The 140,424-nt window shown below is 47.9% G+C and overlaps 1 protein-coding gene across 3 annotated transcripts; it reads left to right on the top strand.

Moving 5' to 3' along the window:
* Window positions 1–18,773: 18,773 nt before the first annotated feature.
* LOC137435373 (protein dispatched homolog 1) lies at window positions 18,774–114,697 on the top strand. Of its 3 annotated transcripts, XM_068129108.2 has the most exons (10): window positions 18,798–18,858; window positions 19,157–19,170; window positions 45,549–45,674; window positions 63,484–64,001; window positions 84,729–84,755; window positions 89,222–89,345; window positions 91,816–91,943; window positions 94,274–94,446; window positions 96,552–96,649; window positions 109,051–114,697. In XM_068129108.2, the coding sequence occupies exons 4-10, from the start codon at window positions 63,499–63,501 to the stop codon at window positions 112,297–112,299; spliced, it is 4,302 nt and encodes a 1,433-aa protein (XP_067985209.2). In that variant the 5' UTR covers window positions 18,798–18,858; window positions 19,157–19,170; window positions 45,549–45,674; window positions 63,484–63,498; the 3' UTR covers window positions 112,300–114,697. The 3 variants fall into 3 exon arrangements, with proteins under 3 accessions (XP_067985208.2, XP_067985209.2, XP_078640477.1); XM_068129107.2 differs by lacking the exon at window positions 19,157–19,170 and having other exon boundaries at window positions 18,774–18,858; XM_078784351.1 differs by lacking the exons at window positions 18,798–18,858; window positions 19,157–19,170; window positions 45,549–45,674 and adding an exon at window positions 63,239–63,351.
* The last annotated feature ends 25,727 nt before the right edge of the window (window positions 114,698–140,424 follow it).

Genomic DNA, 140,424 nt, shown 5'->3' with positions numbered 1-140,424 from the left:
CACGGTTCCCCCCGCTCGACCACCCACCACCACACCGGACCCCCCCCCCCCCACGACCCTCCAGGGGTCGCTTCGGCCGGGTCATCAGGACTCCCCTTAAATTGACCATGCCGGTGCAAGTCGATTCTGGGGGGGCGCGTGTAGCGGTTGCCGCTGAACATACACAATCGCCTTACACCTGCCGAGGACGCAACCATGGAGCGATCGCTGTGCCTGGCTCGCCCAGACCGACCGGAGACGCTCAGTCTCGCCTTTCCCGGGCATGTCCAGACTCGCCTTTCCCGGGCTCACCCAGACCGCCCGGAGACGCTCAGTCTCGCCTTTCCCAGGCATGTCCAGACTTGCCTTTCCCGGGCTCGCCCAGGCCGCCCGGGCACGCCCACTCTCGCCGTGTTTGATTGTATATATATACTGCTACCCGATAAACGGGCTTGACAGAGTGTGCTGGGTTCTGTACGAATAAACATGCTTTGAACTCAACCAAATGGCCTCGTTCTCTCGCTGTCAACGACTCCTAAAACACTTGAAATTTAGCTCAGGTGCCTCCCATTTCTCTTGATCATCTTTGAGATGTTTCTACACCTTGATTGGAGTCCACCTGTGGTAAATTCAATTGATTGGACATGATTTGGAAAGGCACACACCTGTCTAAATAAGGTTTCACAGCTGACAATGCATATCAGAGCAAAAACCAAGCCATGAGGTCGAAGGAACTGCCTGCAGAGCTCACAGACAGGATTGGGTCGAGGCACAGATCTGGGGAAGCCTACAAAAAAAAATCTCTGCTGCATTGAAGGTTCTCAAGTTTTTTTTTTTGTTGTTTTTTTTTATTGAAGGTTCTCAAGAGCACAGTGGCCTCCATAATTCTTAAATGGAAGGAGTTTGGAACAACCAGGACTCTTCCTAGAGCTGGCCGCCCGGCCAAACTGAGCAATCGGGAGAGAAGGGCCTTGGTAAGAGAGGTGACCAAGAACCCGATGGTCACTCTGGCTGAGCTCCAGTGATCCTGTGTGGAGATGGGAGAAACTTCCAGAAGGACAACCATCACTGCATCACTCCACCGATCTGGGCTTTATGGCAGAGTGGCCAGACGGAAGCCTCTCCTCAGTGAAAGACACATGAAAGCCCACAGAATCTTGTTTCTCACAGACAGTCCTTTAGGTGCTTTTTTGCAAACTCCAAGCGGGCTTTGTATATATGTATGTATATATATATATATATATATATATATATATATATATATATATATATATATATATATATATATATATATATATATATATATATATATATATATATATGAGGAGAATAGAACCATGTTCCACACCTTGAGTTCAAGAGATAACAAGATTTAATGATGAACCAATATCACAGCGCTGTGGAGGGTGTAAGAGTCATACCATTCACAATTGAACAGCATGGCCACATACACTCCTAGAAAATTGGCAACCCAGAGTTTCTTTATATACACAAAATTATACAAAAAATCTCCGCTGAAAAATGAGCACGGACAAAGGAAAACTGGCTCGACATCTCCCACCGAAACCCTATCTTCTTTGGCATGAGCACAAGAGCACCGTGACATTCTCAAAACTTATCTTCCATGCTGGCTTTTGGTCAAGGACAGACAGACGCGTTTTCACGAGGGGGTCTAACAGAGCAAGCGGTTTCACTATCTTTCTACATTTTTTGGCACAGTTGGACAATAAAACATAGTTAAAAAGCAAGAGGGAACATAGTAAGCTTAATCCTTTTCACAAAGCAACCATTATTAAATGCAAACCACAATTACATAAGGCACAATAAAAGGCATGATCTCGACATATATATATATATATATATATATATATATATATATATATATATATATACATATATATATATATATATATATATATATATATATATATATATATATATGTATGACACGGTCCGACCCAGTTGCCCACATTCAAATCCGATGAGTCACCGATCGACCATGTCAGTCCCCCACCACTGCGAGCTCCCGCCAGATCCCATGTCCAGAGTTGTGTTACCGTGTGGATTGAAGTCCTGTACCGGGTGAGTGCCAAGCTGAGGCAATCATGGGAAAGATCTTAACATTGGCCGAGCTTACCAATAATCCACGTGATTGCCTGGAGCTCAAACAGTACCAGACCATGATCCAATTTTCTTACCTTAAGCAGGTATAACTCAGAGCCACCAGATGAAACAGTCGGAGCAAGCAGGATAAGCCAAAGACCAAGTCAGGTTTATACATGTATTGAATAACAACAAGGGCTGGAATACAAGTGGAAGTAAAACAGTTTACCAACAAATGGACGCAGAATCACAGTAGAAATATCCCCACACTACCCTCTACCGACATAGGCGCCCACGAAAAGTCCAAGCGATGAACGGCAGGTCCTTAATTATCTATGGTCCTTAAGGCCTCAAGCACATGAGTAGAAAGACAAAGGGAGGTCACGGGACAAGAAGATAGTTCTATTTACAAACACATGGTGCAGTTCAGGATTGCATGCTCGGGTCATTCCACCACCCCAGCCTGGGTGGAAGGAGGGAGGAATGACATGGCGGAGTGGGCATGGCATCCGTGGAGCCAGGCATGGCATTGGCAGAATTGGCATAGCTTTCCGTCAGGAAGCTCCGATTTTTAACAACCTTTTGCCTGTCTTCCCACATCCCATACGGTTGTGCCAATGGTCACTGGAGAGAATAAGTGTGTTTGTGTGTGTGTGTGTGTGTGTGTGTGTGTATGTGTGTGTGTGTGTGTGTGTGTGTGTGTGTGTGTGTGTGTGTGTGTTTGCGTGTGTGTGTGACACCAATGGTGTTCTCCGGGATCTCCTCCCTGATTCTAATTCAGCCTACCTTAAATAAGCTTGCCCACCCACGTCACTCACTGACAACTTGCACCCCTCCCCTCCCGCTTACCATTGGCCCGTTACTTGTCTGGTGGGCAGGGCGATCACCTTATTTAGCCTTTCACCAGAAGTGCATAGTGACAAGACTCCCAGAGAAGTCTAGAACGTTGACCTGCCTAAACTTGAGGCCTGGCGACCTTCCCAGACATTATAAAAGCTAAGTTAGAAAAAATAACAAAAGTAAGAACATGAAACAAAGGTCAAACGGGATGCATTTTTTTAGATACACTCAAGTGGGTGGGTGCACGGAATCTATCTATTACAGAAGTGAAGCATATCTAAAGTCACATGTCATTACTTCGATGTTTACAAAACACTTACGATTATTTCACTGCATTACATTTGGCTTTTGGGAGTGGAGATCGGACCCTCAACCACACCGCTTGGCTCATTCCTTGTAGTAATGCACTACAGAGCAGGCGAAAAGTCCTTAGGTTATACTGTATTCAACCAGAATAGCACTTGGTGGAGAGCATCTTACACCAGGTTAAACAGTTTACGTATTTTACGTTTTGTACAACAGTTCACTGATAGGCCGGATCTGGATCTGGACCTGAACCAAGATCAAATCAGCTTGTGCTTCTCGCCTAAACAACTCATCATCCACAACTTTTTGAGTTGTCCTGTTCACACACAAACAGACAGACAAACAGACAGGGGTGAAAACAACCCGCGTCCAGTCCACCATTGGTGATAGCGGTAATGAGAAGGTCTTCTGGATTTCAGGTTCCTCTTTGACATCTGGGATTTGAGACATACAAAATAATTTGTATATGTATCCAATATAATTGATCTTACAAAGAGTGAGGCCTAATTCCAATGCTGTGTATGCAGTATGTCACATTGCATCTCACATAGTTGTCATTTCAAGTGCAGCCTCCATGCCCTTTTTATGTTTAAATATAACCTTACTAGAGGGGTCACCCGTGGGAATCCCACGGGCCTGGATGTGTGTGACATTTCGACATATTGAGTTAGATGCCGCACATTCATTTTTACAAAATGGTTACTGGCAAGTCATCAGATCCAGAAATGGTGTAATGAACACAATTTATTTATTTCACATAATATGTGACCCCTCACTCCTCTCCACCTGACACTCTCTTCTCTCCACCTGACACTCTCCTCTCTCCACCTGACACTCTCCTCTCTCCAGCTGACACTCTCCTCTCTCCAGCTGACACTCTCCTCTCTCCACCTAGCACTCCTCTCCTCTCCAATCCCTCACATTCCTCTCCTCTCCAATCCCTCACATTCCTCTCCTCTCCAATCCCTCACCTCTCCAATCCCTCACACTCCTCTCCTCTCCAATCCCTCACACGCCTCTCCAATCGTGCCTCACACTCCTCTCCAATCGCGCCTCACACTCCTCTCCAATCGCGCCTCACACTCCTCTCCAATCGCGCCTCACACTCCTCTCCAATCGTGCCTCACACTCCTCTCCAATCACGCCTCACACTCCTCTCCAATCGCGCCTCACACTCCTCTCAAATCGCGCCTCACACTCCTCTCCAATCACTCCTCACACTCCTCTCCAATCGCGCCTCACACTCCTCTCCAATCGCGCCTCACACTCCTCTCCAATCGTGCCTCACACTCCCCTCCAATCACTCCTCACTGCTCTCCAATCGCTCCTCACTCGCCTCTCCAATCGCTCCTCACTCGCCTCTCCAATCGCGCCTCACACTCCTCTCCAATCGCGCCTCGCACTCCTCTCCAATCGTGCCTCACACTCCTCTCCAATCGCGCCTCACACTCCTCTCCAATTGCGCCTCACACTCCTCTCCAATCGTGCCTCACACTCCTCTCCAATCGCGCCTCACACTCCCCTCCAATCGCGCCTCACTCCTCTCCAATCGCTCCTCACTCGCCTGTTCAATCGCTCCTCACTCGCCTCTCCAATCGCTCCTCACTCGCCTCTCCAATCGCTCCTCACTCGCCTCTCCAATCGCTCCTCACTCGCCGCTCCAATCGCTCCTCACTCGCCTCTCCAATCGCGCCTCACTCGCCTCTCCAATCGCGCCTCACACTCCTCTCCAATCGCGCCTCACACTCCTCCCCAATCGCGCCTCACACTCCTCTCCAATCGTGCCTCACACTCCTCTCCAATCGCGCCTCACACTCCTCTCCAATCGCACCTCACACTCCTCTCCAATCGCGCCTCACACTCCTCTCCAATCGCGCCTCACACTCCTCTCCAATCGTGCCTCACACTCCTCTCCAATCGCGCATCACACTCCCCTCCAATCACTCCTCACACTCCTCTCCAATCACTCCTCACTCTCCTCTCCAACCGCGCCTCACACTCCTCTCCAATCGGCTTTTCCCCGTCTCGTTTCTCTCGTTTTTCTCCAGTCTCGTTCTTTTTCTTGCTCCATCATGTTCAAGTTTGCATTGACGTTCGTCGATGGACTCGTTCGCCCGTCTCATTCGTTTTCTTGCTGCATCCTGTTCAAGTCTGCGTTCTTCATCGATCGTCTCATTCATTTTGGAAATAGAAGTTTCCACGCAGTGCATGAATTGTCACGATCCTCAAGAGGAAGTGTCTCGTAATCATCAAATGATAAATGGCAAGTAAATTATATTGTTGAAAATTAAAGATTTCACATAAACCTATTTAAAGTGTATGCGCACATAACTAATTTAAAAAAACGAAGAAATATCTGTCGGTAATTTCCTGAAACATATTTTACTTCCGGCTAATAATGTTGAATTAAATAAAAACGAAGAAATATATGTCGGCATCATTGTTGACGTTTTTGTGATGACTGTCATCAAACGAAAAAGTAATATATCTTAACGGAAAAGCAAAAGCGAATTTTTAATATATGTCGACACGTTGCCATCGGTGTCATGTTGGGCGGTGTATGATACATCATGACGCGATTTTAAAAAATATATCTCTGCATTTTCCCGCGCGTGTGGAATGTTCTCAATTATTGCTGACACCGAGTCCAAAACCATCGATAAAAATGAAATCAGATGGTGAGTTAGATTGGAGATAAAGGCGTGAGAGAGACTCAATGGCCTTGAAGTTACAGGCCTTTGAGAATTCATTTCGTTCTATAAACGGCAACTTTCATCGGATTTTCTTCCCGTTTTTTTTCAACCGAGTCTAAAACTATGTTAGCGACTGTGAAAAATGAAATGATATATCGAATTTGATTTGAAATAAAACTGGGAGAGAGAGCAAGACACCACAGGCCTACAAAACAGGCCTCAAAGCTATGCGAGTTAATAAAATGGTGGATATTTGTTTATATGAAGCGAAGCCTCTCCCAGAATGGGTGGAGCTATGGGTGGAGCTACTCTGCAAACCGAGTAAGCCACACCCCGGACAGACGCCCAACAGACAGACAGACAGAATCATCTACGGCTATTATAATATAGATACTGTTTGTTGTTGTTGTTTGCAAAGTCTTTGCTTATTTTAAAATCTGCACTCTGGTTTTTGTCAAAACACCAATGACACATCATTAAAAAATATATGAATGGAAAGCCACTGGAAATAACCTCATGAAATGATAAAAACTGTGGTTAAAAAATAAACATGCATTCTTCACTCATCAGCTAGCACCACCCTCCCCAAACATACTATAGGCCATTAAGTCAACATACAAGCACATTCACCCTCCATGGCACCAATCCACCCACACCACAACCCCAACATACAAGCACATTCACCCTCCATGGCACCAATCCACCCACACCACAACCCCAACATACAAGCACATTCACCCTCCATGGCACCAATCCACCCACACCACAACCCCAACATCCAAGCACATTCACCCTCCATGGCACCAATCCACCCACACCACAACCCCAACATCCAAGCACATTCACCCTCCATGGCACCAATCTACCCACACCACAACCCCAACATACAAGCACATTCACCCTTCATGGCACCAATCCACCCACACCACAACCCCAACATCCAAGCACATTCACCCTTCATGGCACCAATCCACCCACACCACAACCCCAACATCCAAGCACATTCACCCTTCATGGCACCAATCCACCCACACCACAACCCCAACATCCAAGCACATTCACCGTTCATGGCACCAATCCGCCCACACCACAACCCCAACATACAAGCACATTCACCCTCCATGGCACCAATCCACCCACACCACAACCCCAACATCCAAGCACATTCACCCTCCATGGCACCAATCCACCCACACCACAACCCCAACATCCAAGCACATTCACCCTTCATGGCACCAATCCACCCACACCACAACCCCAACATCCAAGCACATTCACCCTTCATGGCACCAATCCACCCACACCACAACCCCAACATCCAAGCACATTCACCCTCCATGGCACCAATCCACCCACACCACAATCCCAACATCCAAGCACATTCACCCTCCATGGCACCAATCCACCCACACCACAACCCCAACATCCAAGCACATTCACCCTCCATGGCACCAATCCACCCACACCACAACCCCAACATCCAAGCACATTCACCCTCCACAATCCCAATCCTACTCTACATCCACTCATCTGGAAGGGGGAAGGTGAAGAATGGGGAGAGGGCAGAGACGAACAGGTAAATAACAGAGGACATCAATAAACACAACATATTGCTGTTTTTTATTTGGTGGGAGGGAGGAATTAGGTGGTGACAGGAACACAGAAGACAATACGCTTGATCCGGCATACTCACAACTCAGAAACTCATTGACAACTTAATACCTGTTTACCTTCCATCACTGAGTGACTACGTACCTGTGTTTCTCTACACCCATTGCTTCTAGGTTTTCACCCACTTCCAATCAATTTCATTTTGCACCTATGTATGTATTGTCCCACCTTCCCCAGGAAGACATTTAAGCCTGGTGTTGGCCTAACAATAAGTTTAAGTCATAAATAAACAAAGCCATAAACACACGAAGGCAGTGGAGAGGAGGGAAACACACCAAAAACCAGGGTAGAGGGACACATGAGAGAGAGGAAGAAAGATCCAAAACATATTCTAAAAAAATATGTTTGAATTACCTGCAGTAAAAATTGACTCAGGAGTGCAATACGGCAACGATGGGTCAAATGTCCTCCTAATTTATTTTTTTAAGTTCGCGCACCTTTTCCATGACCACTCTTATTCGGTGTAGTCCGACGGAGACATTGAACCCGTTGTGGCGGACACAAAAGCCCACTGGCGTGGTGACATCATTCCATGCACCAAGTGGGCGGTGGCCACGCCCGAGGGGTAGGCGTGGCCTCATGATATACACCGGGCGACCAGCCCGGAGGAGTTCAGCGTTACAGTGTAGTCTTACAATAAAGACGTTCATATGTTACCGCTTGTCCGCTTCCTCCTTGCTCACAAGCAGCGCGCGTAACGCCGCGCTTTACTGGTGACCCTCGACGTTGGATCTGCCGTAGCGATCCTTCCGAACACGACGCCATTGCAATGGCCAACGACAAGTCAATGGCGATTAAACTTCCCGAATTTTGGGAGGCCCAGGCCGAGGTCTGGTTCGTTCAAGCCGAAGCCCAATTTCAGCTTCGGCGCCTCACCAACGACGACCTGCGCTACTGCCATGTCGTCGCCTCCCTCGGGCCCGGCACGGCCGCTCGAGTTGTGTCCGTCCTTCGCCACCCACCGGACGGCCACAAGTACGAGGCACTCAAGCGGCTACTCCTAGCCACGTTCAGCCTCACGGACGACGCACGGGCCGACCGCCTCCTGGATCTCCCCGAGCTCGGTGAGACGTGCCCGTCGGTCCGAATGGACCATATGCTGTCACTGTTGGGCGACGAAGCCCCCGGTTCGCTATTCCGGGCGCTTTTCCGTCGCCAACTTCCAGCGCAGGTTCGCCTCGCGTTGGCCGGGACCGGGCTAACGGAACCCCGAGCATTGGCGGCCGAGGCGGACAAGTACTTCGCCGCTTCGGACACGCGGGCGAGCGTTGGTGTGGCCGTCACGGCCTTCGACGCTGCTGTTCCACAGCATCATCTTCTACAGCACGCTGAGTTTCAGCAGCATGCTGATACGCACCTCGTGAACGCCGCCACGCCCCGCCCACCGCCGCGGCGAAAACCGCCACCGCGGGGAAACCCGTCGACTCCACCGGCCTGGCGGAGCCAGCCGCGCTCCTCCAGCTCCACCACCTGGTGCTGGTTCCACGCCAAGTTCAGCCACGAAGCTCGGCGGTGTCATCCGCCGTGCTCCTTCAACGGGTCGGGAAACGCCCGGGCCGGCGCTCAATTGTGGCGATGAGCGCCGGCCGTTCGAGCAGCCTGCTGTTCATAACGGACACCTTCTCCGGGCGCCGTTACCTGTGCGACACGGGAGCACAGGTGAGTGTCATTCCCGCCGGCACGTCAGACAAGCACGCCGCGGGTGGGGGCCCCGCGCTGCTTGCCGCGAACGGGACGCCCATCCGTACGTACGGAAAACGCTGCCTCTCTCTGCGGTTTGGAGGGCAGGTTTTCCAATGGACGTTCGTCACCGCCGACGTGCCCATGGCACTGCTTGGCGCGGACTTCCTGTGCGCTAATGGGCTCCTGGTCGACGTCAAGCGCAGACGGCTTGTCCAGGCCGAGACGTTCAGCTCGCTCGCATGTGCGTTGCCCAGCTCAACGAGCAGCTTGCCAAGCGGCTTGCCGAACGATTCGGTTCCGGCCACGTTGGTCTGTACGCTTCCGGCAGCGGACGCATTCACCCGCCTCCTCGCCGGCTTCCCGGCCCTCACGCGGCCCACCTTCTCGGTGGGGGCCATCAAGCACGGGGTGGCCCATCACATCCCCACCGTCGGGCCACCGGTCTACGCCCGGGCACGCCGCCTCGAGCCGACGAAGCTGGCGGTGGCAAAAGCGGAGTTCGCTACCCTGGAGCGACTCGGCATCGTTCGGCGCTCAGAGAGCGCTTGGGCGTCGCCGCTGCACATCGTGCCGAAGCCCGGCGGGGGATGGCGACCGTGCGGGGACTATCGCCGTCTCAATGACGCCACGACTCCCGACCGCTACCCCGTCCCCCACATTCAGGACTTTTCCGCCCGTTTGGCGGGCAGGTCCTTCTTCTCGAAGGTGGACCTCATACGCGGCTACCATCAGGTCCACGTCAGGCCGGAGGACGTCCCGAAGACGGCGGTCATCACGCCATTCGGACTCTTCGAGTTCCTGCGCATGCCCTTCGGTCTGAAGAATGCGGCTCAGGCGTTCCAGCGACTGATGGACAGCGTCCTGCGCGACTTGGATTTTGTCTACGTCTACCTGGACGATATCCTCGTCGCCAGCGCATCCCGCGAAGAGCACCTACGCCACCTCCGCACGCTCTTCGAACGCCTGGGCCAGCATGGCCTGATTGTGAACCCCGCAAAGTGCCGGTTCGGCGCCGCCACGATCGATTTTCTGGGGCACCGTGTCACCAGGCACGGAGCCGTCCCCCTGCCGGCCAAGGTGGAGGCGGTGAAGGGGTTTCCGCGCCCCCGCACGATCAGAGGGCTGCAGGAGTTCCTGGGCATGGTGAACTTTTACCATCGGTTCCTGCCCCGTATCGCCCAGCTCCTGCGCCCCCTGCACGAAGCTCTCCGAGGTAAGCCGGGCAAAGGCGACGTTACCTGGACCGAGCAGATGGACACGGCGTTCACGGGCGCGAAGCTCGCCTTGGCTAACGCCACCATGCTAGCGCACCCGGCGCCCGATGCACCGATCGCCCTCACCACCGATGCCTCGGACTACGCGGTGGGCGCGGTGCACGAGCAATGGGTGCGTGGAGCTTGGCAACCGCTGGCGTTCTTTAGCCGGCAGCTTCGCCCGCCCGAACGCCGTTACAGTACCTTCGACCGCGAGTTGCTCGGACTTCACTTGGCGGTCAGGCACTTCCGCCATATGCTCGAGGGCCGGGCGTTCACTGCCTTCGTCGACCACAAGCCGCTGATCTTCGCGATGGGCAAGGTCACCGAGCCGTGGTCGGCCCGGCAGCAGCGTCACCTCTCGGCCGTGTCCGAGTACACGACGGACATCCAGCACGTCGCGGGGAAGGACAACCCGGTGGCGGATTGCCTTTCCCGGGCCGTCGCCCACGCAGTCCACCTCGGCATCGACTATGCCCGGATGGCAGCGGACCAGGCCGCTGACCCGACGTCCAGGCCTTGCGGACCGCCGTCACGGGCCTCCGCGTCACCGAGGTGCCGTTCGACGGCGTGGGCGCAGCCCTCTTGTGCGACGTCTCCCTCGGGCGTCCTCGCCCCATTGTGCCCGCGGGCTGGCAGCGCCAGGTGTTTGACGCCATCCACGGCCTGTCCCACCCGGGCGCGAGGGCCTCCCAAAGGCTGATCGCCAACAAGTTTGTCTGGCATGGCCTCCGGAAGGCCGTCCGCGGCTGGGCCAGGACATGCCTCGCGTGCCAGCGCGCCAAGGTGCACCGGCACACCCAGGCCCCGTTGGCCCCGTTCACGGTGCCGGAACGCCGGTTTGACCACGTCCAAGTGGACCTGGTGGGACCTCTGCCCCCCTCGCGGGGTTTCACCCACGTCCTCACCATGGTGGACCGCACCACCCGGTGGCCGGAGGCCGTGCCCTTGGCGTCGACAACGGCGGCCGATGTCGCGCAGGCTTTCATCGCCACCTGGGTCGCCCGGTTCGGCGCCCCCTCAGACATCTCATCCGACCGCGGGCCCCCAGTTCACCTCGGAGCTCTGGGGGGGCGGTTGCGCAGGGGCTCGGGGTCCGGCTGCACCGAACCACGGCCTACCACCCCCAGGCTAACGGCCTGTGTGAGCGATTTCACCGCTCATTGAAGGCCGCGCTCCGGGCCACCCTCCGCGACGGCGGCTGGGTCGACAGGCTCCCCTGGGTCCTGCTGGGCCTCCGGACGGCGCCCAAGGAGGACCTGCGCGCATCCGCGGCGGAGTTGGTCTTTGGGCAACCGCTGCGGGTGCCGGGCGAGTTCCTCCCCGACTCCACGGCACCATGGTCCGCGGCACAGCAGCGCTCCGCTCTGCAAGAGACCGCCCAGAGGTTCGCCCCGGTGCCAACGGCATGCCACGGGCACCCACCGACGCACGTCGCCCCGGAGCTTCGCACGGCGGAGTACGTCTTCGTCCGCCACGATGCCCATCGGACACCACTGCGGCTCCCGTACGACGGGCCTTTCCGCGTGCTGGAGACCGGGGCGAAGCACTTCACCCTGGACATCGGCGGTACTCCTGACCGCGTTTCGGTAGACCGCCTCAAGCCGGCCCACCTCGATGTGGACCATCCACCGCCAGTGGCCCGACCCCCACGTCGGGGCCGCCCTCCTGCGGGCGGACCCCCGGCACCGCCCAGCCCCGCCGCCACGGCGCCCCCCGGTCCTGCACCCATCCCAGGGGCAGCCAGGGGCATCCCACCTGGTATCCCTGCACCCCGGACGCCGCCGATCGCCAGGGGGCGCTTCGGCCGGGTCATTCGTCCCCCCCACAAACTGGCCCTCCAGGTGCGCGGGAATTCTGGGGGGGCGCGTGTGGCGGACACAAAAGCCCACTGGCGTGGTGACATCATTCCACGCACCAAGTGGGCGGTGGCCACGCCCGAGGGGTAGGCGTGGCCTCATGATATACACCGGGCGACCAGCCCGGAGGAGTTCAGCGTTACAGTGTAGTCTTACAATAAAGACGTTCATATGTTACCGCTTGTCCGCTTCCTCCTTGCTCACAAGCAGCGCGCGTAACGCCGCGCTTTACCGTTATATATTATATGATTTATCATTTATTTATTACTGAAAAGAAATGTTAGAGATACAATAAATTAGATTGAGACATGCTTCAACATCAACCTTCCAACGCACAGGTGCAATCCAAGCTCCGCCCCTTCCCCCCCCCATCGAGGGAGGCACCTGACATACAGCACTCAATCGGCCAAAGTGGTGTTGTTTCATGCTTTTTTTTTTACATCGATTTTACTAAGAATTTAAAGTTTTGTTGTGACGTTGACCTTACGCATGTGAAAATAATGTGGTGCAGCAAATTTGGGGGAAATTGGCCCAGGGGTTTGGAATCATATATGGAACAAACAAGCAAACTGACTCACTATATATTTATTTATTTATTTATATATATATATATATATATATATATATATATATATATATATATATATATATATATATATATATATATATATATATATATATGTATATATATATGTGTGTATATATATATATATATATATATATATATATATATATATATATATATATATATATATATATATATATATATATATATATATATATATATATATATGAGTGTGTGTCATCAGAGTCGAAGATGACTATAGCAAGGATATGGACACATGTTGTGTGGCATATCTCTGGGAGGTCCGCTGCTGAAAGTTAGAAATGAGTGACACATCGAAAAGGATTCCAAAAATTCTGAGATGAAAACAATTATATCTTCATAATGGAGTAAACCTGCAATATTCAGAAGCTATTAGATGGGCAAATCATGATAATGGAGAACAAAACATAATTTTTTTTTAATGATCGCTCAACAATAATAGTGATTTTGGTTGTTTCAAATGAAGACTAATGGAGAATTGCACCACAAACCCTGCCAACAGACCCTGTCTTACATATAAATATCCTCTTTCAGCAATGTGGTTCTTCTGTCTCCTAGTTGAGCGTCTGCGCCACCCAGTGTTTCAGACTGGTACATTCCGCATAGCATCAGCACCGATTGTTTCCTATCAATAAATCGACAGCCAAGAATAAAAGATACACCCTTCTTACACCCTAAAGAAATAAACTTACACTAAAGACTCGCTTAACTCCCACCCAACTCCCCATTTATAAAAATTCTGGTTGTGCCCCTCTTATAAAAGTTCTGCTTGTACACCCCTACCCCGTTATAAAAAATTGGTTGTTGTGTCTCTTGCATATAAAATTTTTGGTTGTGCCCCTCTTGTAAAAGTTCTGCTTGTACACCCCAACCCCGTTATAAAAAATTGGTTGTTGTGTCTCTTACACATAAAAAATTATGGTTGTGCCCCTCTTGTAAAAGTTCTGCTTGTCCACCCCTACCCCGTTATAAAAAATTGGTTGTTGTGTCTCTCACACATAAAAAATTCTGGTTGTGCCCCTCTTGTAAAATTTCTGTTTGTACACCCCTACCCCGTTATAAAAAAATTAGGTTGTTGTGTCCCTTACACATAAAAATTGTGGTTGCACTCCTCCGTTGTTATGCAAATTCTGTTTGTAAAGCCACTCCCAATCCCCTGGTATTAACCCTAGGAAGCATGACCCGGGTCCAATGGACCTGGATGCCCATAGAATGCCTTTGGGCCATGCATCCTTGGCTTAACATTCTGGATGTGACCCTCATCTCCTGACCCGCTTACCAAGAAAGAAAATCCACCATCTTAGGAGAAAGCATTTTGACTCCTTCGAAGAAAACGTGTGAAAAAGACCTTTGAAGTAAAGGACGTCACAAATGCACAAGTGCAACAACCAAATAAACTCGTATACTTGTTCTTCTTCAAAAAAAGACATTTATCTTCTTATTCACCAAGCTTTTCAAAAACTGTTTGTCAGCTAAGCGTTTGGTCCACCAAGTTCACCAACCTTCCTCTTGCACGCATCGCTCCACATTTCTCCATGCTTTCAACAAAATATATTATTGAAGCACGGTGCTACGCGCGCTACTTGCTTACCAAGGAGGAAGCGGACAACGCGGTAAATCAAAAGAGTCTTTATTGAAAGAGCCCTACTGTAGCACTGGAGTGCTCGGGGCTGCGCGCCCCGTATATATCCCGAGGCCACGCCTACCCCTCGGGCGTGGCCGACGCCCACTTGGTGCGCGGAATGATGGCATCACGCCAGTGAGCTTTCGTGTCCGCCACACGCGCCCCCCCAGAATTCCCGCGCACCTGGAGGGTCAGTTTGCGGGGCAAACAGATGACCCGGCCGAAGCGCCCTCTGGCGACTGGCGGCGTCCGGGGTGCAGGGATGCCTGCTGGAATTCCTCCGGCTGCACCCGGGATGGGTGCAGGACCGGGGGGCGGCGTGCCGGCGGGGCTGGGTGGTGCCGGGGGTCCGCCCGCAGGGGGGCGGCCCTGACGCGGGGGCTGAGCCACCGGTGGTGGGTGGTCCACGTCGAGGTGGGCCGGCTTGAGGCGGTCCACGGAGACGCGGTCGGGAGTACCGCTGATGTCCAAGGTGAAATGTTTCACCCCGGTCTCCAGCACGCGGAAAGGCCCGTCGTACGGGGGCTGCAGTGGTGTCCGGTGGGCGTCGTGCCGGACGAAGATGTACTCCGCGGTGCGAAGCTCCGGGGCGACGTGCGTAGGTGGGTGACCGTGGTGCGCCGTCGGCACCGGGGCGAACCTCCGGGCGGACTCCTGCAGCATGGAACCGCTCGCACAGGCCGTTGGCCTGGGGGTGGTAGGCCGTGGTTCATTGCAGCTAGACCCCGAGCCCCCGCGCGACCGCCCCCCAGAGCTCCGAGGTGAACTGGGGGCCGCGGTCGGACGAGATGTCCGAGGGGGCGCCGAACCGGGCGACCCAGGTGGCGATGAACGCCTGCGTGTCGCCCGCCACCATCGTCGCCGCCAAAGGCACGGCCTCCGGCCACCGGGTGGTGCGGTCCACCATTGTGAGGACATGGGCGAAACTCCGCGAGGGGGGCAGAGGTCCCACCAGGTCCACGTGAACGTGGTCGAACCTACGTTCCGGCACCGTAAACGGGGCCAATGGGGCCTGGGTGTGTCGGTGCACCTTCGCGCACTGGCACGCGAGGCACATCCTGGTCCAACCGCGGACGGCCTTCCGGAGGCCATGCCAGACAAACTTGTCGGAGACCAACCTCTGGGAGGCCCTCGTGCCCGGGTGGGACAGGCCGTGGATGGCGTCAAAAACCTGGCACTGCCAGCCCGCGGGCACGATGGGGCGAGGCCGCCCGAGGGAGGCGTCGCACAAGAGGGCCATGCCCACGCCGTCGAACGGCACCTCGGTGACGCCGAGGCCCGTGACGGCGGTCCGCAAGGCCTGGACGCCGGGGTCGGCGGCCTGGTCCGCCGCCATCCGGGCATAGTGGATGCCGAGGTGGACTGCGTGGGCGACGGACCGGTAAAGGCAATCCGCCACCGGGTTGTCCTTCCCGGCGACGTGCCGGATGTCCGTCGTATATTCGGACACGGCCGAGAGGTGACGCTGCTGCCGGGCCGACCACGGCTCGGTGACCTTGCCCATGGCGAAGACCAGTGGCTTGTGGTCGATGAAGGCCGTGAACGCACGGCCCTCGAGCAGATGGCGGAAGTGCCGGACCGCCAGGTGAAGCCCGATCAACTCGCAGTCGAAGGTACTATAACGGCGTTCGGGCGGGCGAAACTGCCGGCTGAAGAACGCCAGCGGTTGCCAGGCACCACGCACCCATTGCTCGTGCACCGCGCCCACCGCGTAGTCCGAGGCGTCGGTGGTGCGGGCGATCGGTGCATCGGGCGCCGGGTGCGTGAGCATGGTGGCGTTAGCCAAGGCGAGCTTCGCGCCCGCGAACGCCGCGTCCATCTGCTCGGTCCAGGTAACGTCAACTTTGCCCGGCTTCCCTCGGAGGGCCTCGTGCAGGGGGCGCAGGAGCTGGGCGATGCGTGGCAGGAACCGATGGTAAAAGTTCACCATGCCCAGGAACTCCTGGAGCCCCTTGATCGTGCAGGGGCGCGGAAACCCCTTCACCGCCTCCACCTTGGCCGGTAGGGGGACGGCCCCGTGCCTGGTGACGCGGTGCCCCAAAAAGTCGATGTCGGCGACGCCGAACCGGCACTTGGCGGGGTTCACGATGAGGCCATGCTGGCCCAGGCGTTCGAAGAGCGTGCGGAGATGGTGGAGGTGCTCTTCGCGGGAAGCGCTGGCGAAGAGGATGTCGTTCAGGTCAACGTACACGAAATCCAAGTCGCGCAAGACGCTGTCCATTAGTCGCTGGAACGCCTGAGCCGCATTCTTCAACCCGAAGGGCATCCAAAGAAATTCGAAAAGTCCGAATGACGTGATGACGGCCGTCTTCGGGATGTCCTCCGGCCTGACGGGGACCTGATGGTAGCCGCGTATGAGGTCCACCTTTGAAAAGAAGGACATGCCCGCCAACGGGGCGGAGAAGTCCTGAATGTGGGGGACGGGGTAGCGGTCGGGGGTGGTGGCGTCGTTGAGGCACCGTTAGTCCCCGCACGGTCGCCATCCCCCGCCGGGCTGTGGCACGATGTGAAGCAGCGACGCCCAAGCACTCTCGGAGCGCCGCACGATGCCGAGCCGCTCCAGCATAGCGAACAAAGCTTTAGCTACCGCGAGCTTCGTCGGCTCGAGGCGGCGTGCCCGGGCGTAGACCGGTGGCCCGGCGGTGGGGATGTGGTGTTCCACCCCGTGCTTGACGGCCCCCGCCGAGAAGGTGGGCCGCGTGAGGGCTGGGAAACCGGCGAGGAGGCGGTTGAATTCGTCCGCTGCCGGAAGCGTACAGATCAACCTGGCCGGAACCGAACCGCTCAGCAAGCTGCTCGGCGAGCCGCTCGATGAACCGCTCCATGAGCTGCTCAACGAGCTGGGCAGCGCGCAAGCGAGCGAGCTGAACATCTCGGCCTGGACGAGCCGTCTGTTCTTTACGTCCACCAACAGCCCATTTGCGCACAGGAAGTCCGCACCAAACAATGCCATGGGCACGTCGGCAGTGACGAACGACCACCGTAAAACCTGCCCTCCGAACCGCAGAGAGAGGCAGCGTTTTCCGTATGTGCGTATGGACGTACCGTTGGCAGCAAGCAGCGTGGGGCCCTGGCCCGCGGTCTGCTTGTCGGACGTACCGGCGGGAACGACACTCACCTGCGCTCCCGTGTCGCACAGGTAACGGCGCCCGGACAAGGTGTCCGTTATGAACAGAAGGCTGTTTGAACGGCCGGCGCTCAGTGCCACTACCGAGGACCGGCCCGGGCGTTTCCCGACCTGCCGAATGAGCACGGCGGGCGACACTGCAGAGCCTCCTGGCCGAACTTGGTGTGAAACCGGCACCAGGCTTGCGGTCCACTCCACACCCACCACCCTTTCCACTCCACACCCACCACCCTTTCCACTCCACACCGACCACCCTGCCCACTCCACACCGACCACCCTGCCCACTCCACACCGACCACCCTGCCCACTCCACACCGACCACCCTGCCCACCCCACTCCCACGCGCCAAGCACCTCACCTCAACCAATCCTCATCTCACCCCACACCCACCCACCCCAGGCTCCACCTCAGGCTCCACCTCTATTAACTAAGATGTTCACATACCCCCTATAACTCGACAAATGCAACAATAGCCTCGATATAGGTTTTGTTGAATGTTTTGAATGAAGTTGCACGTTGTTGTCAAACGTAGCTCCTGTTATTTGTGTTTAGGAGTGACACGTGAGAGGACCAAAAACGACATATAGCATATTTTAAAAAGTTGTGGACAAGTTATGACAAAACTAGTTGGACGAGATGCCGATGGGAAAGAGACAAGAACACGCCGATTTGATTTTGGTTAAGGTCCGAATCCGTATCCGGCCTATCAGTGGGATACAAAACGTAAACTGTTCCACCTGGTGGAGGAATGCTCTCTGCTGAGTGCCGTTCTCGTTTTATTTTGTAACGGGCTTTGCCATGTCGCGCCTTTCAGAGTCGAGCTAGACACGCTCAGGCTATTGTACAGTTTACGTCAGCCATGATGGAGTAGTTGTAGTTGAGGTGATACGCTCTTTGATCAGCGTTTGTTAACTTTGTTATTTGTTGTATAAATTTATAACTCTGGTCGTTTATTATTATTTATGTTGTGCTATATTATTTGGATATCAAAATGGCGTTTAGAAAATCAAAAAGTAAATGCTGCCTTTAGGCTTTAAGCCGCACGATCACATCCGGTCGTGGTGCGAAATGCGGCGTGTTTGTGGTTTTGGTGTGTTTCCTTCATCCGCATGGGTAATCTTTCCCACTTTATTCGTTTCCTTATTAGTTTTGTTGCTATTTTTAACTGTAGAAGTGTCGTATTGCGCTTGAACTGTTTTGATCGTTTTGGTCTTTGTTCCATTTGATTTTTATTTATTTATTATTTCCTTGCGCCTTCTGTCTCAACATCTTTGTTGTCTTTGAGTTTGAGTTGAGGGTAATATTGCTCGCCTCATTTCGTGCCTCCTCTTCTTTCTCCTCTGCACTTTGTCACCTATTGGTTTCGTGTTGCGCCTCTTCGGTCCCGTTGTCTGTCGCTTCGTGGGACCAGGACCACCTGGTAAGGTGAGTTTCAGCGGTCGCGGTGCTGCTCGTCAATGAACTGTGCGTTCGAACTGGTCCAAGGCAATGTGAATGATCCCGACTCGTTTGTTTGTGTTGTTTTCTGAGCTCTGGCAAACATCACTAATCTATTTATTCAATGTTAAATGACGTCGTATGAACGTTGTTTATTTAATTGTGATGTTTTGTCATCGTTATGTCGTCGAACCTCGGAACTGGCGGTTGTTGCTCATCCAAAAACTAGCGGTTGTTGCTCATCCCAGAACTAGCGGTTGCTGCCCGCACCAGAACTAGCGATTGCTGCCCGCACCAGGACGAGCGGTTGTTGCTCATCCCAGAACTAGCGGTTGTTGCTCATCCCAGAACTAGCGGTTGCTGCCCGCACCAGGACGAGCGGTTGTTGCTCATCCCAGAACTAGCGGTTGCTGCCCGCACCAGGACGAGCGGTTGTTGCTCATCCCAGAACTAGCGGTTGCTGCCCACACCAGGACGAGCGGTTGTTGCTCATCCCAGAACTAGCGGTTGCTGCCCGCACCAGGACGAGCGGTTGTTGCTCATCCCAGAACTAGCGGTTGCTGCCCGCACCAGGACGAGCGGTTGTTGCTCATCCAAGAACTAGCGGTTGTTGCTCATCCAAGAACTAGCGGTTGTTGCTCATCCAAGAACTAGCGGTTGTTGCTCATCCCAGAACTAGCGGTTGCTGCCCGCACCAGGACGAGCGGTTGTTGCCCGCACCAGGACGAGCGGTTGTTGCCCGCACCAGGACGAGCGGTTGTTGCCCGCACCAGGACGAGCGGTTGCTGCCCGCACCAGGACGAGCGGTTGCTGCCCGTACCAGGACGAGCGGTTGCTGCCCGTACCAGGACGAGCGGTTGCTGCCCGCACCAGAAGTAGCGGTTGCTGCCCGCACCAGAACTAGCGGTTGCTGCCCGCACCAGGACGAGCGGTTGTTGCTCATCCCAGAACTAGCGGTTGTTGCCCGCACCAGGACGAGCGGTTGTTGCCCGCACCAGGACGAGCGGTTGTTGCCCGCACCAGGACGAGCGGTTGCTGCCCGCACCAGGACGAGCGGTTGCTGCCCGCACCAGGACGAGCGGTTGCTGCCCGCACCAGGACGAGCGGTTGCTGCCCGCACCAGGACGAGCGGTTGCTGCCCGCACCAGGACGAGCGGTTGCTGCCCGCACCAGGACGAGCGGTTGCTGCCCGCACCAGGACGAGCGGTTGCTGCCCGCACCAGGACGAGCGGTTGCTGCCCGCACCAGGACGAGCGGTTGCTGCCCGCACCAGGACGAGCGGTTGCTGCCCGCACCAGGACGAGCGGTTGCTGCCCGCACCAGGACGAGCGGTTGCTGCCCGCACCAGGACGAGCGGTTGCTGCCCGCACCAGGACGAGCGGTTGCTGCCCGCACCAGGACGAGCGGTTGCTGCCCGCACCAGGACGAGCGGTTGCTGCCCGCACCAGGACGAGCGGTTGCTGCCCGCACCACGACGAGCGGTTGCTGCCCGCACCAGGACGAGCGGTTGCTGCCCGCACCAGGACGAGCGGTTGCTGCCCGCACCAGGACGAGCGGTTGCTGCCCGCACCAGGACGAGCGGTTGCTGCCCGCACCAGGACGAGCGGTTGCTGCCCGCACCAGGACGAGCGGTTGCTGCCCGCACCAGGACGAGCGGTTGCTGCCCGCACCAGGACGAGCGGTTGCTGCCCGCACCAGGACGAGCGGTTGCTGCCCGCACCAGGACGAGCGGTTGCTGCCCGCACCAGGACGAGCGGTTGCTGCCCGCACCAGGACGAGCGGTTGCTGCCCGCACCAGGACGAGCGGTTGCTGCCCGCACCAGGACGAGCGGTTGCTGCCCGCACCAGGACGAGCGGTTGCTGCCCGCACCAGGACGAGCGGTTGCTGCCCGCACCAGGACGAGCGGTTGCTGCCCGCACCAGGACGAGCGGTTGCTGCCCGCACCAGGACGAGCGGTTGCTGCCCGCACCAGGACGAGCGGTTGCTGCCCGCACCAGGACGAGCGGTTGCTGCCCGCACCAGGACGAGCGGTTGCTGCCCGCACCAGGACGAGCGGTTGCTGCCCGCACCAGGACGAGCGGTTGCTGCCCGCACCAGGACGAGCGGTTGCCGCCCGCACCAGGACGAGCGGTTGCCGCCCGCACCAGGACGAGCGGTTGCCGCCCGCACCAGGACGAGCGGTTGCCGCCCGCACCAGGACGAGCGGTTGCCGCCCGCACCAGGACGAGCGGTTGCCGCCCGCACCAGGACGAGCGGTTGCCGCCCGCACCAGGACGAGCGGTTGCCGCCCGCACCAGGACGAGCGGTTGCCGCCCGCACCAGGACGAGCGGTTGCCGCCCGCACCAGGACGAGCGGTTGCCGCCCGCACCAGGACGAGCGGTTGCCGCCCGCACCAGGACGAGCGGTTGCCGCCCGCACCAGGACGAGCGGTTGCCGCCCGCACCAGGACGAGCGGTTGCCGCCCGCACCAGGACGAGCGGTTGCCGCCCGCACCAGGACGAGCGGTTGCCGCCCGCACCAGGACGAGCGGTTGCCGCCCGCACCAGGGCGAGCGGTTGCCGCCCGCACCAGGGCGAGCGGTTGCCGCCCGCACCAGGGCGAGCGGTTGCAGCCCGCACCAGGGCGAGCGGTTGCCGCCCGCACCAGGGCGAGCGGTTGCCGCCCGCACCAGGGCGAGCGGTTGCCGCCCGCACCAGGGCGAGCGGTTGCCGCCCATCCCAGAACTAGCGGTTGCCGCCCGCACCAGGGCGAGCGGTTGCCGCCCGCACCAGGGCGAGCGGTTGTTGCTCATCCCAGAACTAGCGGTTGCTGCCCGCACCAGGACGAGCGGTTGTTGCTCATCCCAGAACTAGCGGTTGCTGCCCGCACCAGGACGAGCGGTTGTTGCTCATCTAAGAACTAGCGGTTGTTGCTCATCTAAGAACTAGCGGTTGTTGCTCATCCCAGAACAGCGGTTGCTGCCCACACCAGGACGAGTGGTTGTTGCCCATCCCAGAACTAGCGGTTGCTGCCCGCACCAGGACGAGCGGTTGTTGCTCATCCCAGAACTAGCGGTTGCTGCCCGCACCAGGACGAGCGGTTGTTGCCCGCACCAAGACGAGCGGTTGCTGCCCGCACCAGGACGAGCGGTTGCTGCCCGCACCAGGACGAGCGGTTGCTGCCCGCACCAGGACGAGCGGTTGCCGCCCGCACCAGGACGAGCGGTTGCCGCCCGCACCAGAACTAGCGGTTGCCGCCCGCACCAGAACTAGCGGTTGCCGCCCGCACCAGAACTAGCGGTTGCTGCCCGCACCAGAACTAGCGGTTGCTGCCCGCACCAGAACTAGCGGTTGCTGCCCGCACCAGAACTAGCGGTTGCTGACCGCACCAGGACGAGCGGTTGTTGCTCATCCAAGAACTAGCGGTTGTTGCTCATCCCAGAACTAGCGGTTGCTGCCCGCACCAGGACGAGCGGTTGTTGCCCGCACCAGGACGAGCGGTTGTTGCTCGCACCAGGACGAGCGGTTGTTGCTCGCACTAGGACGAGCGGTTGTTGCTCATCCCAGGACGAGCGGTTGCTGCCCGCACCAGGACGAGCGGTTGCTGCCCGCACCAGGACGAGCGGTTGCTGCCCGCACCAGGACGAGCGGTTGCTGCACGCACCAGGACGAGCGGTTGCTGCACGCACCAGGACGAGCGGTTGCTGCCCGCACCAGGACGAGCGGTTGCTGCCCGCACCAGGACGAGCGGTTGCTGCCCGCACCAGGACGAGCGGTTGCTGCCCGCACCAGGACGAGCGGTTGCTGCCCGCACCAGGACGAGCGGTTGCTGCCCGCACCAGGACGAGCGGTTGCCGCCCGCACCAGGACGAGCGGTTGCCGCCCGCACCAGGACGAGCGGTTGCCGCCCGCACCAGGACGAGCGGTTGCCGCCCGCACCAGGACGAGCGGTTGCCGCCCGCACCAGGGCGAGCGGTTGCCGCCCGCACCAGGGCGAGCGGTCGGGAGGGAGGGGGGGGGGAGTGAGAGGGGGGGAGGCAGGAGAGGAAGGGGAGGAAGGGGGTTTTCGTTAAATATATGCTGGTGAATGTGGCGTTAACCCCGTTTCTGCGTTGATGCCGAACAGGAAGAAGAAGAAGCCGTACTTCCAACTTCGTACACTTGCGGAATTGTTTGATTGATTTGTGTTCAAATGTCTGGTGATTGTTTTGTATTTTTTTTGCGAATGTGTACTTGTATAGAACTGTCATTAATTAAAAAAATTTATTTTAATTTTTTTTCAAAATTAATTGTCATTAATTTTTTCAAAAATCTTTTTTTTTCTTCTTTTTTTTGCCTAGAACACTCCCAGGCACTCACTGACGAACCTCTGAAAGTTTGACGAAGATCCGTTCAGCCAACTCTGAGAAAAATGGCGACACACAGACCAACATCTCTTATTTAGTAGACAACATAATACTGCATACTTACTGTTTCCTGAAACTTTCTTTTTCCACTCAGATGTAACACTTAATTACAAGAGGATTGGAATGTACATCTCATTTTCCAAAGTTCATTGTCGTACCCGGTATAGCCATGCACATTGAGATCATGTTTTTTTTCAGATGTACCTACACCCAAAATTTGCGGCCTTTAACATACAAACACACAAATGAAACGACAACATACGAACACACAAATGACCACAGGCACAAACAAACACACAAACACTTGAAATATTTACAAATTAGAATTGCATTCCGTAGATCGCATACCTCCACCAAGTTGAACATTTGCTTTGTATCCCACTGATAGTTCCAGATCTGGATCCGGACATGAACCAAACTCTAATCGGCTTGTTGTTATCGCCTAACTAACTCGTCCACCTAAGTTTGTCATAATTGGGCCACAGCTTTTTGAAATATCATGCTACATATCGTTTTTGGCCCCATCCCTCAATGGAGCCTGGTATTGGCTTAGTGGTTAGGGTGCCAGCTTGGGATCCTAGGATCCTGGGTCTGAATCCTGGTTGATTGCTGAATTAACGCCAGGGGGGTTGACTCAGCCTGTCATCCTTCCGAGGTCGGAAAATTGAGTAACAGTTCATTGGCAATTCCCTGTGTGTCGCAAGAGGCGACTAACAGGGTTGGTGGCAGGAATGGCATCCGGCCATAAAACATTGCTTCAAAAAGGGGACCATGGTGCCCAAAAAAGGCCAACCCCCACTCTGCGGGGAAAAATGGCTTCTAAAGGCGGTTCTTCTTCTTTCTTTTCCCCATCCCTCAATGGTGAATAATCGCTTGAAAAAAGAAAAATTATCTTATCCAGATCCGGATCTTCACACCCGACCTGTCCACCAAGTTTTATCTGAATCCGTCCAACTTTTTGAGAAACATTGATATACATGGTTTTATCCCCCCTATGTGAATGCTGAAGAATCACGTAAAAAATTCTCAGATCCAGATCTGTATCCGGATCTTCACCAAAATCTAATAATTTTGTCCTTTTCACATGACAAATCTCTCCTCCAAATCCGCCCACAACGTTTTGAGATATCTTGTTCCCAAACAAACTGAAAGACAGATGGGTGAAAACATCACCTCCATCCACCTTCGGTGATCTCGATAGATCTTGAAAGAATCTTGAAAAAAATCTTGAACGATTTTGAAAGAAAGACATTTATTCATTGTGATCTTCTGACTGCCTGTCGGTCCAAAATGTTCCATCACTGTTTTAATACTGTGTGTATGTTTGTGTGTTGTCTGTTTGGCTTTTTTTCCCCCTTTTAAAAACTACATAGTTATTTCTGAGTCCAGCCTTGTGACTAAAAACAGTCACTCCAACCTCCACTTTCGGAATTAGCTTGACAGCTGACGTTCCTTGTTGCTGTTTATTTGTTGGCTGAATATTAGCTGCTGTGGATTTGCTGAAAAACTGAGAGGTTTACGCTTAATGAATTAAGTTATTTTTGATCCATCCAGCTATTGCAAGGATGCTATGATTTACCAATGGGAATCTCCTGGTAGTTACTTGGAATTTGATGAACACTTGGTGATCGAGCACGTTTCAGATATGCTCAACTGTGGACCTCGTTGCCTTTTAATTTTTCACAACTTCATAAATTTTGTTTTTTAAATCGCTTCACATGTCATCTTTCTATGGTTGCTTTTTCTTAGTTTTGACTTCTCTCTCTCTCTCTCTCTCTCTCTCTCTCTCTCTCTCTGACTAGATTTTGTTTCTAAATGAAAAGTGATATGTGAAGATTTATTGACTTTTTATTTTATTTTTTATTTTGGTTTCCATTTGGAAGTCGAAGGAGTGCTTTGGAGTTTTGCTCCAAGAGGGTGGTGTTTCTTGTGTGGCAGACGTGGGAACGGGCGGGGTTTTTTCTGCCGGAGTAGCTAAAGGGCAGCAGTCGCCATGACTATGTAGGTGCCCCAGAGATGAAATGTTGTTGACACAGAGGGAGCAATCTTTGTCGGGAGCTTTAGCTATGCCACGCAGTGTTAGGTCAGGCATCTTCAGTTGGCTGTGGCAAGAGGATTGGAATGTACGTCTCATTTTCCAAAGTTCAAGCGCTGTGCATGCTGATCTTCCAGGTTTGTGCTGGTGTCACGTCTTTGATTCCATCCCGCTGTCTTCAGTAAACCCGATTTCTCAATTATCAGTGTCTCACACCATCCACAGTAGTTTCTTTGTACGATGTCATCCTGTCTGTCAAATATTTGTCCTATGTACATGGATTTTAATTTGTTCAACAAGATATTCAGTCACCACAGTGTTCATAAACTCTTGAGTTTCATGAGAATATTTCTGGGTTTGTTGGGCAGTGATGTTTGGAAGCTTTCCTTAAGTGTTCAGTGGGCTGTGGGACGTGAGTCTCTATGCTTGGACCCTTAAATATATTCGTTATGCCACATAAGAAAAGTAATAGCATGAATAGGGGGGGAAACGCCAACAGCGGGGCAGAGGAAGAAAATAGACGGACAAACGAGGGATGTAGCTAACGATGAGGGTTAGGCCTATTTTGTCCGTCACATCTTCTCCTTTTTTCCTTCTTTTTTTTTTTCCTTGCCCCTTTATGAATGGGGCACTTTTGTATGAAATTCCTGTCATTACTGTCTCTAACCGCACCATCGCCACATTGCTAAAACAATCTTGCAGTGTGAACTGAACTTTTTTAGAACCCTTTAGATTTTCAATCACAACAAGATACCTTTGTCCTTGTACTCCATTGGAATTTCGTGTTTTTTGGGTGTTTTCTTTGCCTCTGCAAACCTTTTCTGTCTCATTTTAATTATGTTTGTACAGTTTGCAATGCCAGGCAGGTGAGAATTCTCTCACTTGGTTGAACGCTTCCTTTCAAGTTCCATCAAGGCACTTGCACATCCCGTTTCCCTCCCTCAAACAGGGTCATCTCTAAGATTTAAAATTGAGATTTAGAATTTATCTCATCATTTAGATTGATGTGGCACATCTTCCAAATAAATTGATCAGCTGATTGTCAGTCCTCTCATTGGGGTTTCCATCCCACTCCATGACTAAACATCTTAATGGCGATATACCCTCACCAAAATGCTTGCTGGATCCATCAAACTGGAATGTTGTATGAATTTGCATTGACATATTTCGTGTTCAAGCACAGTCAGTGCAATTTACAATGCACTTGAAGGGTGGAATTAAACTTTTTAACATTATAACGAGCGGCCTGCAGGTTAACCCACTAAATAGAAGGTTGAAGCAAAAGACTATGGTCTACAGTACTTTGTCTCTTCATATAAAGGTGTGAGACTTTCTTGTTGCCACGAAGGTGACGTTTTGCTACGGTAGATTGACTGAGTGGGATGTGATTTTTTTCAAATGAAAAACATTGAGAGCCAGTCATCTTGGCCTTCGATTGGAGGACTTTAGGCTGCCTAGTTGGTTCAATCAGCCTGGTGAAGGGACACAATACCATGGTAATGAATAAAAATCCATTAACTTAACTGAACTAGACTGGTGGATAATCGTTTGGTAAAGCGTATTTGCTTGTACAATTTTAGCCCCCAAACATCGTTGGCTCGACTGGGGGCTTGTATTTTGGGTGGTGTCAGTCCATCCATCTGTGCGTTTGTGCGCTGCTACTCAAAAATGACTGGATGCCTTTCTTTCATATTCAGCACATGTGTGCAATAATATCTGAACATGAGGCACGTCAAATTATTTTGGGATCGGAACCAAAAGGCATGGGACATACTATTTTATTTTCTGAATTTTGGTACTTAAGTTTTTTTTTTTTTAATGAGAGAGAACAGTGCAGTATTGTATATTCCCTTTTGGGAAGCATTATTTACTTATTTAAATATACTGTTGCGAATATGGAATTTGGCCTCCATATCCGCTTGTAAATATTCCCCTATTTCCCCAATACTCCCCAACTATCCCCAATCCCCCATTCCCTAGTCCCATTGCCTGTAAATAACACTCTGTAGAACCGACCTTCCCCTTTTTCCCCCATTAAATGTCGTGCCCAGGTCCACCGCATCTCACGTAGACAACTTTCGGACATCTTGCTAGTTATTCTTAGTCTATGTCAGTTAAGGACTCGTTTCCATTCATTCTGACTCTTCGTTGCACCAGAATGTGATTATATGGCACCAGTAGTGAGTTTAGGACCTTCCCATGCCTCCTCCCGTCTTCTTCCCCAAACAACAACAACAACAACAACAACTACAACTACAACAACAATTACAACAACAATTACAACAACAACGACAACAACAGAGGGGCGCGGCGTGCGGGGAGTGTGCGTCCTCACTCCGGCTCGGTTAGCCGCCATGACCATGCGCTCCGACGGGGTTACCACGAAGGGGCTCCCTGTCAGCCCCTCGTCAAGGGCGGAGCCGGTAACCCCCCCGCACGCACCCAATGAGAAGCAACGGGCCGATTCCATCTGGGGCGGAGCTAACGAGCCGAGGGCGTGTCACTCCCCGCCGGATATACGCGGCGACTTACCGGATGTGAGGTGAGATGCGCCTGAACTACGGAGAGCAGAGGAAGCCACCGCCACCCCCAGCGCGACGATACCTCCCCGCATCTTTGGACCGGACCGAACCGGGTCGATTCTGCCCTGAGCCCAGGTGCACCTGGAGCCATCGATCCTGCCTTTCCTTGCCATCAATCCCCGTGTGAGTCAGCCTTTTGTCCCGTTTATCTGTCGTCTGTTGGGGTTAATATAAGAGTGTGTCTAAGTGCTTGTCTTTCTATGCTGTACCTCTCGTCTCTGTAGTCTAACCTTCCGCCATAATATAACCTCCTCCGGGGGTCTTGAGAACCGTATCCCTGGTGTCGTGTCCTTTGAATCCCAGCCGTTGTGTCCTTTTCCTTCATTGATCTAGCGTAGCGCGACTAGTCAACGTTCGAGCATAATCGGGTAAACTGTGCAGACGTGGTCATGGTCATACCAAACCGCTCGGTAAACTAACATCCACCACCGCGTCTGTAACAATTGGTGTCGAGGAGTGGAATTCGGACCCGGGACTAATTTTATTAGGCCCAAATTTGTAGTAGAATCGATTCGGAGCGCGTTTCCCGCGCGAAATTATAACGGCGAAATTTGATTTTGTTATACGAAAATAAAAACCCGAATTTTGAAAGTCGCGCTATGGCAGACCAAGACAGCTGGGGTCCGGTAGTGGAGAGTGAGGCAGGGTCGGTCCAGGACCAAATTGAGGGACGCGAGGAGAGCGAAGCAATGAGGGTAGCAGGTTCGCAAAGTAGCGCCGTCACGCACGAAGTAGCGGGCGCGCAAAATGGCGCCTCGCAGATGGCCACGGCGTCCACGCCCGCGACCGTGGCAGCGCCCCTGGTGGATTTGAACCTTTTTTTTATACAAATAAAGGCTCTTATGGCCCAGAATAGTGAGCGATTAGAGGGCCAAATGGGGGTAATGAGGGACGAAGCGAGGGGTACTGGTGAGGGATTAGACAATAATTTTAGGGGATTACACAATAATTTTAAGGGATTAGACGAGAAATTTGGGAAATTAGACAATAGATTAGGGGAAATACAGGAGGGGTTAATGGGGGTAGAAAACAGAATGGCCGCTCAAGAGAATCAAATGGAAGGGATGCAAAAAGGGTTAGAGGGGTTAGAAAACAGGATGGAAGGCAAATTGAGGGACATGAGGAACCAAGCGGAAAGGGAAGTTAAACAAATGGGGCAGCAGATAGAGGGGGTCAGAATGGGGGTAGAAACCAAACTGGATGCTCACAGGGAGGAAATGGAGCAGATGAGGGTGGCATCTGGGCAGGAGATGCAAGTGATGGGAGAGGAGATCAGAAGAGGGGTGAGTGAGGAGGTCGGAGGAGTGCGCGAGGAGGTGAGGCACTGTAAGGAGCACATGGAGAAGGAGGTGAGAAAGGGGACTGTAAAGTTACAAGGGGGCATAGAGGTCCTGACGCAGGAGGTGGAACAGCTGACGGAGGGACAAAAAGAAGTAACGGAGCAGGTTCAAAGGAACACTGCGGTATTAGGAGGGTTAAAAGCGACACAAAATGACCTAAAAAATGACTTGGTAGCGACGAAGAGGGAATGTCAGATGGTACGTGAGGGACTGACAACGAGGTTGGACGAGGTGATAGAGGTAATGGAGACGAAGGACCGGCAGGTGAGGACGCACATGGAAACGGTCAAGGTAGCCTTGGAGGACGAGCTTGAGGAGACGTACCGGGGAATAAAAGAGGTGAAGCAGAAATTAGAAGAAGTGGAAGAAGGGGTGAGCGAAATTAAGAAGCGACGGAGAGGGGATAACAAAGAGATAAAAGAGGAAGTAAAAGAATTGGTCCAAAGTCTGTGTTTGGATCGTGATGATGTGCTCATTAACCGGATGAGGGATTCGCAGGTGATGGAGGAGAAGCGAAGAGGAAGAGGACCCGGTGTAAGTGGTGACCAATATGGTCGTGCGTATGATGCGCCAGGTGATTTAAGAAGCTTGGGGGTCGAGATGGACCCGGGTGTTCGTGAGAGGCCGTTGGTGAAGTGTGCGACAGGTCTGGTGTGCGAAAAAGGAGGTGTGCGAGAAAGTCCGACTCTGGGGTGTGTGAGGAAAAAGTGCGTGCCAAGGAGTGAGGGTGCTGGCGAGAGTGAGTCGGTCGTAGCGCGTGTGCGAGGGAGCACATGGAAGCGTGGTGTGGTGAGTGTTACAGAGGGTGTGATGGGAGAGTGTGCGCAGGAGTGTGCGCGAGAAAGGTGTGTAACGGACAGGTGCATGAGGAAAGAGTGCGCTGTCGGGAGTAAGGGTGAGTGCGTTGTCACGAGTGGTGGTGAGAGTAGTGAGAGTGACAAGGAGCGTGAGTTGGTTGTGACAGGTGAGAAAGGATGCACACCTGGAATGGTAGAGCGTGAGTGGGAATGCACGCTGGAATTGGTAGTGAGGCACGTGGTTGGGTGTGCGAATGAGAGCACACCTGTGATTGTCACAGAGGAGGTGACCGAGGAGGGGGCGCGAAGAGGTGTGTTGGTGAGGTGTGCTACCAACGAATGTGTGCCAAAGTGTTCGGTGGTCAGGTGTGTGACCAAGGCTGTGAGTGGAATGGGTGTACCGAGGTGTGTAAGGAAAGGTACGAGGAGCATGGAAACGGCTGGATGTGTGAGCAAGGAACGGGCTGCGGGGTGTAAGCGTCCAGGTGAAGCATCGACGTTAGACGGGGTAGAGTTTAGAACGACGTATAGCCGAATCGGGCCATCGGTGCGTGCTGGGCCTCGCTTTGAACGGCCGCGTCCGTGCTCCATTAGGCGGAGCGGGCGGCCCGATAGAAAGAGTCGTCATGGCGACCACTTTTTGTTGAGGCAGTCCGGCAGGTCGAGATCGGGACATTGGATGGCTCCACGCCGAGATGGTGCGTGGGATCTCGGCCCGGGTAAGCCCCCGTCCCTGCACCGAGTGCCGGACGCATCCAGCCGCTGGCACAGAACAACCCGCATTCATGGCTTGGCTTTACAAAGCCGAGCTTTAGAAGTGAATTGGCGCACCGAGAGGCAGTAGTGAGTAGACTGGGTGATGAGGTTAGTGTTTTGGACCCAAAATTAGAGAAAAACAAAATTTGATGATTGGCAAGGGATTGGCAGTAGTGATTGGCAGATGATGGGTAGTGATTGGCAAATTTTTAATTTGTTGAAATTTGATGTGCAAAATTGGTAGTGAGCGATGGGCCCGGTGGGTAAGGCTGGCATCCCTGCCGCCCTTCCCATTGGGGGCAAATGCGCAATAGTTTATGGGGTGTATGGCAGTGAAAACTAGCCCGGGTGGGTTAGGTTATATTGATAGGGCCCTAGAAGAGATGGACATTAGGTGACATTAAGTTTAGTTAGTGACTGATACCTGTAGTGGGGACGCAGGTAGATTAGTGTGGATGATAATGACGAGGGAGCGCAATAGTTTAAAGGGACGACTGGGAAGCGCAAGTTTCAGAGGGGAGTAGTTAGCTGAGATGATGCCGTGTGTGTGAGGGTTGAACAGGTGTGATTGCACAGGTGTGCAACTGGACAGGTGTGTGGAGCAGTGTGTGAGTAGTGAGTGTTGTGGATCAGCGCAAATGCGCTTGGGGAGAGAAGGGTGCAGGTGGCACCAGGTGTGAGAGCACAGGTGTGCAGGTACAGGTGTGTGGAGAGAGTTGGAGTAAGTGGTACGGAGTGGTGTGCATGGTGCGAAGGTGTGGATGGGGGAAGAGTGGACCCCTTTCACGAGTACCCGGGGCGGGTAGTGTAAGTGTTAGGTAGAGGGTACAGGTAAATTGTGGTTGGATATTGGCATCTGTGGTGCGGTTGCAGAATGGTGTTGTGAATGGGTGCATTAGTGTTGTGGAAATGGCTGGGCGTGTAGCCTGTTAGTGTGTGTAGTTGGTTGGGCACTCCACCACTGTGAGGATGTCGGCCAGGTGAGGCCGCAGGTGGGCTCTGGGAGCCGGTAGTTGTGAGTGGGTGCCTGAGGATCCCGGGTGTGGATCGGGCAGCCCAGTGCCAGAGAGGGCACCGAGTGGGGAGAGCGCCAGAGGGCCTTCCCCAGGTAGTTAGGTTAGGGTGAGGAGCAGGTAAGCTCGGAGGCAACTGCAGTGGTGGAGGTGTGCAGGTGGGTAGACCCACTGGGAGAGGTACACGCCACAGCCCAGAAATTGTGCGAGGGCACCGGGAGATGAATCGGGGGAGTGAGACCCCAAATTGAAAAGCACCACAGTTTGGCCAATGGGAATTGGTTTTTAGAACCCATAGTGTAAGAGGGCCAATGGTTTGGCCGGAGAAAGACCCCGGGTAGTGTAAAGTTGTTAAAGTCATTTAGGAAATAGTTAGGATTGATGAACCTGTCGCACCATACGCAGCCACTTACCTGTGGTGATGATGATGACTCCACACCTGTGTTTTCTTTGTTTTGTGTTGCAGGAAGTAAGGACTGCTGTTGGATTTGTGAGACGTATCACGACGTGGATGAGACATTGGGGTGATTCCATCTCTCCCTCCCTAGGAGGGACTGATGATGAATTGGTAATGGCAAATTTTGATGTTGAGTTGGAGATGGCAAATTTTGATGGGAGTTGAAGATGGCAAATTTGATTGGTTAGGAGGGAGAGAAGACGAATTTGGTTTATGGGAGGAACGGGGAAGACAGTAGGGATGTTTGTTGATTTGTAAAATAGATGTTTATGGGTAGTGTTGTGTTTTGTGGATACAGTAAGGGGTAAGGGAGGGGCCATGTAGGTTACCTGGTGGGGGGGGGGGGGGGGCGTACGGTAGGAACGTACCTGTCTCACCTGGTTCCCATGTGCCCCCAGTGTGCATTACCTTACATTGCGTGCACTTTTGCGCCCTTACCACCTTACTCACTTGTCTTCTTCTTTTGTCTCCCACCTCCGAGGATCTGGCTTTGGGGCAGAGAGAGAGGAGAGAGAGGTGCTGGCTCCGCAGTTGTGGGCCTGCACTTTCGCTGCTTGCTGCTTGGATCGATACACCATATGGACCGCAATGTTTGTGGCCACCCACAATGGACCGCAGTTCTTATGCGGCCAAGCACCACCCATGGATGGACCTATGGGTCAACGTGGCACCTATGCCATACAAGGTGAACCACTAACAGTTGGCCCCCTGACGGCCACAATAAAGAAATGGACGCGGTTGGCGCCTTTCTTTATTTTTCTAAGGAAGTAAGAAGGCCAAGTGCACCACACGAAGGCAAGACCAGCGGCAGAACATCGGCCGGCTGCGACACCACACAATGATCACTAAACACTTTATTGGTGCACCGGATGGTGCTGACTGTGTGATGGGGTGGTGCTTTTCGTGCTGGGAAAGGGTGCTCTGCACGTTATTAAAGGCCGTAGGCCACAGAGCACTCGTGGGTTGGTGTATCGATGCTGGCATGCGTGCTCTCTCTATGCATAACATCTGCATGTGTCCCTCCAAAAACAGGTCCTGGATCGTAGTGTAAATATCAGCGTAGTCTTGTAAATAATGCTCCCTACCGGCTGTATGTTTAGTTTGCGAATTCTTTCCGGATTCGGTTATCCTGTGGGTGTGTTTCTGAGAGGAGAAGGGTGCAACGTCGCAGGGGGACATATTTACTCATTTGTGAATATCTGTAAAACTGTCGCACTCAGGGTAGAGTTAATAGTAGTGGGAACTACATCTGAGTGCCACACTAAACTAGGTAAAAATTTATCGGGTCGGGACGCCCCGAGGGTAGAGAAGGGTGCAATGTTGCGAATATGGAATTTGGCCTCCATATCCGCTTGTAAATATTCCCCTATTTCCCCAATACTCCCCAACTATCCCCAATCCCCCATTCCCTAGTCCCATTGCCTGTAAATAACACTCTGTAGAACCGACCTTCCCCTTTTTCCCCCATTAAATGTCGTGCCCAGGTCCACCGCATCTCACGTAGACAACTTTCGGACATATTGCTAGTTATTCTTAGTCTATGTCAGTTAAGGACTCGTTTCCATTAATTCTGACTCTTCGTTGCACCAGAATGTGATTATATGGCACCAGTAGTGAGTTTAGGACCTTCCCATGCCTCCTCCCGTCTTCTTCCCCAAACAACAACAACAACAACAACAACAACTACAACTACAACAACAATTACAACAACAACTACAACAACAGAGGGGCGCGGCGTGCGGGGAGTGTGCGTCCTCACTCCGGCTCGGTTAGCCGCCATGACCATGCGCTCCGACGGGGTTACCACGAAGGGGCTCCCTGTCAGCCCCTCGTCAAGGGCGGAGCCGGTAACCCCCCCGCACGCACCCAATGAGAAGCAACGGGCCGATTCCATCTGGGGCGGAGCTAACGAGCCGAGGGCGTGTCACTCCCCGCCGGATATACGCGGCGACTTACCGGATGTGAGGTGAGATGCGCCTGAACTACGGAGAGCAGAGGAAGCCACCGCCACCCCCAGCGCGACGATACCTCCCCGCATCTTTGGACCGGACCGAACCGGGTCGATTCTGCCCTGAGCCCAGGTGCACCTGGAGCCATCGATCCTGCCTTTCCTTGCCATCAATCCCCGTGTGAGTCAGCCTTTTGTCCCGTTTATCTGTCGTCTGTTGGGGTTAATATAAGAGTGTGTCTAAGTGCTTGTCTTTCTATGCTGTACCTCTCGTCTCTGTAGTCTAACCTTCCGCCATAATATAACCTCCTCCGGGGGTCTTGAGAACCGTATCCCTGGTGTCGTGTCCTTTGAATCCCAGCCGTTGTGTCCTTTTCCTTCATTGATCTAGCGTAGCGCGACTAGTCAACGTTCGAGCATAATCGGGTAAACTGTGCAGACGTGGTCATACCAAACCGCTCGGTAAACTAACATCCACCACCGCGTCTGTAACAATACTGTTGCAGATATGAGGACTGTTTTTTTTGATTGTGTGCTTTATTATTATTATTATTGGTTATTCTGCGCCTCCTGCCTCCGGAGCTGTGTAAAGGTCAAAAGGGCGTCCCATAATTAGTCCACAAGCATACACGTCAGCCAATAATAGAATACCCCTGTTCGATAGTTATATCTTATTCTGTGTTTTAGGATAAGGCTGTGTCTCCCATTAATAGAAATACTCTATTGCACCAGTGAAAGAGATAGATTCCCTTCATTCCCACTCCCAAAACTTCCATTTCCCCTTTCGTCTTTGCCAGGCCTCGAGTGCCATTGCCAATTACCTCCCTTCCAATTGCCAACTGCATTTTGGGCGGTTTTCCCTTCATCCGCCATTGACCACGAGGCAGGGTTGGGGAAGAAAGGCGTGTCTCCACCTCATCATAGAGGGGAGGAGTGAGCCAGCCCCACTCGACCAACCATGAACAAGGGGTTTGGCTTGAGAGGGCGGAGAGAGAACGTTTGGGGGAGGTTCGCAAAGGTTGAGGGGCGGGGCCTATATAACCCACGGCGGGGCGTTTCCGAAAAGAGATGCGCTTTGAGTAGAGTCGAGGAGGGAGGAGATCAGAAGACAGGAAGGCCTTGAGTTGGACTCAGCAAGAGAGGAAGTTGTTGGACTGGGTGGGACTAAGAAAGAGAGAGAAAGAGTCCTGAAGCTTGTGAGGGAAGGAGAGAGAACCCGTCACACCAACCCTCCACCAAGCTCCGCGTTGGCTCCACCAAGCGTTCACCTCCACCAAGGCTCCACCAAGCTCCGCGTTGGCTCCACCAAGCGTTCACCTCCACCAAGGCTCCACCAAGCTCCGCGTTGGCTCCACCAAGCGTTCACCTCCACCAAAGCTCCACCAAGCTCCGCGTTGGCTCCACCAAGCGTTCACCTCCAGCCATCCACCTCCTGCGATTCCTGTCATCATTCCCCGCGTGAGTCTGTCTTTTGTTTGTTCTGTCCTGGGTTAATTAAGATTGTAGGTAAGCTGGTATTTGCACTGTGTCACCTGCGTCTTATGTGTTGTAAATAAACGTGACTGCTTTCTTTTTGCTTGTGTGTATAATAAATCCTGTTATTCCTCCGTACTCTGTCTTCTTCTCTCTTCCTCTTTACATTCGGTCGCTTTAGAGGTTTCCCGATTGAATACCTGTGGCGCGATTGGTCAACGTTGGGGGAGTCGGGCTAATCGGGGATCCTGTAACGGTCGCGGTTGACCATCCGCTCGGCCCAAAGTAACATCTTGTCCGCGACCCGTAACAATTGGTGTCTAGGAGTGGGATACGAGGCCCGAACCAAATTTTTAAAACGTGTAGAAAAAAATTTGGTCAAAATTACAAGCTGCCGAAAACTTTGTTGTTTTATAAAACCCGAATTTTGAGATCGCGCCATGGACAATCAAGGCGATCGGATGTCGGTGGGGGAGATAGACGGGTTAGGGGTAACCCAGGACCTCGGGGAAATGTATGTGGAGGAAAGGGAGGAGGAGAGCAATGGCAATGTGGTTGAGGGAGTATCAGGCGCACAAAATGGCGGCCTCGCGCACGAGGTTACGGCGCGCAAAATGGCGCCTCGCACATGGCCACGGCGCCCGCAACCGTAGCAGTGCCGCTGGTGGATTTGAACCTTTTTTTTATACAAATGAAGGCCCTTATGGCCCAGAATAGCGAGAAATTGAGGGAGGACATGGGGGCCAATAGCCAACGGTTAGAACAAAGGATGGGGTCCAATAGCGAGAAATTGAGGGAGGACATGGGGGCCCAGATCGGAGGGTTAGGGAGTAGAATAGAGGGATTAGGAAACAAATTTGAGGGATTAGACAATAATTTTAAGGGATTAGAAAAAAATTTTGAGGGGTTGGACAATGGGATAAAAGAGGTGAAAAATGGGTTAATGGGGTTAGAAAATAGGATGGAAGACAGATTGCGGGAAGTAGGGGAACAATCTGCCCGGGAAATCAAACGAATGGGGAACCAGATAGAGGAGGTGCAAATCGGGTTAGAAAGTAAACTGGATGCTCAGAGGGATGAATTGGGACAGATGAGGGTGGCATCTACAAAAGAGATGGAGGAGATGAAAGAGGGGATACGACGAGGTGTAAGTGAGGAGGTTTCGGGGCTACGCGAGGAGGTAAAGCGAGGTGAGAAGCGTATGGAGAAAGAGGTGAGGAATAATACGGCTAGGTTACAGGGGGGCATAGAGGGTCTGACGAAGGGAGTAGAACAGCTGACAGTAGGACAAAGGGAACCAGCGGACCAAGTGGAAAAGAACACTGCAATCATCGGGGGTTTAAAAGCGACACAAAAGGACATTAAAAATGAATTAATAGCGACACAGAAGGAATGTCAAATGGTACATGAGGGATTGACGAAGAGGTTGGAAGAGGTGACAGAAGTAATGGAGACGAAGGACCGGGAGGTAAGGACGCACATAGAAACGGTTAAAGTAGCGATGGAGGAAGAAATAGAGGGGGCGCACCGGGAGCTAAAAGACGAAGCAAAAATTAGAAGAAGTGGAAGACGAGGTGAGTGAAATTAAGAAGAGACGGACAGAAACTAAGAGAGAAATACAGGAGGAGGTGATGGAATATGTACAAGGTCGGTGCTCAACTCATAATGGTGTGCTCACTAACCAAATAAAGAGTTTGCAGGTGGCAAAAGAGGTGCGGAGACGAGGTGCCAAGGTGAGTGGCGAAATATTCGGCAATGTATATGATGTGAGGAAAGCTTCAGTCGGCTTGGGGATTGGTTTGGATCCGGATGTTCGTGAGAGGCCGTTGGTGAAGTGTGCGACAGGTCTGGTGTGCTAAAAAAGAGGTGTGCGAGAATGTCCTACTCTGGGGTGTGTGAGGAAAAAGTAGCGCGTAGTGAGGAGTGTTACAGAGGATGTAACGGAAGCATGCACGCCTGTGGTGAGTGTTACGGCGGAAGTAACGGGAGAGTGTGCACAAGAGGATGCGCGAGAAAGGTGTGTAACGGACGGGTGCATGAGGAAAGAGTGCGCTGTCAAAAGTAAGGAAGGATGCACACCTGCGGTGTGTTACAGAGGAAGTAACGAGAGAGTGTGCGCAAGAGTGTGCGCGAGAAAGGTGTGTAACGGACGGGTGCATGGGGAAAGAGTGCGCTGTCGAGAGTAAGGGTAAGTGCGCTGTCAAGAGTGGTGGTGAAAGTAGTGAGAGTGACACGGAGCGTGAGTTGGTTGTGACAGGTGAGCGAGGATGTACACCTGGAATGGAAGGATGCACACCTGGAGTGGTAGAGCGTGTGTGGGAATGCACACTTGAGTTGGTCGTGAGGCACGTGGTTGGGTGTGCGAGTGAGAGCACACCTGTGATTGTCACAGAGGAGGTGACCGAGGAGGGGGCGCGAAGAGGTGTGTTGGTGAGGTGTGCGAGTGACGAATGTGTGCCAAGGTGTTCGGTGGTCAGGTGTGTGACCACGTCTGTGAGCGGAATGAGTGTACCGAGGTGTGTAAGGAAAGGTATGAGGAGCATGGGAACAGCTGGAGGTATGAGCAAGAAAGGGGTAGCGTATGCGTGTAAGCATGCAGGTGAGGCATCGACGGTAACCGGGTTAGCGGTTAGAGCGACTTATAGCCGAATCGGGCCCTCGGTGCGTGCCGGGCTTCGCGTGCCGCGAGAACCAGCGGGGATCCGAGCCACGGCGGGTTCGAAAGGACCGCCGTACGCGATCCACGCTGGGCCTCGCTTTGAACGGCCGCGTCCGTGCTCCACTAGGCGGAGCGGGCAGCCCGATAGGAAGGGTCGTCATGGCGACCACTTTTTGTTGAGGCTTTCCGGCAGGTCGAGATCGGGCAATTGGATGGCTCCGCGCCGAGGTGGTGCGTGGGATCTCGGCACGGGTAAGCCCCCGTCCCTGCACCGAGTGCCGGACGCATCCAACCGCCGGTACCAAAGAACCCGCATTCATTGCTCGGCTGTACGAAGCCGGGCTGTAGACGTGAATTGGCGCACCGAGAGGATCTAATAAGTAGACGGGTGATGAGGTTAGCGTTTTGGACCCAAAATTAGAAAAAGGCAAAAATTTGATGATTGGAATAGGATTGGTAGAGTGATTGGAAATTTTTGATTTGTTGGATTTGGACGAGCGAAATTGATAGTAGGACCTCCCCGATGTGGTGGGATGGCAAATCCACCATCCCTCACAGGGGGGGTAAAGGAGCACTAGATTATGGGGTTGATGGCAGTGAAAACTAGCCCGGGAGGGTTAGGATATATCGTGTGTAAGGATCTAGCGAAGATGACATTAGGTAACGTTAGGGTTAGTTAGTGACTGATACCTGTAGTGGGGACGCAGGTAGTTTAGTGTGGATGATAATGACGTGGGAGCGCAATAGTTTAAAGGGGTGACTGGGAAGCGCAAGTTTCAGAGGGGAGTAGTTAGCTGAGATGATGCCGTATGTTTGAGGATTGAACAGGTGAGATTGCACAGGTGTGCAACTGGACAGGTGTGTGGAGCAGTGTATGAGTGAGTGAAGGTGATGTGTATTGTGATGACCAAATGGTCCAGGAAGGAAGGAGGGTGCAGGTGGCACCAGGTGATTGCACAGGTGTGCAACAACAGGTGTATGTGGCTATGTGGAATAAATGGTAGTGTGGAATATCTGGAGTCTTGGAATGGATGGTCGTGGAGTGAGTATGGTGAAAAATTGTGGAGTGGAGTGGATGGTGCGAAGGTGTGAATGGGGGAAGAGTGGACCCCCATCACGAATACCCGGGGTGGGTAGTGTAAGTGTTAGGTAGAGGGTATAGGTAAATTGTGGTTGGATATTGGCATCTGTGGTGCGGGTGAGAGAATGGTATTTGGATGGGTGCATTAGTGTTGTGGAAATGGCTGGGCGTGTAGCCTGTTGGTGTGTGTAGTTGGTTTGGGCACTCCACCACTGTGAGGATGTCGGCCAGGTGAGGCCGCAGGTGGGCTCTGGGAGCCGGTAGTAGTTGTTGTGGATGGGGCCCGAGGATCCGGAGGACGGACCCGGGTAGCCTAGTGCCAGAGGGCACCAAGGGGTGACAGAGCCAGGAGGGGCCTTCCCCAGTTAGATAGGTTAGGTAAGGAGCAGGTAAGCTCGGGTGGCAACTGCAGTGGTGGAGGTGTGCAGGTGGGTAGACCTGCTGGGAGAGCTACACGTCACAGCCCAGAAATTGTGCAAGGGCACCGGGAGATGAATCGGGGGAGTGAGACCCCAAATTGAGAAGCACCACAGTTTGGTCAATGGGAATTGGTTTTTAGAACCCATAGTGTAAGATGGCCAATGGATTGGCAGGGAGAGACCCCGGGTAGTGTAAAGTGTGTTAATGTCATTTAGAGGATAGTTAGGATTAGGAAGTCTCCTCGCACCATCTGCATCCACTCACCTGAGGTGACAGGTACCTCCACACCATGCCAGGTTGTTTTATTATTTTTATTGTGCAAATGTTTGGAATGTGAGACGCATCATGACGTGGGTGTGACATTGTGCTTTGTTGTTCCATCTCTTCCTCCTTATGAGGATTGATGACGAATTGGGTGATGGCAAATTTTGGATAGAGGGATTGTGGAGACGAATTTGGTATAAGGTAAATATGGGAAGACGTGACGATAGCGACGAATTTGTAAATGTGTAGATTTTGTACATATGGGGTAAGGGCAAGGGTAGTGTAGGTGACAGGGGGGGGTGACGTACGGTAGAGACGAGCTTTTCTCACTTCGCTCTCCGTACGCACTTCACCCTGCATTGCCTTTATTGACGTGTACCCTTGTGACCTTACACCTCGCTCATTTGTCTTCCCCCCTTTTGTCTCCCACTTGAGGACCTGTGCGCCATTGGGCGCCGAGGGGAGCGTGCGTGAGGTGGCCATTGTGCGCACGAGATTCTCAGAACCAGCATGCATTGCGTTGATGTACCACTTTACGGACCGCTGTTCTGCGGCCAAGTACCACTTGATGGACCCCAGGTTCTGGGGCAGGGCACCTCTGTTGGAGACCGGCCATAGTGGCCAGGGAATCTTGCTTGCGGACCTCGGTAAGGTGGCACCTATGCCAAACAGGTGGACCACCCTTAGTTGGCCCCTGAGGCCCTAAATAAAAATGAACACAAGTTGTGCTTTTTATTATTTCCAAGTAGGCCGCATGAAGCCAGAAGACGTCGGGAAGAACATCGGCCCAGCAGAAAAAGAGAAGACCACCACCAGTTGTTTTGTTGTGTTTATTATGTACAGTGGTGACTGTGCACCGAGTGGTGCTTTTGGTGCTTTTGGGTGCTTTGGTGGTATTGGTACTGGTGCATCGATGCAATGCGTGCTGTCTCCTCCCTCCCAACAGGAATTTCTTTTTCTTGTTCCCTAAAAAGAAAAAAAAACACAGGTCCTGGGTTGTGTTGTAAATAAGAAATAACGTCACTGTAAATAATGCTCCCCACCGTAAATGTATAGTTTGAGAACAATTCCGTAATTCGGTTAACTGTGGGCGTAAGTCTGTTAGGCAGGGTGCAATGGAGCAGCGGGACACATTTATTTATGTTTTAAAAACTGTCGCACTCAGGGTCAGGTTAAAAGTAGAGGGAACTACACCTACGTGTCACACTAAATAAAAAGTTGTAGGCCCGGTACGTGCCTAAGAGGAGGAGGGTGCAGTGTTGCAGATATGAGGACTGTTTTTTTTGATTGTGTGCTTTATTATTATTATTATTGGTTATTCTGCGCCTCCTGCCTCCGGAGCTGTGTAAAGGTCAAAAGGGCATCCCATAATTAGTCCACAAGCATACACGTCAGCCAATAATAGAATACCCCTGTTCGATAGTTATATCTTATTCTGTGTTTTAGGATAAGGCTGTGTCTCCCATTAATAGAAATACTCCATTGCACCAGTGAAAGAGATAGATTCCCTTCATTCCCACTCCCAAAACTTCCATTTCCCCTTTCGTCTTTGCCAGGCCTCGAGTGCCATTGCCAATTACCTCCCTTCCAATTGCCAACTGCATTTTGGGCGGTTTTCCCTTCATCCGCCATTGACCACGAGGCAGGGTTGGGGAAGAAAGGCGTGTCTCTACCTCGTCATAGAGGGGAGGAGTGAGCCAGCCCCACTCGACCAACCATGAACAAGGGGTTTGGCTTGAGAGGGCGGAGAGAGAACGTTTGGGGGAGGTTCGCAAAGGTTGAGGGGCGGGGCCTATATAACCCACGGCGGGGCGTTTCCGAAAAGAGATGCGCTTTGAGTAGAGTCGAGGAGGGAGGAGATCAGAAGACAGGAAGGCCTTGAGTTGGACTAAGCAAGAGAGGAAGTTGTTGGACTTGGTGGGACTAAGAAAGAGAGAGAGAGTCCTGAAGCTTGTGAGGGAAGGAGAGAGAACCCGTCACACCAACCCTCCACCAAGCTCCGCGTTGGCTCCACCAAGCGTTCACCTCCACCAAGGCTCCACCAAGCTCCGCGTTGGCTCCACCAAGCGTTCACCTCCACCAAGGCTCCACCAAGCTCCGCGTTGGCTCCACCAAGCATTCACCTCCACCAAAGCTCCACCAAGCTCCGCGTTGGCTCCACCAAGCGTTCACCTCCAGCCATCCACCTCCTGCGATTCCTGTAATCATTCCCCGCGTGAGTCTGTCTTTTGTTTGTTCTGTCCTGGGTTAATTAAGACTGTAGGTAAGCTAGTATTTGCACTGTGTCACCTGCGTCTTATGTGTTGTAAATAAACGTGACTGCTTTCTTTTTGCTTGTGTGTATAATAAATCCTGTTATTCCTCCGTACTCTGTCTTCTTCTCTCTTCCTCTTTACATTCGGTCGCTTTAGAGGTTTCCCGATTGAATACCTGTGGCGCGATTGGTCAACGTTGGGGGAGTCAGGCTAATCAGGGATCCTGTAACGGTCGCGGTTGACCATCCGCTCGGCCCAAAGTAACATCTTGTCCGCGACCCGTAACAATACTTTACCATCTCCACTGCTGACATACCACCTTGAATTATTTATATACACGACCATTTCCACTCTACCTTTGAATTATTTATTTATATACACTTTACCATCGCCGTGACCTACATACCACCTTTATTTATTTATTTAAATACTCTTTACCGTTCCACTATCTACATATTTATTTATTTAAATGTAAAATGTATGTCATATTTTTAGGAGCTGTAGTTGGGCTGCCTTCCTCATGAGGACTTGCAACTTTGTTAACCTTATTTTGCATCTTAGTTTTGTGTGTAACATTCTGAATTTGGTTAAAATCCTAGTGTCTGTCTCTGCTTTAATTTGACCAAATACTTGCAGTAATAACAAAATCTCATTCAATTTTAATTTCCAAAATTGAGTCTGTGAATAATATAAATGGTGCGTGTGCGTGTGCCAGCCATTCTCTCTTTCTCTCTCTCTGTGGCTTTGTTCATTATGCGTGGACGCATCTTTTACATTACAAACTTCGAACTTGGGGTACAAATACCATTTTGTGTGGGTGATAACATAAGCTATGTGGCCGTGGCCTCATGCAGACGTGTGGGGGCAGGAGGGGCATAATTTATCTGATGTAAACATGTACTATGTAGCGCCACCTGGTGGCGGTGGCAGAGAGAATTACAATTTTTTATTTTTTATTTTTGGAGTCGAGGCTCGTATAAGAGCTAGCACATATAACATGTAATAAATTGAGCGGGAGGCAAGATATGGAGAGAGAGGGAAGCACAACAACAATAGGGTACAGGGACATCAGGAGATCTGTGTAAGAGAGAGGGCTGGGGCAGGGTACATGGGATAAACAAGATGGACACAACAAGGACTTTCAGGAACGAAAACGGAATTTGAAGGAGGTGGATTTGGGGTGGATTAATGGGGGTAGCAAAGATCAAGATTTTGGATGATGGTATGAGATGGTGGTGAACAGCTGTTTTGAAGGCCTGGAGGGGGGAGTGGGATTGAAGGGAGTGTGGGAGTTTCTTACAGAGGTGAGAAAAAAAAGGAATAAAAGAGTGAAGGTGAGCAGAGAGTCTTGATTTTGGCAGTTTCACCAAAAGAGGGTTGCTGATAATCCTGTGCATCCTGCAGGAATATTTGGGGGAATGAGCAGGGGGTGCTAGGCTGGAGAGGAGTCTGTAGAAGACAGAAAGACCACCAACCTGCCTGTGGTGAGAGGGTGAAAGGCTCAGAATCAGCTTCATCACTGGAGATTCCAATGATTAGGAAATGCATTGGTTTCAACAGCGTGAGGCAGGAGGACCAACCCAGAGGGGAGAGCAGTATTCCATCAAGGTGTGGATGAAAGCTTTGTATGTGGCTTTGGAGGCCAGCTTGGAAATGTGGTTTTCCCAGGAAAGATCAAGGCTGAAAAGGCATGGCTAAGGCCCAAAAGCTTGAGTGACAGAAATTCTTGGAGAGGATTGTTGAGAAAGTAGATGGGAGGGTTTTCCAGACGGTCTTTTCGGAAAGACAAAGTGAGGGTTTGAGATTTCTGAGGATTGAAAGACATGTTCCACTTGTTTGAACAGTTTGTGATTTTATCCAGGTCTGCAGAGAAGGAAGAGGCTGCTGCTTGCCGATCTGAGGGTTGAGATATGGAGAGGCAGAGAGTGAGGTGAAAAGATAGAGAGGATTTTCCAGAGAGTCGGAGAGATCATTAATGAAGATTAGAAAAAGCACAGGGCCCAGAACACTGTGCTGAGGAACTCCAGCCTGGACAGGAAGGAGAAATGAGAGAATTCAATTTAAAGCCACAGCTTGACTACGACAGGAGAGGCTATGTGTGGAGTCTGCGAGTTATGCGTGGATATTTCCACGGTTTGGTGAGAGGAGAGTTTGGTGAACAGCGCGGGGTGCCAGACCGTATCGAAGGCATGAGATTTGGCAGGGGAGACGGCTCTGATTTCCTGATTGGCATTGAGGGCCTCCATCCATTGTTGAGACAGCAGAAGCAGCATGTCCAGAGTAGAGTGACCTGGTCTGAACCCAAATTGATGATTATAGATCAAGCCATTGGAGATTCCATAACCTTGCTGATTATTGGGAGCAGGCTGATTGGTCTGTTGTTGCAAGGATCTGTTTTTGCACCTTTTTGTGTAAAGGAGTAGTATTGGTTGATTTCCAAGCAGACGGCAGATGACCTTGAGCCCACAACTTTGAGATATCCTGTTCACAGTCAGACAGACAGACAAACAGACAGGGGTGGAAACATAACCTTCATCCACCTTCGGTAGCGGAGGTAATGAATACTCAATGCGAATGGGAAGCTGCTTTATTCCTGTGACGAGTACTGATTAGCCTTCTGTGAGTTTATTTTCTATCAATTAAATTATCCATTCTATTTCTGCTTATTGGTCATTGTACATTGTCGAGGCTTTTGATGTTTGATATTGTCAGATTTTAAATTTCTGTAGCTGACAAGTGCAGACAATTCTTATCTGTTGTGGAGGAAATAAAAAAGTTAATCAACTTTGTTGCTTTCAGTATTTTTGGTAAAATATGTGACGGGACATTAATGCAGAGTCATGGTGAAACAGGTACTTGTACTTGTTGTAATGTTTTGCTTGTCTTCACCATCATTGCAGGTCTGGCATTTCATTCCAGAAGATTGCCGGTGTTTGAACATTGTACCCAGTATATTTGCACAGCTGAGATGTCACTTTGTCGGAGTCCTCTCTCGTTCACAATGAAATAGCCTCACCCTTCACAAGGTAGGATGCTGTCAGCCAGGACGCAGTGCACACAAAGTTAATGTTACCTTGAACGCATTCCTTTTGTACTATAGTCCGTGGGCTGAGTAGGGTTTACATGCACCCCCCCCACAACTTAACTTCCCGGGTATGTCCATGTACCCCCCACCCTAGAGGTTAGGAAAAACCATGTTAACAGAAAAAAACTCATTCCCAAGGTACCTCCCACGCATATTTTGATGTTACCCCCCCCTGTGTCAGTGATTTCCGAAAATTAGGGGTAGGCGAAATTCAAATGGCCATAACTTTTTACCGAGTCATCCTATGGTTGCATATGACCCCTCAAAATGTTTGTCCTAGGACACTCTTTACAATGATATGTGGTATATGCAAATGAGGTCACTAATGAGGTCACCAGAGGTCAAACTATGAGGGAATGAGTTTTTTTTCTGTTAACATGGTTTTTCCTAACCCCTAGGGTGGGGGGTACATGGACATACCCGGGAAGTTAAGTTGTGGGGGGGGGGGGGGGGGTGCATGTAAACCCTACTCAGCCCACGGACTACTATGTACTCGCAAGATTGGAGAGTTACTTTAAACCTCCTTGCACTTTATTAGTTGGTGGAACAGATTTGATGATTGGCAGCATTCCAACAAGTAGGTTTCAAATGTGGAACATGGTCTTGCCATGTTGAACGAACAAACGAATGAAACGTTGAATGATATGGACTGTTTCCAGTGTTGGTGCATTTGAATGGAATTTTTTTTTTTTCATTATTTCTATTTTCTATTGAAATCTGAAAATCCTGTAGCTTGTATCAGTTGTTTTATCAAATTGATTCTGGGAAGACTTTATTGTTTGGAAAGGAAATATTAATTTCTTTCCATTTAAATGTGCAGCAATAACTATGATTTGAACTACACCTGGAGTCCCATTTATTGTAATAATTTTTATTAGTCCATGTCTTATTCTTCCCCACTTCTGCACCATTCCCCCACTTTTTTTTTTCCTTTACAAGAGCGAGACTAGTGGCAGAGGAAGCGTAAGTAAATTGACAATGTATTGGGGTTGCGGCACAACAATTGTGCACGAGATAGGGAGACAGAGACAGAGACAGATCTGAAACCAGCAAGATGGTTGGGATAGGAAGGATTAATGGGAGTAACAAGTGAATCCACTTGGATTCCGCCCAGGTTGGCACATGGAAATTATGATGTAGCATAATTATCATCTCGGGTCAAGATTTGAAATTATGCCATGGTTTTTGTAAAATTGCTACTAGTATTCACATTATGTACTTTCACCAAAACATACATCATCATAGAAACATACATAGAATTTGGGTCCTCTGGGTCATTTGGGTCCTCTGGGTCATTTGGGTCCTCTGGGTCATTTGGGTCCTCTGGGTCATTTGGGTCCTCTGGGTCATTTGGGTCCTCTGGGTCATTTGGGTCCTCTGGGTCATTTGGGTCATTTGGGTCCTCTGGGTCATTTGGGTCCTCTGGGTCATTTGGGTCCTCTGGGTCATTTGGGTCCTCTGGGTCATTTGGGTCCTCTGGGTCATTTGGGTCCTCTGGGTCATTTGGGTCCTCTGGGTCCTCTGGGTCATTTGGGTCCTCTGGGTCATTTGGGTCATTTGGGTCCTCTGGGTCATTTGGGTCCTCTGGGTCCTCTGGGTCATTTGGGTCCTCTGGGTCATTTGGGTCCTCTGGGTCATTTGGGTCCTCTGGGTCATTTGGGTCCTCTGGGTCATTTGGGTCCTCTGGGTCATTTGGGTCCTCTGGGTCATTTGGGTCCTCTGGGTCATTTGGGTCCTCTGGGTCATTTGGGTCCTCTGGGTCATTTGGGTCCTCTGGGTCATTTGGGTCCTCTGGGTCATTTGGGTCCTCTGGGTCATTTGGGTCCTCTGGGTCATTTGGGTCATTTGGGTCATTTGGGTCCTCTGGGTCATTTGGGTCCTCTGGGTCATTTGGGTCATTTGGGTCATTTGGGTCCTCTGGGTCATTTGGGTCCTCTGGGTCATTTGGGTCCTCTGGGTCCTCTGGGTCATTTGGGTCCTCTGGGTCATTTGGGTCCTCTGGGTCATTTGGGTCCTCTGGGTCATTTGGGTCCTCTGGGTCATTTGGGTCCTCTGGGTCATTTGGGTCATTTGGGTCCTCTGGGTCATTTGGGTCCTCTGGGTCATTTGGGTCCTCTGGGTCATTTGGGTCCTCTGGGTCATTTGGGTCCTCTGGGTCATTTGGGTCCTCTGGGTCATTTGGGTCCTCTGGGTCATTTGGGTCCTCTGGGTCCTCTGGGTCCTCTGGGTCATTTGGGTCCTCTGGGTCCTCTGGGTCATTTGGGTCCTCTGGGTCCTCTGGGTCATTTGGGTCCTCTGGGTCATTTGGGTCCTCTGGGTCATTTGGGTCCTCTGGGTCATTTGGGTCATTTGGGTCCTCTGGGTCATTTGGGTCCTCTGGGTCATTTGGGTCCTCTGGGTCATTTGGGTCCTCTGGGTCATTTGGGTCCTCTGGGTCATTTGGGTCCTCTGGGTCATTTGGGTCCTTTGGGTCCTCTGGGTCATTTGGGTCCTCTGGGTCATTTGGGTCCTCTGGGTCATTTGGGTCCTCTGGGTCATTTGGGTCCTCTGGGTCATTTGGGTCCTCTGGGTCATTTTGGTCCTCTGGGTCATTTGGGTCCTCTGGGTCATTTGGGTCCTCTGGGTCATTTGGGTCCTCTGGGTCATTTGGGTCCTCTGGGTCATTTGGGTCCTCTGGGTCATTTGGGTCCTCTGGGTCATTTGGGTCCTCTGGGTCATTTGGGTCCTCTGGGTCATTTGGGTCCTATATTCCTATCCTATAACATATATATCTCCTATAACCTATCCTATAAATATAGATTTGATGACGTCATGTTTACACATCTGAGCGACAGAAATGAGCGACAGAAATGAGCGACAGAAATGGGTGACAGAAACTAGCTTCACTTTTGAGCGCCCGAAATTCCCAGGCAAACGCTATAACGCACAGGTTTACAACCTGTGCGTTAATAAAGCTTGTGGGGAAGGGTGATACGAGATAGCGGTTTAAGCCATGGCGGGAAGCGTGGGAAGGATCTATCCCGCCGGAATACGGTTTCATAGATGGGAGTAGCGAGGATAAAAGGGGTTGAGGTGTGCAGCCAGCCTGGATTTTGCAGGTTTAACCAGCAGGGATTTACTGGAAGAATGTGTGCATATTGTAGTGGCTGGGGGGGGGGGGGGGGGGGTGGTGTCATGGAACTGAGAGCAGATAGAGCGAAATTGGAGAAGAAGTGGTTCAAAAATAAATAAACAGAGACAACGAACCAGCCTGTGATATGAAAGCAACAGACCTTGTGCATTAGCCTTTTCACAGTAGATTCCAATTCACATGTTGAGCTTTAGATTCCGCAGAATCCAAGAGACGGATGTGTTGCTGAGGTGCCAACACATAGGAGTGAGCAATATTCCAATGAATGATGGATGGACAAAGGCTTTGTATACTGAGTAGCTCTGATTTTTCAAGAAATGACTTTGAATGCCCGAGGCCAGCTTTGTGGTGTGGTTGATAAGCCCAGGGAGTTTGAGAGACTGAACCGTTTCCAGTTCCTGATCATGGAAGTAGTTAGCTGGTTTTGTTTTGTTTGTGTTATTTTGGGGGATGCTTCTGTTTTATAATGCCAGAAGTAAAAGATAACACATAATATACGACTTTTTAAATGACGGAATCCACCTCGAGAAACGTCGGGGTTCCGGCCAGCATAGAGTATTGTTGCGTTCCCGAGGTGAACACCCCTGGGGATGGATAGCCGATCGAGCTTTTCACTCCAAGGCGTTCAATCCAATGGCGGTGTGAATACGCATGGGGGGTGAGGGCAGCGAAGCTCTTACCTGTACGGATCCCACTGGACGTCCTCTGGTAATCGATTCAAACCGACACGGAATTATAATGCAAAAATACCGGCTGTATTGAAAGAAATGCCGGTAACAAAAGAATGCACGGTAAACTAAAATTCCTAATCGAGGGACCCTCCACACAGACTTGTATACAACACAAAGGGAAAAATAACTGGAAAAGAATGCGTGTTTGTTTTTGTACTCTGTTTTGAGCGGATCTTGAACCCCGTCGGGAATCGTCACAGCCCCCTTGTCCTTGCGTGGGAAAATACGCCTTGGCACGCAGTTTGTGCGCGGAACCAGGCCATCGTGTGCCGTTCGTTCACTCCAGCTGCGCTCGTCCTCGTCGTCTGTGTCACACAGCAGCGACGTCTCTCAGTGCACCCAGACGACGCACAACCAGCAACGACGAGCCAAGGAAAGGACAATGCGGTCGCTCGAACCTATGAAAGCCAGGGACCACCAAGACAAATTGCGCGACTGCGTCTGCCTTCCACAAACACCAGGAAGCCAGAGGGATGCCGGATATAACTGCTCGTAATCGAGGCCAGCCTGGAGAGAGGGAAAATGTCAGGACCCAAGTCTTTTGTACCCAGGGCTATTACGTCATCTAACGATGTCCGCCATGCTCCTTTCAGCGAGTCCCATCTCATCGCTCTATGGTACCCTAACCAATCACTTATTCAGGGCGTGGCCTCATGGAGTTGCCTGCTTGATGTTCTGATGTGGTGGCTGGCGGCACCAGCGGTATTGTTCAATGTCCTGTTCCGGTTGTTTTTATTTAATGTTATTTTAGGATTGAGTGCATGGTGGGTGTGGTGTGTGTCATATAACGAACAAAGGAGAAATCACAGAGGCCATTTACAGGGAATTTACCATTAATCCCTAACTAATTAACATATCCCCTCCCTCGTCATGGGGACAAAGATACACTTGCACGACATCTGGTCTAACGGATCCCTACTTATGATACATGGTGGCTCTTCTGCTTCACGTTAGTCGGAGCACACTACCTATACAATTTTACCTGGACTAAGGTAATCCATTGCCTACCCCCATAACCGTAACAGTATGTTGTGTGTGCGAGATGGTGGTTGTTCCCTAAAATGGCTCACAATGTTTCTAAAATAACCTGAAAATAATTGGAAAAGTAACTGAGAGAGAAGGCTGTGCCTCTGCATAACGAAAGACCTGGATAAATTGATCAGCTCATCGAATGGGCAGCTGCCCATACTACAGACTCCCGACCATTTGTGCCAGTGCAAGACCCGAGTGGATGGGTGTGTGCTGCACAAACCCCCGGCAGATTGCTACCAGTGAATGGACTTTGAGCCTTGTGGGAGTGCCTCCTCTGAACATGGCAGGCTTGGTGATTTATGTAATGGATGTCTGCAATTGAAAAGATGATGCTGTGTGTTATTACCAAGTAACGGTAAACAACTTTTCGACAAAGGACATCTTTTCAACATGAAAACGCACAAAGCTTGTGCCAGCTATTATTTACATAGGGGTGTCAGGTAAACCTCCCTGAGGAAGACATTATTTTGTTTGGGTTCTTCTGAACACCGATAGAAGCCTGGTGTTGGCTTATAGGTTAGAATGGCTGGCTTGGGATCCTAGGGTCCTGAGTTTGATTCCTGGTCGGCCGTTGAATTGCTCGTCCTCTTTCCACAGGAGGCCTCCTCTTCCTCCTGGTCTCAGTTCTCCCCCTCCTCCTGGGCAGAGCTTTTTTTTGGGCTGTCTCACCCATGGAGCGAGCCCAATAAATATAAATGTCCATTGCCACTTCTGGATTCACAGCACACTGCGAGCCATGGCTGGCACACACTGGCCAGAGAGATCAAAATCAGCCTGGTCACACAAATGTGACTTGTGCCTTTGCGATGGGCAGTCCTCACATAGCCCTGTTCACAAACTAGAGGGGTTTGCACATCCAAAATTAATCTGTCTACCCTATCTATAAATTGCATACACTGCCTCCCCAGCAGCAAGTGTAACAAACAACTTACTCTGACAGGTCCCTGTTACATGACAATCTAACCTACTCAAAACATACGGACCATAAAGCACTTCCCACAGTCTAGCTCTGGATCCGGGGCCACAACAGAAACTAGTGTGTGTGTGTGTGTGCGTGTGTGTGTGTGTGTGTGTGTGTGTGTGTGTGTGTGTGTGTGTGTGTGTGTGTGTGTGTGTGTGTGTGTGTGTGTGCATGCGTGTGTGTGTGTGTGCGCATGCGTGCGTGCGTTACGCCTAGGTCCCCCGTCGGTGAAGTGATGTGAGTTGACAAAGTGGAAGACGCAGAAAACATGCTATGATATGATATTTCGCTCACAAGGTTCAGACATTCATGGACGTGGCCATCTTGGATTTTGACGTGGCGATCCAATTTTCAGTAGCGTTCTTCCTTATGCCTAGATACACCCACACACCAGATTAGAAGTTGATACTTCGCTTATTTTTCAAGATATTCCGCTCACAAGGTTCAGACATACATGGCGGCGGCCATCTTGGATTTTGACGTGGCGACCCAATTTTCAACAGCGTTCTTCCTTATGCCGAGATACACGGACACACCAAATTAGAAGTTGGTACTTCGCTTATTTTTCAAGATATTCATCTCACAAGGTTCAGACATACATGGCGGCGGCCATCTTGGATTTTGACGTGGCGACCCAATTTTCAATTGCGTTCTTCCTTATGCTGAGATACACCCACACACCAGATTAGACGTTGGTACTTCGCTTATTTTTCAAGATATTCATCTCACAAGGTTCAGACATACATGGCATCAGACATATATGGCGGCGGCCATCTTGGATTATGACGTGGGTTGCACCCGCACACCAAATTCGAATGCGGTCCTTCGCTTACACACACACGCCCGCACGCAAAAAATACAATCTCATTTAGATATTGTGCTAGCAATGGCAAGGTAGAAGTGCCCTGACGAGCAGAAACTGGTCACTAAAAAAGGCCTCATTAGCATGAAGACGTCATTTCGAAAGTCCCATACCAAATTTTCCTTTGTTAGAATTGCTCTTGCTAAACAAAAAGGAGCAATATGAATTAATTTTCATGTGAAAAGAAAAGTTTGTTGCCTGTTGACAGGAAGTTCAACTTTTAGTTGTATGAAAAGAGCAAAAAAGTGGATTTTAACTACTCTATTGGAGGAAATAATGTTTCATGATGTCCAAATTAAAATTTGATTAGATACTTCTGAAGATATTTGAAGAATTATTGACAGCAAATGTAACAAGGTGTTAGTTTGTAGTATGATTAACTAACTGGTTTTCTGCCCAAAGGTAGATTCAGTGCTGCCAAAAGCAGCCTCTCAGCCAGGATTACACCAGGTGTTTTGTCATTGTCTTTCCCGTGTTAGTCAGGACAGGAATTTAGAATTTGTTCAGGGATTTTTTTTTTTTTTTTTTTTTTTTTTGTATACTGAATCGAGGCTCGTGAAAGAGCTAACATTTATTTCACAAACAAATCAACCAGACAAACAAAGTATACAAAAGAAGGAGCGGAAGCCAAGATGGGGAGAGAAGGGGAAGCACACAGCCACAACATTTGAGAGCAGGGAGAAGTGTGGGAGGGAGAGGGCTTGGGGGCAGGAGGCGTGGGAAGGGGAGGGGGGGAGAGGTATAAAACACATGGGGACCGAAATTAGCGGGGGTAGAAAAGATCAAGGTTTTGGATGGGGGAGGATAAGAGATGGTGGTGAACAGCTGTTTTAAAGACCTGGAGGGTGGAGTGGGATTGAAGAGAGTGAGGGAGTTTGTTCCAGAGGCGGGAGAAAAGAGGAATGAAGGAGTGAAGGTGAGCAGAAAGTCTTGATTTTGGCAGTTTAACCATAAGAGGGTTGCAGGCAGATCTTGTGCGACCTGTAGGAATATTTGGGGGACAGAGCCCAGAGAGGGCTGGGGGGGCAAGGCCAGAGAGGAGTCGGTAGAAGACGGAAAGACCACCAACCTGCCTGCGGTGAGTGAGTGAGTGAAAGGCCCTTGGAGTTAGCTTCATCGCGGGAGATTCCAATGATTCTGAACGCTTTGGTTTCAACAGCGTGAAGACGGGCTAGGTGTGAGGCAGGAGCACCAGACCAGAGGGGAGAGCAGTATTCCATAGAGCTGCGGATGAAAGCCTTGTATGTGGTGAGGAGCTCAGGTGTGCCAAGGAAGGACTTCACACGACGGAGGATGCCCAGTCGGCGACTGGCTTTGGAGGCCAGATTTGAAATGTGGTTTTCCCAGGAAAGATCATGGCAAATAGTGAGACCCAAAAGCTTGAGTGACAGAACTTCTTGGAGAGGATTATTCAGAAAGTGGATGGGAGGGTTTTCCAGTCGGTCTTTTCGGAGAGACATCGTAAGAGTGTGAGATTTATCAGGATTGAAAGACATGTTCCATTTGTTTGCCCAGTCTGTGATTTTGTCCAGGTCTGCAGAGAGTGAGGAGGCTGCAGACTGCCGATCTGAGGAATGAGGAATGGAGCGACAGAGAGTAGAGTCGTCAGCAAAGAGATAGAGAGGATTTTCAAGAGAGTCAGAGAGATCATTGATGAAGACCAGAAAAAGCACAGGGCCCAGAACACTACCTTGGGGAATTCCAGCCTGAACAGGAAGAGGAGATGAGAGAAACCCATTCAGGGCCACACGTTGACTACGACCAGAGAGGAAGTCCGCCAGCCATGCGTGGAGATTTCCATGGATACCAAAGGAGGAGGGTTTGGTGAGCAGAGCAGGGTGCCAGACCGTATCGAAGGCACGTGAAATGTCAAGGGAGACAGCTCTAATTTCCTGTTTGGCGTTGAGGACCTCCATCCATTGTTGAGAAAGCAGAAGCAGCATGTCCAGAGTAGAGTGACCAGGTCTGAAACCAAATTGTTGATCAGAGATCAAGCCATTGGAGAAGAGGAAAGATTTCATATCTGAAGCAATGATGGATTCCATGACTTTGCTGATAATTGGGAGAAGGCTGATTGGTCTGTAGTTGCTGGGATCTGTTTTTGCACCTTTTTTGTGCAAAGCGGTGATGTTGGCTGATTTCCAAGCAGATGGCAGATGACCTTGAGCAAAAGAGAGGGTGAAGAGAACAGAAAGAGGGAGTGAAAGAGCGGAAGAACATGATTTTAGGACCCGTGGGCTGATGCCGTCAGGACCAGTTGCAGAATCAGAGTCGAGGGTTGACAGAAACTTTTCCACCTTGTCAGGAGGAAAGGACACAGAGTCCAGGAGCAGCTGGGTACGACTGGGTATGGTGGGTACAGAGAGGGATGGGTTTGGGACACAAGATTTAGAGGCAAACACAGAGTTGAGGCATTCAGCTTTTTCACGTGCGGAGTCAGCCGTTAAGCCGTTTGAGGTGAGGGAGGGGATGGAGGGGGAACAAACACCAGAAACAGATTTGACCAGACGCCACCAGGATTTGGAAGAGGGAGACAGACAAGAGAGTTCGGTCTTGAGAACGGTGAGATATTGTTTCCTGGCTCTCCTGAGGGTGGACACACACTTGTTTCGGGCTTTGTGAAAGGAAATGAGATTTCCTTCCGTTGGATTTGCTTTCCAGGAGACGAAAACAAGTTGTTTCAGGGCAACAGCCTCACCACAAGATTCCGTGTACCATGGACGGGAGGAAGGGTATGACAACTGAAGACTAGATGGGATAAATCTGTGTATGAGAGAGAGCAATTTACTTTGAAAGAATTCCCAGGATGAGTTGATGTCAGAGGTGGTAGAGATGGGAGACCAGTCCAGATGATTGATGGCTGCTTGAAGACCGTGCCAGTTGGCCTGAGTGAAATGCCAGACTCGTCGACACTGAGGAGGCTCTCTGAGAATGGTCAGAGAGATGTCCACTTTGACAAGCACATGATCAGATGAGCCGATTGGAGCAGAAGAAGAGCAGCAGACATTTTCAGGGAAGTTTGTCATAACCAAATCCAGAAGAGAAGATGCTCCGTTGACTGAGATCCGGGTCGGGAAATTGACAGATTGTGTCAGTCCCAGTGAGTCGCAGAAGTCCTTTGCTGAAGAGCCGTGGCTGGTGAGAGAGGTACCCACACCCAGCCAACTGGCATGGTGACAATTGAAATCACCACATATGAGGAAGAGAGAGTTGGGATGGGTAGATAGAAGTTGGTCCATATTATCAGACAGCGAGATGTAGATGGAGTCATCGCTGTTTGGTGGACGGTACAACACACATATGAACAAAAGGTGGGAGCGAAGGGGAAGCCGTAGCCAAAGGTATTCCTGGGGGTGAGGTGGAGAGAGGGCAGTGGAGGGCGAGTGAGGAAGAGTTTTTTATAAAGATAGCAACCCCACCTCCAGGACGAGGCTCAGGTCTATCATACCGGAGGAGGGAGTAACCTGGGAGAGATACCAAGGCATCAGAGACATCATGAAGGAGGAAAGTTTCTGTTAAGCAGATCACATCTGGTTTGTCAGAAGCAACCTGTATGGAGAGATCAGGTGGTGCCGTTAGCTTTCCTACTCCCCACGAAGAACACCGTTGGACCTTTCATGTCCACCACCCAATACCAGCAGATGGGACGTCCGGTTTAACGTCAAATCCTCCTGTTTGTGAAGCACCAGATGACAGTTAAAAGCTGTGTCGAGATTCAAACCCACGCTAGACAGCTGAGACGTGAGTGTGTGTACCTCCAGGCTATCCTGCCAGTCCAATGATGACGAAATTGAAGGATATTTAATGGCTTTCAAAAAGGTGCTTGTACTTGATTATAAAAGATCAGTTTCGCTTTATTCCTTCATGTTTCACTTTTTCTCCAAGAGCTGGCAAGAATAATATAATGACAAGTTTTGAGCCTGGGTTTGATTTACATACAAGTATTAATTTGTCACCTTGATGTTTCACAAACAGCGTGTTCCTTCCGTAAGCTCATTGTCTCTCAGATGGAGCTTTAAGCCAAAACATCTGTCTGTCACATTGAGTTGCTGGTGGATATTAAAGATCGCTTGTTGTCTTTTGCGAGAATAGATGAGTTATCGCTGACCCCCTTACCAAATTATAAAGGCTGCCCTAACGTGGTATTGCATCCAAATCCGTGTTTCCAGGAATGATGCAACTGGCTACAAGGTGGTCCACACTTCTTTAATGGCCACAATCATTCCCACGTTCTTGTGGGATTGGCCAGGCAGATGTTTTTGACTAAAGTCTTTTTCAGACCTGCTAGCCAGGCCTGACGTTCGACTTAGTTGTTAGGGCAGGAATTTTGAATTGTAGCCATGGTGCCGGCGATAGCCTGCCTAGTCATCAGGAAGTACAATGTGGGATCTTTAATGCCCATCAACTAATGCCAGCGGACCGGATGCCAGTTTAACGTCCATCTGAGGGACGGCACTCTCATTGAATCACCCTGTCTATGAAACGTCTATGTCTATGCAACACCAGACTAGACAGTTTGAAGTGAGTGTACATACCTCTCATCCACCCTACCAGCCCAACAAGATGCTGCACACTGAATGAAAAAATGAATGATCGTTTTAAGGCCATTTTCCCCGCTAGAGCGGGGGCTAGCCTTGCGGGGCCCATGACAATCATGGTTCCCTGTTTGAGGCAATGTTTTTATGGCCAGATGCCCTTCCTGACGCCAACCCTTGATCGCCTCTTACGATGCGCAGGGATACGATGTACCTATTCTAAATCGGGGTACACACCGTGATCATTCATCCCAGCAAGCTGGTACTCAATTTGCCGACCTCGGAAGGATGACAGGCTGAGTCAACCCCCCTGGCGTTAATTCAGCGATCGATCGGGATTCAAACCCAGGATCCTAGGATCCCAAGCCGGCACCCTAACCGCTAAGCCAACACCAGGCTAAGATGCTGCACACTAATCGGTGAAAAACTTTTTTTTCATTCGCCTACTTGTATGACCAATTTGCTATGTACAGGGTGACCGCAAAAAGTGTTCCCCGGGAAGAGTTGAATAACTTTAATATTATCTAAACTTAACAAAATTTGCAGATCATATTACTGACTTAATAAAGATGTCACATAATCAAGATGGCAGTTGTCTACAAATATATTTGACAATTGTACAATTAAATTACTAATGGCATCGATGTTTGATGATATGCTCCACATATCAGGCAAAGTTATTGATTACTTGTATGCACTGTTCTTGACCAATGGCCTGTATGCTAGTGGTAATGGCTTCTTAAAGCTGGTCTTTCAAGAAGCCCCCCCCAAGAAGAAATGAGGGTGACTCAAGTCGGGTGAATATGGGGACCACTCCTCCTCGGTTCTTCGACTGATGACCCTGTCTTAGAAGTACTCCTCCAGCCACTGCAGCTTCGGATTTGCATCGTGAGGCGTCGTCCCATCCTGCTGCTGGTGCCACTTTTTTCCCCTGGTCAACTCCATCCATCTCACACAGGGCATCCCATATTTTTCCCAAGACAGACTTCAATGTAATGTTCCCTATTCACAGTCTGGGCATTTCCTTGCCTGTCCTCAAACCAAAATGGCCTAATTATTCCATGCTTTGAGATAGCCAACCAGGCAGTGTACTTTACTGAGTGAAGTGGTCTTTGCAAATCAAAGTCAGGCTTTTCACACCCCAGAATGTTTTCTGCTATTCATATGACCGAGGAGAAAATGGGCCTCATTAAATAACCACATAATCATTCAAGATGTCAGGATTCTTCTCTATTGCGTTCCCAAGCGAGTATCACATTGTTATTCTCACCATATCGTTATCCGTCGACTTCTGTTTGACAGATATTTGGAAAGGTCTCAATGCTAAGGCCTACATTAGAATTCTCCTCAAGCTTTCTTTGCTGAAGTTGAGCCCTTGACAGTGGTGCCGGAGAGATTTCTTGGGACTGTGGGCGACTGTCGGCAAATATAGCTATATTCTCGGGTGACCGTGATTTTAGTTTGCCAGAGTGGCCTCTGTTTGGTGAATTCATACACAAAACTGTGCCATGCTGTATCAATTTTTTTTTCACAAACTTTTTAATTTGAGACTTGCTGGGTGCTTTTCTTGTTGCAAAATGTGTGCAGAATAGGCTCCTTGTCTGTGAGAATGAATTTGTCTTCAGATAGTTTTCTGCAGAAAATGACTTTTCTTTAGGTGTCCATGACATGGTGTGTGAATGTTGTAGATTCAAGAAACTTGGCAGATACGCTCTCATTTAACTCAGTCAAGACCTGAAAAATGAGAGATTGAATGAAGACTGAGGGTTATTAAACTTTTTCCTGGGTCCACCTTTTTGGGGTCACCCTGTACGTGTAATTACATTTCTATACCATTATTCAAATGTACATTATTCAAATGTACAGTACAGTATTTTGAGATAGCCACTGATTTGATCATAATTTTCAGATACCACAAATGATTGCAATAGCAACTGCAGTGATTGTATTACTTTGACCCATTTGGCCTGTGTAGCTCATGTTCATGTGTAGTCATTGCCTCTGTTTAGATGGCAAGCTGGAAGCAAGGAACAGCTGCACTCATTCAGACAAATGTCCTATGAGGCAGCTGCTTTTAATCAGGTTGATTTATTTTTACCACTTATGCCATGCCAGTGCTCTTTATTCCGAGCCGCCTAACAGAGGAAAGTCTTTTATGAGTACGCACTCCTCTCTCTCTGTCTCTCTCTGTCTCTCCCATGATTGCTCTGACTATTTATTTTGTAGCCTGCTATTGAAATTAATTTGTTTTTCATTTAATTTGCTTGCATTCTGATGCTTTTTTGTGGTTGGTGGAGGTGTAGCTGTTTTATTGCTGCTGCTTATTTGCCTAAAGTTGAACACTGAATAATTTTATGATAGCAGGGCTTTTTGAATTTTAAGGAAGACATGTACTGATAATACTGTCGGATCCATGCCGACTAACACCGCCGCTGGACGGATGGACCGAACTGGCTTTAACTCCGTCCGACTGCATTCAATTATGGCGGATTTATGTGCATGCAGTTGTGAGGAAAACACACGAGAACCTTAAAGCTTTTGTAACCCCAACAGGTTTATTCCCGAATAAGAAAACCAGGGGAAGACTGACCCGATGAAGGAATACAATGCCAGGTTGGGAGGGAAGGAAGGGAATGCAATTAATAATTGATTATATACAGTGAGGTAAAATAAATCAAGACATTTAAGGCGCCGCACTCCATACTCAATCAGGCTTAGCGGTTAGGGTGCGGGCTTTGGGTCCTCGGATCCTGGGTTTGAATCCCGGTCGATCGCTGAATTAATGCCAGGGGAGTTGACTCGGCCTGTCATCCTTCCGAGGTCGGCAAATTGAGTACCAATTCACTGGTAATTCCCTGTGTGTCACACAAGGGGCGACTAACAGGGTTGGTGGCAGGAAGGGCATCCGGCCATAAAACATTGCTTCAAAAAAGGGGACCACGGTGCTCAGAAAAGGCCAAAAATGGCCTCTAAAGGTGGTTTTTCACTCAATACTCAATCACAGACGGGTAAGGGAACAAAAAAAAGGGGTGGACCCTACTGCCCTATACATTTCTAACTATATAAAGGTAATCTCTAATGCCTCCCTCCCAACCCCCCCTCCTCCTCTCCACATACATGGACAGGAAGAGGGAGGCCTGAAATGAGTTGTAAGTGAGTTAACTAAACCACTTGCAATGGGTGAGCAGCAGACCTTTTGGGATTCTGCCTTGACAAGATATTGCCAGTAACCCAGGGAACCGTGGACGCTATAATTTCCAGGGAAGCAAGGTGGGGGAGCAATTGCAGGTGTCCAGAGATGGGATTTGCATTAATTGATGCATGAGATGAAGCCGTTGTAGTTGTACACAAGAATGAGCTCTGAGCAGCTCAGAATGGAATTTGTTGTGTGGAGAATGCCGGGGCTTTGGCCACCCTTTGGGAATATTATGGAGATTTGGTCTACCATGACTGCTTGTGACAGATTACGAGTCCCATTGACTCTGTATACAAAGAAAAACAACACCAACAACAACTATTGCACAATAAATGACATGACACATTATAGCGCCAAATACTGGATTCACACAACAAAGGGGGCAGGCAAGGTCTTGAGCAGGCATGAAACTAGTGGCGTGGTCATGCACGCTGACGTTTGTTTCTTGTTCCGGGTTGCTCCACATGTGTTGCTGGTTTGTGAATTCCTCCCTCCAGTTCACCAAGGCTAAGTTTCCCAGACCAGATACATGTGTTTTACTGTTTAATTTTCATTCCTGTATTGCAATTCGTGTTTTCGTCCAATTTTCTGTGCCAAACCATTACATGCCTTGTGTTAAATTGATATACCTGGTAAATTCCGGCCGAGTCGCTTAATTCTCTTCAATGTTACCCTTTCCTCCAGGTCTTCAAGACGGCTGTTCGCCACTATCTCACTCAGTCCGAAAACATGATCTATTCTATCAAGCACCCCTCTTCCCCCCCCCCCCCCCTTTCCATATTTTTTCCCCCCAGGTTTCCTTCCTGGGAATTTGCTTCTGTATCCACTCCTTGCATTCTCCCTACCCCTCATCCCTACCCACATCCCTTTTTGTCCGTGTGTCTATTTTGTCCTTCGGCCCTGCTGTTGACATTTCCACTTTCTCTTTTTGCTGTTCCTTTTGTCCTGTTACATCCTGATCCGTTCTGTTATAACTCTTCCACGAGCCTTGACCCTGTATACAAAAAGGTGGAAAAAGCACAGCTCAGGATGGAAGAGTGGAGAATAAATGGTGACAAAATATGTCAGACAAGCAAAGGAAAGGATGTCTCTCCCTTTCAGATTTGACTCCAACTGATGTGCTCAGTGCGGTCATGGCCCTCGTCAACTCTGGGACTACTTTTGTGGGTGGCGGGTCCTGTCATTGGCTGACGCTTCTGTGGGTGTGCCATCTTCCAGGCCATCCCACCCTGCGGGGTGGCTCCAATAAAGAAGACTTCCTTCCCTCTCCAGAGCTCTGCAGCCAACCTCGACACCATATGGCTTGCAGTGCACTAGCCATACAGTCTGTGATGGTGTCGCTTCTCCTGTAGTGCAATGCACTTTCCAGTGTGCCTTTGATATTTGTACCCAAGTCCTCACCCGGCCTCACCTAAAAACAGGTGCAACCTTTCCTACAGGTCGCACAAGATCTGCCAGCCACCCTCTGATGGTTAAACTGCCGAAATCTCGGCTCTCTGCTCACCTTCACTCTTTCATTCCTCTTTTCTCCCGCCTCTGGAACAAACTCCCACACTCACTTCAATCACACTCCTCCCTCCAGGTCTTCAAAACAGCTGTTCACCACCATCTCTTATCTTCCCCCATCCAAAACCTTGATCTTTTCTACCCCCACTAATTCACCCCAGATCCACCTTGTTTGAAATTCCAACTTCTTTCCTGGAAGTCTTGGCAGTGTCCATATGTTTTATACCTCTTCCACCCCCCCCCCCCCCTTTCCCATGCCTTCCCCCCAAAGCCCTCTCCCTCCCACAGTTCTCTCGATGTCTCCATATCTCTCGGTCCCTGCTCTCAAATGTTGTGTTTGTGTACTTCCCCCTCTCTCCCCATCTTGTCTACCGCTCCCGATGTTATTTGTTTTGTGTGTCTGTTTGTCTTTCTGTGTGATTAATGTTCGCTCTTTCACGAGCCTCGATCTTGTATACAAAAAAAAAAAAAAAAAAAAAAAAAAAAAAAAAACCTTACTCTATACTGTCTTAAATTAACACTCACTGCCTCCTCGGTGCACGATTTGCAATACAACTTACCTATGGAGAAATAGTTATCACAGGGCGAAATCTAACCTTCATGATCACATGGTCCAAACAATTCTTACCAGAATCTACCTGTGGATTACCTCCTTTCATGTAACAGCTGCCTTGTGATCTCAATCACAATCACAATCTCACAAGGAAGATCTCAATCCACAATGTCAAGAGCAACCCATTGTTTCTGCTTGCAATCTTGTGACCATTCAAGGAGGAGCACATGAATACCATTAGCAGACATCTTGGAAAGTACAGCTGGGTGATAGATATTCAAAGCTTGAGATATATCCAGAGATGGCTCTCATCTGTTGCATGAGATTTATTGCTTCCGTCTGCTTTTATTTTCTATTCGATTGAGCTAGACCTAGTAGCATCAAACCAGTCAATGATGGAATCACTAAGGCAGAAGCTGAACTGGTGATGGATTAGGGAGTTTGGTGAAATAATGCCAAGGGTCTGCAGCAAAGAACGATACCATCACTTTGAGAACATTGACTGGTCTATAATCAAGTGGATCAGTCTTGGAACCCTTCATGTGAAAATGGGTGATGTTTGTCTCCTTTATAAGATGATGGCAGAATACAGTCTGTGAAAGTCATTGAGAAGAGAAGAGGAGAGGATAAGCGCACAGTTTTTGATTATTACAGTAACAATGCTTTTAGGTTCAGTTGCAGAGGTTGTGTAAAGACTGACCAGGAGCTTCTCGGTTTTGGTGGGAAAGAAGTCCATGTGCTGCAGAGAGCAATCTCTCACGGGGAAAATGTGCGTATGTGAAGAGAGAGAGATTAGAGGGCTTGGCCTTTTCAATACCTTTTCCCAAGCATTCACCAACATTCCTCCATCCTTTCGGAATGAAGATGAAGATGCAGAAGCATAACGTGCGCCCAATAAGAGGTTTGGCTACGAACACGAGTTTAATGTTTTGGCTCGTTGAAGACTAATGTACACTGTTTGCAGGTTATGCGTAGTTTGCAGGCTAGGCAGACTTTAGGTTCCCATCAGTTTCTTTTCCTTGCAGGTGGACAACGCAATCTGCTTTTTGGCGATTGCCCTGATAGCATGCCTCCGTGTATCTGGCTTGGGATGTTGAATAGGACGATTGGAGGTAGGAATGGGGAGCATTGGTGAAGAAGGTATTGGTATTGTTGACATACTTTTTGTTAAACATTGTTTCCCTTGTTCTCTCTCCCTTTATCACTTTCCTCACCCTATATCAACCTCCTACCCCATCACATAGGCTGGCTGGCCAGTTATGGGAGATAGTCTACATCTACGAGTTGCAAATGGTGGATACCACACGCATTGTAAGGATGGCAGGCAAGGATCGGAAAGTCTCATCACAAGTCCTGGTTCAGCTTGTGATATTGAACACCACAACCAAGATCAAGGCCAATCGTCTATTCTCAGTGGTGCTGGGTGCCTGGAATGTAAGCACCGGACAATTCGAATGGCACGAAAGGCCACTACGACATCCAGAAACGGGTGTACTTGCGAGTTGACACCTTGTAGTGAGCAATATTGCGAGTCCCAGGTTCATCAGCTGTCCACTTCTAATTCGGTGCTGAAGGCCAATGGGGACATTTCAACTGTAGTTTCTGCAAATTTAGTAACGGAGACAATGGTAGATGGTATTGGAAATGACTTGCGCCCTCGCCAGTCCTCTTTTTACCATCATTGCTGCTGTTATGCCAATGATTCTGAACAATCATCTACCCCTCCTCCATCTGTACCATCTCAACACATGGTATCCATCAGGTGAGACTTGGATTAATTTTTTTAAATCATATTCAGGAATTCCAGATCCTGGTCAATTATGAGATCTTATCTATTCCTGCTGGATAAGATCCTCCAATTTAACAGGATCTGGAGAAGGTTTGATTTTATCGAAAAGCTTATCCCTTCCTGTTGTCGCCATCGGGCTATCAACATTGTCTGCTTAAGAATGTATTTTCGTGCCAAGTTAGTTTGTCAACATAAAAACTCGACATTTAGAGTTATCCTAATTATTTTTTGCGTTTTATTTTTCCATAAACTGCTCTGCATATTCTCTCTCCTGTCTCTCTGTCTCTCTGTCTCTTTCACTCTCACTCTCACTCTGTCTCCCTCTCTCGCCTCAGGTCATGCCTCTCATGGATGTTTGCTGATTATGCCTCATTCCTCTGCCTTTCCCTTAGAGTTCCCCACTAACCCTTTCATGATCTGCATTTCCATCTTCTGTAGCAGATATGAATAATACAAACCATGAGTTGCTTTTTATTTATGGTTTTTTGGGATAGTTTATTTATTGGATTACTTGACTGTTTGTTGTCGAAAGGTAATCTTGACATTACAAAAAGCGAACACTAAGTTTCACTGGATTATAGCACTGCTAATTCATTCATATGCCAGCCACGAATCAAGTGAAGTGATTGCCTTGTGGAAAGTCTGCGTGTGTGCATACGCGTGCTTTTTAGATATCTTGATGGCATCGTCGCAATGATGAATGCTGCAAGGTGGAATCAAATTGAGATAGTTCATCAAATAATCAAACAACATGCTTATTTCCCTGTGGTAAAGGAGACCTTTGCTTCCCAAAGCAAATTGTTCCCGTATTGGAACCAGGCCAGTGAAGTGTTCCTATGGGTTGCTTTGTCATGTCATTCCAGCGGTTGGAACAGTTTGTTGGTTCTCGTATTGTCATCACACGACAGCCCCATGCGATAAAACCGAGGAAGGCATTTCCACGCAGCTGTTATCCAAGGGTGTGTGTGTCTCGCAAAGCAATGTCGGGATAAATGATGAAGTCTGAAATTTTCATATGAGGAAATGAGCCACAATAGGAAAAAATGTCGTAGTACTATACACAAGGCAGTACGATGAGATATTTGACATTCCTTGGGAACAAGGGCATGCAACAGCTCATGATGTTTACACCTGGTTATACAATTGTCACTTTCTGCCCCATGAGGATGTAGAAATGGTCAGCTCTACTCGCTGATCAGAACACTTTCACAATGGTGACAGACTTTGGATTGGAGTACCTTATGTTGTGAAGCAAGCACCTGTCTCTTCCAGGCTTGAATCCCAAAAAAATGAAAACTTTGTGAGTTGTTAAATGTCATGGTGGTGGGGGAATTAATGTGAACAGCTTGAGCAATATTCATGCAAACAGTTTAAACTTTATCCTTAGAGATGATTATAGTGTTGATGTTTTAAAGTCTTTTATTATTATTATTTTTTCTACATTGATCTGAAGCTCATAGGAGATACGTGTACGACTATGTGCATGTGTATGTCACATGCTGGAGCAAATACCTGATGGTAGACTGACGGGTTACTTGTTAAAAGCTATTAACCGGTTATTTTTGCCTTGTATTGTGTAAATTGTTTGTTTACAGCTTATCGATTCTTGAGGACACTTCTCTCAAAAGTTGTACAGGTCCAACGCTTAACTAAGTGCAAATTCCTGTTTGTATAAAAACAACAAAACTCATTCATGACAGCCTAACTCGGAGAAGATCGACTGCGGAGCAGTTTCGCTTCACTCGTCATTTCTTGGATGTAGTTGGACACATCCGCTTGAGATGCTGAGGCCCTGTTTTCATCGCACATCACAACGTCATTCTATTTTGCACCACTTGATCCTCGCATACAGTGTAGAGAGGAAATGGATGACGTCATGAGGACTTCGTTGAATAATCAATCCATGGGGTTGTGTTTTATCGGAGGGATAAAAAACAACAACAACAACAACAACAGGCATTTTAAAGGCCATTTTCCCTGCTAGAGCGGGGGTTAGCCTTGCGGTCCCCATGACAATCTTCTCCATTTTGCCCTATTTCCTGCATCTCTCCTTGTTAACCCCCTTGCCCGCATTTCTTCTTCCACCATCTTTAGCCAAGTCTTCACCGTCCTCTACTTCCTTCTACATTCATTTCCATCACTCTTCTCAACCAGTCACTTTCATACTTCCTCAACACATGACCAAACCATCTCAACCTGTTCATCTTCACAGCATCAATCACAGGCTCTATTCCCATCATCTTTCGCAATTCATCATTTGTCTTCCTCTCTCTCAACGATACTCCACATCCATCGAACCATTCGCATTTCCACCCTTTCCAACCTTCGTTGCTGCTCTACGTTCATTACCCATGTCTCGCTCCCATAAATCATAACACTTCTCACACATGCAGCATACACCTTTCCCTTCAGCTTCAACGACACTCCCCTCCTCATCAGCACGCCACTCAGTTCCCGAAACTTCTTCCATGCACATCTCACTCTAGCAACCGTTGCCGAGTCTGATCCACCTTCTCCATTCAGCACGTCTCCGAGGTAACAAAATGTTTTCACACCTTCCAGCTTCACGCCGTCTCCAAGATCCAACAACATTTCCTCCATCTACAGCTCCCTCTGTGCACACCTTACATTTGAATGTAGCTGCCACACTGGTTAATGACCCTCTCAGACCACTACATTTTTGATGAACCCACTCAGCGCACATTGTACATTGAATGGAGTTCACTCCGACACCCTTCCTACACACAGCACAGGGCCACTTCCCAGTTCTTTCCACCTCACCACATGCTTTACCACTTGCCATCACCTTCGTCTTTCCGATATTCACCTTCAGACCTTTTGTCTCCATACATTCCTTCCACTTGCTCAGCTTTTCCTTCAGTCCATCCATACTTTCCGCAATCAACACCAGATCATCTGCATACAACAACTCCCACGGTAAACCCTCCTTTACGTTCTGAGCCAGCACCTCCATCACAGCTACAAATAGTAGTGGACTTCGTACCGACCCCTGATGCACTCCTACCTTCACCTCAAACTCACCACTGTTCCCGTCCTTCGTCCTTACAGCTGTCCGCGCTCTTTTGTACATTGCCATCACTACTCTGATCAACCATTCCTCCACTCCTAACTTCCTCAATGCCCATGTCAATACTTTGCGTGGAACCCTATCGAATGCTTTCTCCAGATCAACAAACCCAAGAAACAACTTCTTCCTCTTCTCCATGTACTTCTCCTGCAACTGCCTCACAATAAAGAGCGCATCTGTCGTTCCTCTTCCTGGCATAAATCCAAACTGCATTTCGTCGATGATAAAAAGTTGGGGCTAATTGTACCTTGCACTGATGATAAATATTCTCACCTTTATCATGCCAATAATGAGAATAAATAGATCATCACTCTAAAATCAAAACCCATTGTAAGCTGGAATCGCATGCTGTCTTTAGCAGTGCATTCAATTCCCCGGTAACCCATGCTTTTGATGTGTGTGGGCGGATGAACTACAGGTATAGATCATCTACTGGATATCACGGTGTACACAGCGGAGTGGTGGGAAAGAGTACAATAAAGGTCACTTGTAAATTCTTCGCTGCATATGATGCAACGAAAATCCCAAATTGAAGTCGTGTCGATTAATGAAAATGAAGATTTTTATTTAAAATAAAATAAATCAATCTATGATGAAATTTTAGAAATAAGATGTGGAAATACTCTTTATTTTTTTTTGTATACTAAGTCGAGGCTTGCTTGCATAAGAGCAAACACATAGAACAAGTAATAAAGAGGGGGCGAGAGAGGGAAGAAGAAGAACAGTAGAGAACAGGGACACCGGGAGATCTGTGGAAGGGAGATGGCTGGGGCCGAGTACACGGTACAAAAAAAGTTTCAGGAAAGAAAACGGGATTTGAAGAAGGTGGATTTAGGGTATATTAATGGGTAGAAATGATCAAGGTTTTGGATGGGGGAAGATAAGAGATGGTGGTGAACAGCTGTTTTGAAGACCTGGAGGGTGGAGTGGGATTGAAGGGAGTGAGGGAGTTTGTTCCAGAGATGGGGGGGAAAAAGAGGAATGAAAGAGTGAAGATGAGCAGAGAGTCTTGATTTTAGAAATTTCACCAGAAGAGGGTTTCTGGCAAATCTTGTGCGTCCTGCCGGAATATTTTGGGGACAGAGCACAGACAGAACAGGGGGTGCATTAGTTTCTAAACTAAACTATTTTCTAAAATAAATTCATTTGTTTTTTTATTTGTTGAAAACAGTTTAAATTGACGACAGCGGTGAAATCAGACAACCGCTTCACTTTACTACGCAGAACATAAAAAACATGCTTAACTGGCTTTCATAGATCAATGTTATTATCATGATCATTTGCTGACCACATTGTCAGAATTGATTGTTTACATGTGTGAATGAAAAAAAAAAAAAAGCATTTTTAGAAGAACATGTTTATCTTGGAGTAGATGGGCAATGTTTGACTACAGATAAATGTTGGTAGAACACACACACACACACACACACACACACACACACACACACACACACACACACACACACACACACACGAAAAAGTAAGTACACCCCATGTAAAGTTTTGACTTTTTCAACATATTTCAACATACAGCTATTTGATCTTCATTTCAACAACATTGATAGATAAAGGTGATATTGAAGGAGTCCGGGCTCCAGCATGATACGGACAAAAGGATGGCAAGGCACAAACTCGTCCGAGAAAATGTTTATTCGTAAAACCAACTCGGGAACACTGTCACACCCCAAAAGCCCGTTTATCGGGCTGCCTTATAAAGCAAAACCGAAACCGAAAGCCACGCCTCTCAAGCGAGGCGTGCTTCGGTGGTCACGTGATCCACAGGTGTAGCTCATTATACCCGCGCACGCGGCACGCTTTGGCGGTCACGTGACCAGCCACTCTGGCGCCGGGGATCCCCCCGGTGACGTCACCGGCTGGGGCAAGGAGATTCTGATGCCGGTCTTGCTTGGGGGACCCATGGGTCGCTACACACGCCCCCCCAGAATGGACTTAGTCCAGGGAGGTCAACCTGAGGGGGGTCCGGATGACCCGACTGAAACGACCCCTGGCCAGTCGCGGGGGGGGGGGGGGGGCGGTCCGGTGTGGTGGTGGGTGGTCGGACGGGGGGTGCAGGCAGGGGGGGGTCCGGTGTGGTCGGACGGGGGGTCTCGAGGGGCCGGGCAAGTCCTCGGGGGAGGCTGCCGAGGTTCCTCGCGGGCCTCCCGAGGTTGCAGTTCGCGGGTGCAGTGCCGAGAAGGCTCGAGCGGTGCACGCGAAAAGCAGGTGAGCCAACCGAGGGGCTGGTCCAGGCCTCGGGGGAGGCTGCCGAGGTTCCTCGCGGGCCTCCCGAGGATGCGGGGCTGGTCAAGGCCTCGGGGGATGCAGTGGACGGGGGGCGGCCGAGGGGCCGGGCAAGTCCTCCGGGGAGGCTGCCGAGGTTCCTCGCGGGCCTCCCGAGGATGCGGGGCTGGTCAAGGCCTCGGGGGATGCAGTGGACGGGGGGCGGCCGAGGGGCCGGGCAAGTCCTCCGGGGAGGCCGCCGAGGTTCCTCGCGGGCCTCCCGAGGTTGCAGTGAGCGGGGGCAGTGCCGAGAAGGCTCGAGCGGTGCACGGGAAAAGCGGGTGAGCCAACCGAGGGGCTGGTCCAGGCCTCGGGGGAGGCTGCCGAGGTTCCTCGCGGGCCTCCCGAGGATGCGGGGCTGGTCAAGGCCTCGGGGGATGCAGTGGACGGGGGGCGGCCGAGGGGCCGGGCAAGTCCTCGGGGGAGGCTGCCGAGGTTCCTCGCGGGCCTCCCGAGGTTGCAGTGCGCGGGGGCAGTGCCGAGAAGGCTCGAGCGGTGCACGCGAAAAGCGGGTGAGCCAACCGAGGGGCTGGTCCAGGTCTCGGGGGAGGCTGCCGAGCGCGGTGCGCGAACCTCATAGTCATGGCCGTCGTTGGTTCCGAAACGCCGGCATTTCGAAACTGCGCCCGAAGCCGTGCGGGAGAAGCCGGCGTCACCAGCCTAGTTGGCTTCCCTGGCTAGGGCATGCTCGCCGTGTCCGTTCGCAGCCCCCGCATCTGTGCGGGGGCAGTCGGGGTTGCGTGTTCAAATTCGGGGTTGCGTGTTCAAATTCGGGGTCACCAGTGAAGGAGTCCGGGCTCCAGCATGATACGGACAAAAGGATGGCAAGGCACAAACTCGTCCGAGAAGATGTTTATTCGTAAAACCAACTCGGGAACACTGTCACACCCCAAAAGCCCGTTTATCGGGCTGCCTTATAAAGCAAAACCAAAAACCGAAACCGAAACCGAAAGCCACGCCTCTCAAGCGAGGCGTGCTTCGGTGGTCACGTGATCCACAGGTGTAGCTCATTATACCCGCACGCGCGGCACGCTTTGGCGGTCACGTGACCAGCCACTCTGGCGCCGGGGATCCCCGCCGGTGACGTCACCGGCTGGAGCAAGGAGATTCTGATGCCGGTCTTGCTTGGGGGACCCATGGGTCGCTACAATATAATATAACCAATATCAGGAAACATTTACATTTTGTAGTCCATTGTATAATTTAAATAAAAATAAATGCAAATTTCGCATGTGGAAAAAGTAAGTACACCCTTGGCTCTAATAGGTGGTATTGCCCCCTTTGGCAGATACAACCTCAAGTCGGCGTTTCTTATAACTGTCTACCAGTCTCTGACATCGACTGCGAGAAATTTTTGCCCACTCCTCCATGCAGAATTCTTTCAGCTGTGCGATGTTTGAGGGGTTTCTTGCATGCACAGCTCGTTTCAAATCCCCCCACAACATCTCGATGGGATTTAGATCCGGGCTTTGATTTGGCCATTCCAGAACCCTCCATTTCTTTCTTTTCAGCCATTCCTTGGTGGATTTACTGGTATGTTTAAGCCTTAAGGTCATTGTCATGTTGCAAGGTCCACCTTCGGTTGAGCTTCAACTTTCCGACAGATGGCCTCACATTATCCTCAAGCACCCTCTGGTACAATGAAGAATTCATCGTGGATTCTATGATGATGAGCTGCCCAGGCCCTGATGCAGCAAAGCTGCCCCAAACCATAATATTTCCACCACCATGCTTTACATTTGGTATCAGGTTCTTGTGGTCAAATTCTCTTTGGTTTTCACCAAACATGTCTTCTGGTACTGTGGCCAAATAGCTCTACCTTTGACTCATCTGTCCAGAGCACATTGTTCCAGAAGTGCTGGTCTTTGCCGAGGTGTTCATTGGCAAACTTTCGTCTTGCCCTGATGTCCTTTCTGGACAGCAAAGGTTTCCTCCTGGCACACCTCCCATGTAGATCAAATTTGTGCAGCCTCTTTCTAATGGTAGACTCGTGCACTTTGACATCAACAGTGGCAAGAGCTACCTGTAGGTCCCGTGATGACATTCTGGGGTTCTTAGACACTTCTTTCAGCATCTTGCGGTCTGCTCTCGGGCTGAACTTGCTGGGGCGGCCTGGCCTGAACAAGTTGGCAGTTGTTTGGAATCTTCTCCACTTGTAGATGATCTTCCAGACAGTCGAATAATTGATTTCAAATTGTTTGGAGATCTTTTTAAATCCCTTCCCAGACTCGTAGGCATCCATAACCTTCTTTCTGAAGGCCTCGGAGAGCTCTTTTGATCTAGGCATGGTGATGCCGCACACTTCAACAACAAAGAGCAAACCAAACTAAATGTCTGAGGTTTAAATAAGACAGGTTCGTCCAAGATCTTCTCTAACGATGTTCTAATCATTTGCACCTGAGCCGGTGCACCTGATTCTAATTTTAGGTATTTGAAGTAGTGATAAATGTGGGGGTGTACTTACTTTTTCCACATGTGAAATTGGCATTTATGTTTATTTAAATTATACAATGGACTACAAAATGTAAATGTTTCAAGATATTTGTTATATTATATCACCTTTATCTATCAATATTGTTGAAATGAAGATGAAATAGCTATATGTTGAAATATGTTGAAAAAGTCAAAACTTTACATGGGGTGTACTTACTTTTTCGCATGACTGTAGACTTGCAGTTGGGAGGATAATCAAACCAAATCCATGGGAAGTTCTTTAACCTTAAATTGAACAATTACTAGCTCAACGTTTCGGTTAACGACATGTGACAAGCCACATCCATCCGCCAACCTTTCTCAAGAGTGATGAAAATGATCTCAAATCCACCTATATACCCAAAAGTGGGGGTGGGCAAAACTGGACAGCCAATCAACGCATGTATCATGTCGTCTGAGAATTCTGACCTTGCCAAAAAAAAAACAAAAAACATTCACACATTTAAGGATCAAACAAAACAATCATGTAGCCAGCCCCATTGGATTGCAACCCAAATGTTCTGATAAGATCAGAGAATAATCGGTCGCTTTCATTAAAATCAAACACAATTCGGGATTATCCATGTGCCTTAAGATTAATGTAATAAATAAGTTTGCACTGTGACAGGGAGGGGAAGCCTGGGGGTAAAGATTGTCATGATAGAACAGCTGGGTTATGTGTTATGTGGAATCCCCAATCAAATTCAGGGAGTCCCTGGTTTGTTTGTGCAAGAGTGGTCCAAACGCTAACGACAAGTCCACCACCTCCTGCATGATGAATGTGACTGTTTCTTCTGCGTGCTTAGCCTCCATAATCCGTCTTCTGGTCCTGTTCTCTGGGTTGAACCCAAAATGCTAACCCTATCCCACAGGGGTGGGTGCCCTGCCTTGAGACCATGTTTGGCAATGGCAGACTTGTTAGGATAATTGCACTCAAAGGCCTTGCATTGTTCAGCAATACACTAGCCTAAGGTCCTCCCCATCTCTCACACATATTCAGCTTCACAACCACAGGGTGGTGTACGCGGTTCGCTCCTATCTACTTTCTTAACAACTTTCTTGAGGAGGGTCAGTCATTTAAAGTCATGGGTCTCACTATCAGCTATGATCTTTTTTGGGCAAACCACAATTTAAATTGGGCCTCCAAAGCCAGCCTCCAACTGGACATCCTCCATCATACAAAGTCCTTCTTTGGCACACCTGAACTCTTGTCCACCTACAAGGCTTTCATCTGCAGCTTGGATTACTGCTCTCCCCTCTGGGTTTCCCCCCCCCCCCCCCCCCCCTGCCTCACATCTTGCTCAGCTTGATGCTGTGGAAATCATGGCCTTCAAGATCATTGGAATCTCTGACGCTGAAGCTGAGTCAATGGGCTTATCACTTTGCCATCGCAGAAATTTCGGTGGTTTCTATTTTCTACCGCCTCCTTTATGGTCTTGCGCCCTCTTCTCTGTCCGTGCTTCCCCCTCCCCTCCCAAGCATCTGTGGTATCGACCTCCACATCCTCTTCAATGTCATTCTTTCCTCCAGGTCCTCAATGCAGATGTTCACCGCCAACTCAGATTGTCCCCAATCCAAAACCATGATATTTTCTACCCTCGTTAACCTCACCCTCATCCCTCCTAATTTTCCAGTTTTTCCTTCTTGGAGTTTCCTTCTCCATGTATGCTTGCTTTGCTTCCTGTTTTTGTCTGTTACGTCCTGATCAGTTCAGTGTACTAGCTCTTCCACGAGTCTTGACTATGTATACCAAACATAGGGGCAATACCCCTGGCACTCACCTGGTAGAATAAACAGTATACTACACTGATTAAAGGTATTTTAAACAAATTTGAATGGTTTCTAGAAGACAGGGCAGCATGTAGAATTATAATAAAATAATCATAAGAATTTAAACAAACAAACAAAAAAAAATACCTATTTTAGGGGGCAACCCCTACCCCAATTGCCCTCACATCCTGTATACCTCCTCAGACCCCAATTTTTCTAATGCCTTGAACAAACATTGGTAGTGGGGCGGCATAGCTCAATATATATCCACAATCGTTCATTTTTGTGATAGAAGCACCAAATTCGGCAGATGTTGACAAATATATTTAGAACAAATATGGATATTGGGGCATCAGAAACGCGCCCCCTGGTGGCCATAGCAGCCATTTGATTCATAAACGATAAAAAAAAAAAAAAAAACATTTAAATACACATTAAATTAAGAAAAATACAATTAGACACGCACACAGTCACTCACACACATTTTCTGCGAAGCGACCCTCCACAGCCACCCCCACCCACCGCTAGCAGGCCAGCCAGCACATGCGTCATGCCACAACCAGTGCAGTCGACTGTCCATCAAGGCATGTTAAACATTTTATTTGAACTGCAATAACTATTATATTATATAATCGTTACACATGTTGAACACCATAGGTAAAGTGTTATACATCTGGCCCGGTGTATAAAGAAGTGAATCAGGTGAGCGATCTTAGCTTTCTAGCTAGCTAAATTAGCTTTCTGACTAGCTATAGTATTAGGCCAAGCTAGGCTAGGTTGAGCAATTTTAGCTTACTACAGTAAAACTCGCATAAGTCGGCACTTTTGGGACCAGCATTTTAGTGCCGACTTATGAAAATGACGATATACGCATAAGTCGTCATTTTGGCGACTTCTGTGTAAGTCGTCAAAATGACCGACTTATGCGTATATCGTCATTTCGCCGACTTACAAAGCCGTCATTTTGACGACTTGAAGGTCAAGCTTGTATATCGTCAGGCTTCATATCTACTAGTTGCATACGCTAGCTATAATTTGAACTGGATTGAGCGAGACTGGCCTGCGTGTTGTGTTTCGACGAAACAATGACTCATCACTCTGTACAGTGGGCTGCATACACTGCGCCATGGAATTTCTTATGACGACTTACGACTAGGATTTTACTGCTGTTTGTATTAGATGGGACCGGTCTGAGGGCGCCGACTTGTGGATATTGACGACTTGTATATGACGACTTTGACATGGTCATTCAAATTGATTTTCTATTAGAGAAAATCGGGACTTTGACTTCCATGACGACTTCAGCGAATTGACGGGTTAGACAATGGCATCTTATGCGAGTTTTACTGTAGTTAGCTAAATTAGCTTTCTAGCTAGCTAAAGTAGGCCAAGCTAGGTTAGGTTGAGCGATTTTAGCTTTCTAGCTAGCTAAATTAGCTTTCTAGCTAGCTAAAGTAAGCCAAGCTAGGCTAGCTAGCTAAATCATGCTTTAAAGTTAACTACATTTGGCGTAGTAGTAGTAGTAGTAGTAGGGGTACTAGAAACTAGAAAGAGTATTAATATCATACTAGTAAAATATAGAAAGAACTACTTGTTCTAGTGCTTATTATATTAGGATTAAAAAACAAAATGTTCTTTCTGACAATTTCTGAATCTGTGGTGCTTGTATTATTGCAGATCACATAATAATCAAGATGGTGGCAACTGATTGACTATGTCAAAAAGGTTTCTGCTAAAAGACACAGGGTGTCCAACACCCTCGACATCTTCTAAATCACAGCCTGCAAACAAGATAAACTGGGCACTGTGTGTCATCTGCCAAGAAGACCGTAAAGAGAAGCTGACTGATCCAACACTGACGAAGAGGAAGGATGCTGGGAGTGCATACACGTCTTTAGCTGAAAGTCTCCTGAGACTGAATGAACTGAATGAACTACCCGGAGATATACAGATAGAGATACTAGATGAAGGAAATGGGCTTGAAGCTGCTCTTGTTGACAACAAAGCTCAGTGGCATCAATCATGCAGGCTGGCCTTCAACAAGAACGAAGTTCAACGGGCCGAGAAGAGAGCTCTGAAAAAGTCTAGCAGTACAGGTGACGATGACACCATTGCAGTCCCAAGTAAACAGAGAAGGGGACGTTCTAGCACTGAGAACCCAGCAAAGGAAGCACTCTGTTTTTTCTGTTGCAAGCCAGCTGGCACAGATGGTCTTCATGAGGCAGCAACGTTCCATCTGGACAAGCAAGTTCGGACATGTGCAGAGCTCTTACAGGACACAGAACTGCTGGCTCGACTAAGTGCAGGAGATATGATTGCGCTTGAATCCAAATATCACAATAAGTGCTTGGTGGACCTCTACAACCGTGTCAGAAAACACAAAACTCAAGAAAAGCAGGGAACCGATGAGGAAAAAATGCTATCAGGAATCGCTTTTGCTGAAGTTGTCATGTATACACAAAGAATTAAGTTAAGCACCCCCCCCCCGTTTTTGTACAACCTCGCACATTACAAGTTTGTTGTCGTCAAAACAGTGTAATATACCCATGATATTGCTATATTTTCTGGAGAAGTGATATTATGGTCACATAAAAACATAACAATCATGCCGTTTTCAATATTTTATTCTGAATAATTTAAGGTGAAATTTTTTGGGAATTTTAGGCATATTTTCACCTCAATTTAAGTATGGAGCTATAGGTCCATCACGGACAGTGTGGATGACGTTTATGTTTTCTAACGTACAGTCATTGTTCTGAGAAGACCTCTAGCGATCTTTGCGTCAATAACGTGTGTAGGACCCACGTGATCGGATCACTGACTCAACCCTACGTCTCATAGACCCTATAAGCCGTCGTATGCGTTGCTGTGGCAGGTTGTTCCATTCCCGATGTAATGCACGTTCCAATTCATCCAGATTGGCTATTGGAGGGACCATCTTCGCAATTTGTCATCCCAACATGTCCCAAACGTGCTCGAGGGGGTTCAACCTGCCACAGCAACGCATACGACGGCTTACAGGGTCTATGAGACGTAGGGTTGAGTCAGTGATCCGATCACGTGGGTCCTACACACGTTATTGACGCAAAGATCGCTAGAGGTCTTCTCAGAACAATGACTGTACGTTAGAAAACATAAACGTCATCCACACTGTCCGTGATGGACCTATAGCTCCATACTTAAATTGAGGTGAAAATATGCCTAAAATTCCCAAAAAATTTCACCTTAAATTATTCAGAATAAAATATTGAAAACGGCATGATTGTTATGTTTTTATGTGACCATAATATCACTTCTCCAGAAAATATAGCAATATCATGGGTATATTACACTGTTTTGACGACAACAAACTTGTAATGTGCGAGGTTGTACAAAAACGGGGGGGGTGCTTAACTTAATTCTTTGTGTATACATTGAAGAATCACGTTTTGATGACAGCACTGCACCAGTTTTCAAGCTGGCTGATCTGGCTGATCTGTACAGGTCAAGGATGGAGCAGCTTGGCATTAAGCTTGAATCTAAAGTAAACACCACAAGATTGAAGGAAAGACTTTTGGCTCAGATCCCAGACCTGCAAGCTCAGCCCCAGGGGCGGGATGTTCTCCTTGCATTCTCTGATGACATTGGTGCAGCCCTGACTAAGGCATGTGAATGGGACAGTGACAGTGATGCTGTGTACTTGGGCCATGCTGCAAACATTGTACGTCGCCACATGTTTGAGCTGAAACCCTTCACTGGATTCCATGAAGGCTGCCAAAGAGATTCTGTGCTGAAGCTACTCCTGGCACTGGTAAATATGGTCCTTGAAGGTCCAAGCATCAGACACCAGAGTGCATATCCAGCAAAGTCAGCAGCCTTAACCATCGCACAACTGCTTAAGTTTAACAGCGTCAAGCACAGGCGGCTTGAAGGATCCACATCTGTCAACGTCAGACACAATGCCACTCAGGAAACACCTGTTCCAATGTATATAGGCCTGATGGTCCATGCCCAAACCAGGAAGAGGGAAGTTGTGGAACGGCTTTCACATCTCGGTGTCAGTATCACATATGACCATGTGCTTCGTCTGTCAGCCCAGCTAGGAGAAAGTGTCATACAGCAGTACCACAAGGATCAGGTGGTCTGCCCTCCTAAGATGCGTGGTGGCGTCTTCACAACTGCTGCGGTTGATAATATTGACCATAATCCTAGCTCAACTACCTCAAAGGAGTCCTTCCATGGCACAGGTATCTCACTCTTTCAACTCCCTGCCTTTGCAGGTCAAGGAGTTGACCGCAGTATTGCGATTGTTGGAGGTTCTGCAGGCAAAAAGACAGTGGGCCATTTGCCAAGCTACTACACAGACGTTCCACCTGTTGTCGGTAGCACCACAAAGGCACCTGTACCACCTAGCACTGTGGCATCTTTGAGCAGGGAGAACTCTGACCAGAGCATCAAGGAAGAGTACTGCTGGCTAGAAAATGTGCGGAACATTATAGCACTTCCATCTGAAGATGAAGAGAATCAGAGTGTGGACAACATGTCCTGGGCTGCATACCATGCAAGTCACCAGCCTGCCGGGGAGGAAATCATATGCCCAAGTGTCCTACTCCCTCTGTTCCACGAGAGTGCCCACACCATGGCAATGATCAAACACGTGATGGACATAGTCAGAAAGGCTGTTCAACATCTGAATGCTGAGCAGACACCGGTACTAGCATTTGATCAACCCTTGTATGCGATTGCCAAGCAGATCCAGTGGAAGTGGCCAGAGATGTATGGGGAAGACAAGATTGTTGTGATGTTTGGTGGCCTGCATATAGAGATGGCAGCTCTGAAGACCCTGGGTGATTGGTTGAAAGGCAGTGGCTGGGTTGAAGCACTGGTACAAGCGGAGATAACAACAGCAGGCACTGCCGACTCCTTCTTGCGTGCAGCACATGTTACTCGCACCCGACGTGCCCACCAAGTCACAGTGGCTGCATTATACATCCTGCAACATCGGGCCTACAGTAACCGTGACACAGATACAGAAGACGATCCTTTGAGCTTTGACGAATGGTGCCGAAAGAGGGGCGAGAGCTGCCCTCAATTCCAGTACTGGGCAACAGTCATGGAATTGGAGCTGTGTTTACTGGTCTCTGTGCGATCCCTGCGTCAGTCCTCTTTCAGCATGTACCTCGATGCTCTGACAGAACTCGTCCCCTGGTTCTTTGCTCTGGACCACACTAACTATGCCCGCTGGATCCCAGTTCATCTCCATGACATGTCTGAACTACCAACAAGACACCCAGATGTTGCCAGAGAATTCAATGCTGGGAATTTCACCATTCAGAAGAGCAACAGGGTCTTCTCAGCAATCCCTATCGACCAAGCACATGAGCAAAATAATGCTTGCATCAAGAGTGATGGAGGGGCAGTAGGTCTTACAGACAACCCTAGTGCCCTTCGGCGGTGGATGGTAGCTGGCCCTGAGGTTGCCGCAGTGATTGAGGTCTTTGAAGATGCACACCAGCTCATGGGAAGAGGAGATGAGGTGCTCCACCATGACCAGACAGCAAGTGTGCAGAAAGCATTTAAGAAAGACGTCTGCTCCCTCATCAATGTATTGGAAGAACTGGGCAATCCATTTGAAGAGGAGAGCAAAGACCTGCTTGTCCTTGACAGCAAAGACATTGCTGAACCATCGGCAGTGGAGACTGTTAAAAAGGCACAGAAGATTGGTCAACAGCAGTTTCAAGCATTCACAAAAGAATGTCTTGTGGAGAGAACAAAGCCCATTGATGACCCAATCCACCGCAACCGGTTGACACTGTTTGTTGGCTCAACAAAAAAGATGGCAAGTAAGCAGAAGCAGCAGCTGACCTCAATGAAAAGTGATGTCGGGCTGTTCTCACGACTCTACATTAGCTGTCAAACAAGAGATGGAAACCTGGAAGACTTCTTTCAGCATGAGAACCAAGCATGGCCACCAGCGCTCTCCGATGGAGGAAGATTACGACTTGGGGCCAAGAGTGACCTTCTGACATGCCTGGAGGACCTGTCTCCAGCTCAGACTAAAGCCCCTGATGCTACTTGTGTAGTTCTTGATGGAGCTGCCATCATTCAGATGATGAGGCCAGCAGGTGCCAAGACATTTGATGAATATGCCCAGCAGATATTCATCCCATACATCTCTTCTCATCTGCGCAGTATGTCACGCGTGGACCTCGTTTGGGATACCTACAAGGATGACTCCCTGAAAGGCACAGCAAGAGCCAAGCGTGGAAAGGGTGTAAGGAGACGTGTGGTTGGGAAGGCTGCCATACCAGGAAACTGGCAGAACTTTCTGCGGATTGACAGCAACAAAACTGAACTATTCAGTTTCTTGTCCAGGGTCCTCCTTCAGGTGTTCTGTGAAGAAGACAAGGAAGTTGTCCTCACTGATGGGCAGGGTGTGCTCAGCACACAGCTACTTCAAGATCTCCACACCCTGGCCCCATGCAGCCATGAAGAGGCTGATAGTCGTATGCTACTGCACGTATCACATGCTGCACAGCATGGCCACCAACAGGTGCTGATTCGGACTGTTGACACTGATGTTGTGGTCTTGGCTGTGTTTGCCATAAGTCTACTACCATCTGGATGTGAACTCTGGCTAGCATTTGGAACAGGCAAGAGCTTTCGCTACCTGGCAGCCCACCAAATGGCTGCATGTCTCGGACCAGAGATGTCATGTGCCCTTCCAATGTTTCATGCTTTGACAGGCTGTGACACCGTATCCAGCTTTGCTGGACATGGAAAGAAGGCAGCATGGTCTACATGGAAGTCGCTTCCAGAATTGACAGATGCACTACTGATGCTGGCAAGTGGACCAAACGAGATCCCAGATGATGCAATGAACATTATTGAGAGGTTTGTCATACTTCTCTTTGACAGAACAAGCACCTGCACCAAGGTGGACGATGCAAGAAGGAAGCTCTTTCTACGGAAAAACTCAGTGCAGAAAATACCACCTACCCGAGCTGCTCTGGTGGAGCACGTCAAGAGAGCAGTTTACCAGGGTGGTCACATCTGGGGAAAGACACTGCTACCAGACCCTGTGCTGCCATCACCAACTGACTGGGGATGGGTGAAGACAGAAGGATTGTATGAGCCCCACTGGACGACATTACCACAAGCATCAAAATCCTGCTACGAGCTGATCTCTTGTGGCTGCAACAGTGCTTGCAGAACGCGCTGCAAGTGTAAGAAGGCTGCTCTTCAGTGCACAGGCCTCTGCTTCTGTGAAGGAGAATGTGAGAGCTGGTCCTAAAATTATCTGACCCCAAAAAACATCAAATGACACGCAGGTGTCCGGAAGAACCACACATTTTGGAACTGCACCCCAGAGACACAGAAAACACTGCAGGTGTTTTTCACACTATAAAAAATTGGTTGAAAATCTGCAAAATGCCCCTTTAATGGCTTCAGTACATTCACTGAACATTGTTAGATATCGTATGTTCAAACTGTTACAGTGTAATTGTTAGTATGTTCACTGAACATTGTTAAATGGCCTTTGGTAATACAGCTACAGTGTAATCCACTATATCACACCATGTTTAGATTTCTTTAATTTAATATTGTCCTACATTGGAATACATTTTTTTCACTTTAACTGGTCTTTAAATTATATTTGTGGTGCTGAAAACATGGTAACAGCAGCTTGGGGGTGACCAAAGTGTTCTATTCCAGTAACCGCTGGCAGCCATTTTGGAAAATGGCTGCCACTGTCATCAGAATGCCAATCTGCAATGCCCCAATATCCAGATTCATTCAACATATATTAAGCTATAAATGTAAAAAATCTGGCGCTTCTATCACAAAAATGAACGATTTTTTAGCTATGCCGCCTCACTATGGTACATCATGGGTGAAGGTTGTGGTGAAGTTTCATTGAAATTGTGTGTTGTAGTTTCAGAGAAAAGAGCAAATACCTATTTTGGGGGACAACCACCCCACCCCCATACATCCTCACAGGCCCCGATTTTTTTGGGGGGATTTTTTTGTATTTTTTTTTTAATGCTGTGAACAAACTTTAGTACATTACAGGTCATGAAGGTTGTGGTCAAGTTTCATTGAAATCGTGTGTGTAGTTTCAGAGAAGAAAGCACTTTTTTTTTGGGGGGGGGGGGGGGGGGGTCAAACCTGGATCCTCTTTGAGCTCGATAAACCCCCTTTTACCCCGATTTTTTTTAATGCCATGAACAAACTTTAGTCACAACACAACAAATATTGTTTGTGCCAAATTTGGTCGCAATCCCATCAGCGGTTTTGGAGAAGAATTTCCAAGTGTTTACGGACGGACTGACGGACGACGCGCCATCGCATAAGCTCTCCTGAACTTCGTTCCAGGTGAGCTAAAAACGAGACAAAATTGATATCCAGTGCAGTAAAGAACAGCCAAACGGCATAATCTGATTTTGGTATTCTTTAAATATAATAGTAGCATATTCAAGCCAATGGGTGTTGTCTCCCTGTCCAATCTAAGCTTCCTTTTTAACTTGTACCTTTGTATTTCTACTGTTAATAATGTTTAAATCGAAAAGTACAAAAATAACATTGGATGCAACTTACTAAGCACGCTGTTCTGTGTAGAGATGTTATAAAACATGAAGTTGGCTTCACACATTGCGCGGTGTAGCTACTTGTATTGTGGAATATTACCATTTACTAAATTTTGAGACTTAACTGAATTTGATTGCAATTGGCATAATTAGGTTTGAGACTTGAACCTGGACTCTGTTTTCCACACCCCTCCCCTCCACTCACACATCTGTGTACACAAAGTGTTTACCTCTTCGTGCCAATTGTGACAGTTTGGTGTGTCCTGCCTGCTGGGAGGTGGTTTGTGAAAGAATGTGAGTAAATTATGTTGGTTGGCCATTATACATGAACTGCTATTCTGCATTTGGATTGTGTTGTCCACTGGTTTAGAAAAATGGTGACTTTTTAACATTCCGTAATGTAGCTTAAAAATTTTTTTTATGGCCACTAAGTTGCATGTTCTTTGCAAGTTGATCAAACTTTTCAGTCTCACCATCAGCCATGACTTTTCCATGGCTAACCATATAGGAAAGCTGTCCTCCAAAGCCAGCCTTTCTTGGCACACCTGAACTCCTATCCACCTACAAGGCCATCATCCGCAGCTTGATGGAGTACTGCTCTCCCCTTTGACGAGATTGGGCATTTTCCATAGTTCCATGTCTTTCCTTAAAAAAAATCAGAACTCTCAGCCTGCAAGGCCTTTGTCCAAAACTCAATGGGGCACTGCTATTCCCAATTGCCTGACCTCGCAGCTATCATCTGTCTCCTGGATTCTGTGGAATTTTAAGCTCAACCATATTGCTATCTCAAGATTATGCTCAAGTACAGGTTCTGTTGTCTCACAAGGCAGACAAGTCGGTGTTTTTATTTTTTATTGTTTTGAACCACTTCTCTTCCACTCCAGCTTGCTCTATTCCCTCAGCCCTCTTCCTCCTCTCTGCATCTTAATCCCAGCGGTTAGCGCTCGGCCACGCTTCACATCAGCGGTGTACCACCATCTTGTCATTCTCCATCTTCACCTGATATCTTTTCTACCCCCACTAACCCTATCTAATGAATCCCTCTTGTGTACAGGTTGCTGTTTCACCCCCTCCTCTCTCCTGTTTTCTTGTTCATTCATTCCTGTCCAACTGTAATCCTACAGCCCCACTGTTCAATTCTACTCAAGTGATTCAAGCTTGCTGTGTACCCACAAACCAGTTCACTCACCAATGCTACCCATGATCTTTTCTAACCTTATGAACCCTTCCCATACCTCTCCCCTTCTGCTTTCAAGTTGCTATGCTTCCTTCCCTCTTCCCTCTCCTGCTCCTGTTCATTCAACCCCCTTGTTGCATCCTTTTGTCAAACTGCCCCAGTGTTTGTGAATGCCTCCCCTTCCGCTCCCCCCCATATCACCTCGCTCTCACCTGTGCTTAGATTTTGTATGCAAGGTTTTTTTAAATATAGAAATTCCTTGAAAAGCTTGGGAAAATTGCAAAGTTTCAGGAAATGTTTGTTCATATTGTAAAGCCAGCATGATATGGGTAACTATCTGTATAGGGTCATGCCATCCGCGAATTTGCTACTGATGGATAATGGATATGTTTGGAATTCACATGTTGGTTGGTTTTGCGAGTGTGCGAGGGGCTGAGATGAGGCATGGAGTTTGGTGCGTAAAGGCCATGCTGTGATGGCCTGTGGAAGTCGTGATTAAACTGTTGCCGTTTACAAGCAGTACGTTTCGTGTCGTTACTGGATGAAACATTGGCTGCTTGACTCGCTGAAATGTTTGAACACGAGCGACATTTTGCCAGATTACAATGAATTTGACTGTCCGGCCTAATCATCCAAACGCATGGAAGGATAAGCATGGTTGTAAGCATTTTGTGTTTGTGTTTGGGATTTAGATTTTGTGAAGGCAACACCAAATCCACAGTTTGGCTTTTTTGTCTATTTTCATTGTTCGCATTGATGTCTAATTGCGAAATATTACTGTGTTCAGTTTTCAGTCGTGTACTGTGTACAAATCCTTCCTTTGAAACCTTAGTCAAAGTGCGGTGCTGCTTTTTGGGCCAAATTGGTTCATTGAAATTTGGAAGGCAAACTATGTCACAGACACAAACGATGTCACAGTTGGACAGACGCATCTTTGTGACGATGGGTATTTTGTCTTTATTTATTTATTATTTATTTTGTTTTCATCGACCGTTCGGAGGTGTGCTTTAATGGAATGAATACAATTGATTGTTTCTAACTAATTGGCACAGCACTGATTCTATTGCAGTTCTATATTCCTTTTGTCTCTTCTCGGGGCGGAAATAGCTGAGCCTGAAAGTGGTGTGTGAATGGACTGAGGCAATAACAATGCTATGAGCCATTTGTTATAATTTCGCTTTACACTGCAACATGGTTTGAGCCAAGTGTATTTGACTGCTTAACGTCATTGTTTTTATCCAAACTATGATTCTTTTCATGAAGAGATTTATTTACCTGTGCACATTTAATAACGTGAATGGGTGCTTTGACCAAGTTGACGTTTTAATGCATTTCTTGTTTTTCAGACAAAAAGCATCATATCTTCCACGAAGGTAACTTGCCAGAACAGCTTTTCCATCGGTTAATTGACGAAATGATAGCATGTAATAAGTCTCCAAATAATTTATCTTGATGGGCATTGATTTGGAAAAATACAGTAAATTGGCTTGGCCACTTCGTTTGCCACTATGCTTCAGCCGACGAAGTCGCCGGAGGCATTATGTTTTCAGGTTGTCTGTCCGGCTGTCCGTGCGTCCGTGATTGATTTTCGTTACTGCGATAAGTTAAGAACGGCTGAAGGGATCAAAGTCAAACTTGGTACAAATATGTTTCATGGTGCAAATATGAACCGATTCGATTATGGGGTCAAGAGGTCAAAGGTCAAAATCTGTAATAGGTTTTCATTACCACGATAACTTGAGAACAGCTGAAGGGAACTAAGCCAAACTTGGCACAAGTATTGTAATGATGTAAATATAAACGGATTAGAATATAGGGTCAAGAGGTCAAAGGTTAGAGGTCTCATTCGGTAAAAATTATGTTACTGTGCTAACTTGACATAAGTATATTATATTATGATGCAAAGATGAACTGATTAGATTTTGGCATCGAAGGTCATGCGTGTGTGTCCGCATCTACCGTATATACTCGAGTACAAGACGATCCTGTGTATAAGATGGCCCCAGTTTTTTACCTAACATATTTTCGCAGGCGCATGCTTTGCACGTGAGCCAACCAACAAGCAAGACTACAAACATCGAGAAACTATGGCAATTTTCAATGAGTAGCCTATGCATGCTGCCATCATCCATGTTTTTGTCTGGTCATTTGTTTAGATCATATTGCATTACTGATTAGCGATCTGTGTACCGCTAGTGTGTGCAGGACTAGGCATGTCTCAGAATCACGAACCAGGAAGTGGTGTCCGAGTTATTAGTCCCCTACCGGTGTACACCGGAGGGGACTATAGGTTTGCACTCCGTCTGTCAGTCTGTCAGTCTCTGTCTGTCTGTCAGTCCATCAGTCCGTCACGCAAAGAACAGTTTTCCGGACTTTTTTTTCTAAACTCTTAATGCTAATAATTTCAAACTTGGTACATAGTTTCCTCATGATAAAATACAGATCAAGTTCGAACTTCATGACGTTTCGATCATTTTTGACAAAGTTATGGCACTTTGAACTTTGGTAATTTCCCCAACAGTTTTCCGGACGGTACGACAGACTGCCGGTAGGGGACATGTATTGCAGTGCAATACGTACTCAGAATGATTGTTTATCTCGATCTTATATTAATCTCAATCATTATCCTGTTGTATATTTTATCATTTATTTTATCATGTGAGACTGAGAAAATAAAGTTGCAACAAAGTTGTAAATACATTTTATAAATATAATTTTGGTAATGTCTGGTCTTGTGTTTCTCTCTATCATGTCTGTGGTGGATACAAAATGGCGGCTAGCAGGCATGAACATGACTAGTGCGGTCATCCAACATGTTCATTTGCCATTTTTGACCTAACCAGACTGTTTCCTACGACTTTTTTTCCTTGTTTATGACCTGCAGAATCATCCCACAAAACATTACTTGTGCATAAGACGACCCCCGAAATTTAGGCCATGAAATTAATCTCAAAAACTCGACTTGTACACGAGTATACACGGTATATATGTTCGCTTAAAAATGTTTTTTTTCTGAAACCGCTTGTCTGATTGATGAAAAACTTTAAACACATAGAGGCTCTCCATGAATAATATTTTATTGGTCACTCTGATGTCATAGGTCACACATGGTATGCCAGCCATATTGGATTAAAGGAAAACAAGACCGAAAGTCTAACAGCGGCGTAGCCGGGCTGGTAAAATATTATGAACCACAAACACACATTATTAGCTTTTTAAACAGTCGCTAATGCTGTTTATAACACTAAATAAAGAAATTTGGAGGAATCCCACCATCCATGAGGTAAGTCTTACTGACAGAACTGAGGGAAGATCTACTGTAATCTATATTATACCCCACAATGGTTGGGTACGTACCGTTTTGTTGGAAGAGATGTAACGCCGATGCTTTCGATATTTGATGGTCATTTTAACAATCGGTTTGTTTGTGTTTCACACTGAATGAAAAACGTGAAGGTAGAGCATGGCGATTGTGATATACGACAGGTTCGACGATATGTTCGGCATGAACGGCATATAAATCAAAATGGCGATGTGTGGAGAGTCAGCCGCGCACGCCGTAATGACATCACCCTTTCATTTGACCAGATCCTCAGCTCTGATTGGTATACGTTTGAGCGGACATACATACATACATACATACATACATACATACATTCATACATACAGATGGACAAACACTTCGAGACGGCTTTGCCCTATGGGCAACGCTGTAAAAATTTGAACCTGATTTTCTCTGAAACCGCTCAATGAAAAAAATGAAACTTGGCATATGTCATCAACTACCCAAGTGGTATATCGGGTGATAACGACGAGGTCATCAGAGAAGTGGTATTCCAGGCATAATTGGTTGAATTGAAATCCTTGTCCAAAAAAATCTTAAACTTCATATATCTGATCTATGACCAGATGTGAATGAAGAATTACATTTATGACTTTCATAACCCACGCCAAGAAACTATGTGACATAAGGTGCATGTATATAGGTCATAATAGCAGTGGTTCATAATAGTATAATGTTCAGTTAACATTGCTATTTTTGTTATGAATGACCGCGCGAGGAGAGACTAAGCGCATTACGAGTGCCGTCTAGTTGTCGATCGTTTTGAGACTCATTGGCCAATAAGTTGTTGTTTGAGAGCCTGGGCCACCAGGTGTTGCTTTTTGGCAAGGTGCAAATTACTTGTTGCAATTTTTATTTGAAAATTTATATTTTCATTTCTCTTGAAGGATAATTGCTTCTGGTTTATTCTTCCAATAAGCTGTTAAAAAAAGGAACTGTTTTCTTGTAAAATTACAACTATTCTGCACCTAACCAAGACGTAAATGCCATGAGGAGGTTATACTTGTTTGGCTGTGTAAAGACCTTGATGAGCCATGATGTTGGACACAAGCACACATTTTATTTATTTATTTTTCCTCTTCTTCCTTGATGTTAAGTGCATTTGTAAAATAAAAACGTAATTTTCTTTTTGTTTACTAAGTCGAGGCTCGTATAGGAGCTAACACCGTATCGGAGAAAACTTGTTACAAAGAAAGCGATAAATAGATCAACAGCATTTTGAGAGAAACTCAGGTAACGAGGCTTTGTTTCAGGTTCCACCCACACAGCTATACAAGCAGCTCTTGGTTGCATTGGTTTAGTCATACCATGCCATTTTGAACATACATATTAACTAGTTTGTTCGTCATTTGCAGAAAAAGGGATAAGCCATATACAGAGGTTGCCTTGTGGACATTTTGCACCATTCTGATTGAATCACTGTGCCAAGTCGCCAACAACTGACTTGTCAGACACAGAGCCAATTTGTACATTTTGGATAAATTGCGATGCATGGAGCAATCAATGTTTTTGGGCAACCAACTGATTCGTAATATTGCTTATATTGGGCAGTAGAGCAATCATCCATGAGCGATAACCCTAACTTGCTCTGAGTGAACCGTTCTTTTAACTGGGCTTCAGTTCATTTATAGCACCAAGTATCTGCATCTAATGATGGCATTCTTTTTTCTTCTAATTATAATTACATTTTATTTTTGAGAGTGGGTAAAAGAAAACAACTTCTTTTTAGGATCTCTAAATAATGTGATCAAGTTTCTTCAAGTGGACATCCGTTGTGTTTTTTTTTATTGCAAGGATAACATGACATCCTACTATATAAAATACTAGCAGGGTACCGATCTGTGACGGGTTCGTAGATGGCTCACCTCAAATGAGCAATTTATTTGGAGCGTGTATTGGTAGAAACGGGAATTCAGTGTAAATATTCAGTGAGCAGATATCACAGTGGGTGTAGCTGGTAACCTTGGCAACCTCGTTCCATTCCACCAGCTAAGATTTCCAATCCATTCTCGTACCTCCAAAGTAATGCTTGGGAGCGAGGGTGAAATTATGGAAGCCTGGCTGGGAAATGGATTTAGGCACTTTTTGTTTGATCCTATCGCCTAACTGAAGATCACAGAAGTTATTTCCATGCCAAGCGACCACCTCCAGGCGCCTGCCTATCCCTCACCGCATGGCTTCTTTAGCCCCAACCCACCCCCTCTCTCTATACTCCCCATAGCTTTACTTTCGGCAATTTCCAATCGTTTTTTTGTTTGTATACTCTGTGGCTGGAGTTTTTTTTTCTCTGTGGCTGCAGTTTTTATTATTATTATTTTTTTGAAAGCGAAGTTTGTCATGAAATTGGAGAAATGATCCAAGGAAATTAAAAAATATATTGATTTTAAACTGTGATTTGCTGTGGGTACAACTTTCCAACTCGAAAGTAGTATATGTCTACATCGTGTTTCTGTTTGCTCACATTTATCCCCCACCCTCCTCTCTCTCCTTCTCTAGTTATGCAGAGTTGATTGCAGAGTGGCCGCTGGCAGTGCTGGTTGCTTGCACGTCGATCATCACCATCTGTGCCCTGCTAGCTGTGCTCGTGCCTGAACTCCCGGACTTCTCTGATCCACTTCTAGTGTGTTATTTTGATTATAGCTTTTTAAAGTGATCATCATTTTGATCTCCACACACTATTCTTATGGGTCCATGTTAATCAATTAGTTTTGTATTGAGGGAAAAAGCAACACATCATCAGTGTGTTGTTTTGAAGCTGCAGATACAAAACGACAACAACATGCATTTTAAGGCCATTTTCCCTGCTAGAGCGGGGGTTAGCCTTGCAGACCCCATGACAATCTTCTCCATTTTCCCCTATTTTCTGCATCTACCCTTGTTAACTCCCTTGCCCGCATTTCATCTTCCACCATCTTTAGCCAAGTCTTTCTTGGTCTTCCCCGTCCTCTACTTCCTTCTACATTCATTTCCATCACTCTTCTCAACCAGTCACTTTCATCCTTCCTCAACACATGACCAAACCATCTCAACCTGTTTCGCTTCACAGCATCCATCACAGGCTCTATTCCCATCATCTTTCGCAATTCCCATGATCTTTCGCAATTTGAAGCTGCAGATGCAAGGGTCAAATTTATTTTGTCACAATTAAAAGCAAAGTCATCATCTTGATCGATGTGATGTGTCTACAAGGATATGCTCTCCAACCTCTACCTTGACAATACTGAGGTTGCCATATCATTTTTATTTTTATGACTGGAAAACTTTTGAGGTACTAGAAAACCTGCCTTTTGAAAATGGACAGGTTATAAATGTTAGGAAAGCCAAGACAAGGGAAATAATTCAAGGGCTTAGCAGTGAAGGAATCACCTTTAGGGGCCATTTTCCCTGCAGAGCAGGGGTTGGCCTTTTTTGGGCATGGTGGTCCCCTTTTTGAAGCAATGTTTTATGGCCGGATGCCCTTCCTGCCGCCAACCCTGTTAGTCGCCTCTTGCGACACACAGGGAATTACCAGTGAGCTGGTACTCAATTTGACGACCTCGGAAGGATGACAGGCTGAGTTAACCCCCCCGGCGTTAATTCAGTGATCGACCGGGATTCGAATCCAGGATCCTAGGATCCCAAGCCGGCACCCGAACCGCGAAGCCAACACCAGTGAAGGGAAAGAAACAAACATCATAATGGTTCACCCATGAATTTCCAATGGCCACACAATAATTATGTGACGTAGTGCCTTGCCGAGTATTTTGTGGAGTAGATAATGGAGGTATACAAGCAGCCAGAAACTGAAGTAATATCTATGGAAAAGGGAAAGAGGCGACATTGTGATGTAATTAAAGTGGTTCGTGGTCTACAGTCAGATTTGCAGAATTGATAAGTCTGATTGCTTTTGATTCGACTGTCAAGTAAATATGTAAAGCCAGAGCCTCCCCAAATGTCAGAGAGCAGTCCTCTGTACAAGGACAAATAAATCATTTATGTAATTGGAGCAACTGTTCAGACAAGAAGAATGTTCGACATCTGAACTGGACTCCCAGTTTATTAGTTTACTTGCTTTAGTTTACTTGGTGCTTTTTATGGCAGAATGTGATAAGTGCATATCTATTTATTTTATTTGTTGTTTTTGTTATCGTTATTGTCTCCCGCCCCTCCGACAAGGTCGGAGAAGGTCGGAGACCAGAGACGTTAGAATGAACTGCGTCCGACAAACCGATAATCTGTCAATGTACTTTTGTGAACGCGATATTTCAAAAACCGTTGAACAATTAGCTTTCAGATAGCAGATATCTATTCCTCATGACATTATCTCAACCTGATGAGATCACGGCTGTGATTTGCTGAATTATGTTGCTATGGCAACCATCTCGGTAACTAGGCTTGCATACACGATATTTCAAAACCGTTGAACATTTAGCTTTCATATTACACAGATCTATTCCTCATAACACTCAAAAGGTGGGAGACCTCTGGTATCGGCTCGTTTTTATTGAGAAAGTAAGGTAGTGGGAAGATGATAGGGAAGCGAGTTGGATTACAAGTCAAAAGGAGAATCGAAGAACATTTTTAAAATGTGATAAATGTTTTATGTGGATAGTAGTGGGGATGGTGGTGACAGAGGGTCATTTGTCCTGGAGAAAATGCCTAGAAATGGCACACCTCAAGGTTGTAAAGGACCATAAATACTTTCTGTGTGGGAAATTTGCAGATGAAAGTTATTTGTTTGTTGTCTGAGTCTGCAGAAGAATTAGGCAGTGGTAATGGTGTAGCAAGTCTGAGCAGAGGTGCTGGTGTCTAGCTTGGGCAGGCAATGGTGAGGCCAGAGTGCATGCAGGCAGCTATGGGAGATATTGAGTGTGGTGTGTGTGTGTGAGGCCACAGCTAGTGCAGGTAGAGGTCAGGCCCAGGAGATGCTTTTATTGGCGACAAAGCTTTTACCATTCTATACCATTTAAAAAATATATACAGTATTAGTTTTTTGCTGTAAATATTAGAATTTTGCTGTAACATTCGTAGTTATACATACACAGTACTGTACTATAAAGATTGGAAATATGTGCTTCTAACATGGTGAGTTCATGGATGTGTACGCACAGGGTTTTGAGCCTCGTGGAACGGAAATAAGTCAGCGCCTCGTGACCTGGAACAATATGGTGAAAAATACAGGATACATGGCTACTTTGTCCAATCTACCATTTCGCTATGCTGAGCAACTTGCAAGGAGGTTAGCATAGCATGGAATGTTGGTATGTTGTGATGGGATTAATTATGAATAGCTTTTGCATAATGAGTTGGTGGGAGTTTAAACTGGTGAATGTATGGGCTCTTTAAAGAATCTTTTGTAATGAGGCTTTTTGCAAACTACTTTGTGCAAGTTTATTATTAATTCTGAGATACAGCTTGGTGTTGCAGTTTTTACGGCCCCCATAGGGCAAAGCCGTCTAGAACAGTGTTTGTCCAGCCGTATGTATGTCCCCTCAAACGTATACCAATCAGAGCTGAGGATCTGGTCACATGACAGGGTGATGTGATTATGTCTGATGTCATGACGGCTGTGCAGCGGCTGACTCTCCACACACCACCATTTTGATTTATATGCCGTTCATGCTGAACATATTGTCGAACCTGTCATATATCACAATCGCCATGTTCTACCTTCACGTTTTTCATTCAGTGTGAAACACAAACAAACCGATTGTTAAAATGACCATCAAATATCGAAAGCATCGGCGTTGCGTTTCTTCAAACAATACGGTATGGTACGTTTCGGCCTTAGGCGTTATGCCTCATCTTCGGACCGCTTCGGACAAATTAAGCCCAGGTTTCTTAATACAGTAGTCTATCGTTTCAGTCGTATCGTTTTCATAATAATAATGTAGTAAATATAACCATAACATTTTAATCCCAATGTCGTGAATGGAAAGTTAATGCATTGAAGCGGTGTATGGTTTATGATTAATGATGAGCGATGTTCGGCACTAATATTAATAGTTCAGCACTAATCTATCTATAATTCCAGTAATCTCTGTACGTCTGTACGTCTGTATGTTTGTCTGTGACCGCTGTTTCTCGACAACTACCGGTCCGATATACTTGAAACTTGCCAGGTATATTGCTGGGGACCCGAGGATGTGCCTTTTCAAGGTTTGAAATTAATCGGACAAGTACTTACCGAGCTATGGCGATTTAGCCGTTCGCCGTTCGCTTTGCCGTTGCGAATGGACCAAACCATTCATGTAAATAGAGGGGGGGGGGGGGGTTCTGTGGTCGTTCGCTTTGGCTTTGCGAATGGACCAAACCATTCATGTAAATAGAGGGGGGGGGGTTCTGTGGTCGTTCGCTTTGGCTTTGCGAATGGACCAAACCATTCATGTAAATAGAGGGGGGGGGGGTTCTGTGGTCGTTGCGAATGGACCAAACCATTCACATCGAATCATCGAATCACATCGAATGGACCAAACCGTTCGCTTTGGACCAAACCATTGCATGTAAATAGAGGGGGGGGTTCTGTGGTCGTTGCGAATGGACCAAACCATTTCATGTAAATAGAGGGGGGGGGGGGATATAATTTTAGATATATATATATAGTACGGGCATTGGCAAGGAACGGGCACCCACGTACGGGCAATGCCCTAGTCTATCTATAATTCCAGTAATCTCTGTCTGTACGTTTGTCTGTGACCGCTGTTTCTCGACAACCACGGGTCCGATATACTTTTAACTTGCCAGGTATATTGCTGGGGACCCGAGGATGTGCCTTTTCAAGGTTTCATATTAATCGGACAATTACTTACCGAGCTATGTCCAAAAAACGATTCAACCAATCAGAGAGCAGCGAACGATCGCGTGTGCCGAACGTGGCGGGCACACTCTGCCTCGGATGGCACATTTGAGAGCGTATTCATTTATTTCACGTTTGCAAACTATGTTGGCGTTAAACTATGTTTTACAACTAATAAAAACGAATTTGCGATTCATTCGCTTTCCTGCGCGTTTGTGCACGCGATGGCGATTTCTTTACCAAACTCCGGAAGCCGTTCGCTTTGGACCAAACCATTGCATGTAAATAGAGGGGGGGGATTGTCACCACTCGCAAGCCGTTCGCTTTGGACCAAACCATTTCATGTAAATAGAGGGGGGGGATATAATTTTAGATATAGATATAGTACGGGCATGCCCTAGTATTAATAATCGCAGGAGTAAGGAATTAGCCGTGGTTTTTTAATGGCAATATCATTTTCGAAATAATGATAACGTAACGTTTATAGTAAATCTAATCGTAACACTAATCAATTGTATTGGCCACAAGTAGACTCCAATCAAGTTGTAGAGACATCTCGGACATTGAATCCACTTTGACATTTTGAGGTATTATGTATAGATCAGTGATGAAAAAAAAACTCTCAATTTAATCCATTTTAAATTCAGGCTGTAACACAACAAAATTTGAAAAAAGTCAAAGGGTGCAAATACTTTCTGAATGCAGCATGTGTTTATATTTGGCAGTGCTGAGAAATTGCTCTTTGTTCCTCCTGTCTTATCTTTCCATTCCAGGCGAGCACAGTTGCATCATCACTGGCCGGAGGACCGCGAGCGGAGAGAAGTACCTGCAGCCAACATGGAGGCTGCCCGAGAAGAGAACGAGGTAAACGGGGCTGGATTTGTGCCCTGGCACGCCAATGTTGAATGGGATTTTCGATCTGATGGCTTCTTCTGCGATGCTCCAGGTGATTTCACTCAAAAGTACATTCCCAATCGCCATTTTCTAGCTTGTTTTGTTCTTTTTTTTTTAATTTTATGTTCTTTTGCTGCTCATGTTTTGTACGGAAATTATTTTTGAAGTGAGAAAAGACCACCAGGCTCTTTACTGCTTGTCACATCCACAAAAAAACTAAAATATACAATTCCACAACAGGAATCTACTCCAATAATCTCTGGCCACAAAAAAGTAACATGAAGGGAAGGGAGAAGGATGAGGGAGGGATGGAATACAATACTTGGAGATAGGAGGCCTTGTACATATTTTGTAAGTAAAGTGTGAGAGGACGGCGTGGACATTGTGTGTGTTGTCGACAAAAATTAACCAATCAGTATAAATATAAATTGGGCACTATGTATCTTGTAGAAAATTTACGAGGCTGGCAGCTCGGAGGTATGCACACTCGCCTCTATGCTGTTTAGCCGGGTTCGAATCCCACCTAGCTATAAACTGTCATCCCGGTGTATCACAGGCAGGTGATTTGTCAATCTGTGTGAATGTACAGGCTCTAGAATCTTTGAAGAAAACGGCAGGGTGATTGGTGAATCTATTTGCCATCCCTCGAATGGATGTTAAACTGGGTGTTTTGTTTACCAGCATTATTTGGTGGGCGTTGGCGATCCGACGGTGTCCTTTGCGAGGAGTAGGCGAACTAGCGCCAGCATTCTAAACAAATTACAACTTGCTGCCCTAACCTTCGTTGAACACCGGGGCTGGCCATCTGATTCGTGAAAGACTTGGGCCGAGCTTCCCATGGCCAACCTCCAATAATGTGTGAACATTTGTTGCCGTTAAAGGAGGTTAGAAAGTTGACCAGCATTGCTCTGGAAGGTTTGATGCAAAATGTAAAAGACTTTTTCATGGAGATGTTTTCGCAAGGAATGGATGCGACACTTAATTTTGTTGTTGGAAAATAAATTTGGCAAATGTAGACAGCTGATGACGGAAGTTGAAGTTTACATTTTTACGATGCATCTTGAGGTTATTGGTCTCCTTTCGGTTTCACCGGAGGGGACTGTAGGTTTTCTATCCATCTAACCGCTCATCCCACCTGTGGTTTGTCGGACTTTTTTTTTTCCCCATCCCCTTTAACATATTCAACTGAAACATGGCTTTTATTATAAGCTCCAGAACAAGTTTGAGTTTCAGGGCGTTTCGTCAATTTTTCACAGAGTTTTGCCCTTTTTGGACTTAGAGAAAATGTCACATCGGTAAAGCACATTTATTGCAAAGCAATTCTCGCTCTTGTTGTCTTTACATTTATTGATGCATCTTTTGAGATATACTGTGCATTTTCTTTTTCTTTCTTCTTTTTATGCGTCGTCAGAGGCATTATGTTTTCGGGTTGTTCGTCCGTTTGTCCATCCATCTTTAGCTAAACCTAGATCAAGTATGTACTATGATGTAAAGATTCACTGATTAGATCAAGAGGTCAAAGATCAGAGTTCATGTTAGGTGAAAATGCTGTTACCGTGATGACTTGTGAATCAGTGATGGGATTTTGACCAAACTTGGTACAAGTCCATATTATGATGCAAAGACGAACTGATTCGATTTTGGTTTCAAAGGTCGGATGTCATGTCAAGTAAAAATGTGATCATTGAGAACAGCTGAAGGGATTTCAATAAAATTTGGTACAAGTCTGTATAATGATGTGGGTGGAGACATATCGGTCGACGTCACGATGTTGAAGAGTGCCGTTCTAGTTTCTAATAAGGTAATCTCTTTGACATCGAGATGAGATGCCCTAATAATGGGTCTGCTGTCTTCTTCACCTCATCTTGCACTCCTTCCATCTGCTCCTTTCCTCTGAGTTGTTAGGGTTAGGGTTAGGGTCCTCCCTTCTCCTTCTCCTGCTTCTCTTACCCTAGTGCCATAACAATAGCAACAAGGGTTGCTTTGTGGTGGTTTCATTTGAATGGTCAACTTTAAAACCTTTGAAACCTTTAAAACCTTTTGATTCACTTTTTGATTGTTACATATTTGCACAAACTATGCAATATCCCAGTATCACACTTTTTTTTTTTCTTCCATTCCTTCTGGAATGTATTTTCTTTGTTTCTTACCTTGCAGATGAGAAGTACTCTCGTTTAGTGTTTGCAGCAGCAGATGGTGGAAGTTTGTGGAGTGTGACAGCCTTGAAATCTATGTGTCAGATCTATGAGAGAAAGGTGAGTATGCCTCAAAGGTATTTTGGTCACAAAAGTACATTTTGAAATGACAAATCCATTGCCGTGCAAGCAGCTATCTATTAGGCAACATTGTTACCATAAAGACACAATGAGGGAAACTCATGTGAGCTCCGCGGGACGATGGACGGAGGAAAGGCGACGGTACAGAGAGGGAAAGAAAGCACAAACGTTATGTTTATGCACAAAAGAAAGCACAAACCAATAAACAGCATGATATCTCAAAAAGTTATGGACGGATTTGAACAAAACCTGGTGGACAGGTTGTGGGTGTGTCAATGACTAATCAATTATATTTTGGTGAAAATCCAAATCCAGAGTCTGATACGAGAATGTTTTATTTTTTCCTGTGATTCTTCACCGTGATTCTTCACCACTGAAAGATGGGGCCAAACACTATGTAGTATATCATGATATCTCAAAAAGTTGTGGATATCTCAAAAAAAAAATCTGAAAAAGTTGTGGACAAGTTTTGACAAAATGAGGTGGACAAATTGGTTAGGTGACGAGATCAAGCCGATTCAATTTCGGCTCAGATCCAACCTGTCAGTGGGATACAAAACTAATCTGTTCAGCCTAAGCCTGGTGGAGGTATGCCATGCACTCTACCGAGTGCCGTTTTAGCTTTATTTTGTGTGTTTTGTTGTTGAGTGGTGAAGGTTATAATGGTGGGTGGTTGATCGGTTGTTCCACCATGTTAGTTTTAGCCTGTCCCCTGCTGCAGCAGCAGGTGTGTGTGCGTGTGCGTGCATGACCTGAAATCCATCCAATTGACCTGAAATTCCAATTTACCATTTGAGCTATTGTCATCAAATTTTAACCAAAGCTTTATTATGATAATACGTAGAAGGCAAGTTAATAATTTGGTCAAAAAGTCAAAGGTCAGCGGCACATAATATCGTCAATTTTCATCCGATTGACCTGAAATTTTAAGAATTTGCTTATCAGGTGACTGAATCGGGTCACTAATGAAAAGGTAGGAGTCGATTGTTTTTTGTCCCCCGTCGCTCAGCGGAGTGAAAGGGGGACTATGGCTTTCCCCTCCGTCCGTCCGTGCGGGCGTGCGTGCGTAAGCGAAGGACCGCATTCGAATTTGGTGTGTGGGTGCAACTCACGTCAAATTCCAAGATGGCCGCCGCCATGCATGTCTGATGCCATGTGTCTGAACCTTGTAACCTGCATATCTTGAAAAATAAGCGAAGTACCAACTTCTAATCTGGTGTTTGGGTGTATCTCGGCATAAGGACGAACGCTGTTTAAAATCGGGTCGCCACGTCAAAAGCCAAGATGGCCGCCACCATTTATGTCTGAAACTTGAGATGAATATCTTGAAAAATAAGCAAAGTACCAACTTCTAATATGGTGTGTGGGTGTATCTCGGCATAAGGAAGAACGTCTTTGAAAATTGGATCGCCCCGTCAAAATCCAAGATGGCCACCACCATATATATGTCTGAACCTTGAGCGAAATATCTTGAAAAACTAGAACGGGCACTCGGTAGAGCGCATACCTTCGCCGCAGCTACTGTTCTGTACTTGGCATGGGAGTGTAGGGAACAGAACAGTGTAGGGACAATCGCGGGAGATTGCGTTATAGTGATGACGTCCTGGATGGACATCTTCTTCTTCAGTCGCGCATAACTTTGAGTGAAATACGATCGAGTTAAAAATAGTTAGAATTTGAGCAAATCTGTTTCATTCGTTTGTTAATATGCCTCATCTATTGTCAAATCTGCAATTATAATTTTTTTTGAGGTTGAAATGATCGCGGGAGATCGCGTTATAGTGATGACGTCCTGGATGGACATCTTCTTCTTCAGTCGCTCATAACTTTGAGTGAAATACGATCGAGTTAAAAATAGTCAGAATTTGAGCAAATCTGTTTCCCAAAATCTAATCAAATGTGTCCCGTATAATAACCAATCATCCCACCAAATTTCATGCAATTCGGTTGAATACTTTTTGAGTTATGCGATTAACATACACACACACAGACATACAAATAAATACACAGCGATCAAAACATAACCTTCCGCTTTTGCGAAGGTAATAAGCGAAGTACCAACTTCTAATCTGGTGTGTGGTTGTATCTAGGCACAAGCAAGAACGCTGTTTAAAATTGGGTCACCACGTCAAAATCCAAGATGGCCGCCGCCATGTATGTCTGATGCCATGTATGTCTGAACCTTGTAACCTGCATATCTTGAAAAATAAGCGAAGTACCAACTTCTAATCTGGTGTGTGGGTGTATCTAGGCATAAGGAAGAACGCTATTGAAAATTGGGTCGCACGTCAAAATCCAAGATGGCCACCGCCATGTATGTCTGAACCTTGTGAGATGAATATCTTGAAAAATAAGCGAAGTACCAACTTCTAATCTGGTGTTTGGGTGTATCTCGGCATAAGGACGAACGCTATTGAAAATTGGGTCGCCACGTCAAAATCCAAGATGGCCGCCACCATATATATGTCTGAAACTTGTGAGCGAAATATCTCGAAAAATAAGCGAAGTATCAATGTCTAATCTGGTGTGTGGGTGTATCTAGGCACAAGGAAGAAGGCTGTTTAAAATCGGGTCGCCACGTCAAAAGCCAAGATGGCCGCCGCCATGTATGTCTGAAACTTGAGATGAATATCTTGAAAAATAAGCAAAGTACCAACTTCTAATATGGTGTGTGGGTGTATCTCAGCATAAGGAAGAATGCTTTTGAAAATTGGATCGCCCGTCAAAATCCAAGATGGCCGCCACCATATATATGTCTGAACATTGTGAGTGAAATATCTTGAAAAATAAGCGAAGTACCAACTTCTAATCTGGTGTGTGGGTGTATCTAGGCACAAGCAAGAACGCTGTTTAAAATTGGGTCGACCCGTCAAAATCCAAGATGGCCGCCACCATATATATGTCTGAACCTTGTGAGCAAAATATCTTGAAAAATAAGCGAAGTACCAACTTCTAATCTGGTGTGTGGTTGTATCTAGGCACAAGCAAGAACGCGAACGCTGTTTAAAATTGGGTCACCACGTCAAAATCCAAGATGGCCACCGCCATGTATGTCTGATGCCATGTATGTCTGAACCTTGTAACCTGCATATCTTGAAAAATAAGCGAAGTACCAACTTCTAATCTGGTGTGTGGGTGTATCTAGGCATAAGGAAGAATGCTATTGAAAATTGGGTCGCACGTCAAAATCCAAGATGGCCACCGCCATGTATGTCTGAACCTTGTGAGATGAATATCTTGAAAAATAAGCGAAGTACCAATTTCTAATCTGGTGTTTGGGTGTATCTCGGCATAAGGACGAACGCTATTGAAAATTGGGTCGCCACGTCAAAATCCAAGATGGCCGCCACCATATATATGTCTGAAACTTGTGAGCGAAATATCTCGAAAAATAAGCGAAGTACCAATGTCTAATCTGGTGTGTGGGTGTATCTAGGCACAAGGAAGAAGGCTGTTTAAAATCGGGTCGCCACGTCAAAAGCCAAGATGGCCGCCGCCATGTATGTCTGAAACTTGTGAGATGAATATCTTGAAAAATAAGCAAAGTACCAACTTCTAATATGGTGTGTGGGTGTATCTCAGCATAAGGAAGAACGCTTTTGAAAATTGGATCACCCGTCAAAATCCAAGATGGCCGCCACCATATATATGTCTGAACATTGTGAGTGAAATATCTTGAAAAATAAGCGAAGTACCAACTTCTAATCTGGTGTGTGGGTGTATCTAGGCACAAGCAAGAAGGCTGTTTAAAATTGGGTCGCCCCGTCAAAATCCAAGATGGCCGCCACCATATATATGTCTGAACCTTGTGAGCAAAATATCTTGAAAAATAAGCGAAGTACCAACTTCTAATCTGGTGTGTGGTTGTATCTAGGCACAATCAAGAACGCTGTTTAAAATTGGGTCACCACGTCAAAATCCAAGATGGCCGCCGCCATGTATGTGTTACATATTTATGTGAATGTATGTGAATTACCATTCAGGTCTTTGCTTATCCATGTGTAGTAGATTAAGGGTTGTTGTGGTTGGAGGGTCAGGAGCCCTTCTGAAAAAGTGTCCGGAAACGGAAGTGACCGGAAACGGAAGAAGAAAAGACACGAGGAAGAAAAGCGACGAGTATTCTTCTTCCTCGCCCCGCTCCGACGAAAGGTGGGATCGACCTTGCGCCGCGTGGAAAAGCGGCGTTCCGAAGCCCGTCTGGCGAGAGGAGTTACCGGGACGTGTACCTACCCGGTGGAGACGTCAAGTTGATGTGGGGCCGTGCATCGACCCCGCGTCTGGCACCGTTCGCGGCACCGTCTAAAAAGACGCGTACGGGTCGCACGTTGGGGCCTAACACGCGTTGCAAGCGGCGTGGGGCTTTTGGGCTTGCTTTACCGTACCCGCTTCGCGTGGCCACGAGGGGCTGCAGCCGGGGTGCCTGATACGATACCTGCCCGGTGGAAACACGTCCACCCGGGGTTCGTTCAACCGCCCGAGTGCGGCGACGCCGACCATCATCTTGGTCAGGAGGGGCCCAGAGACATTGTGAGGGGCAGAGACCAAAAGGGGGTCGTGAGTACCCAAAGGGGACACACATATATAAGATGGCCATCTTAATCATATAGGGAATTGATTGGGGATTGGGAATTGTTGATGGTTGTTGTTTGTTGTTGATTGCTCGGGGAATATATCCGTGATTGTATCCTTGAAATTGTATGATATCCTTACCCTGGAAATATATCATTGAACATCAGTTTCTCTTGGGTGGAATTCACAGGGATTGCGTTGCGAAAGCGCATATATAATACTACTTTCTGGCGAAGGTCCTCTCACGGTCCGGGGGTCACCGAGACCAGGTAGTCACCGAGGGGACCACGTAACAGAATTGGGGGCCCGTCCGGGATCTAAAAGTGTATTTGTATAAAATAATAAAATAATATTTTTATTAATTAAAATTTATTAATTAAGTATTAATTGGTAAATTTTTGGGGAAATTGGGGTAAAGTCTTGGGTGAAGGTTAACAGGTGTTAACGATAGTCACCATGGCGTTTGTGGCACAGAACTTTGCGGTAACCGAGTGAGGCACAGTTCCGAGCGTTACTAAAGTCGGACCTCTTGAAATTGGCCAAACATTTTAACTTGGAGGTCCGAACTAATTTGAGGAAGGCAGAGTTGCAGGCCACGGTGATACAATCTATGGTGGGATTAGGAACATGGGACGAGTTAGCCTGGGAGTGGCTACCCGAAGAACCAGAAGACGTTGAGCTCCGGAAACTGGAGTTGCAATTACGGAGCCAGGAACGGATCAAAGAAGAAGAAAGGAAAGCAGAAGAGAGGAGAGAAGAGAAACAAGCAGAGGAAAGGAGAGTGGAACGAGAACTCCAGGAAAGGTTAAAAGAAGAAGAAAGGAAAGCAGAAAAGGAAAGAGCAGAAGAAGAAAGGAAAGCAGAAAAGGAAAGAGCAGAAGAAGAAAGGAAAGCAGAAAAGGAAAGGTCAGAAGAGGAAAGGAAAGCAGAAGAGAGGAGAGAAGAGAAACAAGCAGAGGAAAGGAGAGTGGAACGAGAACTCCAGGAAAGGTTAAAAGAAGAAGAAAGGAAAGCAGAAGCGAGGAGAGAAGAGAAACAAGCAGAGGAAAGGAGAGTGGAACGAGAACTCCAGGAAAGGTTAGAAGGGAGAAAAGCAGAGGAGAGGAGAGCTGCAAGGGACCTCGAAGCAGAGGAGAGAAAAGCGGAAAGGGAATTAAAGGAACGTGACATGGAGCTTCAGCAAGAAATCAAATTCAAGGAGCTGGAGTTAATGAGAGAACGGGGAGAGGCACCACCCTTGCTGACGGGGTCGACACCTAACCAGAAAACCTGGGATGTGGGCAGACATGTGAGGCTGGTTCCACCGTTCAGTGAAAAGGAAGTCGCGAAATTTTTTCCACACTTTGAGAAAGTGGCTCGACAATTAAATTGGCCGGAGGAGGCCTGGACCATACTCGTGCAAAGTGTGCTGGTGGGGAAAGCTCAGGAAATTTATTCGGCGCTACCAATGGACCAATGTGCAGATTATGAGGTACTGAAGAAGCACATCCTCAAAGCCTATGAGTTGGTTCCGGAAGCTTACAGGCAAAAATTCAGGAATGCCAGGAAGAGGGAGAGTGAGACCCATGTGGAGTTTGCCAGAGTGAAAGAAAACATGTTTGATCGGTGGTGTGAGTCAAAAGGAGTCGGGAAAGACTTCGAAACATTGCGGGACTTGATCCTGGTGGAGGAATTCCAGCAGTGTGTCCACGAGGACATCAAAGTGAACCTGCAGGAAAAGAAAGTACCAAAGTTGTGGGATGCAGCCACCATGGCAGATGATTATGCCTTAACCCACCGAATAGGGGTCCACAAACCTAACTCCTCGCCTAGACTTCAGCAGGGGAGTTATGGAACACCCGGTGCGGAGAACGACCTTACATGGCGGCGGCCTCGAGATGATTACGAGGACAACTATGATACCCCACCTGTTCGAAATCAGAGGGATGCGGGCCCAAGACAAACTTATAGTTCGGGGGGCCCGAGGCAGACCACGAGTTTTTCCTCCGGGCCTACTTGCGCTTTTTGCAAGAAACCTGGACACTTGATGTCCAGTTGTTACCGCATGAAAAGGGAAGACCCAGAGCGGAGTCCGACTATTACGACTCCAAATGCAATGGCCATTGTGAGAAATCGCCATCAAAAGGGTTACCAACCATTTATTTCAGAGGGGTTTGTGTCACGGGATGGAGCCTCGACTAACCGGAAACCGGTTAGGATATTGAGGGACACAGGGGCACATCAATCTTTAATGCTTGAAGGCATTTTGCCATGGTCCAAGGAGACGGCAACGGGGGATAGTGTTCGTTTACAGGGGATCGGGGGCGGTGTTAGTGCTCCCCTTCATGTCATCCATTTGGAGTCCGATTTGGTGTCAGGACCGGTCACCGTCGGTTTACAAGCCACGCTTCCTGTAGAGGGTGTATCTGTGGTTATCGGGAATGATTTGGCCGGGGGTCAAGTTTATGGTAACCTGAGGGTTGGTAAAGAGCCCAGCAAGGAAAATAACACCACACCAGCTCGGGATGGCGACAAAAGTGCCAAGTTATTTGTAGGGGGACTGAACTTCAAAACAGAGGAAGAAGTTCTGACCTCTGTCTTCAACAGATATGGGCCGCTGGTGGAAGTGCGGTTGGTAAGAGACTGGGAAACGCAACAGTCAAGAGGGTTCGGCTTTGTCACGTTTGCCAGCACAAAAGACGCCAGAGAGGCAGAGAAGAACTGGAATGGCAAGGATTTGGAGGGTCGGACCATAACAGTAGGGAAGGCATTTCGTAGGCGTCGAGAGGTCTACAGGAGAGGACAACTGGGCGGTAGTTTTGGGGGTGGCCGCAATCAATATTATTATGGAGGCTCCCTGAGTTACGGCCGCTCCCGAAGGAAGGATTGGCAAAGTAGTGGCCGAGAAGGAGACCGCTATTCATGGGACTACAGGGACAAGTGGTCCCCCCCTAATTATTAGGGAAGTTCTGAGAAGTTGAAGCACTGAATGCGGCGGAGCCGCCGAGCCAAGATTCCTACACGGATTAACCGTGAACGCCGTTCCTAAAGGCGTCCATGTAGTGAACTTTCATGCACGGACTAACCGTGAACTCCACGTTCCTCAAGGCGCCCATGTAGAGAACTTTCCTGCACGGACTAACCGTGAACTCCACGTTCCTAAAGGCATCCATGTAGTGAATACTCGGCTTGGCCTCCCGGAAAAAGTGCTATCGAGTGGCTTAACTTTGGATCTTTGATCAACCCCTTAACCTTCATTCACAAGAAATTGACGGTCAAAGTCAGAGGGTCATGAGATGGAGTTTGATTTGGCAGGGACAATGTCGTTGCTGGTGCTTAGTCCAGAGTGAGTAATCTGGAGGGGTTGTGGTGAAATTTTGGTTGCTTTATTTTTAAGTGATAACTGTGCCCGGGGGGAACTGATAATGTGGGGGGGTTGAGTTATCTGGTTTGTTTCTCCAAATTGGCCGGCAAAGAAAGTTTTCGCTGGGTTCAAACTTTCTTTCTTGAAGGGGGGGAGTGTTACATATTTATGTGAATGTATGTGAATTACCATTCAGGTCTTTGCTTATCCATGTGTAGTAGATTAAGGGTTGTTGTGGTTGGAGGGTCAGGAGCCCTTCTGAAAAAGTGTCCGGAAACGGAAGTGACCGGAAACGGAAGAAGAAAAGACACGAGGAAGAAAAGCGACGAGTATTCTTCTTCCTCGCCCCGCTCCGACGAAAGGTGGGATCGACCTTGCGCCGCGTGGAAAAGCGGCGTTCCGAAGCCCGTCTGGCGAGAGGAGTTACCGGGACGTGTACCTACCCGGTGGAGACGTCAAGTTGAAGTGGGGCCGTGCATCGACCCCGCGTCTGGCACCGTTCGCGGCACCGTCTAAAAAGACGCGTACGGGTCGCACGTTGGGGCCTAACACGCGTTGCAAGCGGCGTGGGGCTTTTGGGCTTGCTTTACCGTACCCGCTTCGCGTGGCCACGAGGGGCTGCAGCCGGGGTGCCTGATACGATACCTGCCCGGTGGAAACACGTCCACCCGGGGTTCGTTCAACCGCCCGAGTGCGGCGACGCCGACCATCATCTTGGTCAGGAGGGGCCCAGAGACATTGTGAGGGGCAGAGACCAAAAGGGGGTCGTGAGTACCCAAAGGGGACACACATATATAAGATGGCCATCTTAATCATATAGGGAATTGATTGGGGATTGGGAATTGTTGATGGTTGTTTGTTGTTGATTGCTCGGGGAATATATCCGTGATTGTATCCTTGAAATTGTATGATATCCTTACCCTGGAAATATATCATTGAACATCAGTTTCTCTTGGGTGGAATTCACAGGGATTGCGTTGCGAAAGCGCATATATAATACTACTTTCTGGCGAAGGTCCTCTCACGGTCCGGGGGTCACCGAGACCAGGTAGTCACCGAGGGGACCACGTTACATATGTCTGATGCCATGTATGTCTGAACCTTGTAACCTGCATATCTTGAAAAATAAGCGAAGTACCAACTTCTAATCTGGTGTGTGGGTGTATCTAGGCATAAGGAAGAATGCTATTGAAAATTGGGTCGCACGTCAAAATCCAAGATGGCCACCGCCATGTATGTCTGAACCTTGTGAGATGAATATCTTGAAAAATAAGCGAAGTACCAATTTCTAATCTGGTGTTTGGGTGTATCTCGGCATAAGGACGAACGCTATTGAAAATTGGGTCGCCACGTCAAAATCCAAGATGGCCGCCACGATGTATGTCCGACACTTGAGATGAATATCTTGAAAAATAAGCGAAGTACCAACTTCTAATTTGGTGTGTGGGTGTATCTCGCCATAAGGAAGAAGGCTATTGAAAATTGGGTCGCCACGTCAAAATCCAAGATGGCCGCCACCATATATATGTCTGACCCTTGTGAGATGAATATCTTGAAAATTAAGCGAAGTACCAACTTCTAATTTGGTGTGTGGGTGTATCTCGCCATAAGGAAGAACGCTTTTGAAAATTGGGTTGCCACGTCAAAATCCAAGATGGCCGCCACCATATATATGTCTGAACCTTGTGAGCGAAATATCTCGAAAAATAAGCGAAGTGCCAACTTCTAATCTGGTGTGTGGGTGTATCAGGGCACACGGAAGAACACTTTAAAATTGGGTCGCCACGTCAAAATCCAAGATGGCCGCCGCCATGTATGTCTGAATCTTGAGAAGAATATCTTGAAAGATAAGCGAAGTACCAACTTCTAATTTGGTGTGTGGGTGTATCTCGGCATAAGGAAGACCGCCATTGTAAAGTGGGTCGCCACGTCAAAAATCCAGGACGGCCACCACCATATATATGTCTGAACCTTGTGAGCGAAATATCTTGAAAAATAAGCGAAGTACCTTCTGGTGTGTGGGTGTATCTAGGCTAAGGAAGAACGCTATTGAAAATTGGGTCACCATGTCAAACTCCAAGATGGCCGCCTCCATGTTTGTCTGACCCTTGTGAGCGAAATATCATATCATAGCATGTTTTCTGCGTGTTCCACTTTGTCAACTCACATCACTTCCCCGACGGGGGACCTAGGCGTAACGCTTGTTTTGTTTGTTTTTTTAGATCAAAGGTCAAGGTTGCATAAAATTGTCAATTTTCATCCAGTTGACCTGAAATTTTAAGAATTTGCGTATTGAGTAACAGAATTGGTTCACCAATCAAAAGATAGAAGCTGAATATTTTTTTAGATCTAAAGCTCAAAGGGTGCTGGTGTGTGCCCCGGTTTAGAATAGGTACACCGTATCCCTCCGTGTCGTAAGAGGTGACTGAAGGGTTCGCGTCAGGAAGGGCATCTGGCCATAAAAGCGAGAAGGAAGGAACAAGATCTGCCAGCAACCCTCTGATGGTTAAACTGCCGAAATCTCGGCTCTCTGCTCACCTTCACTCTTTCATTCCTCTTTTCTCCCGCCTCTGGAACAAACTCCCTCACTCCCTTCAATCCCACTCCTCCCTCCAGGTCTTTAAAACAGCTGTTCACCACCATCTCTTATCTTCCCCCATCCAAAACCTTGATCTTTTCTACCCCCGCTAATTCACCCCAGATCCACCTTGTTTGAAATTCCAACTTCTTTCCTGGAAGTCCTGGCAGTGTCCATATGTTTTATACCTCTCCCACTGCCCCCTTCCCACGCCCCCCCCAAAGCCCTCGCCCTCTCTCAGATCTCTCGATGTCTCCATGTCTCTCGGTCCCTGCTCTCAAATGTTGTGTTTGTGTCCTTCCCCCTCTCTCCCCATCTTGTCTACCGCTCCCTATGTTATATGTTTTATGTGTCGGTTTGTCTTTCTGTGTGATTAATGTTCGCTCTTTCACGAGCCTCGATATTGTATACAAAAAAAAAAAAAAAAAAAAAAAAAAACTGCCTCAAAAAGGAAAATTTTTTTTTTTTAATTGAAAGCTCAAAGGTCAAGGCTGCATAAAATGGTGGTTTTGATAACATGATATTGCCACCACCATGATTCACAGAAGGGATGGTGTTCTTTGGGTGATGTGCTGTGTTGGGTTTGCACCAAACATAATGTTTTGCATTCAGGCCAAAAACTTTCCATCTAGGTTTCGTCAAACCACAAAACATTTTACCACATGGCTTCAGAATATTAGTAGTGGTTTTTGCATACCTCAAACGGGACTCAAGGTGGGCTTTTTGGAGTAATAGCTTCCTTCTTGCCACCCTACCGTACCAGCCAGATTTGTGGAGTGCTTGGGATATTGTTGTCACGTGCACACAGTGACCAGTCTTTGCCATAATGGCCTGCGGCTCTTTCAAAGTTGCCATTGGCCTCTTGGTGGGGGCTCTCTGAAATTTTCCTCCTTGGTCATCCAGTTTGGAGGGACGGTCTGATCTAGGCAGGGGCTTGGTGGTAATGATTGTCTTGATTGTGCTCCAATGGATATTCAAGGCCTTTGAAATATTTATATACCCATCCACTGAGCTATGCGTTTCCACAACTTTATACTGGAGATATTTTGAAATCTCCTTGGTGTTCATGGTTGAGTGTTTGCTGTGAAATTCACTACCCAGCAGAGGAAACCTACAGGAACAGCTTATTTTATTCTGAAATAATCAGAATTGCTACAAACAACACAGGTGGAGGCAAATTAACTTGGTGTGTGATTTTGAAGGTGATTGGTTACACCTGAGCTAATTTACTAATGCTATTATATGGGGGAGGTGGGAGAACACTTATCCAATCAGGATATTATAAGTTTTGTATTTTTTATTAATTTTCTGAAATTTGTAGAATTTGTTTATTCACTTAGAAGTTGTGGGTTACGATGTGTAGATAAAGGTGGAAAAGTCTTACTTAATCAATTTTAATTCCAGGATATAAGGCAACAAAAGTTGAAAATTTTGAAAAGGGGTGTAGTGTAGACTTTCTATACTCACTGTATATATATATAAATATATATTGTTTTGTGAAGGAAAGAGAGAAGGGGTGGGGCTGGAGGGTGGAGAGCAGAGCTAAATATGGATATGATGATGCCGTGTTCCTATTTGTGATCAGAGTAAACAGGTTTGCCGACCATATCAGCAGGGTGGATTGATCACACGGGATTACAAAATGGAAGTATGTGACCAAAAAAAGATTATTTTGTATTAGACAATAGCCATGGATGATGGGAAATGTAACTTTACGCTGCAGGTGTTATTCACTTTTATACTTGTATCAGCAGCATTGCTGCACTTCCAAAATGATGCAACCAGTACATTGAATCAATCCATAAATTAATCTCACTCAAATGTATTTGTTTTGTGGCTAGGAAGGTTTATCTTGCTGTCATAGTAATCACCTTTTCTTTGCCGTTGCAGGTGCAGTCACATGCATCGTATTCGGAGCTCTGCCATCGTGCGAGTGCGCGCCGCTGTTGCCCAGCATGGTCCCCTGGATCTTACGTAGCGGCACTGTTCAATCGTTCTGGTTGTAAAGACATCACAGAACGAGATCTCTCTGCTGCACTGCGCTTGTTACGGGCATGTGCACCACTTTATCACAATGGCACTCTTGAGCCTGGATGCTGGAACTTTGCGACAGGGCGGCGTGAGCGTGGTCGCTGCCGTTTGGTGCCACGTCGCTGTGTGCGACGAAATGCAGTCTATCACATGCTTCATTTTCTGTTTGACAATGATTTCCTGGCAGTAAAAGATGCTGGTGAAAAACGAAACGATCAAGGAGGACAAGGTAGACGCAAGAGCAATGGAATAGTGGGTGAGGAGAAACCTTTGCTTTCAGCTGTGCCATATCTGCGCTATGCCATGGTATTTGCGCCAACTGCAAAAGGCGAGGGTATGATGGAATTGTATCGAGACCAACTGGAAAACTGGAATTTGACAGATGGCCTAACACGAGTTGCTGGTATTGAGTTTGGCATCAAGCACATACTCTTCCAAGACTATCTTTTGACAGACACTATGTACCCTGCAATAGCCATGGTTGTGGTCCTTGTTGTGATGTGCCTCTACACAGGCTCAGCTTTCATCACACTCATGACAATGTTTGCCATGGTGAGTTCGCTCATCCTCGCTTACTTTGTCTACCGACTACTTCTTGGCTTTCAATTCTTCCCATTTATGAACCTCACGTCACTAGTTGTGCTTGTTGGTATCGGGGCTGATGATGCTTTTGTTTTGTGTGATGTATGGCACCAAGCTGGGATTGATGCATCCAGTGCACCTGGAGAAGAGGTGTCCTTGCTCAGACGAGTTCGTGTCACATTACGCCATGCTGCGCTGTCCATGTTCATCACCAGCTTCACAACGGCAGCGGCTTTTTATGCCAATTATATCAGTAGCATCACAGCTGTACGTTGCTTTGGTGTCTATGCGGGTACGGCCATCCTTGCCAACTTTGCTCTCATGGTTTCCTGGCTTCCAGCTGTTGTGGTGTTGCAGCATCGCTATCTCACAGAGATAACACCACCATCACCACTAACAATCACCTGTGAGGGCAAGTCTGTTGTGGCAGCAGCCTGGCGCCAAATGGTTGCAGTTCGTGTAACAATATCTCGTCTTGCTCGTTATCTCTTCCGTCGCCTCCTCCCACAAGCTGTTGTTGCGCTTCGCCACATATGGCTTTGCCTTTTCTTCGCACTTGCAATTGCTGGTGCATATGCTGTGTTCATTGATCCAGGTATACGCCTACCATCGCTCGAGCTCACTGAATTTCGTGTTTTCCATCCTTCGCATCCTTTTGAACGTTATGACACTGAACTTCGACAACTGTTTGCCTTTGAGAGGTCAGGTCGAGTAGGGCATGGCAGTAGCAGTGGACCAAGTGGAGACCTAGCATTGCCAGTAACACTTGTTTGGGGCATCTTGCCTATTGATTTGGGGGATCCTCTTAACCCGCTAGACCGGGGAGGGCTGAAGTTGGATTTGGAATTTGATGCTAGTAGCCCTGAGGCGCAACAATGGTTGCTTGGATTCTGTGAGCGTTTACGCAACCAAAGTTTTTACCTTCCACGTGATGGTGACAAAGACTTCTCTGGATGCTTCATGGAGGCTTTCAAACGCTGGATGGAAACTGAAGCAGAGGCTACAGAAAATAATAACTGCCAAGAAGGTGATGGAAGTATGACTTTGGAGCCTTGCTGCGGTGGGCAGGTATTCCCTTATAAACGAGTTGTGTTTGAACATTGTCTCAAACGTGCTGTCCTGCAATTGGAGCATCGTTACCGTATGCCTCTTGACAGCCGTTCACCTGGCCCTCGTTTTGATATTAATGATACGTTACAAGCTGTGCTTGTGGAGTTCCTAACAACACAGCCTTTTACACTTGCCTATGGGCCCATGGCTCGGTTCTACCGACATCTCAATAATTGGCTCACATCTGAGCTAACCTCTGCTCCACAGGGCCTGCACCAAGCCTGGTTTGTTACCAGTCTTGAGTACTATGACCTGCAAGCGAGTCTGTGGGCTGGTTGCCTGATGTCTCTCGGTCTTGCTGCTGGCCTGGCATTTGCTGTCATGCTTGCCACAACTCACAGCCCTCTTGTAAGCCTGCATGCTCTGCTTTCCATTGGTAGTGCCATTGCTGTGACGACAGGTGCACTTGCCCTTCTTGGGTGGGAACTCAATGTACTTGAGTCGGTGACTGTATCAGTTGCTGTTGGGCTCAGTGTGGACTTTGCAGTGCACTATGGTATTGCTTACCGGCTGGCTCCAGCTGGTGGCCGCCGGGAACGTGTCACCTTCTCGCTGGACCGTATGGGATCAGCTGTTAGTATGGCTGCCCTAACAACATTCCTGGCTGGTGCTACAATGATGCCATCAACAGTGTTGGCCTACACCCAGCTTGGCACCTTCCTGATGCTTGTGATGGCTGTCAGCTGGGCTTACGCCACCTTCTTTTTCCAGAGCCTCTGCTGCTGTATGGGACCACTTGGGGAAGTTCAAGCTTCCGATGGCATCCTTATTCCATCTACCTCTTCTGCTTCTTGCATGCATTCTTCTCAATGTTCATGTTTTCCAATTCCCTCTTCTTCCCATATTTTGCCCTGCCCGTCTCGCCCTGGGTGCAAATCATTGGTTAATGCTTGTTCTGGGCAGAAACCGCATCTGCTCCCATCATTAGAGGAACATGAGCTGCAAACCTTGCCAGCTGAAGCTGGTGGTGATGAGAGCGATAGGGGAGATTTAGCACCACGGTGCTTTGGTTGCCATGAGCTGCTTGGTACACAACCGATGCGCAATGGAGATTCTCATCTTGGAGAACAAGGAAATGCTGACAATTGTGATCATTCTAATGCTCTCCATCAAGATGACGATGTTTGCCATGTGCAAAAATGCAAGGAACCAATACCTTCTTCCTCGAACGACAAAGAAGAAAATGCTGTACTAAGTCACTTTTTAGCAGTTTCTGCAGGTCCTGGGAGCCTCAATGGCATGCGCAGCTCACTGAGGCTGGCATTGAATGCTGGCCGCGTAGCGGCAGCAATGGCATGCCGAGAGGGCGTTGTGAACGTCTCCCTTGATCCCATTGTGCTTCCAAACAGTGACAGTGGTGTTCCAGATGTATGGTTGCGGAGAACCGATACGTCGGCCGACAGCTGCTCTGTTTAAGTGTTTGAAGTTTATCATCGGTCCTGGTGTAGCAGGAAAACATTTGTGGAAGTGATGCCTCTTAATTTTTTTATGGAAGATTATTCCATTCCATTATAGTATTGGTTCCACAAGGAAATCTTGACATTAGGGCTTTTTTGAAATACAAATTAAACAGTCACTGTAAAACTGACTCAAAAGAGCAGAATGGTAAAGTAAAAAAACAAAAACAAATAAAAGCGAAAACAAATAGTTGGGTATTGTCAAAACTTTTATATCTGATAATAGGAAGTTTACCTTTAGCAGACTGTTTTGTGTGTCTTCATTTGTTGTCTTTTTGTTGACTTTCCCCTTTTTTACCGTGTTGCTGTTTATACTGATTAGCTTGCGTTGTCGTGTAATGTTTTGGTCCATTAATATTGCTCGTTGGTTGAAGAAGGACCAGGTCACTTACTCGTAGCGTTTTGGTTACAGAGTGAAAGTTTTGCTTGGTCTTGGAACGAGAATGGGAAGGGTTTGGTAAAATAAGTTATCTGGGAGATTGCAGTGGACTTTAAGTGAAAGAAGGAGACATTTCAAGGCCTGCTTCAATTAGAGTATACTTTTCTAATTTTTTTTTTATACTTTGGCGAAGTAGATCCAGCACTTTCCATTTTTACAAAGAATTAAGCTTTCTCTATCGATTATTTATAAAGTTATTTAATATTCGTCCTTTAAGTTTCAACATCTCTAGTGGTATGTTTTATGAATATGAACTTGTCTGTGATTTATCCATACATCTCGTAAGGATAATGAAATTGCTTGACATCAAGATTAAACGGTTCTTTCAACGGTTTTGTTCATAATCGCCATCTAATCTGCGGTACTATTGTCAGCTCCTCCGGGATGCCAGAAAGAAAGTGTTCTATTTCGATGAAGTAATGCTGATTACATTGTTTGTTACTCCAAACAATCTGCAATATATTCAGCAGATTGAGGAATATCGTTACTTGTTCAGCAACATCCCCAGCTTGTAACGAAGTCCATTTTTATTCATCGTTCCCAAAGGGTGTTGGAAGCGAATAACACTAGTTCTCCGACAGCAACTTGTTAATCTGCACATACATCTCTTTTTCTCTTGCCCGTCTTGCTCAATCTTTACCGTTATCTACCAAAGGCAGCTAACAGAATGGCAATGCGTCTGCAATGAAATTCTCCACAAGCTCGTGGAAGAAAAACCTATTGTAAAAGGATACTTGTCCCCAAAACATTGCTGGAATATGCAAAATACTGAAAGAAATGGTTATTTATCGTAAATATGCAGTATAGATGGTAAGTTTGTCCCAAAATATCTATATAGTGGACTTTTTTTAATGGCTGGTCATTTATAGTACAATTTTTTTTTTTTTTTGAACATCAATTTCAAAGAAGAGGACTGTTTTGTTTGTCTGAACTTGAGCGGTTTTTTTGACTTGTACTTGTGTTTATAACCTTGAGTCAATCGTCACTGGACTTCGCTGTAAATTTCAACGAGCTCGACACTTTTTGTTGACCAGAAATATCATCATTCACTGTTCCAACCTTGTTATCTCGCTTTCCTCCATCTTGATTTTTTTTTTTTTCTGCATTTGCAGGAACAGCCATCTTGTGTTTATGGTTGTTCGTTACCAATGCACCAAAGACGAGTTCCTTCAAGAATCATTATTTTCTATCCTTTAGCAAACCAAAGTGTAGGTTGAATATAAACCACCACGTATTTGTCGCAGCACATGGGAAATGGCTCGTGTTCTGCTCCACTGATGTCACCGACTCACCGTATTCGTAAAGTGCACACGAAATTGAGTGTACCACAGTGTCATTTTGACTCGTTGCACACGGTGTAAAAAGCAGTATTTGTGTGCACATTTGTCTGGGGAATGGCTAAAAACCTATGGAGTATAGATAGTATCAGAGCCTCTATTGTTTATTTAGGGAACATTATCTATCAGAGTTTGGAGAAATAATTATTCTTGTAGTTTTTGTTTTGTCAGGTGAGCTGTTGGGTTAGCTCTGTAAGCAAAACACCTGTTCAGAAGCTAAATGTGTTGCTCAATTCGAGTTTCTTATTGATCCGTGGAGTGCTATGGCTGATAAAATTTTAACGGCTGGAGATAGTCTTCAGTAATTGGTATCATCGTGATTTGTAATGTAGATGTTGAGTAATTTCACAGTTGGATTCAGTTTTACATTGGCTCTCTGAGTGTGACCGGATTCTGCTCCAATGCGATTCTTTGCTTCTACCCTAACAGGTTGACTTTGTTTATTTGTTATAATGGAATGAACATTGTTTCATCACTGGTGGTGTAAGCATCCTTTTTGATGAAGTTTAAATTATTATCTTCCTATACTGTATTTGTGGTTCCAAATGAAGCCAACAAAATAAAGTTTTCATTGGCATGTCTTTCCTTTTTGGTGAACAACCCTTTTATTTTATAAATAATGTCATTGTGTTTTAGTCGGAAATTAGAAATCCTGCCAATCTTTATTTACCATGGAGGTGTGGTGCATGTTTGAGATTTTATTCGCTTCCGTAAGTGATTGATTGCAAAGTTGTAGTTTTTGCAAGAAATAATTAAACCCCCCTTACTGTCCCAGCAGGCAGTCGGCATTGCGTGAACATTTATGTTTGGATGAAATGAACTCTCGATTGGACAACAACAATTCTGTCCGTCACGTTGCTCACCAATTTTGCTTGCAGGAGTGGCACACTATGCAATAATACCCTCTCCTCTGGTGACGATAATGATCATATGGTGACTTGTATAATGTAAATGTGATCCTTGTATCCTTACTATATATAATTCATGGACCAGTGTTTGTTTGTTTATTTGTCTTGCTACTCCTTCTACAGTTCCGGGCCAATTGCATCGAGACCTGCTACATAGCATCAGCATGGCCCCAGTTTATCAACATGAGGGGTTTTATCTTTGCCGGTGGTCTTGGGGTGAGGAGGGACGGGGTCGCAAGTTCTCTATGTAAATGTGTATCATGTAGCGCCACCTCCTAGATGGGAGCAGGTATTACAAGTCCCTACCCTTTACAGTCTAGTATTCCTGTCCCCACGTTTTCCAGGACAGTTAGGTGTTTTAAATTATAAGCATTAGGTATTTTTTGCTTCATGGACATAACCCAGGTTGTTGTTTTTATTTTTTGGGGAGCGGGAGCCTGTTACCTATACAGCACCCAAATAAATGTATTATGCGTCAGAACAACGTATTGCATACTTTTTTTTTCTTTTTTTTTTGTATACAAGATCGAGGCTCGTGAAAGAGCGAACATTAATCACACAGAAAGACAAACCGACACATAAAACAAATAACATCGGGAGCGGTAGACAAGATGGGGAGAGAGGGGGAAAGACACAAACACAACATTTGAGAGCAGGGACCGAGAGACATGGAGACATCGAGAGATCTTTGGGGTGGGGGGGGGGAGGCATGGGAAAAGGGGGTGGGAGAGGTATACAACATATGGACACTGCCAGGACTTCCAGGAAAGAAGTTGGAATTTCAAACAAGGTGGATCTGGGGTGAATTAGTGGGGGTAGAAAAGATCAAGGTTTTGGATGGGGGAAGATAAGAGATTGTGGTGAACAGCTGTTTTAAAGACCTGGAGGGAGGAGTGGGTTTGAAAGGAGTGTGGGAGTTTGTTCCAGAGGCGGGAGAAAAGAGGAATGAAAGTGTGAAGGTGAGCAGAGAGCCGAGATTTCGGCAGTTTAACCATCAGAGGGTTGCTGGCAGATCTTGTGCGACCTGTAGGAATATTTGGGGGACAGAGCACAGAGAGAGCTGGGGGAGCAAGGCCGGAGAGGAGTCGGTAGAAGACAGAAAGACCACCTACCTGCCTGCGGTGAGTGAGTGAAAGGCCCTCAGAGATAGCTTCAACGCGGGAGATTCCAATGATTCTGAAAGCTTTGGTTTCAACAGCGAGAAGCCGAGCTAGGTGTGAGGCAGGAGCACCAGCCCACAGGGGAGAACAGTATTCCATTGAGCTGCGGATGAAAGACTTGTATGTGGTGAGGAGCTCAGGTGTGCCTAGGAAGGACCGCACGACGGAGGATGCCCAGTCGGCGACTGGCTTTGGAGGCCAGCTTGGAAATGTGGTTTTCCCAAGAAAGATCATGGCAGATATTGAGACCCAAAAGCTTGAGCGACAGAACTTCTTGGAGAGGATTGTTGAGAAAGTAGATGGGAGGGTTGTCCAGTCGATCTTTTCGGAGAGACATCGTAAGAGTGTGAGATTTGTCAGGATTGAAAGACATGTTCCACTTGTTTGACCAGTCTGTGATTTTGTCCAGGTCTTCAGAGAGTGAGGAGGCTGCAGACTGCCGATCTGAGGGAAGAGGAATGGAGCGGCAGAGAGTGGAGTCATCAGCAAAGAGATAGAGGATTTTCCATTGAGTCGGAGAGATCATTGATAAAGACCAGAAAAAGCATATGGCCCAGCACACTGCCTTGGGGAACTCCAGCCTGAACAGGAAGGGGAGATGAGAGAAATCCATTCAGGGCCACACGTTGACTACGACCAGAGAGGAAGTCCGCAAGCCATGCATGGAGATTTCCATGGATACCATAGGAGGAGAGTTTCGTGAGCAGAGCTGGGTGCCAGACCGTATTGAAGGCACGTGATATGTCAAGCTCTGATTTCCTGTTTGGCATTGAGGACCTCCATCCATTGTTGAGACAGCAGAAGCAGCATGTCCAGAGTAGAGTGACCTGGTCTGAAACCAAATTGATGATCAGAGATCAAGCCATTGGAGAAGAGGAAAGATTTCATCTCCGAAGCAATGATGGATTCCATGACTTTGCTGATAATTGGGAGCAGGCTGATTGGTCTGTAGTTGCAAGGATCTGTTTTTGCACCTTTTTGTGTAAAGCGGTAATGTTTGCTGATTTCCAGGATGCTGGCAGATGACCTTGAGCAAAAGATAGGGTGAAAAGAACAGAGAGAGGGTGGGATAGAGTGGCAGAGCAGGATTTTAGGACCCGTGGGCTGATGCCGTCTGGTCCAGTTGCAGAATCAGAGTCGAGGTTAGACAAGAACTCCTCCACCTTGTCAGGAGAGAAGGACACAGAGTCCAGGAGCAGTTGGGTTCGACTGGGAAAGGTGGGAACAGAGAGAGATGGGTTTGGGACTAAAGATTTTGAGGCAAACACAGAGTTGAGGCATTTGGCTTTGTCACGTGCGATGTCAACTGTGTGGCCATTTGAGGTAAGGGAGGGGATGGAGGGGGAACAAACACCAGAAACGGATTTGACCAGACGCCACCAGGATTTGGAGGAAGGAGACAGGTTTGAGAGTTCAATACTTAAAACCCAGAATACTTAGAACAAGATCGCCCGTAGTGTGGGTACTCTGATCGTGGCGAATAATGTATTTAACTACTCATAGACAGTAATAGTTAATAAATAATTTCTTAAATGCCTAAATTTATTCGGTATCTTAACTGTGATACAAAATACTAAAGCAAATTAACAATAGCGTTTTATATCCATTCATTGCTCTCAGCACACCTATGTATGAAGGAATAACCTGAAATATAGTTGGAATACTTCTCTGTATACACTGCAATGTAAGTTTGAAAAAGAATTAGAATATTAACACAAATAGAAACCAGGCTGAACAGTTTACGTTTTGTATCCCACTGATAGGCCGGATCTAGATCTGGACCTGAACCAAAATCTAATCGGCTTGTTCTTTTCACCTTACCAACTCATCCCCCAAGTTTTGTCATAACTGGTCCACAACATTTTGAAATATCATGTTATACACCGTTTTGGTCCCCATCTCTCAATGGTGAAGAATCACTTTTAAAATTCTAGTATCTATATCTTCACCAAAATCAAATCAATTCGCCTTTGTCGCACACCCAAACCGTCCACCAAATTTCATCCGAATCCATCCACAACTTTTGAGATATCTCGCCAACAGACAGACAGGTGTGAAAACATAACCTCCGTCCACCTTAGGTGGGTGGCGAGGTAATAAACTTAGCCTTTTTTTTTTTGGTATACAAGATCGAGGCTCGTGAAAGAGCCAACATTAATCGCACAAAAAGTCAAACCGACACATAAAACACAAAATAAGGGGAGCGGTAGACAAGATGGGGAGAGAGGGGGAAGGACACAAACACAACATTTGGGAGCAGGGACATCGAGAGAACTGTGGGAGGGAGAGGGCTTGGGGGGAGGTGGGAGAGGTATAAAACATATGGACACTGCAAGGACTTCCAGGAAAGAAGTTGGAATTTCGAAAAAGTGTATCTGGGGTGAATTGGCGGGGGTAGAAAAGATCAAGGTTTTGGATGGGGGAAGATAAGAGATGGTGGTGAACAGCTGTTTTAAAGACCTGGAGGGAGGAGTGGGATTGAAGGGAGTGAGGGAGTTTGTTCCAGAGGCGGGGAAAAAAGGGGAATGAAAGAGTGAAGGTGAGCAGAGAGCCCAGATTTTGGCAGTTTAACCATAAGAGGGTTGCTGGCAGATCTTGTGCGGCCTGTAGGAATATTTGTGGGACAGAGCACAGAGAGAGCTGGGGGAGCAAGGACGGAGAGGAGTCGGTAGAAGACAGAAAGACCACCAACCTGCCTGCGGTGAGTGAGTGAAAGGCCCTCGGAGTTAGCTTCATCGCAGGAGATACCAATGATTCTGAAAGCTTTGGCTTCAACAGCGTGAAGCCGAGCTAGGTGTGAGGCAGGAGCACCGGCCCAGAGGGGGGAACAGTATTCCATTGAGCTGTGGATGAAAGCCTTGTATGTGGTGAGGAGCTCAGGTGTGCCAAGTGTTACGTGGTCCTCCCGGTGACTACCTGGTCTCGGTGACCCCCAGACCGTGAGAGGAACTCCGCCAGAAAGATATATTATTTATGCGCTTTCGTAACGCAATCAATATGAATTCCAATCAATAAGACACCCCACACCAAGGATCCGGAACAATCAATGATATATTCCCCGAGCAATCAACCACCATCAACAATCAGCAATCAATATTACAAAGATGTAAACTCATCTACAGTAACTCTAAGATGGCCATCTTATACATTCCTCACGTGAGCCCCACTCCCGACTCCCTCCATGGTCAATGTCTCTCACAATGTCTCCCTTCTCCGCACACGGGCGGTGAAACGAACCCCGGGCGGACGTGCTCCACACGTGCACGTCTCGTACCGGGGACAGCTGCTGCAGCGCACACCTCCTTGCCACGCAACGGGGCAAAACCAAGCGTGGCTTGCAACGCGCGCGAGGCCCAAGGTGCGACCCGTACGCGTCCTTGTAGACGGTGAGGCGAACTGTGCCGGACGCTGGGTTCCGTGCACGGACCCACGGCAACTTGACGTGTCATGGGGTAAGTACCCTGCGCAGGTAACTCCTTTTGTCAGACGGGCTTTCAAACGTAGCGTCCTCCCCGCTGCTCAATATCGATACCAACTCTCCGCGGAGCTCGGCGAGGAAGAAGAAGAAGATCGTCGCTTCTCCAGGACCTCGTGTCTTTTTCTCCTTCCGTTTCCGGTCTCCTTTTTCCCAGAAGGGCTCCTGACCCTTTAATCACAACAACTGTTACTCGACTACACATTGATAAGCAAAGACCTGAATAGTAATTCACATAAATCCACATAAATCCGTAACACAAGGAAGGACTTCGCACTATGGAGGATGCCCAGTCGGCGACTGGCTTTGGAGGCCAGCTTGGCAATGTGGTTTTCCCAAGAAAGATCATGGCAGATAGTGAGACCCAAAAGATTGAGCGACAGAACTTCTTGGAGAGGATTGTTGAGAAAGTAGATGGGAGGGTTTTCCAGTCGGTCTTTTCGGAGAGACATAGTGAGAGTGTGGGATTTGTCAGGATTGAAAGACATGTTCCACCTGTTTGACCAGTCTGTGATTTTGTCCAGGTCTGCAGAGAGTGAGGAGGCTGCAGGCTGCCGATCTGAGGGAAGAGGAATGGAGCGACAGAGTGGAGTCATCAGCAAAGAGATAGAGAGGATTTTCCAGAGAGTCGGAGAGATCATTGATGAAGACCAGAAAAAGCACAGGGCCCAGAACACTACCTTGGGGAACTCCAGCCAGAACAGGAAGGGGCGATGAGAGAAACCCATTCAGGGCCACACGTTGACTACGACCAGAGAGGAAGTCCGCAAGCCAAGCGTGGAGATTTCCATGGATACCATAGGAGGAGAGTTTGGTCAGCAGAGCGGGGTGCCAGACCCTATCGAAGGCACGTGATATGTCAAGGGAGACAGCTCTGATTTCCTGTTTGGCATTGAGGACCTCCATCCATTGTTGAGACAGCAGAAGCAACATGTCCAGAGTGGAATGACCTGGTCTGAATCCAAATTGATGATCGGAGATCAAGCCATTGGAGAAGAGGAACGTTTTGTATCCCAATATTGTAATGTAATAAATTGTAATGTTCCATATGTTTGTTAAAAAATGTTGACAGTCAAAAATTACTCCGCATAGGCATGAATATACCAGTTTTTCAAAGTGAGGTGCACACATTTGAACTGGTTGCCCTATGGTTTATGATTCAGGATGGTTTGAAATTGTAACCAGTGTGTGGCTCTTAACATGATCCTTTCTTCTCTCAGTCAAGGCTGGAGTACCCCAAGGCAGTGTTCGCGGCCTTATCCTATTCCTAATATTCATAAATGATCTCACCGACTCTCTGGAAAAGCCTCTATCTCTTTGCTGATGACTCCACTCTCTGCTGTGACATGCCCCATCCTTCAACCAGACAGGCAGCAGCCTCTTGCCTCTCCTCAGACCTTGACAAAATCACAAACTCGTCAAACATTTGAACATGTCTTTCAATCCTGAGAAATCTCCACACACACAATCTCTCCGAAAGGATGATACCGTAAACCTTCCCATATACTTTCTCAACAACCATTTCAGAGGTTCAGTCACTCAAACTCTTGGGTCTCACTCTCAGCTATGTCTCCCCAAGATCCTTCTCCTATGTGACGCTCCATGATTTCCCGATGCAATATGTAGTCCCTCCCTATAGTTATTATTCTTCGCAATCACCAGCACCTTGCATTTCTTTATTTTAAACCGCATCTACCAATATTTTGTCCAATCTATGAAAGTATCTAGACTTTCCTGGGTCTGATCACCTGCACCTCCCTTCTGTTATGCATTGCCTCCAAACTTTGTCATGTGCAAATTTGCAAAGCCAACTCTTAAACCCCACAACCGAAATGATTGATGTAAATTATAAATGATAATGGTCGGAGTATAGATCCTTGGGTACTGCATTCCTCACAACCTCATCCCGACGTCCATTCACAACCAGTCTGCTTCCGATCACGAATCCAGTTAGCTACTCTATGCAAGCCCTAACCTTAGGTAACGGCCTTCTGCAAGAAAATCCCTTTTGAAAGTCTACCTTTCATACATCCACTGCGCTTCCCTCCTCGACCCAATTAGAAACTGCTTTGTAAAACTCAAAATTTGTTGCTTGCTGTGACGGCATTTCATTATTGGTTTAAACTCGTCGGTAAGCTTCCTCATGTGATCCTCGATTAACTTCTAACATATTCCACACAAATGAAGTTTAACAGGTCTATAGTTGTCCAATTCCCATCTGAACCCCTTAAATAAAGTGTAACATTTGCTATTCTCCAATCCTCTGGTATTTGTCTTGATTTCAATGAGCTGTTATAAAGATATCGGTTAACATCTCACTTTTCTGCTCTGACACCTCCCTCAAAAGTCTCGGATGCATATTATCTGTCTCCGAAGCTTTATATTCTGGTATCTTTCGGAGCTGTTGCTTTACTTCCTCTTCTGCTTGGAACTCTTCACCTCATGGATACATTCTCCTGGAATGTTGATGCTAATTGTCCTCCTGTTAGTTTGTCCCAATCGATAGCACTTGTATCTCTGCTGGTACCCCCAAAGTTTCCCTTCCTGAATTCTAATAGCCTTACTCTGTTTTACTTTAACTCTAACTCTTCACAGAATCCTTGTACACATTGTTGTGGTCACTTATCCTTAAATGCTCCACCGCCCCCACCATGTTGGGATCATTACTTAAAAAGAGGCCCAACACTGCACTCCACCTCGTGAGTTATCTACGAGCTGGTTTAAAAAGCAATCCTGGATTAGATCTCTCTTCTGTTCTGCCCTTTCCCTGTTCATGGACCCAATCTATCCCTGGCAAATTGAAATCTCCCATGAGCAATACTCTTCCCTCACCACATGTTCTTCATTCTTCATGAACCCTTCTTTCCTGCTCTTTCCTCACACCAGGAGCCCAATCAAAGCATAGTACAAGTATCTAACCCATCTTACAATCCCCGATTTCTATCCACACAGAATCCTCCACGTTCGTTATAGTCCCCCGTCGCACCGCGGAGCCAAAGGGGGACTATGGTTTTCTCCTCTGTCTGTGTGTGCGTCCATGCATGCGGTGAACCTTGTGAGCGGAATATCTTGAAAAATAAGCGAAGTCCCAACTTCTAATTTGGTGTGTGGGTGTATCTAGGCACAAGGAAGAACGCTATTGAAAATTGGGTCGCCACGTCAAAATCCAAGATGGCTGCCTTACGTCTTCCACTTTATCAACTGATCACTTCATCGACTGTTTTCTTGATATCAACCCTTTCTCTCGACACAATATTGTTTTACCAAGATTGCTACACCTCCTCCTATTTTCTCTTTTCTGTCACACCTACACATCTTGGTCACCTCCTCGTCCTGTCCTCCAATTTAGCTCATTAAACTGTCTCGTTTACTGCAACTCCATGAATATCCTCGCTATTTACTTTAGCTTCAAGCCCCACATTATTTAAATTATTGGTGTTGGTATTGAATATTTTAAAACTTTTCCCTTCCTGTGTTGATTTTTCTTTTCTTTCTTTTCTGACTGTCATGGCTAATCATGTTCAGTTAGCCTTTCCCAAGCCAATTTACCCTTCTCTAGCCAAAAAAATCTAGCCAAAATTCCAACTACAAACTTATTTAGCCTGCAGCTATCGTTATAGAAATACTTTCTTTGTCCTGAAATTAACTTTCTCTCCTTAACAAACAACCTTCCTGCCTTATTATCACCATAGGTTGATATCTGCTGCAATTCCTACATTTGCCACTGGAGATTGGTGCCTGAAAATGTTGTTGCAGTTAATAATAATTTCTCATGAAAGTCAACGTTGCCTTGATCTTCCTTACGATTCCTTAATTTCTTACTGGAAATGGCCTTCAATCATCTTTTAAATGCAGTATTCCCCACCAGAGGGCGACGTTGCTTAACTAACACAGGTGTTACACTGATCACTGGAAAAGGCATTGCCTGAAATCGTATCCATATATCTATAATAACAAACGGGTGTGTGTGTCCTCCATAACTCCAAAACCATGAAACCTAGTGGCCCTAAACTTTGCATGCATACCTCTCGAACTCCAAGGGAGTGTGAAAGAAAACTGGATGTTTGGGTGTATTAAAACACCCCTTTTGATGACGATTTTAGTGGGTATTTAAAACAAAATAACCAAAATAAGTCTTACCAAAATGGCAGTCTGACATCTTGGTCAGCCCTCTCTGACATCACTGGGTTCTTAAGCTGCCATTTCGTTTCAGCCTATTGAAACATGCCTTGCTTTGGAAACACCATCTACTCTCACGGACTAATTACAGCATATAATCAAAATCTGGTTTCGGATTTGAGAATTGGATTCGGTAAGTATCAGAATTTTGGAGTGAAATCTGAAAATTTTAACACATTAGCGATTCTTATAACTAAGTGGATATCTTATAACTATGTTTTGAGCAGGGTTGTCCTTCCTCCTCCATATTGCCAAATCATTAAACTTACTTTGTCTACTGTTCCAACAATTATGCATATTGTGAATAGATGAAACCCATCAGAAAAGATGAATAATGTGCCCAAAGTGTAACTTTATTGAGTACAACGAAAATAATTAACCAGTGGGATTGACGTGAAGGCTTTCACAGTTGCACCTGGTTACTCTGTGGAGGAAATCTCCAGAGTTGCGAAGGTAAAATAAACTAGAACGTCACTCGGTGGAGCGCATACCTCCGCTAGGCTGAACAGTTTATGTTTTGTATCCCACTGATAGGCCGGATCTGGATTTGGACCTGAACCAAAATCGAATTGGCGTGTTCTTGTCACCTAACCAACTCGTCCACCAAGTTTAGTCATAACTCGTCCATAACTTTTTTAAACTATGTTATATATCGCTTTTCGTCCTATCTCAATGGTGAAGAATCACTTTAAATAATTCCAATAGCCGGATCTGAATCCGGATCTTCACCAAAATCTCATCATTTCGTCCTAGTCACATAACTAACCTTTCCACAAAATTTCGTCCGAATCCGTCCACAACCTTTTGTTGTAATATCTTGTTCACAGACAGACAGGAGTGAAAACATAACCTCTGCCTACCTTTGGTGGCGGAGGAAAAACGACATCACTTTCCAGTACACCTAATATTATCATGTAATGGAATTTAGGATAGGAGTGGATAATGAAAATGTATTAAATATAATATATAAAATCGATGTGATGACGGATCACATCAATAAATATATTAAATCGTTGACGATGTGACAATATATTAAATACTCAAGCGAGTAAAGTTTGGTTGGTGATGCATTAATGGGTTGACTGACTGCCGGGAGGCAACTGAGGTTGTGGATCTATTGATGCAGGTAATCTACTGGCCTGGATCTGTGACCGAGGTTGTGGATCTATTGATGTAGGTAATCTACTGATTTGGATCTGTGACCGAGGTTGTGGATCTACTGATGTTGGTAATCTACTGATGTAGATCCATGACCGAGGTTGTGGATCTACTGATGTAGGTAATCTACTGATGTGGATCCATGACCGAGGTTGTGGATCTACTAATGTAGGTAATCTACTGATGTGGATCCATGACCGAGGTTGTGGATCTACTGATGAAGGTAATCTACTGACCTAGATCTGTGACCGAGGTTGTGGATCTATTTATGTGGATCTGTGACCGAGGTTGTGGATCTACTGATGTGGATCTGTGACCGAGGTTGTGGATCTACTGATATCGGTAATCTACTGACCTGGATCTGTGACTGAGGTTGTGGATCTATTGATGTAGGTAATCTACTGATGTGGATCTGTGACTGAGGTTGTGGATCTATTGATGTAGGTAATCTACTGACCTGGATCTGTGACCGAGGTTTTGGATATATTGATGTCGGTAATCTACTGACCTGGATCTGTGACCGAGGTTGTGGATCAGCTGATATAGGAGATCTACTGATGTGGATCTATGATGGAGGTTGTAGATCCGCCGTTTGGAGAGGCTCTGCATTGAAAGATCGACTTCACGAGGAAGAAACGTGCCCAGCTGATGATCCATGTAGTAGGGAAACCAGTCACTTGCTTTTACAGGTTAAGGTTTTTACTTGTGGTAAAGGAACTATGTTTTGAAGTTTACAATGAAAAGAAAGTTGACTATTGGATGTTGTGAAATTAACACCACTTAAAGCAATTCTTCAAATTATCCTGCTTCCTTGCTTGAAAACGACAGAGCACAGAAAATCCCCATCAATTGGCATCCATGGAGAGGAGGAAATTCCACTTGAGTAAATGGCCCAATGAGTACGGTGAGAAAAGCGGCACCATTGTTATGACATCGCTGGTACCACAAAACATGCCAAAGCACGAGCAAAACCAAAGCCAAATGTGTATAAACCATAATCGTGCATGTGTACCTGCAAATCACGCCCCATGCACGTGCGTGCATGTGTTTGTCATCGCCACCGGTCCTCATCCTTCTCAGGCCCTCCTTCCACTTGGGTCCGCCAAATCTCAGGTCCCCCTTCCACTCGGTCCGCTCTCTCTGCACGAATACCATGGTTTTAAAAGGGAGTCATCAAATCCCGGGCCCTCGCTCTCAGCACGACGCAGTCTGAGAAACACAGCAAGCCGCCAGGCCTCGTCTCAGACGATCCACGCGATCTCGGGCGCCACACGCACGGCCCTTGGCCCCATCAAAGCTGCCGTGCACTCCAAAGTCGCCGCACATTGGCACGGATCCTCGATCTCACCTCTCTCACCCTCACATCCTCAAGGGATGGAGCTCTACAGGAGGAGGTCTGTCAAAGCTTGGGACTTCCAACGCAGAGCAGCACAAGGTGCACAAGTCCCAGCAAGCTCCAGAGCCAGGACACCGACCACCATCTCGTCCCATAAAAGTTTATCAGCACCAAAGAGGAATTAATTGGATAAAAAAGGCTACAGATGGTACCAAACTCCAAATAACAAACAGGAGAACAATTGACAATTGATGACAAACAGGAGAACCTGTGCCAAAGGTGGATGGACCAGGATATGTTTTCACCCATGTCTGTCTGTCTGTGAGCACGATGTCTCAAAAGGTTGTGTACGGATTCGGATGAAACTTGGTGGACAAGTTGGGTGTTTGACAAGGACGAAATGATTCGATTTTGGTGAAGATCCGGATCGGATAATCTTTTTTAAATTTTTAGTGATTCTTCACCATTGAGAGAGACGGGGCCAAAAACTACATGTAGCAAGATATTTGATAAACTTATGGACGGTTTGAACAGAATTTGGTGGAGGTTAGGTGTGTAACAAAGATGAAATGATTCGATTTTGGTGATGATTCGGATTCGGATCCGGCTACTATAATTTTTTTAAGTGATTCTTCACGATTGGGACATGGGGCCAAAAACGATACATAGCAGGATATCTCTAAAAGTTATGGATGGATTTGGACGAAACTTGTTAGACAGGTTGTGTGTTTGACAAGACAGCATTGATTCAATGTTGGTGAAGATCTGAATATGGATTCGGATATGAGAATTATTTAATTTTTTTAAGTGATACTTCACCATTGAGTGATATGGCCAACCAGGCGGAGGTATGTATGCTCTCTACCGAGTGCCGTTCTAGTTTATCTTTGTAATCATGGCTTGCGTGTTTGTTTTACTCGTTGGTTCCACTTTGCCAACTTCGCGCAAGTAATTGGCAAGTCCAGTCCAAGTCCGTGTATTTGTTGTTTCAGTTTGTTCTTTCGAGCCAATGGAGGAGCAGGCGGGTTGGCTCGCCCCGGGCCCTTCGGCCATTTCCTGCTCGGCAAAGCTCCCCAATCACAATGTTCCGAAATCCGTTTGTCTCGGTTGCTGGAGCAACCCCAAGGGGTATAACGGAAATGCTGTCTCATCTCGGCTGTTTTTCATCATTTGTCCAAAGCTAGTGCACACGGATGTTACTATCTTTGTCCTATAACATCCCTCCATACGGAGTATATTAACGTTATCTAGTTCCGTCATGTGTTGGCCTACTTCTGATGACATCCATGATCGGATTTGTCCAAACATCCTCATGTGTGTTGTGTTGGCCTCCTGCATCGCTTTCCAAAGTTCTGGCATAAACAGCTTGGTTCAAGCTTTACCCTCATCCTTCCAGCTTCTACATCATGATGCATCTACATTCTTCCCTCAACCAAACCCAGCATGGTTGACTTCTCCAGACAGATTTTCCGCACGCATGATGTGTCCAAAGTATGGCGGTTCTTGCATCAGTGCTTCCAATGTACGTGGCGAAGAAATTTCTTCAATCACCGATTTGTTTATTCTTCCTGGAGTCCATGGAAAAATCCCAGAAAAAAATAATCACCAACCTCCTCTTGGTTTTTGTTGTTACATCTTTGTCTTTCCAGATCTTTGTCAATCCTGACATCATTGTTATCCCAAATGCTAACTGTCTGTTAATGTATTCTCCACATTCTATACTCACTTCAGTCTTACAACCCAGGAAGAGGAAACTTTCTCCTGTTCCCACGTGATTGTCTCAATCTGAACACGTATTGGTTTTTTATGTTTAAATAAAGACCTCCCTTTTCACTTTTCCTCTTCACTGTCTGCAGCAGTTTCCCACGTCCGGTATTTTATTATGATTTGGGAATCTTGTCATTTCGGCTTCCACCAGACGGTGTAACCCGATACTGTATGCATTTACATGTAATTTCCGTTCTCCCTCCATAGTGAACAATGGAATTGATTTTTTTCCCCCCATTCCCATTTTTCCCATTCCTGCACAATGGAATTGATTTTTCCCCCATTCCCATTTTTCCCATTCCTGCACAATGGAATTGTGATTTTCCCCCATTCCCGTTTTTCCCATTCCTGCACAATGGAATTGATTTTTCCCCCATTCCCATTTTTCCCATTCCTGCACAATGGAATTGTGATTTTCCCCCATTCCCGTTTTTCCCATTCCTGCACAATGGAATTGATTTTTCCCCCATTCCCATTTTTCCCATTCCTGCACAATGGAATTGTGATTTTCCCCCATTCCCGTTTTTCCCATTCCTGCACAATGGAATTGATTTTTCCCCCATTCCCATTTTTCCAATTTCCGCATAATGGAAGTGATTTTTTCCCCCCATTCCCATTTTTCCAATTCCCGCACAATGGAATTGTGATTTTTAACCACCCTAAAGACTTCTGTGCACACCGTGAGCACAAGAACCAGTTTGTTTATTTATGGATGCAAAGTCGAGGCTCATGGAGGAGCTAGATTTCAAATAATTTCGTCTCGCGGTTCACGTGTCAAGTAAAATAAAAGAACACGTGATCCCTCCCACCCCGCGTTGTGTCGCTCCACTGTTCCTTTTGCTCATTTACACCTTGAAACGTGCTATGTTCTCGCTCCCCCACGAAACTCGACAAAACAAACAGACACTTCTCGAAATGTGTATTGCGTTGCATTGCAGGCGACGGAGAGCTCGAGGAGACGTGAGCGAGTAAACCTGCGAAACAGATGACGGTGACGCGGGGCCCAGGCCCGAGGCTGTAACTTTGCAGAAACCGAGTCTGGAACACGTGAGCCGGAGCACATTGGGTGAGGGTATTGTTATGGTTATCCAGAGGATGCTTTGACTTTCTAATCCTGAACGTTTCACCGGCGCCGACGAATGACCCGATGACGGTAACGTGCCCAACACGAGCTTTCCATGTCTTTGTTTTGATCTCCAGAAAAAAATCAAATAGATTTCGTTAACCTGACATTTCATGAACCCGATGCGTCGTGAGAATGAAAATTCCCGGTGAACGAAATTGCCATAGGTGGATCATTTGAAACGCTTGTGGTTCGTTTAATGGCGACACACGCAATCGCGATGGACCAATTTTAGCCAAGAATCCCTTGTGAAACTCGGCCGATTATACATACACACGTCAGGTGTGCAAACCTCTCGCTTCACCCTAATTGGGTTTCTGGGTCATTGCTGACAGAGCATTTACGGAACATGTTCCAACCTGCCCCCATTGTCTTGCGTTCCCAATTGCACACTTGCTGCATCACTTAGTTCGGTGCCCCAAATGTACCGATGGAGGGGGGGGGGGGGGTGAGATGGAGGACATGCACTAGCGACGGGGTGCATGCACCAGCGACGGGGTATATGTACTCGTGACGAGGTATGGTCTTTACCCTTTGAAGAACTATCAAATCAAGATTTAATAGACCATTTATTGCCCTTTTCGCTTTTATGTACACACGGAGAAAAGGGTCCCAAATATGCCTTGAGAACCATTTCTCTGAAGGCATTTCAACAAGCAAGTTGTATTTCTAGTCGGAGAATTGTCAAAGTCAGAGAGACGGAAAAACACTTGAAAGGGAAATAGAGCGGCCTCAAAGGGAGGAAACAAAACGGTGGCTCAGGTGATACCCGTGACGGAAGAAATATTTCTGAACTCCAGGTTGCATCACAGATTTGTTGGATGAGTTTTCACAAGAACTTTCACAAGAGAAAGGCACCCAGTGCCCCCCCCCCCCCCCCCCTTCCCTCTTCAGTCACATGCATGCATTCTGAGTACAGAAAATATATTTAAATTAAATACATCGAAATCCCACACCAGCTGCCACCTATGTGCACAGTCATGTTGGCCCTTTAAGTTCTCCAATGCATTTTCATGGGATCATATCCTGAGCGAAACGAATGGGACATTTTGCTGAGAGAGCTCTTGGAGTTGTACTTGCACGATGAAGTACCATGTTGTCGGTGTAAATGTGGTTGCGCCACCGAAGGTGAACGGTGGTTGTGTTTTCACCTGTCTGTCGGCGAGCAGGATATCTCAAAAAGTTGTGGACGGATTCGGACGAAACTTCGTGGACAGATTGTGTGTGTGATGAGAACGATTCGATTCGATTTTGGTGAAGATCTGAATATGGATTCGGATTTGAGAGTTATTTAATTTTTAAGAGATAATTCACCATTTGGCGATAGAGCTAACAAGCGTTACGCCGAGGTCCCCCGTCGGTGAAATGATGTGAGTTGACAAAGTGGAAGACGCAAGGCGGCCATCTTGGATTTTGACGTGGCGACCCAATTTTCAATAGGGTTCTCCCTTATGCGTAGATACACCCACACACCAGATTAGAAATTAGTAGTTCGTTTATTTTTCCAAGATATTCAACTCACAATGTTCAGACATACATGGCGGCAGCCATCTTGGATTTTGACGTGGCGACCCAATTTTCAATACCGTTCTTCCTTATGCATAGATACACCCACACACCAGATTAGAAGTTAGTAGTTCGTTTATTTTTCCAAGATATTCAACTCACAATGTTCAGACATACATGGCGGCAGCCATCTTGGATTTTGACGTGGCGACCCAATTTTCAATACCGTTCTTCCTTATGCGTAGATACACCCACACACCAGATTAGAAGTTAGTAGTTCGTTTATTTTTCCAAGATATTCAACTCACAATGTTCAGACATACATGGCGGCAGCCATCTTGGATTTTGACGTGGCGACCCTATTTTCAATAGCGTTCTTCCTTATGCCTAGATACACCCACACACCAGATTAGAAGTTAGTAGTTTGTTTATTTTTCAAGATATTTCACTCACAAGGTTCAGACATATATATGGTGGTGGCCATCTTGGATTTTGATGTGGCAACCCAATTTTCAATAGGGTTCTTCCTTATGCCTAGATACACCCACACACCAGATTAGAAGTTGATACTTCGCTTACTTTTCAAGATATTCCGCTCACAAGGTTCAGACATACATGGCGTCAGACATACATGGTGGTGGCCATCTTGGATTTTGACGTGGGCTGCACCCACTCACCAAATTAGAATTCGGTCCTTCGCTTATGCACGCACGCCCGCACGGACGCCCACACGGACGGAGGGGAAAACCATAGTCCCCCATTCGCTCCGCGGTGCGACGGGGGACAAAAACGATACATAGCAGGATATCTGAAAAAGTTATGGACGGATTTGGATGAAACTTGGTGAACAGGTTGTGTGTGACGAGGAAGAATCGATTCGATTTTAGTGAAGATCCGGGTTCGGATCCGGCTAGTATAATTTTTTAAGTGATAGGGCCAAAAACGACACAAAGCAGGATATCTCAAAAAGTTGTGGACGGATGATTTTGATTAAATGTGATTCTGTATTGTGATTTTCTGATCTACTCTGGGATACAAAACAAACTGTTCACCTGGTGGAGGTATGCTCTCTGGGTGTCGTTCTAATTTATTGGTATTTTTACGCATTTTGTTTTACCATTGTAGAACAACAGCACTGTTTATGTTCTATGTTCAGTCCCCCCATTTTAGGTAAGCATGTTTTGATTTCTTGCTTCGTATTTATCTTTTGATCTCAAATCTAAATTTCTCGAGTACATTACCTTCAGAAAGTATTCACACCCCTTGATGGTTTTTTTTTCTTCACATTTTGGTGTTTCAGCCAGAATTTAAAATGGATTAAATTGACATTTTTAGCCGCGTCGCAGACACTGCTCATAGAGTTCCCTCTGCTGTTGTTGTTCTTCTTCTTGTTCTTGCAGAGAAGACAAAACCTCAAAGCTCCACCCATTCTGGGAACCATAGCTCCACCCATTGTGGGAGAGGCTTCATATAAACAAATATCCACCATTTTATTAACTCGCATAGCTTTGAGGCCTGTTTTGTAGGCCCGTGGTGTCTTGCTCTCTCACACAGTTTTCTTTCAAATCAAATTCGATATATCATTTCATTTTTCACAGTCGCTAACATAGTTTTAGACTCGGTTGAAAAAAACCAAAGAAAATCTGATGAAAGTTGCCCTTTATAGAACGAAATGAATTCTCAAAGGCCTGTAACTTCAGGTCCATTGAGATATATTTTTTAAAAATTGCGGCATGGTCAGTCATACACCGCCCGAAATAACAGACGGGAAAATGCCGAGATATATTTAAAATTCGTCCATTTGATGACAATCATCAAAATGAAATATTTAATTTATACGTCATCACAATAATGTGGAGAGAGGAGCATAGCTTCGTTCACGTGTCGCCACACACTTGAAATTGCCGAGATTTTTTTTTTTTTTAAATCGCGGCATGGTCAGTCATACACCGCCTGAAATAACAGACGGGAAAATGCCGAGATATATTAAAAATTCGTCGCCACACACGGGAAATTGCCGAGATATATTTTCACTTTGCACAAAAATAACATCAAGTAATCGAATCAATAGGAATGTCCTGTGCCTATAACATCGACGTTATAGGCACAGCTGCATCTAGGCATTGTGTAACATCGACGCGGCTTTTGTTTTAATTAAAACTTTTTGTACTGTTTGTCACTGATCTACACATATTACCCCATAATATCAACATGGATTTTTGAAAAGACAATTTTACAAAATAATTAAAAATGAAAAGCTGAAATGTGAGTCAATAAGTGTTAAACTCCTTTGCCATGACACTTCAAATTGAGCTCAGGTGCATCCAGTTTTCTTTGATCATCCTTGAGAATTGATTGGAGTCCACCTGTGGCCAGTTAAATTGACTGGACATGATTTAGAAACATACCTTTCTATATAAAGGTCTCACAGTTGACGGTGCATGTCAGAGCAGAAACTCTACCATGAAGTTCGATGAACTGTCCATAGTACTGCGAGATATAATTGTGAGAGGAGGCATAAATCTGCGAAAATGTATAAACCAATTTCTGCGGTTAATACACCTGAAAATACGGCACACGTTTTGTGGAAGGACAGGTGTATTATAAAGGAAGATTCTAAATCTTATTATAATAGAGCAAACGTATATGGTTAAGTTGTTATGTCGTTATGTTTATATGGGACAAAAACGTCTTCTTCTTCTTCAAATAAAATTACCACTGTGGCGGACACGAAAGCCCACTGGCGTGGTGACATCATTCCGCGCACCAAGTGGGCGGCGGCCACGCCCAAGGGGTAGGCGTGGCCTCAGGATATACACTGGGCGCGCAGCCCAGAGCGCGCTAGTGCTACAGTGACCTCTTGTTAACAAAGACACTTTTGTTTAACCGCGTTGGCCGCTTCCTCCTTGGTAGCAAGTCACGCGCGTAGCAGCGCGCTTCATTGGTGACTCCGACGTTTGGTCAGCCGTCACTGACCACCCGAAACCGCCACAGCCATGGCAACCAACGCGGTAGCGATAAAGCTCCCCGAGTTTTGGGAAGCTCAGGCGGAGATCTGGTTCCTGCAGGCCGAAGCCCAGTTCAGGCTTCGACGCATCACGGCGGTCGAGACACGCTACTGCCACGTGGCCGCCTCCCTCGGGGCCGGCGCGGCCGCCCGCGTCGTGTCGTGTCGGTCCTGAGGAACCCACCGGCCCACGACAGGTACGAGGCGATCAAGCGTCTCCTCCTCGCCACGTTCGGCCTCACGGTGGACGCACGGACCAATCGCCTCTTGGACCTCCCCGAGCTCGGTGACACACGACCGTCGGTCCGAATGGACCATATGCTGTCGCTCATGGGCAACGAAACCCCGCACGCTCTATTCCGGGCGTTATTTTGAAACCAGCTGCCGGCACGAGTCCGCCTCGCGTTGGCCGGTTCCGCGACGACGGAACCCCGTGCGTTCGCGGCCGAGGCCGAGAAGTTCTACGCGGCTTTGGACACAGGCGAGTTTCGGTGCAGCCGTAGCGGCTCCCGAGCCCGAACCTCCTGCGGGTGCCCACCCCTGCTCCGAGGGGCGCCTCGTGGCGGCCGCCACACCCCGCCCACCACCACCGCGGAAACCGCGGCCTCCGGCTTCGCCGCAAACCTGGTGCCATTTCCACGCTAGGTTCGGCCACGAGGCTCGGCAATGTCGCCCGCCGTGCTCATTCGGCAGGTCGGGAAACGCCCGGGCCGGCCCTCGGTAGTGGCACTGAGCGCCGGCCGATTAAACAGCCTCCTATACATAACGGACACCTTATCCGGGCGCCGTTACCTGTGCGACACGGGAGCGCAGGTGAGTGTCGTTCCCGCCGGTACGTCCGACAAGCAGTCCGCGGGCCGGGGCCCCGCGCTGCTTGCCGCCAATGGTACGCCCATTCGCACGTACGGAAAACGCTGCCTCTCTCTGCGGTTCGGAGGGCAGATTTTCCGATGGTCGTTCGTCACTGCCGACGTGCCTATGGCACTGTTCGGCGTGGACTTCCTCTGTGCCAATGGCCTGTTGGTCGACGTCAAGCACAGAAGGCTCGTCCAGGCTGAGACGTTCAGCTCGCTCGCTTGCGCGTTTCCCGCCTCGTTGAGCAGCTCACGGAGCGGCTCGCCGAGCGGCTTGCTGAGCGGGTCGGTTCCGGCCAGGTTCATCTGCACGCTTCCGGCAGCGGACAAATTCACCTGCCTCCTCGCCCGTTTCCCGGCCCTCACGAGGCCCACCTTCTCGGCGGGTACCGTCAAGCACGGGGTGGAACATCACATCCCCACCGCCGGGCCACCGGTCTACGCCCGGGCACGCCGCCTCGAGCCAACGAAGCTCGCGGTAGCTAAAGCGGCTCGGCATCATGCGGCGCTCCGAGAGCGCTTGGGCGTCGCCGCTCCACATCGTGCCCAAGCCCGGCGGGGGATGGCGACCGTGCGGGGACTACCGCCGTCTCAACGACGCCACCACCCCCGACCGCTACCCCGTCCCCCATATTCAGGATTTTTCCGCCCGCTTGGCGAATATGTCCTTCTTCTCGAAGGTGGACCTCATACGCGGTTATCACCAGGTCCCCGTCAGGCCGGAGGACATCCCGAAGACGGCTGTCATCACGCCGTTTGGTCTTTTCGAATTTCTTCGGATGCCCTTCGGTTTGAAGAATGCGGCTCAGGCGTTCCAGCGCCTCATGGACAGCGTCTTGCGCGACTTGGATTTCGTCTACGTCTATCTGGATGACATCCTCGTCGCAAGCGCGTCCCGCGAAGAGCACCTACACCATCTCCGCACGCTCTTCGAACGTCTGGGCCAGCACGGCCTGATCGTGAACCCCGCCAAGTGCCGGTTCGGTGTCGCCGAAATCGACTTTTTGGGGCACCGCGTCACCAGGCACGGGGCCGTCCCCCTACTGGCCAAGGTGGAGGCGGTGAAAGGGTTTCTGCGCCCCCGCACGATCAGGGGGCTCCAGGAGTTCCTGGGCATGGTAAACTTTTACCACTGTTTCCTGCCCCGCATCGCCCAGCTCCTGCGCCCCTTGCACGAGGCCCTCCGGGGGAAGCCGGGCAAAGGTGACGTCACCTGGACCGAGCAGATGGACGCGGCGTTCGTGGACGCGAAGCTCGCTTTGGCCAACGCCACCATGCTCGTGCGCCCGATGCACCGATCGCCCTCACCACCGACGCCTCGGACTACGCGGTGCACGAGCAATGGGTGCGTGGAGCTTGGCAACCGCTGGCGTTCTTCAGCCAGCAGCTTCGCCCGCCCGAACGCCGGTACAGTACCTTCGACCGCGAGTTGCTTGGGCTCCACCTGGCGGTCAGGCACTTCCCCCATCTGCTCGAGGGCCGTGCGTTCACGGCCTTCGTCGACCACAAGCCACTGGTGTTCGCGATGGGCAAGGTCGCCGAGCCATGGTCGGCCCGGCAGCAGCGTCACCTCTCGGCCGTGTCCGAATACACGACGGACATCCGGCACGTCGCAGGGAAGGACAACCCGGTGGCGGATTGCCTTTCCCGGTCCGTTGCCCACGCGGTCCACCTCGGCATCGACTATGCCCGGATGGCGGCGGACCAGGCCGCCGACCCCGACGTCCAGGCCTTGCGGTCCGCAGTTACGGGCCTCCGGGTCACCGAGGTGCCGTTCAACGGCGCGGGCACGGCCCTCTGGTGCGACGTCTCCCTCGGGCGGCCTCGCCCCATCGTGCCCGCGGGCTGGCAGCGCCGGATTTTCGACTCCATCCACGGCCTGTCCTACCCGGGCACGAGGGCCTCCCAGAGGTTGATCGCCGACAAGTTTGTCTGGCATGGCCTCCGGAAGGCCGTCCGCGGCTGGGCCAGGACGCGCCTCGCGTGCCAGCGCGCAAAGGTGCACCGACACACCCAGGCCCCATTGGCCCCGTTTGCGGTGCCGGAACGTCGGTTTGACCACGTTCACGTGGACCTGGTGGGACCTCTGCCCCCCTCGCGGGGTTTCACCCACGTCCTGACCATGATGGACCGCACCACCCGGTGGCCGGAGGCCGTGCCTTTGGCGTCAACGACGGCGGCGGGCGTCGCGCAGGCGTTCGCCACCTGGGTCGCCCGATTCGGCGCCCCCTCGGACACCTCGTCCGACTGCGGCCCCCAGTTCACCTCGGAGCTCTGGGGGGCGGTTGCGCGGGGGCTCGGGGTCCAGCTGCACCGCACCACGGCCTACCACCCCCAGGCTAATGGCCTGTGCGAGCGGTTCCACCGCTCGTTGAAGGCCGCGCTCCGGGCCACCCTCCGCGACGGCGGCTCGGTCGACAGGCTCCCCTGGGTCCTGCTGGGCCTCCGGACGGCGCCCAAGGAGGACTTGCACGCATCCGCGGCGGAGTTGGTCTTTGGACAACCGCTGCGGGTGCCGGGCGAGTTCCTCCCCGACCCCACGGCACCTTGGTCCGCGGCGCAGGAGCGCTCCGCGCTGCAGGAGACCGCCCGGAGGTTCGCCCCGGTGCCGACGGCGCACCACTGGCACCCACCCACGCACGTCGCCCCGGAGCTTCGCACCGCGGAGTATGTCTTCGTCCGGCACGACGCCCACCGGACACCACTGCGGCCCCCGTACGACGGGCCTTTCCGCGTGCTGGAGACCGGGGTGAAATACTTCACCTTGGACATCGGCGGTACTCCCGACCGCATCTCGGTGGATCGACTCAAGCCGGCCCACCTCGACGTGGACCACCCACCGCTGGTGGCTCGGCCCCCGCGTCGGGGCCGCCCCCCCGGCGGGCGGACCCCCGGCACCGCCCAGGACCGCCGGCACGCCGCCCCCCAGTCCGGCACCCATCCCGGGTACAGCCGGGGGCATCCCAGCTGGCATCCCTGCACCCCGGATGCCGCCGGTCGCCAGAGGGCGCTTCGGCCGGGTCATCCGTTTGCCCCGCAAACTGGCCCTCCAGGTGCGCGGGAATTATGGGGGGGCGCGTGTGGCGGACACGAAAGCCCACTGGCGTGGTGACATCATTCCGCGCACCAAGTGGGCGGCGGCCACGCCCGAGGGGTAGGCGTGGCCTCAGGATATACACTGGGCGCACAGCCCAGAGCGCGCCAGTGCTCCAGTGACCTCTTGTTAATAAAGACACTTGTTTAACCGCGTTGTCCGCTCCCTCCTTGGTAGCAAGTCGCGCACGTAGCACCGCGCTTCACCACCCTCTTAATTGCGTTAAGGCTGCTGAGACCCCTCAGACCTTTGACGACCCTTTAATTCCCCCAAGACCCAAAAGACCTTTCAAGGCCCTGAGGCTCAAAAAGACCCTAAAAACCCAAAACAGACCGAAGACCCAAAACACCCCGGAGACCCAAAACACCCCGGAGACCCAAAACACCCCGGAGACCCAAAACACCCCGGAGACCCAAAACACCCCGGAGACACAAAACACCCCGAAGACCCAAAACACCCCGAAGACCCAAAAGACCCCGAAGACCCAAAAGACCCCGAAGACCAAAAACACCTCGAAGACCCAAAACACCCCGAAGACCCAAAACACCCCGAAGACCCTTAAAGACCAAGAAGAACCAAATGACCTTTAAGACCCAAAAGCCCCTTAAGACCCCGAAGACCCTGAAGACCCAAAACACCTCAAAGACCCAAAATACCCTTAAAGGCCCAGAGGATCCAAAAGACCCTGAAGACCCAAAAGACACCAAAATGGTCAAAGATGCCTACCCCTCTGAAACGACGAGTGGTGAGGCGCAAGGAGCGCGCCGAGTCACGCGAGTATAACCAATCATGAAAGGACACATTACCTACAAATTATTATAACCCCACACAAAGCAACTTATACATTCATTTTCCATAAGCAGGAAATACAGTTGAATGGTTTCGTTAATCATAGATTGTGCCAGATCCTCCTTGCAATGCACAACTTAATCTTTATCACAGACAACAAAAGTTAAATAAAGGCAAAGGGTTTATTTATTTGGTGTGTTTCCAACTTGGCAATGAAAGGCACAAGGGATATTAGAAGCAGACCATGTCGATGTGCAAAGACTGGGCAGTTGGACGGAGTTTTTGCTCGCAGAGGTGTGCATGTCAATCAGGTACATACAGGTAAATGCTTCAGTCCAAAACAGCATTCATATCCAACGTGGAAGAGGATGGAGCCTGCGATGCTAACAAAGTTGCAGACGAGTTGCAGACAAAACTTGCAGTGCTGGAAACCATTCCTGCAGAAGATTGAACTACGATGTCTCCGGTGCTGGTACGGAAGAATAGAATGACGTACGACACTGTCTCTCTTGTGAAAAATGCTACGTGTTGCCAAAGCACGGATACAGGGCAGCCAGAAACCATAGCGGAAGCGCAACTCATTCCAGTACTTAAAGGCCAGAAGTTGAAATATCTGGCGGGAGCTCTGGAACATTCTGAACAAGTAAATCATTCCCTGACACATTAGGCCGATTATCTTGAACTACGCAAATCGGACACATTTACGGGCAATTCTTACAACTTGAGGGTGTCCTTTGAGCTGGTGTGAAATGGTGTACAATTTCAAGTTGTGTATTTTTGCATGACGGGTGCCAGATTTTGCAAGTATCGTGCACGACATATTTCTTGTTTGTCTGTCTGTCTGTGAACAAGATATCTCAAAAAGTTGTGGACGGATTCAGACAAAACATGGTGGGTAGGTTAGGTGTGTGACAAGGAACTAATTATTCGATTTTGGTGAAGATCTGAATCCGTCTCCGGATGCGAGAATTTTTTAAGTGGTTCTTCACCATTGAGTGGTAGGGCTAAAACCGATACATAGCAGGATATCTCAAAAAGCTATGGACGGATTTGGACGAAACTTGGTGGACAGGCCAGGTGTGTGACAAAGACTGTGTGACAAAGAATCAATTTGAGTTTGGTGAAGATCTGAATATGGATTCGGATATGAGAATTATTTAATTTTTAAGTGATTCTTCACCATTAAGGGATCAGGCGAAAAGGGATATCTATCTGATAAAACAGGAGTGTCTGTCTGTCCGTCCCGAAACTACTCCATCAGTTTTGGGGCTGGCCCCGTCAAACCTCATGTGGAACGTTTTGGGGTCCCAGCGGATGTTGCCAGGTAGGTAGGAGGTTTCACAAATTCCTCAATAAAATTATGATTTTGAAATCAAGTCGATATGAACCTGCCGCTAATGCGGAAGTGGACAGATGACGGCAATGAGCTGGTTTGCTAATATCCCAATACAACCGTCATTTAAAACAGTATTTTGTAAAAGTATTTATTTATGATTGGAATGATGTTTGGAATTGGGTGAATACAATTACGATTTTGAATTCACAATTCAGTTCACCCAACCGTAAGGAACTACTTCACACCTGGATTTAAATATTTGTTTATGTCACGAATATTGGTAAAAGTTTATTACGGAGTAGCCCATAGCAGTCTAGAACAGTGTTTGGCTGTATGTATGTATGTATGTGTATGTATGTATGTATTGTTATGGTTTTTAGAACCTTCACTTGTAAATTTTAGTAAATGTTTCCCTTATAAATGATCCCCTGTAAATATCCCCATCAATTGGCTTTGTTAAAGATCGCACCCTAGTTAGTCCATGTACAACACGTAGCGAACCAGAGGACCTCTCCGTAGTTATTTCATTATTATGTGTTTCAGTTAAGGATCTGTTCCCAATAGTTGAATCTGCGTTGCATCAAATAAGATAGGCCCCATTCCGTCCATTTTGCGC

The sequence above is a fragment of the Myxine glutinosa genome, chromosome 9 (assembly GCF_964187855.1).
Source record: "Myxine glutinosa chromosome 9, kmMyxGlut1.1, whole genome shotgun sequence".
Classification (NCBI taxonomy): domain Eukaryota; kingdom Metazoa; phylum Chordata; class Myxini; order Myxiniformes; family Myxinidae; genus Myxine; species Myxine glutinosa.
Note: the sequence above shows the minus strand (reverse complement) of the source record. Positions and strands in the feature narration are given on the sequence as shown.

What these genes read in the sequence shown, in the direction of transcription:
- LOC137435373 (XM_068129107.2), top strand. Translation starts at nt 63,499, where the DNA reads ATGGGAGATAGTCTACATCTACGAGTTGCAAATGGTGGATACCACACG. An exon ending in ACTTCTCTGATCCACTTCTA is followed by an intron (nt 89,346 to 91,815) that starts GTGTGTTATTTT and finishes GTGTACGCACAG; the next exon opens with GGTTTTGAGCCTCGTGGAAC. An exon ending in GCTGAGCAACTTGCAAGGAG is followed by an intron (nt 91,944 to 94,273) that starts GTTAGCATAGCA and finishes TTTCCATTCCAG; the next exon opens with GCGAGCACAGTTGCATCATC.